Raw genomic sequence first — 110,460 nt, 5'->3', positions numbered from 1 at the left:
GATATTCAGACAAAAGAAAAAAAATGGATTAAACAAAAAATGTTCCTGTATTTGTGGATTTCGATTAGTCTTGCACTAAATGGCAATGTCTGACCATGATGGCAAATATGTTAAGTTATATGTTAGGCAAAATATGGACTTGTATGAAAAATTTAACTGATTTCCAAGTCCAAAAAGGGTCATAATTCAGTCAAAATAGTTGACAGAGTTATGTACACATGCCTACAGATGGAAATCATGTTGATATACTAGTGTTAAAAGTTTCAAAGCCACAGTTCAGTTTTGACAAAAATTTCAAAGTCCAAAAAGGGCCATAATTCAGCCAAAATAGTTGTCAGAGTTATGTACTCTTGCCTACAGATGGAAATCATAATGATAAACAAGTGTTTAAAGTTTAAAAGCCATATGTCAAATAGTTTTGACAAAACATGGACATATACGAAAACAGAACCAATTTCCAAGTTCAAAAAGGGCCATAATTCAGCCAAAAAAGACGACAGAGTTATGTACTCTTGCCTATTGATAGAGACTATAATACTGAACAAGATATAAAAGTTTCAAAGCCATATGTCAAACACTTTACACAAAATATAAACTGGTACAAAAAACTTAACCAAGATTTCTAAGTCAGAAGGGGCCATAATTCAGCCAAAATGCTTGATGGAGTTATGTACTCTTGCCTACAACTGGACATGGTGATGGTAAACAAGTGTTGAAAGTTTCAAAGCTTTATCTCAAAAGACTTTGTCAAAATATAGACTGGTACGAAAAACTTAACCAAGATTTCTAAGTCAAAAGGGGCCATAATTCAGTCAAAATGCTTGACAGAGTTATGTACTCTTGCCTATAACTGGACATGGTGATGGTAAACAAGTGTTGAAAGTTTCAAAGCTTTACCTCAAAAGACTTTGTCAAAATGTGGGCTGGTACGAAAAACTTAACCAGGGTGACGCCGACGCCGTGGTAAGTAGGATAGCTCTACTTATTCTTCGAATAGTCGAGCTAATAAAAAAAATCATTTACTTTCTTGCCTCTTAGTATCCTGCCACTGCAGCAATCTACTATACAACAACCCCATCCAGTGCCTCCCCCCCCCCCCCCCCCCCCCCACCACTATGTTTTTAAAATTTAGTTTCTCCCGCTTTAGTATACTGTCACCAGCACTGCACACACAAAACACCCTGCTTACCCCCCTTCCCCCCACCACCACCACCACCACCAAAAATAATAATTTCTTGTCCATTAGAATCCTGTCACCACCACTGCACACACACACACACCCTGTAGTATTCTGCCACTGCAACAATCTACATTACACTCTTCACCCTCCAAAAATAAGCATTTCATTTAGTTTCTTGCCCACAAATATTCTGTCACCACCACTTCCCACCTTCCCCCAAAACATCCCCCCAACCCTCACCCCACTACCAAAAAAAATCTTTAAATTTTGCTTTACCTTAAAACCTCCTCTGATATAATCCTTCGGACATATATATATAACTTAAAATGAAGAGAAAAGCAGGGGTCATGTATCTTCTAAGAGAGATTTTTCTGGTCACATTTGCTTACTGTAAACTGACATCAAAATCACACTGCTGTGACCTGGAAGTACTACTAATACTAAAATTGAGCTTGACTTCACCAAATACAACCTGCTCTCCCATTTTTCCTACCAAAATGTCAAAAATACACCCACAATGAAATTTAAACAGAAACTAGCTTCAATTTAGACCTCTGTTGCCATGCCAAGTGAAAACTTAGGGTTCAAATACCTGGCAGCCATTACGCGACTAGACCAGATGGCTCCCACGCTGGTTCCTTTAGTTTAATTAGGCCTATAAGAAAAACTTTTTTTCTGTAATAGTCTCAATTTCATTTGTAATATATCTGCATGAGAAATACTAAGTTTCAGCTTGATTAAATCAGTTTTCCAGGTTTTATGGCATTTTCAGTAACATGGGTCCCTGCGCCAATTTTCCTTCAAAATTGATGTCGCGACATAATTTTTAACCAGTTCTTCTAGCCAGAGCTGGTTTTTGCCCTATTTCATAAATTTTCACTATATATTAACACTTTGAAACTTACCAAATGTCCCCTCTGAAATGTATAGATGGGCAAAATTTAGAGTGTAAATGTACATTTTGTTTTAAAAAATACCCCCAAAACTGTGAAAATGTGATTTTTGGGGTTTTTATCAATTTTTGCAGCAAAATTTCAATGAAATACTCATTTTTTTACCAAAATCTGACCAAACTAGTTCATTTATAAATAGCCGCCGGTTTCTTTTTGCCACGCCGGTATTTGGCAAATTCAGCCCATATATATACGCGCTTTACAATAATGAAAATTGCTTAAATGTTAACATTTATCCCACTATTTTAAAGTTAGTATGTTTTGATATGATATCATAAAATGTTTTTTTTTTGTTAATCATTTCGAGAAAGAAAATTACATTTGCCATGGCACAATAAAAAGCGGTGTTTGCCATGGAAATCGGTCTTTTGCCATGGCAAATGTGTTGCCATGGCAAAATATTTTGCCATAGGCAAGATATGAAAATTAATGATTTGCAATGGCAACATTGCCCATGGCAATTTTTTTTTTCATTTTTCTTAAAAAGTGATTTTAACTATTTCCAAACGTAATGTATTGGTTTTAGAAATATGTTGTTTATTTCGATAACTCAGTTTTTTTTTATTTTGCCATGGCAAAAAACTAGGCCATGGCAATGTTGGATGGCATGATTATGCACCATGGCCAGTTTTTGCCAATGGCAAGTTTCTGCCATGGCAAAATTTTACAATGGTTAGTTTGCCATGGGCTATTATTTTTTTTTTTTCAAATATTTTAAAGGAACAGTTTGATTAATTAGTGATTATGGGATATACAATTATTGGCTGATACAGAGTAGAATTTTTATAATTTCTTGCACATTTTATATCAGGAAGAACGTATCTACTAACTTATTTGTTCACCATTACGGGGATAAATGCTGATTGATTTTCAGCGGCATGGTTATTTGTTTTTTACTTCCTTGTTTAATGGAATGAGTATGTATGTAAATGTATTTGTAATATTAAATAACAGTGTCCGTGTGTCCATTTGTTTTTCTATTTAGTTCTATTCAAAATATTACTTAAATTTCAGTACATATTCTATTCTTCATATAAGTAAGGTTTCTTTAGTTTATGAAATACGATATTAGTTATTATCATTGTATCTTGGTCTTTGATGTTATATATGACTCGAAAATTTAGCAGGCTGGGATAAATCTTAGCGCCGCGCAATAATAGAAAATAAAATATCCAATCGTAAATGTTTTAGCGCTTTAAAGTTGTTTTTTGATATTCTTTTCTGCAATCAGGTAATTATGCATTCAAGACATATTTGTGATTTACAGCGATTTTTATTGAAGAATAGGAAAAATATGTATCAGATTTTCCCTGGCTAATATATATATAATTGTTGGGAGTCTTCAAAATACGAGACAGTGGGTATATCGTATTTTTTATTTAAGAAGAATCGAATATATCTATAATGGATATAACAGACTATTTTGGCTATATGGAAAGAAACCAGTATTATAATTCACAATGTGGTAGCCATAGCTGATTGTCAAGTAACTATCTACTTGCAAGGTACACTATATGTTTGAATTATAGCATTTTTATTTATTAACATAATACGTCAGCTGTGTAATTTTCAAAAAGATAAGACCGATATAAAACGTTTTCCGTATTCATTAGACAGTATTTTATATAGCTTTAGTAATGCTTAACTTAAAGAAAATAGCTTGTATTGCGTATATGATTTTTTGAAAAGTAGTATACAAATATTTTACAACGGTAAATATTTTGTCCAAACGATTCTCAGGCGAAAAAATAGTAGGTCTACTAAATAGGCATTTAATAGCCAAGTGTTTTTACTCTATGACGAATTTAATGTATCGTTACAAATCCGCGCGGATATAGTGTAATCTTAATGTAATCGGCGAGTCGAATGTTAATTATAAAACAAATAATTTTCCAGAGGTACTACTTTCAATCAAAACAAGAAGCTGCGTTTAAGTGGCAGGGGACATTTTCTATTTGGGCACGGGTACGTTTTTAAATAAAATAGGACATATGAACTATACAGGCATATGCATGTATTTTTTCATCTGGTTTTATTGATGTGTTAATGTGTATAGAATAAGGATTCTTGGTTTACGAGTGATTATTGTGAATATAATCCTGTGCATGTATCGATGTTCCTAGCTCCATTGTTGAAGGCCGGGGTCTCAAACTTTACTGACGGTAACGGAAGGAAGTCAGACGACTTGGAAACAGTTCATCCTTCCATCCAGCTTCAGCGCATCATTTGCGGAAAAAAGTAAACGGTCATCAGGCATTTTCTTCCACTATTATTTTTTATCTGGCCACATGCTATTTAAATGTATGCATTGTGTTTTGGTCAGTCATTTGCGATAATACGGTTACAGTTCGTGTCAAGATGTGCATTTTTGGGCCCCTTTTTTTGTGTAATAAATTTTGTGTCCTGAGAACCTGCGTTTTACTCGTTTTTATCACAGAAGCAACAGAATCGGCATGACTGAAAATGTACATATAGAAGTGCTATGTGTATGCAAGAACATCATTAATTGCATGTTTTTTCGAAATTGGTTTTTTTATTGATTTTGTTCGACTTGGTATCAGCGCCCAGAGTTGTGGTGTTTCAAAATTACTGTACCTTTTTGCCAATTGATAAAAGATTCGGCCAAATTAAATTTCGGATATATCTTGATTTTGCGCAGTTTTAGGTTGTTTAGAAACTCTAGATTGATATTTTAACTTTCTGGGGACTTAAACGCTAAAATGACGGCACTGCAGCTTCAATTAATAGTTCGGGGCGGGACACTCAGGATTTGAAGTCAATCATTTGCACAGACGATTTTTCAAATTCTACCACTATTAATCGTGTAATATTCACCGTTTTTTAATTATTCTTCAACCCACGTTAACTGTTCCATCAATAAGTCATTTTGTAGTGTACAACATTTTTACATCTATAAACCTGTTCTAGCTTACAAACGACCCAAAAAAAAACCTACAGGTTATCTTACTCATTCGTCAATAAACAAAAAAAATCTTTGGATTTAAAATAGATGTAACTGACGCAGATGTACACATTGTGACAGTATTATTGAAAGTGATACATTTACGAGTACAAATACAGGGTAAACTTTTAAATATTTTCGGTGGAAATGCACGTATAGTGAACGTTATTTATTTTTATACATGGTAAAGGTTGTACAGTACAATATGTCGTGTCAAAACGCTCAACTTGTTTTCGAAACGCGATGAACAGTCATAAATTTGACTATCAGAAGTTATATGTGACCCAGTTTTTCATCAAAATGTTGCTCTTCTTTTCATTCTACTGAACATTCTATGGAAGACTTATATGCCGTATTGGACTTAGTGCGTGTAACATGGTTATGACTGACTAAGGTGACATAGTGGCCATTCATAAAATATGATACGTTATAGGCGCCACGGTTTGAATGACAATGTCACTGTTAAATTCTAAAGTAACTTTCTTAGAGAACTGAATGTTCTCGTGTTCATGTGTTGGATGTTGAAGTTTAGTTTTTGCAATTTTATATTTCACTGTTTTATATGTTACGTAACCTTTCTGTATAATCTTAACACTACCAAAAATTATTCAAGCTTTAATTTTTAACAGGTTTTGTATTCTAATTTATTGTAAATATATAATTTTTATGACAACCTTTTACGGAAAACAACATATATGCAATCATTATTATTTCCTCCCTTTATTACTATATATAAAATTTTGATAAAGACTAAGTACCGGCTGCAAGTTTTTATATGGAAACGTAATTTGATTAATTCTGGCATATATATTGTATTTGCTAAATAATTTAGAGCATAAATATTATAACAATTATATTAACTTTTTTTAATGTTCATTTATCTTAGTTAATGATTAATGTTTCTTTCCTTCATATATATATAACAAATGTGTGCCTTTATCGTGGCTTTATGAATTTTAAAATGAATCTCTGCTGGATTTTACCTTTTAAAACTTTTGTATTTGAATCTTCAATAATTAACTGTTATTTCCACTTTTTTGTATATTATTTATGGCCGAGTCTCTGTGGGAAATTCAGGTAGCATTTGCATCCAGTTAATTATTGTTGAGTTTATTTAATATGTGTATTATATTAATTATAACGTCTACAAACTTTTACATTGAAAAAATAGAATATTAATGTATACGATTATTTAACTTCTATAGACGTATTATTTTATGATGCATTTTAAATTTATAAACCATTTATGGCGTCTCTTTACGTCGACGTACTTTTGGCGCCGTCAACGTCATTTCCGCATTTTCACGTATCATTGTGTTTGTTTATTGTCAATTTTAATATGCTTGCCTCTGGTTAAAGCACTCTTACGCTAGAATGACGTCTCATTATCGTGCGGTGACGTCAAAGGTTTTGTTTACGACCAAGATAAGAGCGCTTCTATATTTTATTACTGTTTTAGTTGAAGGGCATATAAGAATCGATATAATTTATAGCACAGAACGTGTTTTAACACTATTTATGGCTCTTCAGGTGGTGTTACGTCGTCAAATAATTTCCTTGGGCTACGCCCTTAGTGAATTTTATTACGCCCCGAGTATAACACCACTATTCGTGCATAAATTGTTTGTTAAAGGCACTCTTTTGCTATAAATTTTTCTTAACTGAAAAGAAGACTTATTCTAAGAGATAATGTTTCTGATCCCAAAAACTGTGTTGGTTTATGAAGTTTCAACATTTTATGTTATTTTTAGTTAACAGGTTTACATAAGTTATTGATTGAAAAGACAAAACAATCCACATTAAAGGACGGCATATTTCCAATGTTTTCGGGCTTCTTACAATTGATTAATTTTTATTTTTACAGACTTTTGTTTGTATTTATTTTGCTGCGATTTTTTAATCCACTGTTATTAGGATGAGTTATCATGATTGTTCCTTTTATGAAATATGTTTAAATATTTATTTAGAAATGTAGTTGATACTACATGTTTTTTTGTGTATTTAACGTTTCAGAAGCCTTGGGATATGTTGGTGTCCTCGACCTTATGTCTCGGTCACAAAACAATCCCGCGGCTTCTGCAGACGTTAATACACTGAACAAACGTGTTATTGTCGCTATTCTTGCATAAAAATATATTTCACGACGATTTATGTATTGTTTCATACGTGATGACTTGCTCGATTCCGGTACATTTTTTTTTTACCATTCCAGTTGTTCTTGGAATCGGTAAACATGTTTTTAAATTTCAGTATCCTGGGCCCGGAAAATGAACATCACTATCAAAAACACATCCTGAAGGGTTTTTAAAGCGATGTTTTTATCTCTCATTATTACAAACATAGAGTTTACCAATAATTGTTCAATCATTTCACTATTTGGTGGACTCGATCACAATTGCATGAATAATATACTTTTCTTTTGAGTTACATTGAGTACGGCACGCCAGTTGGGTACGGTAATGAGTACGGAACTCAGTGTCAAGTTGTCCAAGCTGTTTATATAAATTCTTCCGAGAAATTAGATATAAACATTATGACTGAACTTCAAAAAATCCATACAACATGATACCTACAGACAAAGGCATCGCACAGGTAACACGCGGTTCTTTAACAATCACGGTTGTCTACAAAAATCGAATGACGACCAGAGTTCTAAAAGGGAAGTCAACAAGGGAAGAAACGAGTACGTACATTGTTAGGGGCCAGCGCATTTGGAGTTAGATAATGATACAGTAAAACATTCTATGGTTTAGATTCATCTTATGCTTCATGAAAGGAGGTTTTTATGAAAGAAAAAAAGACGCAGATACCAGATGTCAATCTGCGCAGAATTACTTATACGTCCCTGGGAAAGCATTTTCAAAAATAAAATTCGGGTATTTAACAGCACGTTGAATTGCCTTGTTTGCACCACGGTTTTTCTCACCGTTAATACATAGGCGGATCCAGCGATATAAAAAAAAGTAGTTTTTATGAAGAATTAAACTTTTTGTGTTGGAATAAATTATAAATATGAATTATGCAGCGAGTATACACTGGACACGGATTAAACTCTGCATTATGTTTGGTGTTTTGATTATTTATTCACATATTTGTAAAGGGGATAATTAAGGCTTATTAATAACGGAGCTGCGCGTATTTTCAAATAGATATATTTTTAATTCCTATGTACTTTAATCTATCATCTGGTTCTAATAAATCAACCAATAGAGAAAGGTAGAAACACATTAACTTTATATAAGATGCCTACGGGCGACATGTCGTGTTTGACCGCTAGCTGTCAAAAGGACTGGAAGCGCTAAAACATCTAAGTACACACAAAAATCCTAAATTACAGTAGAGATTGATCATACATTTGTTATACTTCTCATTATTCTTTACGTGTTTTATCTATCCAATCGCGAACGTTCATTTGCAACACGTGACCGTAAATATATATTTCTGTTTTGGATGCACGTGCGTAACAAACATTCTGTATTTTCTGTATTTGGACGCACGGTGCGCGTACAAAAAATCCTGTATTTTCTGTATTTGGATGGTTCTACAGTGCCCGTGTTAATCATACGATAAAGCCCGAAACGCGTGAAAATGTTCCGAATGCCACATTCGGATGAAGGGGTTTGGCCCCCCGGGCTATATATACAGTGTTTGATTATGCGCTTTTGGAAATCTTGTATTTAATTTGAGGGTTTTTTTTTTCTTTCTTTTTGTTTACAACACACTAATAAATTATTCAAGGGATAACAATGCTATATGATTATGAGATTTTAAATACGTTTGTTAATAATCAAAAAACTTAAAGATACTGTAAAAAGGATCATCAGATGTTGCCCAATATTTGAAAAGTCGATAATATTAAATGAAGCCGTTACGGACAAACCTAGAAATTGGTATCAGCCATGATGTATGAATAGCTACTTCAGCAATTTATATTTTAGGGTTAAGAAACAAAAAATCGGAGAAGATTATGAATGACTTCGGACGGGGCGGTTCAGCATCAAACATGTCTGATCTATAACCTCAGTTTTCGCGGTTCTTCACCAGACTTGCTGACAATGTTTGTGGGCAATAACATTTCAGATTTTAGCCAATTGTACCACGCACTCTTTGATTTTTATAGTCCTTGAATTTTACTCGAAAAAACAGGGAACTTAGGCCTTGTCGTCTTACAAGTCGAACAGTTATCATCGTTTCTTCACCAAAACTTGCTGACAATGTCGGTGGGCATAATTATCTCAGCCAAGTTTTATTACCACCCAAATCGCCAATGGCCTGGTTGTAGGGAGGTTGCACCATATACTTTTTTAATGATGATACGTAGAAAAAAAAACATTAATGAATTAGTATATTACGTATTGAAGTGATATAATATAGAATTAAAAAGGTTATTTAAGGTCTAACATTGTTTCTGTATAATTATATATTTTGCACTCATATCAAGCTGGGAAAAACTAGAAACAGGCAGGGTATACAATATTCAGTGAAACTTTTTTATTTAAAAACTTTTAATTATAGTATAGATAAAATAGTTATAGAATCAAAAGGTTATTTACATTGTTACTGTACAATACGGAGATTATTTTGACTCGTACCCAGCTGAGAAAACTATAGTGAACTCGCTCGCGGCTCGTTCCAAGTGGTTTTCTCAGCTGGAGTTCTGTCCAAATATGTCTCGTATTGTAACAGAACAATGTTAAATACCTAATAATTTTGAAGCAAGATGCATGTTTGTACTGTTTAAATTGGTGGTGCTTAATTTTATTTTAAAACGAAACAGATACAAAAAAGTTACATTGCAGTATCATAACAAATGGGTCTCTAAAATACGTTATATAAATGATACTAATGTTATTTTAACTGGCATCAGTCTCAAAGTATAATGCATATTCAACATGCGCAATAATGCCTAATATACCAGGTTGACGCCAAAACATATAATGGATACTGTTTGACACGAATATATCCTGTCCAATAGAAGATCTAAGTGCGATTACTCGCCTTTGACGTCTTTGTTTGTGTTTTATCTTATTTAGGATAACAGTACATTTGTATCAAATAGTACATTATTGACTCGATAGCTTCGGACAATATCTCTTTTAGTATATTGTATAAATATTTTAGTAAAAAAGTTGAATTGTTAGTTAAATAGTTCTGATACTACGATTCATGGTGGTTGAAACTATCTTCATGCAGTTAAATCGAATAAATATAATGAAATTAACGCATAATGTATGACTTATAATCACTCTTTTGTAATAAACTCGTATCAGCGTGTTGTCATGTATTTGGGAAAAGAATTGTAATTGTTTTGAATGAAAATTTGCGATTAAGGCATGTAAAAATATCTGACCTTCTATATATTGACTATAAGTATCTTTTTTAAGTGTGGACCCTTTTCATTGAGTGGTAAGGTTGATTCTTATAAAACCAAGTCACCTTATTTATGTGCGTCGTGCCCCCATTGTTTATGCTATTGAATTGTTAAATTCAAAACTTTTATTTTCTGTACTTAAGTCGAAACTTAAAGAAAAACGTTTGAAAGAAATATACATCTGACCTAATGGCAATGAGAAAACTTTATTAGATAGTTGGGCGGTATTGGTGAAAATATTTGCCCAACGGTCCGAAAAGGTTATTCAATAAGTGCGTAGTTTAAAGTATAAACGTAAAACCAAGTATTTGTTTTTTAGTGTGACACTAACAAGTTACACTATCGAACCGGATTTTCTTAATAAATTAGAAGGTTCATACGTTTTATGGGGGGGGGGGGGGGGGGGGTGTCGGGGCGCTTGATGATTTTATTCTCAGACGCTTATAGAATTTTAATCACTTTACACAATGAATTAAAGGGGGGGGGGGTTGCGGCGGCTTGAATGATTTTCTTCTCAGACGCTTATAGAATTTTAATCACATTACACAATGAAATTAAAAAAGATCGCTATGAGCCGTAGTGAGTTAAAACGTATCATATGGAGTGACGCAGTTTTCTGTTGTTGGCTTTAAAACCAAGGGAATTTTCCAGTAATGGAGGTTCAATAATACATCTTTCATTTTTCCTTCAGCTTTGTTTAAACAAAAACTTCAAAGTTATTTGACAACAGAATGTAAAATTTAAAATTTGAAAAGTGGGCCCCGTTGAAACCACTTGAGCTATATTACTCATCCCAAAGGGGGCGTACCCCAGGCGGGCCGAAATCATGACTCCCAACTTACACTCATCATTTTTTGGGTTTAACCCCGCACCGGCACCTTTTTTGCTATAGGGCGATTTTTTCAGCTTTGTGGTGGAGAAAGACCTAAATTTTCCCTCTGCGTTTTTTTTTCATCTGGGGGGGTTTTACCGGTAAAAAACACAACCCTTCCGCCCCGAAAGAAAGCTCGATGGTTCCCGGGATGATTTATTAAACCCCCCAAGTGAAGTTAAAAACCGGGCTCGGAGAGGGGAAATTTTGATTCGACGCAGCGACGCCCCTCTGCAACATCTGGATCCGCAGATGTGTTTCACTATGCAAAATATATTATAGCTTGATGATTTTAACTTTAATATTTTTTGCATTTTAAGCATTTCATGTTTATTGAACAAACAAGAAAAAATTTCTGCATTTCCGAGTCAAAGGGGTTTTGTACGCAAATTTTAAAAATGTTAAATGTGGCGATTCTAGCTTAAATATTCCCGCATTATAAGCACCTAGATGGAAGCCGGACGGGCAACGCAAAAACAATATGCCCCGGTAAAAAGGTTTCCCAAAACTGGGGCGAAGTTTCCATCCCCACCCCTTTGTTATACAAAGCAATCATGATTTCAACCCCTAGTTTTTTTGAAATAAAAAGAGAAATATTTTAAATGCTGGTTTAACAGGTTACGTTCTTTTGTAGCCTCTATTTTTAAAAATTTTATAAAAGTTTCGTTGTCCAGTGTTCTTAGTATTTTTGGGGCAAAAATAGCTAAAAATGGAAATAATCGAATTTCTACAACCAAAATTTTTGTTTCTTGTACGACATTTCGTATAGCGTTCTGGGCATTTTAAGTTTCAATTCGGGGTGTACCATTGGGGGTTCAAATTAGGTATGGAAAAAATTGATGAAAACAAAAGAAAGGGGCAGAAAGCGATATCCACTTTTAAAAAAATTCAGCTTTATTGGTACAATAATTTTAAAAAAATCGGACGAAAACATAACAAGTAAAAAAAACCAGTGCGCCATTGATATCTTTTAAGGTGGTTTTGCGGGGGTTCCTCAAAAAATTTTGAAGTATGAGATATAAGACGATATTAGGTCGTATGTACTTAAATATCCGTTTTCATTTGAAGAAAAACAAAAAATCGTTCCCGGCCCCTATTTTTTTTTGAAGGGCGCCCCTAGCGGCAAATGTTTTTTTCAAGGGAAACGCCTTTTACGTAATAATCTCATTAAAATTAAGTTATTACTTTTTTAAAATCAGGAAGTAGCAAAATTCAATTTATTTTTTAACTTTGGTTCGTAAATTTATTTCATTTGGAAAATGCTTGAAAAAAGTATCCTATAGGGGGAAAAAAAAACGAAAATATTTAATGTATTTCATGGCCTTTTTGGCCGAAATAAAAAAAAACGGAACGGTAAAATTTCTTGATTTTTAAATTATTCTTCTTTAATCATTTCTAAACAAGAAAATAAAATAAAAATAGGGGCCCAGGCAGATTTTTTGCAAATTTACTTTTTATTTTTTTTTGGGTAATGTAAATTTTGTGACGTTGATAACCATGACGGCGTTAACGCGCGCAAAACCTGATTTCTTTAAAGTCTTTCTTGATAAAAACGGCCCTTCGAGTTCACAAAAATTTTTATAATTTTTTTAAATTTGAAAATATGACATGATTACATGTTGCGATTTTGCAGTAAAAGTATATTACAGTAATAATATCAGAGTCAGTTAAAGCTACTTGCCCACTTTTGGGTTTTTTAAACATGTTCATGTTCGCCAAGTTTGGCAAAAAAAGTGTTATTCGCGCAAAAAAGTACTAAAATACTGAATAGGGTATAATGGGTTGAATTTTTTTATGAAAATTTTTTAATCTTGCATAACCCGCGATTGGCTCCGTATTTAAAGGTTTAGAAGGTTTTTGGGGGGGGGGCGGGGCGGGGGTTTTAAAAAAAAAATCTTATCAGTTTATCCGCTATGAATTAAAACGGAGTTGTCAAAATGGGTTTTTTTTAATTATTCCCCACAAGAAAATAAAAAAAAAGGTGATTGCAAATTTACTTTGACCGCGCCATGTGAAAAACCAACACGTGGCTTTGCGACAAGCAGGGACCCAGACGACCTCGCACCCCCACAGCCCCTTGTGAAGAGTCCATCCGTTCGATTAAAACCCATTGAAATTTTAGAGAAACTGTTAGCAAACAGCATGGTCCTGACAGACTGGCGGAGCAAAACCTTTGTGGTTTTCTCATGGCGCGGTCATTTTACCTTTTGTATGAAATGTTTAAGTGCAAAATGAACGACTTTCCCTTTTCAAGTGATAGCTAACAAAAAATACAAGATACAAAATGTGATGAAACTGTTTTCCAGACAAAAATGAAATACATTTTAAGGGAAAAAGAACTTTTGAGCATGTAAAACATCAATATGTTTTTTTTTTTGTTAGATATGTAACTTTATTTAGGGGTTTTGATTTTCATTATAATTTCTAATAGTGTATTATATTTTTTGCTTTTTAAACCTTTTTGAATTTTAAAATAAATAAATCATGGAATCTTAAGCAAGATAAATAAAGGATAACCCTCTTACGGTAAAAATGACTCGCTGGAACCGTTACTTGAATAAAGCCTTTTTTGGTGCCGCTTAATGCATAAATTTTATAACGCAACGTAATCACAAGAAAAACCTAGGGGGGAAACATTTGCTTTAAAAGGCAAAACAAAAATAAATCTAACCATTTCGTTTCCCAAACATTCAAAAAATAAATAAAAAAGATATCGACCAGCGAAATTTTAGGATGGAAAGGGAAGAAGGGTGGTTAACCCAGGCGCCTTGCAAAAGGTGAAGGCATGCGTTCTTTGTCCAGACCCGCTGTTTCCGTCAGTGTTTTCAAGGAAACGCACATTCGACATGTTCACTGTTTTACATAAAAAAGTTTCGATATAAATTTTGGGGGCAAATTTGGGGCATTCTATTTGAGAAAGGTTTTTTTTTTCCAAAACCGAAGTAGGAACCGGGTGAAGTAAATAAAAAAGTAAACCCCTGGGTTTATCTCGGCTTTCTTTTTTTGGGGTTTTAAAAAATTTTTAAAAAACGGTAAAACAAGAAATAAATAAAACCAAACCCTTTACATGTACTTTGAAAAAGTTTTTCGCCAGAATGCGAAAACAAAAAATTTGACTGGTATTTTGTGTAAAATGCATTTTGACCAGAGCGAAAAAATTCGAATTTTTTCAGGGCTGCAATCACTGCAGACCTGGAACGCCTGAATAAAAATGACCCCGGATATACCGGGTTCAACAATTGAATGAAAATAAACTTTTAAAGTATAATTTTGTACCAGTAATACTAACCTTAAAAACCCTTTTTCGGTATAAAAACATATTATAACAAAATCATGTGTCTACAAAATTGCGTATTTTTTTGCGTGCGTCCCATTGATAATCAGTTTTCAGGAATGCGCAGAAGCCGCCCACATGACAACGCAAGAACAAAATTTACTTAAAGAATTCCGTGACACGAGCGCAAAGTGAAAAAAGTTACGATTGCAAGCCAAATGGGGATTTTAATTTTGGGTTTTGAAGCGCCTTTTCAGATTTTTCTGTTGATTTATTTCACAGTTTTGCAACATAGATCACAAATTATCATAATTAAAATGATTATAGTGAAGTTCAAGCAACCACCGACTGGGCTATTCCTTAAGAATTCTGTAATCATTGCGTTGGGGATCCGCGGCTAAAAATTCCAGAATTGATTTTAAAGGAATTCTCCTGCATTCATTACTCTAAACTGTTTCAAAAATGGAAAAAACAATTTAGCAGATGCGTATTGGTTTCACGCAAAACAATTACGACGCCTATGGCAAGCCAAAATTTCCAAAAATTCGTGCCCCCTTTACGGCGAAAAACTAAAAATTAAAGATCGATAAAAACTAGGTTTTTCGAACGTAAAACTAGGTTTTCAAAAAAGCCATATTTTCGAATGAAAACATCAAAAACCGGGGGTAAACCAAGTTTACGCTCGGAACCCATTTTTAAAGTTCGTTTTAAAAAGGTTTTTTTCGATTGAAAATTTTAAATTTGGTCGTTACCATGTTTACGACCAAAACGGGTTTACGAACGTGAACCTATGTTTTCGAGCGAAACTATGGGTTTTCGATGTTTTTTTCTTTTTTTCGCTCGAAAAATGGTTTGTACTTGAAAAACCGGTTTTTCAACGTAAAACTACGTTCACGCTCGTAAACCCAAATTTACGTCGTAAAAAAGGTTCACGCTCGAAAAAAATTTGGGTTTTGGGCCGTAAACTAGGTTCACGGTCGAAACGGGTTATGTCCCCTAAAAAAGTTCTGGGCCAAAAACCCATTTCACGCCCGAAATCTTATTGTTCTAAAACCTAATAATGACCGTAAACCAGGTTTACGTTTGTAACAGGTTTCTCGATTGAACTATGATTTCGGCGTTTCCTATGTTTACATCGTTATCCTTGTTTACGCTCGTAAACCCCGGGTTTACGCCCCTTAAACCATGTTTTCAACGGAACCTTTGTTTACGACCGTGAACTGGGTTTTACAATCATGAAACCTATATTTACGAGCGTGAACTATGTTCACGGCGTTATCCTATTTTTTTTCGCTCAAAAATTGTAGGTTAGTATTGGGAAAAACTAGTTTTCCCGTTCGAAAAACCTAGTTTATACGATCGTAATCCTAGTTTTTAGACCATGAACTAGGGTTCACGAAATTATTGACAATTGGCTTGCCATATAGTTACAAATCGATAAACACAGTTTTACGAAGGTAAAACTGTAGTTCACGGCCGTAAACATAGGTTCACGCTCGTAAATAAATGGTTCACGGACCGTAAACATAGGTTACGGCCGAAATTTATATTTGATTTCATAACCCATAGTATATTAATCGTAAAACCTGGTTTACGTTCGAAAAAACTAGGATTCTCGTTGAACTATGAATTTCGGTCGTTATCCTATGTTTACGACCGTAAACTGGGTTTACGAACGTGAACCTATGTTTACGAGCGTGAACTATGGTTTACGATGTTATCCTATGTTTTCGCTCGAAACAATAGGTAGTATTTGAAAAACCAGGTTTTACGTTTGAAAAAACCGGGTTTATCGAACGTTAAACCCAAGTTCACGTTGTAAACATAGGTTCACGCTCAAAAATTTATAGGTCAGGTCCGTAAACTAATGGTTCACGGTCGTAAACATAGTTCACGTCCGAAAAACAAGGTTCATGGCCGTAAACCCAGTTCACGGCCCGAAATTCTTTATTGATTCTATAATCCTAATATATCGACCGTAAACCATGGTTTATTTTTTGATAAACTAGGTTTCTCGATTGAACTATGTGTTTCGGTCGTTATCCTATGTTTACGATCGTTATCCTATGTTTACGCTTGTAAACCCCGGCTCACGCTCGTAAACCATAGTTTACGAACGTGAACCTATGTTTACGACCGTGAACTGGGGTTTACAATCGTGAACCTACATTTACGGGCGTGAACTATGGTTCAGGCGTTATCCTACGTTTTCGCTCGAAAATATAGGTTAAGTTTTTCGAAAAACCTAGTTTACTTTTCGAAAAGCTAGTTTATCGATCGTTAATCCTATTTTTTTTCGACGTGAACTAGGGTTCACTTTAATTATTGGAAAATTTGGGCTTCCCTAGAGGGCCGTATTCAGAAATCCATGTGAATGTAGACTCTGTTCTTGCAGACAGCTAGTCTTATATAATTTGAAACAGGCTAAAATTTTAATACCCTTACAGAAACGGCAAGGGTGTCCGTGGTCATCATTTTTAAATGACATTTTACATAAAAATATAAACTAAATAAATTTGCGTCTTTAAGGAAATTGTTTTAACTGACATTGAAATATATTTTTAGATGATATAAATTAACACTGTAAATAATGTGAATCTATTTAGAAAATATTTCATTTTTATGTACTTTCATCATCCTGTATATACAAAAATGTATCTTTAAAGGACATAATGAACAAAACGTTTGTGTGACGTTAATACCATAAATGACGTATCAACGTCACAATATTTACATTACCAAAACAAATAAAAAGTAAATTTACAAAACATCTGCCGTGAAGACCCCCTATTTTTATTTTATTTTCTTGTTCAGAAATGATTAAAGAAGAATATATTTAAAAACAAGAACTTTGACCGTTCCGTTTATTTTATTTCGGCCTAAACGGCTATGAAACACACTGAATATTTTCGCCATTTTTTCCCCACCCCCTTTCTACGGATATCTCTTTATTTAAGCATTTTCAAATGAAATAATTTACAAAATGCAACATGTTAAACAATAAAATTGAATTTAGCTATATTCCTGAGTTTGAAAAAAATGTAATAAAATTAATTCTAATGCGATTATTACAGAAAAACGGCATTTTCCCTTGAAAAATACATATGCCGCTAGGTGGCGCTCTTCAAAGATATGTGGACTCGGAACGATTTTCTTCTTTTCTCCAAATGAAAGACAGGAGATGTTAGTACATACTGACCTAATATCAGTCTTATATCTCATCTTTCGAAATTTTCGTAGGAACCCCGCGAACCACCTTAAATAGGACATGTGATAAAAGTCGATGTACCTTAACACCACAAAACATTGTAAAAAATAATGAATTAGTTTTATAACATCAGTACCATTTCCGTAATAAACAACTTCTACGATGATGCGTTTTTTAGTTATAGAAGTTTAAAAAAGGATTTGTCTTGTGCAGTTATATCTATCATTCAGTGTATTTAGCTCCGACAATGAAACCATTGATTTTTATAGAATCCAGCTATTTATTTGTTTTTTGGTCCTCCCGCTTAGACCCAAATAGGGAGAACGCAGATCTAGGTATCGCGGAGTCGTGAGTTTAGAATTGTTGCGAGGCGTGTGCTCTCCGTGACGATCTGATAAAAATGCACTGTACCTGAAATCATTGTCCTGCACCTCTGGTTATGTGGGGAAGTTGGCAAGTACTTGCGGAGATTAGGTTTGTAAATCAATGAACAAACCCGGGTTTGGTTAACTGTTTTGTCATTACATAACTGAAACACTGTTTCTATGGCGCTAAGCTCAAAACAAACCAACGAACAAACTTACGTTTAAACTGAAAATGACAATTTATTTATTTTATCCATCGGGAAATTTTTGAACTTTAAATGACACATTTAAAAGAAATCAAAGGCAAAATCGGTCGTACACTGACTGTAGCACATATAAAGAATTTGATACAAATGCTTATGTTACTTACGGGAAAATAAAGGCTTAACTTTGAGTTTGTTAAATATAAGTTATTGCCTTGCGTCTTAAAACTTTTCTCATGTTGGCAAAATATGTATTCAATATCACCCTCGCTTGTCTGCGTTTTCAATATATTCGTCTGCTCAATTGTAGGAGTCTATTTTTATATTACTTACGCAATTTATGAATAAAATGCATTTACTTGCGAGATTATATTGTTGAAAAACATATAGTAAATTACATTTTAAATGTATAACATTCTTAGTGTTTTAAAATGAAATGGCTAAATGTTTAAACATTTTTACTTTTGATACAATAAAGGCATTTTATAACACAATCAAGAAGAAATGATATACAAATAAAGCATTAAATACTGATTACACTGTCATATTAAGGGGATAAATTGGTCAGTTTGCGAAATGTAGGAGAGGCTTTAAAAATGAGCCAACGAATCAACTTCCCTAAACTTGACGAGAAGTTCCATAACATACGAGAAGTGTAGGTAACACTGCGATTGTGTTAGTATATATATCCTCTGTAAATGATCATTACAAATTAGTATTCTATATAAATACACATTACAAGAAGTGTCCATCTCTGTCCTACTAATTTTAACTAAAAGGTATACACAGTAACTCTATATCATATTCAGAGAAGTTGCTATATTTCGTAGTCTGCAGTTTCTAGCTTCTGATACCTGTCCAAAAGAAAAAAAAATCTTATTATATCATAAACCATGATCAACATGTATGAATTTCAAACTGCATGCAAATGTAAACAATGTTCTTCAGATTTTTTTACGAGAAAATACTTACATGAAGTTCAAACAGCAGATGATATATGTCCATATTCGTGTTCTGGAGCTAGAATTATATATTTATAAAAAATAAGTCTTTCTCATTTCAAACGATATAGGTATAATGAATAACTTAATTAGTGTGTCAACAGAATCTTGGGAAAAGAAAACAACTAAAGAATGGTGCGATCCGATACATTACAAAAACATAAAAACTATTTTTATCCTTCTTTTAAGTAAATGTTAAAATTCATTATAGATTTTGATCTAAAACAGCACGCCTGCTTTCTGCCATCTTTAGAAATCATTATACAAGGAAAAATATAAATATAAAACAAACATAAAACGATTATTTACCAAACAATATTATCAAGAAGCTTAAACATGCTTAAAACGAACATACCTTGAATTGATTTTATTTTCTCATATTCACTTGCCTGTGGAATGCCGGTACTGTTGGAATCTGAAATTACGTAGATATTTAGTTATTTTAAAACATCAACAGTGTTGACATGACCATAACAATGTACTTTACATGACTAATTGATAATGTGAGTAAATTTTATCATATTCCTTCTCTTATCCACATTATAATTTGAAAGCTTTAAATAATTATAATCAAATTTGTACAAATGTAGAACTCGACTTTCAAGTAGAGGTGTGGAAAAATAACTATTTACTTAAACGAAATTTTTATATAAAAATATGGGCGAAACATTTTAATCACACGTTTTGTCAAAGTGAGGGCAATCTTGAAATCACGTCAATGAATCTGTCTTTTTTATGAATATGTATGAGCAGCGATACAGTAATACATTAACAGAAATTTGATTTCTTATAATACCATGCTTGGTTATATATTTTTGTTAATAGTATGTATATTCGTTCCTTTGTACTTGAATGAGATATGTGCGTCAAGGGAGGAAATACAAACTACGTATGTCAGGTTAAGATATACCTTGAAAGTGAATGGAGATAAAAAGTTCTTTAATCACTAAATAACAATTTTTAGAAATCAATATTACGCGACCAGGCCATTTGTTATGTATTGTAAGATTACGTATTTAGTACTGATATAATTACGTTATTTTCATTCAATCTCGACCTTCATCTCAAACTGAGAGCGCAGAACAACGGTTCGCAATGTCGTGAGATCGATCCCTAGGTGAAGCGCATGTTCTCTGTGATGATTTAATAAAAACACATAATGTCTGAAACCATTCGTCGTAAACATCTGGTTTATATAGGGGAACTGGGCAGGTAATGGCGGCGAACAGGTTTGTACTGGTACAGATCAAGGAACGCCGGTCAAGGTTAACTGACCGCCATTATATTACAGAAGAACTGTTGAAAAAACGGCAATTAACGCAAAGCAAACAAACAAGCATATTGCTTGAATCTGCACATAAAATTGTCACAATATAGAGCATGACCGTAAGTCATGAAAAGTTGTCACCGTGTGTCCCTAGATCAATACAAAAGAGCTTACTCACCACGGGGTGTAAGCATGACATTGCAGTAAACAGCATGTTGCTCAGCAGACGTATGTTCTGTAATGATATGTTACATATTTAAATAAAACATATAAACATTACTCTCCCTTGGCGTACTGTGTCGCGATAAGGTACGAATTTCCAAATGTTGGTAAAAATGTTGGTTTCCTAACTTAATACAAGTGGATGTTAAAATATTTTATATAAAACCAGTTTACTTTGTAATTCCGTGGCCGAGTGGTTAAAGGGCAAGGAAAGCCTGACAATACGTTAATTTCATATAAAAGCCATCCCCAAGCCGCCTTTCATAACGCTGAAAACATTTTTAAAACCGGAACACTTGAAAAAGATATGGCAGTTTGAAATTTAAGAAAATTGCTGATTATGGGAGCAGCCATTTTGTGTGTTTATGACGTCTTTTACACACTGTCGAATCCTTTTTTTAGCAAACAACCTTTTAAATAGATTAACTGTACATATTCCTTGTGTGTAAGATGTAAATCATGGTAATTTCTTTCATTTTAGCTGGTAAAAGTAGGGAAATTATTTTACAGAAATAAGTAAATACAATTCAAATATGTGTCCAGAAATTGAATTAATCCGCCATTTTGCTTTTAGTTGCCATGAAAACAAAACGGCCGCCATTTTGAACAAATAATTAAATGCTCATAACTTTCTCATTTTTAAGTCGATTTTGAAAATTCTTTCACTTTTCTAAATGATCAAAGCAATTCCAGCAGTTGAAATTAACATCAAAACATTGCCTTTTCCTCTTTAAGGTCGCTGACTTCAAATCACTTGCCCCACCTCGATGTGGGCTCGAGCCTCACTCGAGGCGTTGAATTCTGCATGTGAGGAAGCCATCAAGCTTGCTTATGGAAGATCGGTAGTTCTGCCCAAGTGCCCGCTCGTGATGAAGTTTTTCACAGAGGGGCACCAGGGGGACTTTCTCACCATCAAAGCTGGAACGTCGACAAATGACCAATGATTGTGTATGCGACGTTATACGCAACAAAATGAATAAATACTTTGTAGTTATACTGTAAAGCAGATAGAAATAATTTGAAAGTATTTGATAGAACTAGAATAAACCTTCACTCCTCCTGTGTTCGATATTTGGAGACGATGTTTCAATTTCGGAAGACACCATTGCATCTTTCGGGTTTCTGAAAACCCAGAATATAGAAGGAAATATAAAATAGTATAAGAAAGACAGTCAAAATAATACAATAGTGGAGTTCAGTATATAAATAAAAATATTATACTCAAAGCCTTTAAAACTTCTCACTACATAACAATTTATACCTTTTGCAAATACTAAATGTACAGTTTTGTATATAAAATATACCTATACTTAGAAAGATGATTTTGTGTTGATAACATATGAAACTAACTAAAATACAATTCTTGAAATCATATAAATTTATGCGTTGTGCAAACTCCACGTTTTGAAATACATTTCTATAGTCACAAGAATGCATATGCATGTAAATGTTTTTCATTTACTAAAAATGGCAGTAAATATAGGTACACGTGATGTACATAAATCATCTGTTAACCAAAGTAAAGTAGATCTCAGTTAGTTTCGAAAGCTTTCTTCGATTAAGTGCATGTTTATAAATAAGGGTGATATTGGTGTATAAAGCTTCCTGAAGGAATGTAACTTATTGGCTATTTGGCGCTACAAAATAAGACAAGTAATTGCGTACACAAGTGTAATAGACATATTGCAAAGTGATTGCACATTTTCAATTTTATCATCATAACTTTGGTTAGTTTATAGCGATTCATCAGTTTCTACGAAATATCAGGTAAATTGTAATTATTTAACAGTGTTACAAACATTACGTATGTCCAATAATCGTTTCAAATGATAAAAGTTATATTTGGCCATACAATTCATGCACGAGAGTGCTTGTTGACAAATCATTAGTTGATAAAATGCTACAATAGCATCTTTTTATTGCATATATGATAAATTACAACAATAGGGAAATATTCAGGTAGAGTATATTACAATATAGGAATGAGATTTATTTTTTGTTCATATCTCTAAATAAGAACCCTGTTTAGATGTGATTATGACGGAGTTAATGACTTTTGCTTTATTTATGGTTAAATAACGGGTCCCTATATAAATTTTATATAACATTTTGACCAATCAGTTATAATCAAAGAGATCCACTTACCGGTTCCTAACACATTAGACTAGTTTCATAGGGGTACCCACTAGGCAACTGGTGAAGTGGTAAAAAATGGTTGGGTGCCAAAAGACCGTCTGTTCCAGTTCGCGGCCCGACAGTCGACTTCAGACCAAAATGTTGACTTTCATATTTAAATTAGACCCTGTAATTAACCAAATTTAAAACTGTTACAAGTTTCGTAAAACGGGAGATTATTGATTATGCTTACCTTTCCATAGATTTTCTTTTCCAGGCGACAATTTTAGATGCTATAAAACTTATGACCACAACAAGTAGCAATGCTACGACAACCCCCATCACTATAATGATTGTCTGCTTAGAGTCCTCTGACTTCTGTTTTTCTGACAAAATTATAAAATAGCACACTGCAAATAGCACATTACGTAAAAAGAGTGTTACATTTACAAATGCGTGAAACTTGAATGCTCAAGTACTAAAATATAGTCTGGAGCGATGTTCATAAAAAGTATACATAACATCAAGTTGTAAAGTACCAGCACACTTGCCCTGATTCAGGTTATGCAAAATGAAAGTTGCAACTTTTCTCGCACCATTTCATTGACTTAAGCCGACCTCTCTATTACTCAGAAAATTGAATGCGCTCCATGTTCCCCAATAACTTAAAATAGCATTGAAAACTATAACTCAGATCCTATAACACAAAGAAATCTTCAACAACTTCTTTCTAAAATACATACGTAATTTAACTAGATAATTTTAACTCCGTATAAAGACATTTATTTTCTGCCAACTAATGAACTACTGTAGTCAAGCAGTTAAATATTTTCATATCTCATCACTCACAGTGTGAAAATATGAAATCTATATTTTCACACTGTGAGAGATTTTGCTCCGCCCCCTCATACATCGTGTATGAATTTAAATAATTTGCTTAAAACAGGATGAAAATTGTAGTCACACTTTGTTCTGTGTATTTCTCGATTAAAAATATTTTACTTATTGAGAATTTCATAACGTTATGCAGGAAAAATACAATGAAATGGAACTTTATGTTGTGTGCGTCTTTCTAACGTCACAACACGCCTGACGTCATGTCTGTTTACGCGCGTCTATTTCTCGAGCTGAGATTTAGAATTGTTGCAAAATGCACCTCTCAGCGTAACTGAGCATAAAATAAAAAGAAAATTTGTTTGTTTTTCGTGAGTATTGAATATATCTCACCTCGAAGTGAGAAAATCTTTACAATTTCACTTGCGCTACGCGCTCGTGAAAATATTTGAATTTTTCTCACATCTCAGTGAGATATATTCCTTATTCACAAAAAAAAAACAACAAATACCGTCTATATAGTTCTTCTCGAATATGACATTATTGTAGTAACCTCAATAAATCAGTAGAATTGAAACACTGCTAGCTGGAAAATAACTTTAGATAAGATATATCTTGAAATACATGATAGATGCATAATGCTCAAATGTTCACAAATACTCTTAAATGTCAATATAAACGAATAATCAATTATTTATTTCATTTAAAATATCTTGATGGCTGCAGTATTATAAACATGATATATTTTACCTGAACCTAGATGACACACATGATCGTCAGAGGGTTTATAACACCCCTTAGTGCATTTGCCGTCATCTTGTATGCACAAATTATCAATACATTGGCTATTGCATGACATATTACATAATGAACCGAAGAAACCTTTTACACACCCATGGATACAGTTTCCATATTGTGATTCACAATTGCTGACGCTTGCATACTGTGATAGTTTGCACGACAATGAACATGATGCGTTGCAAAATAGTCCGTATAAATTGTTTTTACAGGAATAGCAAACACCTGTTAATAATTCGCAAGAATCCAGACAATTTGAGGGACATGCCTTATAACAGTGTTCGCTGAAATATCCGGGTTTGCATTTGCTGCACTCGGTGTTCGAGGAACAAACCAAACAATTACCGCCCTCCATGCAACATTTATCTCCAGAATACTTCCCTTTGCAACCAAGATCACAGTTCCCTGTAGCTCTATTACACACACCATTCCAACATTGAGAAGAACATTCATCATTGCATGATGACCCATAATACCCCTTGGTACAGTTGTTACATTTGTTTCCATAATAGTTACCACGGCAAGCGAAACAATGCCCAGACGTTTTGTTGCATTTATCGTCAGCACAATTCTGAGGACAGGTAAGATTACATGATTTTCCATATTTACCGTCCTTGCAAGCTTCGCACTTTTTCCCACTGAAATTATCTTTGCATCCGTATGAACATTCACCGTTATCTCTTTCACAATTAACATCCTTGCAATTATTAGGGCAAGTCGCGTTGCAGGCATCCCCATAACTACCATTTACACATGCATTACACGTTTCGCCAATAATAGCAGCAAGTATGCATCCATCCAAACAATTACCTGAAGATTTGTCACAACGTTTATTTTTGCAGAACATAGGGCAGGTCTTCTCGCATGATGTTCCAAATTTACCAGGAATACAGTCAGTGCAGTTACGACCAGAGAAATTGGTTTTACATGTGCAATTTCCAGACTCAATCTGACATATCTTATTTTCACATCCGATTGAGCAATCCCTCTGACAAGTCATTCCGAATTTACCCGGTTCACATTGTGAGCAATTATTATAAGATGAACAAGAGATGCAATTCTCCCGGCATCCATGGGTACAGTTATTCAACAGAAGACGATCTCTCTTGTCAAACTCATATCCATTATATTTACCCTCTATGCACGAACTACACTTGTCCTTAGCTGAACAGCTGACGCAGGTAGATGGACATTTACTAATGCACGATGAATCTATATTGAAGTAACCTTCTTTACATGACACACACGCATTATGCTCACATTTACAGTGTAACGGACAATAACGATATCGACAATCATTGAAACCATTTGAATTGTAATATTCATCAATGCATTCTGTGCAGTAGGTGCTTGATGTACATGACTTACAGGTGATAGGGCATTTTGACGAACAGTTGTTACTTAAGCCATGATAATAGCCCGCCTTACATCTAGTACATACATATGCAAGGTCTGGGCATTCAGCACATTCAGGGTAATCACATTTCCGTGTACAACGACCTCCTCTATATCCGTCTTTGCAGCCACTGTAACAGTTGCCTTCAGGCCAGTAACCGAGTGGTCCACAGTGACGATCTTTACAGCATGCACAGCCAACTTGACAGTTAGAATCAAAAGTACCCGTGTCTGTGAAAACGTACATGTTTAACGTAAATGCAATGTTATATGTTGCTAGCATGAATTTGTAATACACAATGCATAAATAATAAAATAAAATCAAAATATCTGGAGCTAATTTTTAAACTAATATTGTTTACTGTTTATCATAAATTGGATGATTTTGAATTTTATATTTACCTTGTCCACATACAGTATTCGTTCTAAGGAGAACCCAAGCGCACATTACCCAGAGGAACATCTGTGAAAAAGAATAAAACTTGCTCTTCTGATAGTAGATTAATTATTCTCTTGAGGAGCAACTGTAAATTGTAAAGTCCTGATAATCGCAGATAAAATGCAGTTGCATTGGAATGACCTGTAAGTAGAGAATAAGTTGTAAGCATACCGCTAGCTTGCATATTTTACCTCGGAGTGTGATACTTGCAATTTGATCGTTATATGTAAATGTCATTGTTTGCTTTATTTTAACTGGTCTAGCAGTTTTTAAAGCCTCAAGAATATTTATCTTTAATTGTTTTACATTTCGTTCGGGTGCACAGCATTTCTATCTTGATTTTGACGGTGTCGTATTAACTCTAAACTTAGGAATATTTCCCACCATTTGCTTACACTGTAAATAACACTACAGCTGGTTAACAATATTTAAAACAATTTATTCCAATATCACCGACAGTTACGAATATTAGTATTATGAAAGATTATTATGAAGTATGTCTCGAGCATGCTTGCACAAATAACGATGAATGTATATCTCCTATATGCATGGCCATGTGTATTTACTTCCTTTATTTAGATGTATGTTTCTAGTATGTATGAACATATATAGCCTACTTGCCTTATTATATAAAGAGTAAATCTGTTGTTTGTTTTATCTGTGGGACTAATAGAACTTTACACTCATCAAGGGCACGAAGATACCAGTATTGGATACTAGTCTGCAAGACTGCAGTTGTAGATTTTGAACTTAAGCTACGCATTATAAATCCGCATATTGCTTGTTACTAAACTAATGGTATGTTAGGGTGAAAACCAAACAAAACTTAAAACCAAATCCCGCCAAAAAAGAAAGAAAAATAAAAAACAAAAAATAATGACTTCGCCTGAACCTGCAGAATCTAGTCTTGAAAAGAAACTTGAAAAGAAACTCGATAAAATTGATGAAAAACTGAATAATGTTTTGACAAAGGATGATAGATCATTTATCAAAGATGTAATAAAAGACACATTTAAAGAGATGAAAGAACAGCTATTAGGATCGGTCGTAAAACGTGTAGAAAATTTAGAAGATGAAATACACAACAAATGAGAGGCTGTCCAAAGAATTCAAAGTATTAAAAGCAGAGAATGAAAAATTGAAAGAAAGTGCAAATGACATAGAACAATATAGTCGCAGAAACAATCTCCGAGTCACTGGAATCAAAGGAGATATTGTAAAACACTCCTCGCTTCAAACAAAGGCTCGATTTCTGTAAATGTGCAGGATAATCTTGGGCTCGTCATTCGTGATGAAGACATAATTACATATAGGCTTGGACCATACAAAGCAAATAGTAATCGTCCAATCATTGTGAAATTTGTGAGAAGACAAACAAAATTAGACATAATGAAAAAAGCAAAACTTTTGAAGGGTACGGGAATATATCTCAACGATGACCTTACTCATATAAATCAACAGGCTTTGATGTCCCTACGATTAAAAGACCCAACGAGAATCGAAAAAGCATGGTCTTTCGAAGGCAGACTGTTTGCTACATTTAAATCAACAAACCCAACAAGACCAGGAAATACAACAACGCGCCAAATACGGTTTTCAGAGTACGACCGGTGGCTTACACTTCCGTGGCCAGAACGCGGAAACAACACATCAAAGTCTGAAACTCAGAGAAAAGACAATCTTTGCTCATAGATGCCACAAAGACACTTCTTCTTTACCGCTGGGTAGAATAAGAAAGCAAATATTCTACATTCATCAAATTATGTTATTAACGTAAAGTCAGTGTTGAAATAGGATTCCTTTAAGTGTTTTTATTAACTCCCTTTATGGTAGCTTCGTACATTTTTTAGTAAAATTCTTCAAAATATCGTTGTATTAAATCTTATGATTAAAATTTCTGAAAATAATATATACGATATATAAAAGATCAACATATTATCTTGAGCGATCAACATCTTATCTCGAGCGATCAACATCTTATCTCTAGCGATCAACATATTATCTTGAGCGATCAACATCTTATCTTGTGCGATCAACATCTTATCTCGAGCGCACGACATCTTATTTATATATATTAAGGCTCTTTGTGTGTGCATTTAGGTCATCAGTAAAACATACGGACAAGTTGTTAATTAGGGTCCCGCCTATTCCGCTGTTATTTAAACTTCCCACAAGTACATGTACAAGTTTAACACATCATTTGGGAGAGCAATGCATATAATTGGTCATCCTTCCTTCAAAATTAAATGAACATAGCCAATGATACATACTGCATGTTAGAAAAGCAACAAATTTCAGTTCGACTGATAAATTCGCGCAGAAAAGTTGCACGCATGAATTAAGGAAAAACAAGGAAATTCTTTAATATATGGGCGAAGCCTACATACTATTTTTTTAGTCAAGGACTTAAATTTATTTCTTTGCATCATCAGTGCCTTTTTTATCAGTTTGTGTATTTAAATTTCGAACCCTGCAAACATGTGAAACGGTTATAAGTATGATCGAAACAAAAACAAAAACGGTGGCAGCCGTATGTTTTTACTTATGATCTGAATTCACACAAAGGTCCTTAATATATATTGATAAGATGACCGAGAAAAGATGTTGATCGCTCGAGATGATATGTTGATCGCTCAAGATAATATGTTGATCGCTCAAGATAAGATGTCGTGCGCACGAAATAAGATGTTGATCGCTCGAGATGATAATATGTTGATCGCTCGAGATAATATGTTGATCGCTCGAGATAAGATGTTGATCGCTCAAGATAATATGTTGATCGCTCAAGATAATATGTTGATCGCTCAAGATGATATGTTGATCGTTCGAGATAAGATGTCGTGCGCACGAGATAAGATGTTGATCGCTCGAGATAAGATGCTGATCGCTAAAGATAAGATGTTGCTAGCTCAAGATAAGATGTCGTGCACACGAGATAAGATGTTGGTCGCTCAAGATAATATGTTGATCGCTCAAGATAATATGTTGATCGCTCGAGATAAGATGTTGATCGCTCAAGATAATATGTTGATCGCTCGAGATAATATGTTGATCACTCGAGATAAAATGTTGATCGCTCAAGATAAGATGCTGATCGCTCGAGATAAGATGTTGATCACTCAAGATAATGTGTTGATCGCTCGATATAAGATGTTGATCGCTCGAGATAATATGTTGATCGCTCGAGATAAGATGTTGATCGCTTAAGATAATATGTTGATCGCTCGAGATAATATGTTGATCACTGGAGATAAAATATTGATCTCTCAAGATAAGATGTCGTGCGCACGAAATAAGATGTTGATCGCTCGAGATAAGATGTTGATCGCTCAAGATAATATGTTGATCTCTCGATATAAGATGTTGATCGTTCAAGATAATATGTTGATCGCTCGAGATAGTATGATGATCGCTCAAGATAATATGTTGATCGCTCGAGATAAGATGCTGATCGCTCAAGATAATATGTTGATCGCTCGAGATAAGATGTTGATAGCTCAAGATAATATGTTGATCGCTCAAGATAATATGTTGATCGCTCGAGATAAGATGTTGATCGCTCGAGATAATATGTTGATCGCTCAAGATAATATGTTGATCGTTCGAGATAAGATGTTGATCGCTAAAGATAAGATGTCGTGCGCACGAGATAAGATGTTGATCGCTCAAGATAATTTAATCCTTAAAAAATAATTGCATGTCCTAAACATACAAACGTAATAAAAATAGTGGTAAAATATTCTCATTGTTGACCGGACGCGATGTTGAATAAAACATTTTATATATATTCGCAAAACTGCTACCAACTATACACGTGATATAAATATTTTAAATATCCTTCAAATATTCGGGTTTTTCGATAGAAGTAAAATAAAGGACAGACAGATTGTTTATTTGCAATATAGTCTGTAAAGACGTATTAATAACTGATTATGTTACTTTAAACAATTTGCAAGAAAGCAGGTAGCAATGTTCGCAATAACCAAAAGCTGTACACATTATGCAGGTATAAGTACTGATATTGACATTCATATCATTTGTTTCCTTTTGTTTATTTGTCAAAATGGTAATTGATGTTTGCTGTCCATCCAGCTGGCTTACGGAAGGTCGGTGGTTCTACCCAGGTGCCCACTCGTGATGAAATAATGCACGGAGGGGCACCTGGGGTCTTCCTCCACCATTAAAGCTGGAAAGTCGCCATATGACCTATCATGTGTCGGTGCGACGTTAAATCCAACAAAAAAAAGATGTTTGCTGTATATAGATATGTGTATATACATAATCAACGTTAATGTGGTAATATTTTGATATACAGTCTCTCGATTTTTTTTCTTCTTACTTTTGTTTCGAAAGAAGAAAAAAGAACATGGATTGACAACTTACAATTATATTTCTTTTTAAGCTTTGAATTGTAACTTTTTTCATTAGATGTATGTGTATTAGAAGTAGGTCTCTATGTTGTTGTTTTCTGTATGATGACTAGAATTACGTCAGTCGTGATGAATATTCTCAGACACATAATTAAGGTTGTATGGATTATGAAATTCTGACTGTTTATAAACATTCATGTATTTTAATTTTCTAAAACTTAACACACGAGTATCCAATAAAATATGTAATTTACGTACTGTTAAAATGGCGACCGGATAATTTACTATTTTCTTATCCTTATAAGAAAGTTTATTTTTATTTTGATAGTTTTTTTTTCTTGCGTTTAGTCTCGCACTTGAAATCTTGCTTTGAAAGAACTGCTTTGTTAGTATAGTTTTATCTTAAAAGTCATTTGAATGACTAATACTACAATATTTACATATAATGTAAATGGAATATCAGGTAAAGAGAAGATAAATGTTGTTGTTCAATGGTTAAAAACTCAAAACGTTGATATTTGTTTACTCCAAGAGGTACATATTAGAGAAACAGAAAAAAAATGGGAAAAAGAATGGGGTGGGACAATTATTTGCAGTGGGAATTCTAGTAACCAAGCAGGCGTGGCTATTTTGTTCAGGTGTGGTTTACATGTTCAGTTGGTAAACACGTATGAAATTGAAATAGGACGAATATTAGCAGCGAAGGTAAAGATTGAAAATAAGGATGTTGTAATTATAAATGTTTATGGACCAAATAAAGATGATGTTTTATTTTTTACAAAACTCGAAATATTTATACAAGAGAGAAATGACCAGGTGTTTATAACAGGAGGCGATTTTAATGTTGTTATGGACCCTTATATTGACAAACAAGATGGGAACACACAAACACATTTGAAATGTCGTAAAAAGGTAAAATATATAGCTGAAACATATCATCTCTCAGATACATTCAGGATCCAGAATCCTGAAACAAAAAGATTTACTTGGCGTTCGAAAGTACGTTCAAATATAGCGTGTAGGTTAGATTATTTTCTTGTTTCAAATGATTTGATGAATCTCGTTAAAAATCGGTTATAAGGTCAAGTTTTAAATCTGATCACTCAATTGCATACATTACTTTCAATTTTGATCCGGTAGAGAGAGGGCCAGGTGTTTTTAAAATGAATAATAATTTACTTTTGGATACAGACTATAAGGAAAAGATCACAAAAGCTATAACTGAAATACGTTTTTTAAATGTAGACACAAATCCTCAAATTCGATTGGAAGTTATTAAAAGCACTATTCGTAATGAAACAATTAAATTTGCAAGACATAAAAAGAAAAGTGAAAAAGAACAAATTGACAAACTTGAAAGGGATATTGAAGAAATTGAAATTAAGTTAGCAAACAACTTTGACGAAAATCTTACAAGAAATCTAAATATGAAAAAATCAATACAGAAATAGATCGATATTACGATGAAAATATCAAAGGTATAGTAATGAGAATAAAAAGTTACTGTAGTAAAGAAGAAAATGGCGAAAGGAATATAAAATTACTAAAACAACTAGAGAAAAGAAATGCTGAGAGCAAACTAATAAAGAATTTAAATGTAAATGGCTCGGTTACATCAAACAAAAACGAAAATTTATTGGAACAAAAGAAATACTACGAAAATCTCAATGAAAACGAAAAACAAAGTAATACAGAATATAATTTTTATGACGAAACAAAAATACCAAAGTTGAGCCAAGATGAACAAACAATTTGCGAAAGAATAATTACGGAAAAAGAATGCGCACAGGCAATTAAAGACATGAAAAATGGGAAAAGCCCAGGATCAGATGGTATAAATGTTGAGTTTTACAAAATATTTTGGAACGAAATAAAAATGATGTCATTAATTCTTTCAACTACTCTTTCGAAAATAACTATTTAAGCCAATTGCAAGCACAAAGTTTGATAACATTAATTCCAAAACCAAATAAAGATTTATCTCTAATGTCAAACTGGAGACCTATAAGCTTGTTAAATGTTGGCTACAAAATGTTAACTTAAGTAATTGCTAACAGAATAAAATTAGTGTTAAATAATTTAATTGATAACAGTCAAACGGAATTTATCAAAGGAAGATACATCGGTGAAAACATAAGACTGATATATGACGTAATAGAGTATGCAGAAAAAAATGATAAACCGGGCATTTTGTTTATTGCTGACATTGAAAAAAAAACTTTTGATAGCCTAAATCACGCATTTATTACTAAAACACTGGATCTTTTTAATTTTGGTCGAAACTTGAAAACTTGGGTACTTTATAAAAACCCGACAAGTTGTATACTATATAACGGTTTCTTGTCCGATTCCTTGAATATTAAACGAGGAGTCAGTCAAGGCAGTCCTTTGTCCCCTTACATATTTATTTTAGCTATTGAACTACTCTTTATAGCCATTAGTGAAAATAAGTATATTAAAGGATTCAAGATATTTGGTATAGAAGTTAAAAACAGCATGTTTGCAGACACTCTGCTATTAGACAGTTCTGAAAACAGTTTTAAAGAAACGATAAACATGTTTGAACAATTTTCGTTTATCTCAGGCCTTAAACTAAATGATAATAAATGTACAGTTCTTAGGATAGGCTCGCTCCGAAACCAACATGACCTAGTATACTGTAGAAAAAAAATATGAAAACATTACATGGACTTCAGAAAGTGAAAAATCCTTGGTGTAACTTTTCTTTCAAGGACTGATGAAATACTTAGACTAAATTATGATAATAGATTATCACAATTTCAATCGGACATTAATAGATGGAAAGCTAGACACCTTACAACTATAGGTAATATTTCAGTATTGAAATCACTAATTCTTCCAAAGTTAAGTTTTTTGTTTTCTGTTCTACCTAATCCTTCGGATGAAATTATAAAACGAATTACTCAAAGTTGTTATGAATTTATATGGAAGTCAAAAAGGGATAAAGTTAAAAGGGATATAATAATACAAGAATCTGAAAACGGGGGCCTGAATATGATTGACGTACCAATATCTTTAACTCCTTAAAATCAAGCTGGATTAAAAGAATAATAAGCGACTCAAATAATGGACTGTGGAAAGAAATAATAAAGAAACACATGCAACATTTAGGAGGAATATCTGTATTTAAATGCAATATAAATACAAAAGACATATTAAAACTAAAGCTTAAAAACAAATTCATAAATGATATATTAGTTGCATGGAGTAAAATAAATTTTATTGAAAATCCTCAAAACATATTAGAACAAATTGTTTGGCAAAATTCATATGTAAAGAATAATAACTCTCTACTTTTGTTCCCGCTAAGGAAAAGGAAAAGTAAAAACATAAATCGTATTAAAGATGTTTATGATACAAGCACAAATAATTTCAAAACTTTCAATCAGTTACAAATAGAATATAATACTCCTAATAACGAGTTCTTAAACTATCACATACTTATTTCATCAATTCCAAAAGAATGGAAACGAAAGGTAAAAAACATTAAACCCCCTATAATATCTGACAAAACAAATACGTATGAAATTCTAGAAAAAGCAGAGTCATACCTTTCAAACAAAAAATTAACGCAAATACAGAAAAAGAAAAGGCTAATAATTCAAAATGTAAAACCAAAGTCCCAATTAAAATGGGAGAAACACTTCCCAAACAGATCCTTTAACTGGCACGAAATATATAAGTATGCGTTTGTTATCTGTCAAGATAACATTCTACAAAATTTTCATTACAATTTTTTGCACAGAAATATTGCAACGAACAAGTTTCTTTTTAACTGCAGGTTAAATGAGTCCAGTCTCTGCGACTTTTGTAATATGGAAATAGAGAGTCAAGAACATATGTTTTGGAGTTGCCAAGAATCACAGATTTTTTGGAACGAATTGTTTCAATGGCTTATCGAAGTTGGTATAGATGTTACTCAAGATAAATTTATAACCTTTTTTCATTCAAGAAATAAAATAATATCATTCATTCTCTTGTTTTCCATATATTACATATATAATTGTAAAACGAAGAAAACAATACCAGACATATCTATCTTTAAACAAAAACTGTCCAACAGATTAAAAATCGAAAAGTATAAAGCTTTTCAAAACTCTTCTCTTGATAGTTTCAACAATGATTGGAGAAATTTCATACCAGAGTTGAATATGTAGTATGTACAAACGATGTTTACTACCAAGGCCGTTACCTTCTTTTTCTTTACATTATTCCTTTTCATACTCTTCTTGTTATTTTTCCCCTTTTTTCCTAGCTATAGTGCATTCAAAATTATAATATTGTATAAATATCTGTACATGATGTATTGATGTACTTACGAAATAAACGGGCCTTAAACGGGGTTCCAAAAAAAAAAAAAAAAATAAATAAATAAATCCGCATATTGCTCGTTACTAAACTAATGGTATGTTTGATGAGTATTCATTTTTACTTATAAAATGTCATGCATTTTGTTTGACCCAGAAAGATCCAAGCTTATCGACGCTAATTATCGCGTGATTAATTTATGTGCTGTTGTAAGTGACGTCACACTTCGTATGAAATGTACGCGTTCAAATTGAAATATTAACGCAAGTGCTTGCATAAAAACTACCTTTTTTACTGGATCCGCTCATGTATAAACGGGAGAAAAATCGTGTGCATAGAAGGCAATTCACGTGCTGTAAATACACGTAATCTCTTCTTGTAGCATAAAAGATGCAATCTAATCCATAGTATGTTTTGCTGTATCAGTAACCGAACCCAAACGCACTACCCCCAAAATTGTACGTTCTCGCCTCACCCATTGTTTACATCCCTTTTAGCAGTCGGAGTCGATTCATTTTTGTTGATAACCGTGAATGTATAACAATAGCATGTAACTTGTGGAATTGCTTGTTTTTTATTAATCTATTTAATGTTTCTTGTACGCATCAGTCGAAATGCTTTTATCTATGCTATTTTCGCGAAGAATTTGGATAAAACATCTCAAAGCTTTTCACTACGTTCGTACTCATCCGTACTCTACATAAGTTCGTACTCAAAATAATTCGATTGAAAAGTTATGAATTTTGAAATAGTGTCAATTCCTGTTCACCAAATTTTTAAATATTATGCAAAAATATGGGTAATTTTATGTTTGTAATAATGAAAGAAAAATAATCGGTTAAAAACCTTCATTTCATGCTTTTAGAAGTGTTGTTGATTTCTGGGCCCTGGTTATGGATATTTAAAACATGTTTACCGTTTCCAAGAAGAAAAGAATGGTTATTAAAAATGAACTGGAATCGTAAAGTCATCACATATGAAAACAATATATTTAGTTGTCGTATAATGTTTTTTATGCAAGTCTTCGGCCTCGGTTACAAACAATCCCGCCGGCTTTTGCAGACGTTATTACACACAAAAAAACATGTATTATCCCTATATTCCATTTCTACTAAACAGATATAAAAAATGAGGCATTGTAACTGAAATTTATGACTATGGAGGACTAAGACTAGTGTTTCTATAAAATTATTTATGACATTCCTAAAAATGACATGGATTAGGAGATTAGTGACATATAATACCAAGTACTTTCATTTTATAAAGGAGATATTCCCTTTTCTTTTAAACTTTAGTAAGTTTGGTGATGACTATTTGAAAATTAAAATCCAATCAGTTAAAAAGCAATTTTGGAAAGATGATTTTCAAGGACTAATATTTCTCACTAAGCAACATCCAAAGACATGGAATGAATTTTGTTCTTTGGCTGTTTGGCATAACTCTATGTTTAAAATAGGCGGCACATATTTTTTGCTTCTTATGATTTGTAAATAAAGGAGTAATTCCAGTGATTGACTTTTTGAACAGTGATGGCAGTTTGCCTTCTTTTAACGACTTCTCAAACAAATAAAATATAAACACAAACCTTTTACAGTACCAAAATATTATTGAGTCAATTAAAGGGTTTCTAGCTAACATGGGTTTCCCGCATTTAGGAAGAAAAGAAGAACCTTAACAACCTTTGTCAATGAAAGTAATTAATAACCAAAAAGAAAGGTCTCTAAATTGCTTTTTGTACTTTTAGCATGTGTAAATGTTGAGTTCTGCTCAACCCGGGGCTAGAGGGCGTGGACGGTAGCATGCATTTCCAATACCGTCCATGAACAGGCTCAATCAAACCGAGCCTGCAACATTTTCGTTTTTGTCGTGTTGAGCGACCTGTGAAGTTTCTACTTTTTCTATTTTACTACATCTTAAGGTCAAATACTTTCCCAATTCAAAAAGAAAATGGGATGGGGATCTTCATTTAAATGCCAATTTTAATTGGAAATACACATACAAACTTCCTTTCAAAATTACCAAAGATTCGATTCAAAATTACTGTGGTTTCAGTATCAAATCAGTTATAGGATTCTTGCAACAAATCATTTACTCCACAAAATGAAAGTAAAAAATGACAACCGGTGTTCCTTCTGCGGAAATGAAACTGAAACCATAAAGCATCTTTTTGGGGGATTGTCAGTTAAAAAACACTTATTGTAAAGATGTCAAAAAGTGGATAAACCTAAAATGTCCGAATGTAAATACAAATTGGTCAATAACAGACATAATTCTAGGTAATGAAAAATTAGATAAAGCCAACAATATACCTTATTCTCTTAGCCAAATACAATATACACCGTTGTAAATTTAAGAACTCTGGTCCAAGCTTACAACTATTTAAAAAGGAATTTAATGTACTTTTACAGACTGAGTTATGCAACGCAAAAAAAAACAAGGTATCTAAGTGTGATCGAAATGGAGCGAATATATGGCATTGATGACAAATCAGAACTAATTTTTTACTGGTTGTTTTCACAGAGGCCTGATCCGCCTGATACTGCACCCTTCCCTTTTCCTCTTTTTCGCTCTATTATATATTAGTGTGTATATTACATTGAAGTCTTATAATTAACTTCACTCCAGATTGCATGATGTTCCATATTGACATTGAGTCTTTTGTTTAATTATTTTTTCCCTTTCCCCCTTTTTATTTATAATACAAAGTAGGGTATATCATAAATGTATGAAGGATAATCAGAATTTGAAAATAAGTAGGAATATGTAAGAGTTTTCTCCCTTTATTGAAAAAACATAAAACTATATACCCTGTACTCTTTGTCTTGCATTCGAATTTCGTTGTTGTTGCCTTTCGGTTTTCAAAAAACTTGTTTTATTTTAACAAAAAGGTCTTGCTCAAATTTAACACTTTGTATAGAATATATATGATATTTATACTGTAGAGATAGACCCTAAAATTTTCAGTGATAGTATTACATTCAATAAAGTCTAGAAATTGATTTCCAAGTCCTTGAAATAACCAAAAATGATTTCACAAATGTGAAGTTTATGATAGTTTTGTTAATATCAATAACAGAAGTTTTAATTTTTAATTTAAAGTTGTGATCCACAAAGAATGACAACTCTTGCCTTGGGCTAGTACTTATAAGTAGAGATCTATTAGTTTACTTCCCTTGCAATTACACAATTGAGTGGAAAATGAAAACTGTATTAGACACAATATCATACTTTTTTTGCACAACAAAATCATTTAGGATTTATTCATTTGTGTTTTATTTACCCCTCAAGACATGGTTCCTCTGATTCTGTCAACTTACATATGGTACAAAATTAACTTTTAACAAGCCAATAATAAAATGAAGTACCAGTAGGTAAATAATAGTGCAGATAATACAGTTTTGCTTGTATCAAAATGTCACAATAGAACCATTTTTGTAATACAGAACACCTGGTAGGATTAGTAAAGGTGCAGTTATATTGATCTCTATTTCCTATGCCTATATACTGTTCATAATTTGAAAACTAAACAACAGCTACAAGTCCATGGCATTAGGCATTAACAAATTAGTGATATTAGCACTTCATTATCTTCTATATGTTACTTGTTGACAACAGACGAGTAGATTCACTACTGTTGATGTGTTATCCTTAACAGACTAATATAGTATATGTAATACATAATATTAACAAAAGGTAAAGATGTCATTTGTCCCAAGTAATTTTAAAATCCCTTAATGAGTGGCAGAGTTATCGACTGGAAAAGAAACGAACCATGTTAACTTTTAACTTCTAAGTGTGACCTTAACCTTGGAGTTAAGATTCTGGGTCTAGCGCAAGACACGTCGTCTCATTAAGGGAAACACTTGTGCCAAGTAATTTCAAAACCCCTTGATGAATGGCAGAGGTATGGACAGGACACGAAACAGACCCTGTTAACATTTAACCTCTAAGTGTGACATTGACCTTAAAGGTAGGGGTCTTGGTCTTGCTTATGGATGACAGAGTTACGGACCAGACACGAAGTGTGACGGAAGGACGGCTGAAGGACGTAGCCTATTTTATGTCCCCCTTTTTTCTACGAAAAAGGTGGGGGAAATGAGAATATAACTAACGTACATAAGGGTACGTTATGTCAGATAAATAATATCATATGAATTCAAAATGCAGACATGCAAATTCAACAGAGTATACATCTTTTTATGAAATGTCAGTGCAAAAGTAATGCAATGAACATGTTCAAAAATGAATGCTATCAGATGTAAAGTTTTAACATTGTAAACAAGTGACAATTATATATTACCATTTGTTTGTGTACGTACCATTTTCGAAATCTACTTCATTGTTTTGATTGTAATAAATATCCTTTTATCACTTCTTTTTCGTTGAATATATTTAAGCCGACAAAAAGTTGTATTTGTATAAAAGGCTATGACTGCAAATCAGGAAGTGAAATATAGATACTTTACAAATTAAACTTCCTAACTACGAGGTCATATTCTCTCTCTGTAGATGAGAATAAGGTATCATATGTTGAATTGGATTTATATTACCCTGTTCATCAAGCAACAGTTTAATCTAGCGAATAGGTTTATAATTCAGTAGTATTGTTACAGTAGCACATTAAAATTTGTAATCATAGTTAAAACGCAGTGAATTCAAATAGATTTACTTAAATAGTACATGATACGTTCCGAATAGGAGAAAATTTATCCATAGAGGCCTAAAAAACTTGAAATGGACAAGTCTTTGGCAAGCCAATTTCAGCGTTCAAAGTTCTCCATATAGGCATGAACCTTCTATTCGATTTTCCTGTTTCTATGACATTAATTAAAGCGCCTAATAAACGTGTTTCCCTTTAAAAGCTGCATAATAGTTTGGCTAATTGCGCTTTACTAAATAGTTTCGGGCAATACACTGTGATGTCTGGATCACAATCATCGAATCAAAAGTTTTTGAATTGTTAAACATCAATTCAATTTGATGAAAGCAGTAAAAGTTTCATTCGTCTAAAGGTCTCATTTATTCATCACCATTTGAGCACAGACATTTTCAAAACGTGATATACATGTACAACGGGTAATAGAAACTATGAAAAGATCTGTTGGAAGCATACAACGCAACAAGACAACATAATAACAGGTTCGGTTTGATTGTGTCTGTTTATGAAAAATTATAAAATGTTTTCAATGATTCGAAAGGACAAGACATCACTGAGCCTAATTACTGATGACATTCAAAGACTGCTTAACAGTTGTGATAGTTAATAAAATCTTGGTGAAAAATCATGTGCAAGCATAGAAAGTAACGCAACACAACGTGATAGCAGATTCAGATTGATTGAGCATGTTCAAGAGAGGTAATGCAATCTGCAACAACCCTCGCGCCCGTGGATAGATACGCCTGAACCTTACTGACATTAATAACATGGATTAAATCAATGTTCGCAGATGCAATTTGTTGCAGATAAACATTGACGTTTTTAATGTCCGGTGTTGCTTCACCCAGCAGAGACTTAACTGGTTACACGCGTCTTATTAACAAGTAAATGCAAGTGACACACATTGTATATAGAATGGTGAATGGAAAAACTCGAGATGGCATTATAAGTGATCCTGACAGAGGAACTGACATAATGGAAGCCATAGGATGAAGTAGGAGCTGAAACAGTGGTTGGATGCATGGAAATGGGCCTTACACAAGTATGTGTCACTGGTGACCGGGAATTGAAATATTTGAAAATCATAAATTACATTGAGTTTTAACTTGGTTGTTTATTTATACACTGACATCATGATGATTAGTAGGGGAATGGATAAAAGTTTATAACAGCTTTAAAAAAAACGAACGACATTTTACTATACATATTAAGTGGTCTGGCACATTTTGTTAAAATTATGTTTGATTGATGAAAATGAAAATAAATGCAAATAAAAGATGTAAAAAATACAAAAGCAAAATATATTATGCCTTTCCTATGTCATGGTTTTGCATTTTTATGAAATATTTAAATAAAGGCTTGTTGTTCAATGGAAAAACGCCTATAAGTTCATTGAAAGGAGGTCCGAGTTTTCGTCTGTGCAGGAAAAATACAATCACAACAGAAACCTCAAACATCCGTTTTTACAGTTTACTTTTAAATACTTTCAGTATAATGTTAAACACTGGTACATCTTCAGCCGTTCGTTATGTTTTCAAATGTTTCTTTTTCTCATAGTTTATAGCAGAAGCGTTATGGGCATTGCTATTTCAGTGTCATGGTATTTTCTATTTTTGTTTTCAGGAAGGTTTCTGGCTGGTAGGTTTTATTTTGACTATTTCCCACGTTATGGTTAATACTTAAGATTTCTTGGGAGCATTCTTGTTAAAACATTTCACGGATAAATTTCCATTACATCCCAGATGATCTTAAAACTCTCTTGACACTAATAGTCAGATATGCTTTTAAAAAATCTTTAAAGGAGCAGTTATGAATATTAAAATTTATATTTTTCATTTGTTATCTAACAGCCGAATTTGTGATTTCTGTTAAAAGCTGCACTGCACTGCACAAAGAATGCACTGCCATTCTGTACGGTAACCATTCCCTTTTGTACAGTAACCACGCTCTTATGTACGTTTACCATACGTACACGCACACGGTGCTTGTATTTTAGACATGTGAAATGCAGTTAGTTAACATTGCTTTAGAGTGTGATTGCGCACAGGAAGTTATATATCTTTCCAGCGTAAATGTAAATTTAGACAACTATATGCATGTTTATTTACTATAGACAAAAACTGGGTTGTTTCAACAGTGATCGAATATATTCGCCCTTCTTTTACCCGACCATAGTTTTCGCTCCGTAGTTCTTTCACTCAGAGTGTAATGTTTGTACACATTTACAGTCACAAGCCATTTTTATAGTCGACCTGAAGCATCAAACTACTGACTATCGCAGTGGCATTTAGAAAATCAGGGCCCATTCAGGCAGAAATGTAAACAAATGATAAATTAAAGTTACACGCAACTGCGGTTCTATATCTGTAGCCATTCAACGTGAAAAGATTTATCTTACCTAGTTTAAGAATTTGGCGTTCTACGTGAAAAGGTCCATTATACTCGGTTTAATATTTTGGACGAATATAAAGACTCTCCTTCGGCCCGCTACTACAAAGACTCTACTTAGGTAACCTTGTCCCAAGTTATTAGGTCTCTGACTTCCAATCATTTGCCCAAAATCGATGTGGGTTTGAGCTCTGCTTAGGGCTTAGAATTCTTCATGTGAGGAAGCCATCCAGCTGGCATATGGAAAGTCGGTGGTTCTACAACTGTGCCTGCTCATTATGAAAAATCCAAGGAGGGGCACCTCGGGTCTTTATCACCATCAAAAGCTGAAAAGTCGCCATACAATTTATTAATTTGTAGGTATAACGTTAAATCAAACAAAACTTCTTTGTGATTTGAATGGAATCAAACTTCAACTTTTACGGCAACAATTGCCAAACTCATGCCAATGCTGGTGGCTCGTCCGGAAAGACACTACTATACCATGCACTTTTTTCTAAATAGTAACGTCTCTCGTTTTTGCCTTGACAGTTTCTTTTATTATACCAGTAGACAGTTTTTTTTCCCGAATTTGAAACAGTCTCAGAATATATCGCGATCATGAACAGCTAGGTGAAAGAAGCGTTTTGTGCTTTTATATAGATTATTAAGAGGGGTGTGAATATCATTTTGAAGAGACTTGTGATGGAGATGCACCCGCCTAACAAAAAAAAAGTAAAAAAAAAAGGAAACACACACAAAAAACAAAAAACACAAAAAACAACAACAAAACAATGCACAAACAGATTTAAATGCGGTTTCACAACGTAGAACGGCTTAAAATGCCCTACTCTAAAATCAGATGTTTTATTTTGTTGAATAAAAAAAAATTGACTGAATAACTCAGTCCAACAAACAAATCAAATTGAAGGAATCGAGATTTTAATTTCGATACTACACACTGCCTTGCTGAATATATATACTGTGTCAGACGCTTATAAATTCCTCTCCTGCAAAGCCAATTTAAGCTCACAATGTCAAAAAAAGAGTGGCAATTTTCCGATATATAGACTGATAAATAACGACATAGTATCTTTCAAACAGAACCGTACTTGGTGTTTTGGCAAAGCCTCAATCCCCTTAACTTACAAATATTGAAGATAGACTTGAACATATATATTATATTCGCAATAAAACCATAATCTCAATGCTGAGAATTTACGATATACCTGATAAGTGACACAGATAATATTTAGTTTAGTTTAGTTCAATTATACTTTATGATAATTATCACGCAAGACATAATAGTAAATTCACACCAAGCCTTCAATGTATAGACGTAAGTACATCAACACACTATCACAAAGACATATAATACTACGGTTCGTCAATACATGAATAAAATAGTGTGATAATACAAAGGCTGGACCACAAGCCTTACCAGCATTAGAAGTAATAATATTGAGATACATATACTTTCTTTCGTTTATAATGACTGAAAAGTTGTCAACAGGGAAGGCAAATGCGAACTTAATTCCAACCACATAGGCATATTTTATTATACACAAAATCTTACTCCATGTATTAACACTCTCTTTTGATAGAACATACCCAATTTAAAATGCTTGACGATAACTCTGAGATGTACCCCGGGAGTTAATAAAGATTGTTTTCGTCTTTGCATATACCAAAAAATATTTAAACCAGTACTCGGTATTATCCTTTTGACATTAAAAAAATAGGAAAAACATAAAATATCCTTATTTTCGGGTTTAACAGCAACTTCAGTTGTTTTTTTTTTTTATTTTTAGTGGCATAGGTATGTATGCACACGTCATGTAATCTCAAGTATCTATACCGGAAGAACATTACTATACAGGCATTTGGTGGCGTTGTAAACAGTAGTTAACAAATAGTCAGTAGGAGAAACGTCCCGTTCGGGAAATCAAGTTATGGGTTTTCACTACTTGCCGATTGGGAAACTTGTTACTAAATATATTGACTTGTTTCCCGTTCCGGAAGAAAAATTCATCGTTTTTTTTATTTGTTTCAAATAAAAGGCCTGGTGCATAAGAATATGCCTGGCGTCATTAAATGAAAGCATGTGGAAATTTACCTTATCTGAATAATATATTAAACAATTTTCTGAGGTAAGGTAATAGGCTATCAACAGCATATTGACATAAAATGTCAAGCTAAACATGAATGATTTATTTCTCTTTTTTCTTCTTTATTCATTATTTATAAGCAGCAGCCAATTCAATACACCTTGTATATTCGCCTAAAGCCTTTTATGACTTTAACTTGCACATTCAAAAAGAATCAGTTCGTTTCTGCCTACAAAGAATCTAAGTTACTGGCTTAGATACCCGCTGAAATGCGTTTACATGTCAATAAAGACGAAAGTGCCAGCAAATAAGTATTTATATATACCAGATAGTTTGCAATTATTGGTATTCATGTTGTGTATCTTAAGGTATATCGTTTTGTAATATCTTTCTTAAAGTAGATCTAAATTATAAAATTATATATGTACTTCGTAAGACAGCACATGTTAGGACAGAAGAAGTTAAAAAATAATGTACACTTTATGTGTGTTTGCAGAAAACATAAAATAGTATTAAAAGTATCGGTGTAAAGTGAGCAGTTAGCAGTTGCAGCAGTTACAGCAGTTAACTGCTAAAACTGCTGGCAGTTACAGCAGTTTACAGCTACCGGTATTACCGGTTGTAAGTTATTGTCCATAAAACCGAAATTAATCAGAAAGAATTCCTCGGAATTGCTTCCCCTTATAATTATCTTTCACTAAAACGAAAGTAGGGAATTCCAAATAGTAAAATGGAATTGAAAAGATTTTGACAGTTTCGCATGTGTCCCGGACACTAAATTTATATATAAGGCGTATATGCAATTACATGCATTTATATTCATGTAGTTATTTATCATTATAATTTAACAAAGGAGACGTAAAAAAATAAACATAATGTATGACCAGAAACCAAATGAGTGCGGGTGTATCAATGTCGGGGCAGAACGTAAAATGGCAAGTATCGGTATTGGGGTCCAGTCCCGCAACAGTAGAAGAAACTGGGGTGCTACCGGGTGGGCGTTGTAGAGAGGGTGGACGCTCGACACGCCCGGGTGGTGGCCATCCTGGTTAAGGTCTGGTTTCCGAGCAAGTGAGGACTTTAGTTTTTGGCCGGGAACGCTCGAAAACGCCATTTCTCCTCAAGCAGATGATTGCCTGGCCGTAACCGTAGAAGAAACTTGGGTTCCACCGGGTGGCGTTGTAGAGGGGCATAGCGGCCATCCCGGTTACGGTCTGGTTTTATCGTGAGCGTGCGTCAAAGTCGGGGCAGAACGTAAAATGGCGAGTTTCGGTGTCGGGGTCCAAAGTTCAAGGTCTTAGGGGCAAAAACATAGGAAAACCATTTTCAATCCATAGTTATATAAGAACCACTTGACCTAGAACTTTGAAACTTAATTGGATGATCGGACATGTCAGTTTGATGATCCCTATTTATTCAACAAGTCAACCAAATGTGTCTCTTTGAATCCGGCTCATGTCTCCTATTTTGACTTGTCTAGTTTTGACTGAAGACGCCATGTTTTCACTTCCAATGACGGGTTTTCAGAATAAAAAGCTATATCTCGTTGCGTATCTCTCACTAAATAGCATTAGCCTAGTATGTTCATATATTACACCCCCCGCCCTCCCCCAACACACACACGCACACACACACATAATAATAATATAAAATAAAATGAGTCTAGGTAAATAGAATGATGACAGATGCGCTTTTTATCACCAAAGTATAATTTAGGTTAGATTTTGTAGTAGTGCATTTCTACGAAAGCCCGGTGGTGACTTCCGACTTCCGAGTTCCGAGGCTGCGATTTTGGTACGTGGCATTCCCTGTTTGATATTTGTCTTTGTTTTTTCTGACTTCCGACTTTCGACTTCGCACTTCAGATTTTTCATACTATAAGCATACGGAAGTCGGAACTCAGAAGTCGGAAATCAGAATTCGGAAGTCGGAAGTCAGTAGTCGGAAGTCGGAAGTCGGAAGTCAGAAGTCGGAAGTCAGAAGTCGGATATCGGAACTCGGAACTCGGAAGTCAGAAGAGGGAAGTCGGAACTCGGAAGTCAGAAGTTGGAAGTCGGAAATCGGAAGTCGGAACTCGGAAGTCAAAACTTGGAAGTCGGAAGTCAGAAGTCAGAAGTAAGAAGTAAGAAGTCTAAAGTCGGAAGTCGGAAACCAGAAGTCGGAAGTCAGAAGTCGGAAGTATGCTTTCCATGATTGTGTACAGTAGGAATACTATCTCCAAAACTAATGCAGATATTGAATTGAAACTTCAAATGTGTTTTCGGGGTTATAAAACTAGATGATAGCATCAAGTCCCATAACTCTGACTTGTACTTTTGCCAAATTATGCCCCCTTTTGGACTTAGAAAATACTGATTAAAGTTTTGCGTGTAAGTACATATATTATAACTATTTCTTAAAGGCATATTGCTTTGAAAATTACTTTTTAGCTCGCCTATTTTAAGATTAGTCTAGCTATTCTACTCCCCTTGGCGTCGGCGTCGGCGTGGTAAAAGTTTAGCATGCAAGCACATATGGCTATCATTTAAAGGTAAATAGCTTTGAAACTTATTTTTTCTTTAAAAGTCAATTACAAACCTCACTGGGTCAAGTCCCATAACTCTGACATTTATTTTGGCCAAATCATACCCCCTTTTGGACTCCTTGAATTCCGGTTAAAGTTTTACATGCAAGTTACTAAGTATCTCCAGAAGAGATTGATACTACAACCCCAGGATCGAAAGGCAAACACCTTGACATTGACCCGTTTCAAGGTTTTAATCAATCACTAGCCAAACTTAACTCCATGTGATCTCTAGTCGTGACTATCTTTAAATGCCAGGCAAAAGACAAAACCACATTGGAACTGCAACCAGCGAAATTGGAACCTTGACACATTAGTTCCGCGCACACGATACTAGGAGAAAAAAAAGACAACATTGTTCCGACAAGATATAGTAGTCGCAACTTGACCGCGATGGTTGACCTTAGGCTGACTATTCATATCGATAATTTTTATGGTAGAAATCAAGGGTGCTTAGGGTAGCCTTGTTTTTTTTATATGGAATGAGTTTGTATACAGTGCAGTATAAAAGTATATATACTTACATTTGATCAGTTAAAACTTTCCAATACACTAATTTATATTTACACAAATTGATATTTCTTTTTTCTCGTGCAGCTCGTGTTTTACGTACACTCCTTTTCAATAATAGGCTGTGCCTTATTATGTATTATAATGCAAAGGTCAACGATCGGGGTGAAGTGCGTCCACTATATAAGTTACGTACTATAACAATGTAATATCATAACAGTTACATTAATGTAACTACAATTTTATCATTGATGTCTAGAAGTCTTATTCTGTATAATTCTATAAATTCAGTACCAGAGACATGATGTTGGCGTTGTATGCTGAATTGACAGAAATGGTTGATGTCGCAACAATTTAAAACTGTAACATTTTTTAAATTATCCAAACAATACTAGTCAATTACACACTGCATGGATAATTCACTCGGACAGGACTCGTGAAATTCTTTCGCAGGTGTAGGCCCTATACTCTGCGTACTGGTTATATATTTTTTTCTGTATTAAAATATGTTAACGCTAGATATTATTTCAAAAATAAACGTAGCTATATATGGCTCGCCCTCAGAATTGGGAATACAATAGTAACACGGATTCTATTAATGTTTGCTATTGGAACAGTAATGGAATAAAGAATGTTGTCATTGCTATTAAACCCTAACAGCAGCAAAACTGCAAGTACTACTCCAGTGCAAACTTCCGATGATCCGTAGGTTTATGCTACTTCAAACTGTACATAAATGTTACATTCTTACTAAAGGCTTTGATATTTTCAGCTTTGTAATTATTGACATTTCATACATTTGCAATGTTTAACAGCTGTAACTGCTGGCAGTTCTAGCAGTTAACTGCTGTAACAGCCGCAACTGCTAACTGCCAACTTCCTGCTGGTATTAAAAATAGAATTACTGTGGCCTTTCGTTATTGAAGTTAAAAATAGTTAACAACTTAAACCTTTCCAGAGTTGTTTCTGGATTCTATTTACGATTCTATTACACAGATCCCATTCTCCCGATTTGATAGGCATTAAAACATGACGAGTATCTTTTTACAGTTTATTGGTTATAATATCAAACCAATTCTTGAATGAAGACAATGCTTTCCAGATAGTAGTAAATGGGAGACAACAGTATTTATTATCTAAATTTGCTTGTAAAGAGTTAGACGCTGATGTGTATAAACATTGAAATCGTCTTTTGGGGACACACACAAGTCGACTGTATGGAGTTAGAAAATACAAAATGTGCGGTATCCCTCGTGTTCACAGCAAAGGCTAGAACGGACTGTAAATATAGAATGTAGTCAGTGAACAGAAAGTAACACAAATACACATTTTAGATAATGAAGATACATTTTGTTAAAGTTATTCAAATCATTATTACTACTTCAAGTAAATGTAAGCTAAAAGCTACGTAACACGTATTGTTTTGCTGTAAGGAACTTTGTATTATGTATCTCTATCACCGTAAAATTTATACAGAGACATGAAAGGAGCAATCGCACCTTGGGCACCTTGAAATATATTGTTCAGGTTTTCAAATATTTTAATTGATTTTCTGGTTACATGATATCTGTGCATGTTAAGCTAGTATAATCTATGTTGATAGACATATATTTCAAATTATTTAAATAAACAAGAGCAATTGCTTTAGAAGCAAAATGATGGATAACTATCATAACTTCACTCATATCAATAAGCATATTAATAATTTGTATGATATAATGATATATTATGCATTATATACACTTTGTTTGTTACACATTCAAAGCACACTTTTATTTCATTTGATATACTCTTTACAAAACTTTTAACGCCCATTCGTAAATTATATTTGTAAGTATCTTCCATATTTTTAAAATTTACGTCTTTAAAATTCCTTGCATATTAAAATTATGTTTAAAATCATTTATCAAAATTTCAGTAAAATCGTATGACGTTATGATACTGCTTTAGGTATTCAGTGGCTTTAGTTAAATTTCATACAGTCAGAAATATACACATAACAAACGAGCGGAATTTGGTAATAAGATAAGTTAATGTTGACAAAAACAAACAAAAAAGTCTTTGTCTAGTCATATCTTTAGAATACATTTGATGTTGGTGATATCTGACCACATATCAGAGAAAACTTAATATTTTAAAATATTTATCATTATAAACATATTTGCTCTTTTTTCATAAAAAGCACTGAATTAATATTTGTTTTGATAACTCCTTGAAGCCCCATGTGGTTCTGGGACGATCTGTATATGAAAAGAATTGGAACCACTGCCTTACCCTTGCATGATCGTAAGATGCGAATAATAGGGTCTTAACACTTGGTTTTGCAGTAACTCTGTGATTCCAGCAGGTATGCAAATTTTGATTCCATACCTCATGTTTTATTTCCATGTAAATGAGATGTGGAACCAAAATTTGCAGTCCTGTTTGGCGCCATATAACCTATACTGTGTTGGTGCGCCGTAAAACCCAAATAAATAAATAAATAAACTCCTTGAAATGGTCAGATCTTGTACAATGACTGAAGTGTGCATAATCTGATTCTGGTAAAACTGTGTTATGCCGTGAACATCATGGTTGTTTAAAGGTTAAATAAAACATACATGGTTAGAATTTTGAAAGGAATCGTAAAACATATACTGCAGGGGCGTTAGAACTTTTCATTAATATATATGAAACACGTTTCCTGAAGAAAAAAAACATGAATATTCAACATATAGGTAATGAAATATCGAATGTGAATCCAAAAGTGAGCACACGAGTATATCAAAAGCTAATAAAAAGCATTTGAGATTCATTGATAATCTACAATTATTGGTAAAGTGTCTTTATGTTTTTGTGAGTTTATTGCTCATTGTGTCCTGTTTCAAGCCAAGTTCTCAAACTTCTCAAGTAGCAAAGTTTGAGTAGGTGTTATATATTTCCATGTAGGCAGAAATGCACTGGTAGCAAAACTTAAGTTGTTCCTGAAATAAAAGTTGATACGAATGAAATAACAAATATTAGATTAAGCTATTCAACATTTAAAAATTGCAATCTTAACTGCAACAAATGTTTGATTTTTTCATGTTTTTCATTGATTTGATGTAACTCTACTGCAGTATGTAAAAAAATTCATGGCAGTCACGTAGACTCCCCTATCGTCATTGATTCCCTTCTAGTTTAAGACTCAGACATTAACAGTGAGTCAGAATGTCCCCTAAAATACTTTTGCGGAATCGTATCAATGATATGAAATGATGCAGTAATAACATCTAAAAGCAGATCCTTTGGAAGCATAAAAGGCAATCCAGAAAATGATAACAGACTCGATTTGACTAAGCCTGATGAGTGCAACAACCCTCAGGCTTAAGCGGACAACGATTTTATTAAAACTGAATGTACAAAATGAAGAACATTTTAAGTAGTTTGAAAGCCGCCACACGCCACTTAAAGACTGTTGATGTGCAATTATGCAAATGAAAAAAATCCTTTATAAGATCCTTCGGAATCAAAGAAACAAAAAAGCAAAAATAATAGCAGACACGGTTTGACTGAATTTGTTAATGACAGGTAATGAAATATGCAATATTACTTAAGCCTTGTCACACATTTTTGCAACGTATTATAAAACTGTTTTTTATGTGATAAATTAATTACCACAGATGTTATAGACTGCTTCCGATGTGTTCTGATTTTCCTCACAGTGTTCACAACACTGACTTGTCGCTCTGCCTCCAGTTTCTCTAGCAGTTTGTACACGACACAAAATAATCCAGACCTTTCGTAGCCATTTCTTGAATAAATATATTTATATATATATTAATATTACATTTTTCCTGTACTATACTTTTATCTAAAACAAGAAAAAAGACAACCTCACAAACTTCATAATCTACATTTTTTTGTAATTACTTTGTACTAGAAATAAATGATTTCACATTTACTCTCGTAGAAGTGAAGGTGATGAAAGTGGGAAAAATGAAACAAAGAATTAAATACATCTTACAAGCAGTGAACTAGTATATTAGGCGTGTCCTCCGTTTGTCGGTGGATGCAGCCTTCTACTTCTTTTATAAACTGGACAAATTCTTCGGCGCTACCTGGAACTTTCTTAGAATGAGCCCAGTTTTTGTACTGGAAGTGAGAAACTGTTTTCTCCTCACCCTGTGAACAAAGTGCGAAAAAGATTGTTTTAAACACGTTCAGATTGACAATTCTTTTTCGCTTTCTCTGTTTGCAAATCATATGTAAGTTTATATTTGTATTTTAACATATCGTTTTCCTAGGTACCTTAGAATCATTCTGGCCATTAAAACATTTTGAAAAGCTGACCAAAACAGATACTATCATTCAAAACGTACCCATCCAATAAAACGTGTGCATTTTGGAAAATATGTGGACAAAGATCAGTTGTTATACGCTATAAAATATATTATTTACTGCAAAATTATGTAAACAAATATTTCTATGTATCATTTTAATGTGTAATTTGTTCAAATAAATTAAGGTTTAAATAGTATTTTATATATTTTAATTGTAAGTATATATATAAAAAATTATATATATGTATAGTTGCATCCGACTGATAAGGTTGATTTCTAATATGTACAATTGTTGAGGAATCAATTTGGTAAGTGACAAACATTACACACGCTATCGTAGGCGTTTTGATCAGTCTGTTCCGTTTCAAAAGAATTCGGTGACTAACCTTCTCATTGCGAACTGATAATTTCTTCAAAACATACTGTGGTTTTGTCTCACCCTTTGAGCTCAATACAGTAAAATTACCAAAGATGTAAGTCTCATTATCAGCAGGAAGATATTGTCCAACATCCTGAAAAATGTTCTTTTTTAGCATTATAACTGAAAACTGATACTTTAATAAAGTCTGACTGCCTTCTTGTTCAGCTAAATATTTAAGACTCAATTATATGCACAGATCTATATGTCTATATGATGAACGTCTAAGGCCTTAGGGATGACGGCTGCCCTTCGGTACAGCGCAATATGTAAGACTAAAATGTATACACAGGCATTTTCTGTAATGAACGTCTATGGGATGACAGGCCATGACACTTTATATATTGCACTGTTTATGTGTACAGTTTATGTAGATTAATGAGTTTCTCATTTCAGGTTTTGGTTGTTAAATCTTGCAGATTAATTTGGTGCACTATTATATAAAAGGTCATGATACTCATTTACGATCAAATGGTATCATAGTTTACTGTTACTCAGACAAATATTAAAAACAAGTGAATGAAGTATTGCCATGCAATACAAAGTCCCCTACTGGAAGGCACCTAATTTTCTCCACTGCAGTATAGCATAATGAACTGATATCTGTCAATGATGTATAAACAATATTGTACTATATATACAGTATGTTATAAACCAAAGACTTGGATTAAAATTTGTATATATAAAACCCTATAGTTTGTTTTCATATAGCATTTTGGCCGATTATCAAAAAGGTAACGTTATTGATAATATAAAAAAAATCCATATAAGTCCACACAAATCTCTTGACCATGTAGAGAAATACACCTAAATACACCTAAATACACCTAAAAGTTGTATGTAACATGCATGTTGTACCACAGAAAACTGGTCTCGATTATTCTCTACGGCCTGTAAAAAGTAAGTTACAATATAAGCTAGTTATAATAACAAACAAGAGGACCATGATGGTCCTGAATCGCTCACCTCTTCCCACATGACCCAGTTTTGAGTATGACGTCGTTTTTTCTATTATTTGACATAGTGACCTAGTTTTTGAGCTCATGTGACCCAGTTCTGAACTTGACCTAGATATTATCGAGATAAAAATTCTGACCAATTTTCATTAAGATCCATTGAAAAATATGGTCTCTAGAGAGGTCACAAGGTTTTTCTATTATCTGACCTATTGACCTAGTTTTCGAAGGTACGTGATCCTGTTTTGAATTTTACCTAGATATCATCAAGGTGAACATTCTCACTAATTTTCATGAAGATCTCATGAAAAATATGGCCTCTAGAGAGGTCACAAGGTTTTTCTATTTTTATACCTACTGGCCTAGTTTTTGACCGCACATGACCCAGTTTCGAAACTGACCTAGATATCATCAAGATGAACCATTCAGATCAATTTTCATGAAGATCCATTGAAAAATATGGCCTCTAGAGAGGTCAAAAGATTTTTCTAATTTTAGACCTACTGACCTAGTATTTGACCGCAGTTGACCCAGTTTCAAATTAGACCTAGATATCATCAAGATGAATATTCAGACCAACTTTCATACAGATCCCATGAAAAATATGGCCTCTAGAGAGCTCACAACGTTTTTATATTATTTGACCTACTGACCTAGTTTTTTAAGGCACGTGACCCAGCTTCAAACTTGACCTAGATATCATCAAGGTGAACATTCTGACCAATTTTCATGAAGATCCATTCAAGGGTATGGCCTCTAGAGAGGTCATAAGGTTTTTCTATTTCAAGACCTACTGACCTAGTTTTTGATCGCAGTTGACCCAGTTTCAAACTTGACCTATATATCATCAAGATAAACATTCAGACCAACATTCATACAGATCCCATGAAAAATATGGCCTCTAGAGAGGTCAAAACATTTTTTCATTATTTGACCTACTGACCTACTTTTTGATGGCACGTGACCCACTTTCGAACTTGACCTAGATATCATCAAGATGAACATTCTGACCAATTTTTATGGAGACCCATTCACAAGTATGGCCTCTAGAGAGGCCACAAGGTTTTTCTATTTTTAGACCTACTGACCTAGTTTTTGACCGCACATGACTCTGTTTCGAACTTGACCTAGATATCATCAAGATGAACATTCAGACCAACTTTCATACAGATCCCATGAAAAATATGGCCTTAGAGAGGTCACAAGGTTTTTCTATTTCAAGACTTACTGACCTAGTTTTTGATGGCACGTGACCCACTTTCGAATTTGACCTAGATATCATCAAGATGAACATTCAGACCAACTTTCATACAGATCCCATGAAAAATATGGCCTCTAGAGAGGTCACAAGGTTTTTCTATTATTTGACCTACTGACCTAGTTTTTGACGGCACGTGACCCATTTTCGAACTTGACCTAGATATCATCAAGATGAACATTCTGACCAATTTTCGTGAAGATATCATGAAATATATGGCCTCTAGAGAGGTCACAAGGTTTTTCTATTTTTAGACCTACTGACCTAGTTTTTGACCGTACGTGACCCACTTTCGAACTTCACCTAGACATCATCAAGATAAACATTCAGACCAACTTTCAGACAGATCTCTTGAAAAATATGACCTCTAGAGAGGTCACAAGGTTTTTCTATTATTTGACCTACTGACCTAGTTTTTGACGGCACGTGACCCACTTTCGAACTTGACCTAGATATCATCAAGGTAAACATTCAGATTAATTTTCATTAAGGTCTCATGAAACATATGGCCTCTAGAGAGGTCACAAGGTTTTTCTATTTTTAGACCTACTGACCTAGTTTTTGACCGCAGTTGACCCAGTTTCGAACTGGATCTAGATATCATCAAGATGAACATTCAGACCAACTTTCATACAGATCCCATGAAAAATTTGGCCTTTAGAGTGGTCACAAGGTTTTTCTATTATTTGACCTACTGACCTAGTTTTTGAAGGCACGTGATCCAGTTTCGAACACGACCTAGATATCATCAAGCTGACCAATTTTCATGAAGATCTCATGAAATATATGGCCTCTAGAGAGGTCACAAGGTTTTTCTTTTTTTAGACCTACTGACCTAGTTTTTGATGGAACGTAACCCAGTTTCGAACTTGACCTAGATATCATCAAAATGAACATTCTGACCAATTTTCATAAAGATCCCACGAAAAATGTGACCTCTAGAGTGGTCACAAGCAAAAGTTTACCGACTAACGCACGAACGGACGACGGACGCTGCGTGATCACAAAAGCTCACCTTGTCACTATGTGACAGGTGAGCTAAAAAGGGAAATAATTCTAAACAACAAGATGCCTCATAGTGTTGAACATTTGTGCCAAGTAACATTGAAATCCCTCTATGCATAAAGAAAAAATTCTCCGGACAAAGTCATTCTTGAATTTGGCATTTGACCTCTAAGCGTGACCTTGACCTTAGATCTAGGGACCTGGCTCTTGCGCACAACAATTTGTCTCATAACAGTGAACATTTATGATACATTAAAATCCCTCCATGAATGAAGAAAAATTGTTCCAGACTAATTCATTCTTGTATCTGACATTTGGCATTTGTGTGTGACCTTGACCTTCGACCTAGGGACCAGGTCCTTGTGCATGACACACCCTCTCATAGTGGTGAAAATTTGTGCCAAGTAATATTCAAATCCTGTTTTGCATGACAAAGTTATACACTGAACAGGAAAAATGTCCCATTTACCATTGATTTCCAAGTGTGATCTTGACCTTTAAGCTAGGGTTCTGGGTGTTGCGCATGACACGTCGTTTCAACATGGGGAAAATTTATGCCAAATAATATTAGAATCCCTTGATGGATGTCAGAGTTCTGGAGCAGACAGGAAAAAAAAACTATTGACATTTGACCAATTGTGACCTTGACCTTTAAGCTAGGGGTCAGGGTTTTGCGCATGACACTTCATCTTATCATGGGGAACATTTGTGCCTAGTAATATTAAAATACCTTCATGAATGGCCAGAGTTATGGACCGAACACGAAAAAGACCCTGTTCATGCCATGTTAACATTTGACTGCCAAGTGTGACCTTGACCTTTGAGTTAGGGGTCAGAAATTTGTACAAGACACATCGTCTTATTATTGGGTACATTTGTGCCAAATAATATTAAAATCTCTTCATGGATGACAGAGTTATGGACCGTACAGGAAAAAAGCTCTGTTGACCTTTGACCTCAACTTGTGACCTTAACTTTTCAGTTAGGGGTCCGGGTTTTGCAGACGACACGTCGTCTCATCTTATGGAACATTTGTGCTAAGTAATGTTAAAATCCCTTCATGGATGACAGAGTTATTGACCGGACAGGAAACAGACCCTGCTCATGCCATGTTAACATTTGACTGCCAAGTGTGACCTTGACCTTTGAGGTAGGGGTCTGAAACCTGTGCATGACACATCGACTTATTATGAGGTACATTTGTGCCCAGTAATATTAAAATCCCTCTATAGATAGCAGAGTCATGGACCGGATAGGAAAAAAGCCCTGTTGACATTTGATCTTAAATTGTGACCTTGACCTTTAAGCTAGGGGACGGGTTTTGCGCATGACACGTCGTCTCATCAAACGTCAAACATGTGTGCCAAGTAATATTAAAATCCCTTCATGGGTGACAGAGTTATGGACCGGACACGAAATTGCGGATGGACAGAAGGACGGACGGACGGGATGACAGACGGACGGAGAGGCGCATTCCTATAGTCCCCGAAACTGGTCTTCAGCCAGTAGGGACTAATAGCTTGATCGCTATCATGTATCAAACATTATCATATTTAATTCTAATCTATCACAATAACAACTACGATGGTAAAGCGAACGAAATCTCCGTAACAACACAAAAAGAGATATTACATTGTGTTGATTGTGCGTCACCTCCAGTGCTATCACACATGTACTGTTTTGTTGATATATCATGCTGAGGAAGTCTTCAACAGTTCCTGGAAGCGGAGACTGTGCAGCAATGAACAGGTTCTTGATCCTGAAACTCTGTAGTGACAGTCTAATTATTACTAAGTTTGTACACAATCAAGACAACGAAAGAAATTGAAGCCATCGCGGTCAAAACAAAAATGAAGATTAAAAATGTCGCACTCGATAAAGGATCCCAACATCAGCTTTTGTTTGGGTCTTTACATATTGCATATACAGACACAAAACATAGACGAAAACAACTAGACAAGCGATGACAAAACACACAGACAGAGGAACAACTCGAGACACTGCCTAGCAACGTTCGCAAAGTTTATTCAAAAGACATTACTGTTATGGCTAATTTTTGAAATGTAAACACCATGAAGATGATAGTCAGTGAATCAGACATAAGTGATAAATTATATAAGAAGATCCTTTGGAAGCATATAATATAATCAAACAAAATCAATAGCAACCTCGGCTTGGTCAAGTCTGTTCATGAGTTGTAACAAACATTTGCACCCTACCACGGATATGAGTGGAACTCTGTTATCCGTAAACATTGAATGAACTATATGATCACAAAGGACAAGAAAATAAGACAGCACAAATTCAAAGTACGGATAGGTCTTTTACGGCCGCAACACGGCACTTAAAGACTAATGTTGTGATAGTTAATGCATTTGTAAGAAAACCCCCTTTGGAAGCCTATTACACAATCAAGAGATAACTAGTACAGCCTTGATCGAGTCAGTTTATATTTCTGTTCATGTAAACATTTCTGTTGTAATAAACAAGAACGTAGTGAACGCAGTATACAATCACATTTCGAATTTTTACCTGTATTACATTACATTGTTTTTATAATTATTATTCCCAACACGTGCATACGATTTGCTTAGAACACATTCTTGTACATAGTGATCCGACACCATATCAATTATGTACGTCAATATATTTTAGTAGTCAAAATACGATACATATTAATTAAACTAATATAACCATGATAACGGACAAAACTTTTATTTTAGCGCAGACAACAGTCATGTTCTCTGAGCATAAAAACATAATATAGAAACTGCTACATGAACACATACTTACATTTATGAAAACGGCGTTGATGTAGTCATGTTGCCCGTCTTTCCTAGAGAGGTACAAACGCACTCGACTACTGCCTCCTTTGAATTAAAAAAAGAAGTACGGTATATTGCTTCTGGCAGAAGTTCTAAAACTATAAAGCAATAAACATTTTATATGAACTTACACCATTTTATACAACTGCCTAGATTTACAAAATATTAACACTGATTCTGACATGAATGACTTGTTTATATATATAAAAAAGGTTTTCCTCAATACCAACTGATTCGTTCATACATTATTATAATTGAATCACATTTTATGTGGCCAATTAAATTACCAGGTATATCAGACTGTCGCCGGTTCTTGTCCTTATATCTTCGTCTGTTCTCCTGACGTGCGTCTACCTCTTCTTTGCTCTCGATATCAACTTCTTGCCGTAATGTCTTAGATAAGAAGAACAAATGAAATGCGGTTTTAACGTGTTTTAATTTACTACGGTAACCGGTAAAACGTAAACTAACAAATCTGTTCATACTTCCGTTCCGTTCATATAGCGTGTTAGAGACATACTGTCTGGTAACGCTGGAGTATAAAGCAAACGTGTTCATACATATTTCAACACTGTAAAAGCAGTAATTTAGCGAGGGATGAATTTTCGCTATATTGGCGAGGACCTACATCTCGCGAAATTTAATCCTCGCGTAAATATTCACCATTAGTAAAATTCAAAGTCAAGTAGGATACAATTTTTTTACAAATACGAGAATATTAAACCACGCGAATATACTCAAAATTACAAATTCGCAAAATTTTGACTCAGCGAAAATATGAGCTTTTACAGTATAATTATATATACAGAACTTTTATTTTTTATTAATCAGCGTTTTATAAAGTATTGAAACCGGGATTACTGTGTTTAAATCAGAATTTCACTGTCTTCTTTTGAGTACCTGATACATCTTTGAGAACATCTTGTCATCTGTCTCATACATAATTCCTTGAATCTGCTCAGCTGTCAGTGACTCACAACCGAAAGAAAGCGAGTGTACCAGCGATTTGTAAAGGAATGTGTACTGCTCCTATAAATTAACAAACATTTTGAAAATATACTCAGCGTCACTGAAAAGTTACCACCTAATATATACCTCTTTACTATTTTATACAATATCGACGTCACTTTTTCATGGCCTGTGCGCGTTCTTTTACTCATAGACCCTGTCTGATCATGTCTTCTAACCCATTTCATGACTGTCAGGTGAGAACAGCACATACGACGTGCAGTTTCGTGACATGAAAGTTCGGCGTCAACCATGCCAATGGCCTGATGGCTTTTATCGTGCCTTAAACGTGGCATTCTTAGCAAGGATATTTTGTTTTTTTTAACGTACTCCTTTTGGTCTGTCAACTAACTTTCAAGTGCGATGAATGATTTGCGATAGAAAATTCGTACATGCCGACATTGCTGGAAAAAGTCATTTTGCACGTGCAGCACGTGCCTCAAATGTAGTTAATCAAATTTGACAAATCTTTACACCAGTGACGTCTCAGCTGCGTCAAAAATGCAGTCGTGTTATGCATTTAACACAGTCCAATGCGATTTTTAAAATATAAGGGCCATTAGGGTGGTAACTTTTCAGTGACGCTGAGTATAAAAATTGGACTAGATGTTACATAGCATTATTGACATATGATATACTAATTGATATTTTTAACGAGAGAAGGTTCATACATATCTTACTAGAAAAAATCTTTAAGGATGTTATGTATTTATGCATATAACGGAACTTACATAAGGGATACAGACATAGATAGATAAACGAGTTCGGAAATGGACTAGCACACCTCCACCCCAACAGTTAATTAAAAGGCATTTAGTAAACGAAACAAAAGTTCAGAAAATCTATATTACTATAAGCAGGGTTTATGACACATTCAATTATACTGATCTGATACAGTGTTTGAGCACATCGTACCAGATCTGTACGTACAGCAGTTTTGACCAAATTTGTACTTACACTGAATCTTACTTATACTGACAAGCGGAATGGGCATTATTTATGCCTACGGCATTCTGAATTATACTTATACTTACATGGACCATATCTGCATAAACAACAGTTTAAATAAATTTACACTTACAGCAGTTTAGACCACATTCATACTTACAGCGATTTAGATTATGTTTATTCTTACTGTGGTTTAGACCACATTCATACTTACAGCTATATAGATCATAATTATGCTTATAGCAGTTGAGACCACATTCATACTTACAGCTATATAGATCATAATTATGCTTATAGCAGTTGAGACCACATTCATACTTACAGATATATAGATCATAATTATGCTTATAGCAGTTGAGACCACATTCATACTTACAGATATATAGATCATAATTATGCTTATAGCAGTTGAGACCACATTCATACTTACAGATATATAGATCATAATTATGCTTATAGCAGTTGATATGCTTATAGCAGTTGAGACCACATTCATACTTACAGATATATAGATCATAATTATGCTTATAGCAGTTGAGACCACATTCATACTTACAGATATATAGATCATAATTATGCTTATAACAGTTGAGACCACATTCATACTTACAGATATATAGATCATAATTATGCTTATAGCAGTTGAGACCACATTCATACTTACAGATATATAGATCATAATTATGCTTATAGCAGTTGATATGCTTATAGCAGTTGAGACCACATTCATACTTACAGATATATAGATCATAATTATGCTTATAGCAGTTGAGACCACATTCATACTTACAGCTATATAGATCATAATTATGCTTATAGCAGTTGAGACCACATTCATACTTACAGTAATTTAGATCATATTTGTATTTACTGTGGTTTGGACCATATTTGTATTTACAGCAGTTTGAACCATATATATACTTACAGAAGTCTGAACCATATCTATACTTACAGCAGTTTGGACCATATTGACCCTTTGCTCCCTCATTCTGTTTACACAGTTAAATACATCAACAGATCCTACACACTCTCCTTCTTCTGTAAGCTGGTCCAGAGCAATATAGGTTCCTGTTCTACCTACTCCAGCACTTTAAAAATCAAACAAATTTATCAAAAATAAACATATTTATATCTACCAGCTATTCAGATGATCGTTACGTGTTGCATTGAATATTAGGGAGACGTAAATTTGTTTGTTTGAGGTTTAACGCCGTTTTTAACAGTAATTCAGTCATGTAACGGCGGGAAGTTAACCTAACCAGTGTTCCTGGATTCTGTACCAGTACAAACCTGTTCTCCGCAAGTAACTGCCAACTTCCCCACATGAATTATCAGAGGTGGAGGACTAATGATTTCAGACACAATGTCGTTTAACAAATAGTCACGAAGAATATACGTCCCCTCCGTATCGAACTCGCGACTCCGTGATCCGTAGACCAACGCTCTTACCTACTGAGCTATGCGGATGGGTTAGGTAGACGTAAAGGGAAATAATTTATATGGAATGTTTTAGAGAATATAACACTTTAAAGAACACGATCCAGCTTTAATGAGATTTTGTTTCAACTAGAGACAAGTCATATAATAAACTATGCGGAACAGTGCTTACAAGCTTTTTATGGCATGTTTTTATTCCTGGTGAAAAAAAAGCAACACAAATTCAGATGGACATGCTATATAGAAAGAGAAAATCGAAAAACATGTACAAGAAGGACAATGTTACACCAGTTTGTTTGCGTCGAATTTCGAACGTTTACGTTGATTCTTTTCGTTTCATTAACGTATAAGTTCGTAATAAATCATATAAACACGATGGGCCCGGAACTATAATGCACTCTCGCGTGATGCAATCTGCTGACTTCAAATCACTTGCCCCTCATCGATGTGGGTTCGAGCCTCACTCGAGGCGTTGAATTCGTCATGTGAGGAAGCCATCCAGCTGGCTTACGGAAGGCCGGTGGTTCTACCCAGGTGCCGGCTGGTGATAAATTAATGCACGGAGGGGCACCTGGCGTCTTCCTCCACCATCAAAGCTGGAAAGTCGCCATATGACCTAAAATGTGTCAGTGCGACGTTTAACCCAACCAAAAAACATATTCCGTCAGTAAAGTATACATGTACCTGCAATGGACTATGGTGGGACCATTCAGTGTCAGCGGAACTGCCTTCGCCCTTTGTCGGAATTCTACAAGGCTCGTTACCTCCAATGGAACGCCTTTATCAGGCCATGCCGTATAATGTAGCTGTAGTAGGTTTCTCTGCTCTTCACCCTAAGACAGAATGTGTAAGTAATAATCATGTGATTAGATATGACTATCTGATGTACAAGATATAGATGTTATACACATATTCACTTTAAGGTAGAATGCGCCCCAAGTTTTTTTTGCCGAATTTCGTCCTGAAATTTATACTGTATAAAGTTCATGATATATGCTATTGAGTTCCGATTTTATTTTGTCGCCATATTGTTGAGGTTTTTAGCTATTGTATCAGAAACATGGCACCTGATCATGGTCACTTTTCGAGCAATGCCTAGTTCCAAATGCTCTCGATATTTTCCTTTGCGTAGCTCTGAATGTCATATTAGTGAAAAATACAAAACAACTGTTAATTTGAATATCACCTAAATGTTTCAAATTGTTAAATGTTTTAAAAGTCTGACTTTTTCTTCAGCACTTTCTAAGCAAATTTCACCTTCTGTCTCAATACTTTCATGTCGATCCGTTTCATCAATTCATTCCTGATTTATCGTTAATACATGCAGACGTTTTAGATTACTCTGTTAAATAAAGCACGGTTTAGCATGTCATTTCTTAATGGAGTAGAGGTAAAATATTGTCAAATATTGAAAAATAAAGATTGGTGACCCCTAAGTATTTATGTGTCTGCACATACTGTGAAACAACATACCAAAGTTATACATTTTTTATCGAGCTGATATTATAAACTGGATTTTAAGGCAACATTTATAGCACACACTTAATGTCAGTTTTCCCTTCTTACGTCACAATACCATCTCTGACGCCTTAAGGGTCAATCTTATTTCCCTGAATTCTGTACCATCGAGTAGCATTTTCTAAATGCAAAAATACAATTATTTTGTATTTTCATTAATAAAACATCCATAGCGCTGTAAAGGAAAGATACCGAGAGCATTATTAACAGGCGTTGCACGAAAAGTGACGTCAGGGGCTATGTTTCTGACAGAATAGCAAAAACCTCGAATAACATTGCGACAAAATAAATCGGAACTCAATCGCATATAATTATCCTGACTATAGTACAGTATAAATTTCACGACGGAATTCGCAAAAAAAATTGAGCGCTTTCGACCTTAACGCCATGATTTATATCTGATACTACAAACAAATACTTGATCTGACGTTTCGTAGGCAGACACATGTAAGTCAATTATAGGTTTTGTTTTCAAAGAATTACATACCTAGATGCCAGAAATACATATAACAAATAGCTGTCATTAAAGAGTGTGCATTCACTGATATTCATTGAGTTTCGAATTACCTTTGAAACGGTGAACGTTCTTACTGTGTACTCAGCATATTCTTCTACACTTCGACATTTTACTTTAATTTGGCCATACAACGTTTCTGTTTCCACTTTTGGCCAATATTGTTCACACTTCATGCCCTTTTTACGGAAACAAATATACTCAGTAAGCTATTTAAATTTCAACAGAACATGTGAACATTAATAAAATAGAATATGAGTAGCTATAATATTTTCCTTATTTATTCTTTCAGGAGTAGTGACAGTTAGATAGTAACTTTCTTACATGCTTTATTAAAGATACATAAGTATCTTTGTCTCAACACATTTGAATGGTTAAGATGTCTTAGCGCTGAAAATTATTTACTGTATGTCTCTTCACTAAATTTCTGATGTAACATTCTTACCGAAGCTTCACGGAGATTTGTCAACATGAGAATGATGTCAGATTTCTCATTCCAAACCATACTCCAGAATGTAGTAAAAGTATCGGTAGTCTTTGCAGTAGGTCCTTTACATAAAAATAATGCTTGTATATTTGTACTGCTCAATAAAAAAGAAACTGTTTAATAAAATTCCTTAGAATATGTTTTGTAAACAATAAACATGCACCACTTATTTTATAAGGCATAATGATCAAAGCCCAAATAAATGATAGGGCCGCAAAGTTGTACTGTTGTTTTTCCCATACCCAACAATAACTTATCTCGTTATATAGGTGAATAGAGGAAAGTTACCTAAAGAGGCGATATAAGCCTTCCTTCTGTTGTAACCCTGTAAAAAAAAAAACAAGTCTTAATATCAAATGCAAAAACATATCTCTTTTTCGGTATTGTTGGGAATGATCTTTATTCAAATCATGTAATGAAAACCTGTAAGTTTACAAAAATCAAGAATAAATATCCAACAGGGAAAATCAAGCTTCCCAAAAATATATCCCTACACGCAGACACGCAGACACGCACACGACCAACACAGACACCCACACAATACAAAAACAATAGGAGAAACGAGCAAATATAGGAACACAGTGGGGCACCGCCCTAGAACGGTTAGCGACAATACGACCACTGGGAAGCTTTAACCGGTTTATGGTGCACATAACCTCACTTTACCCCCACCGTGTTCCAAAGTCACAGGACAGTGTAAATAAAAGTTATCCCCGCCAGGTGAAACCCTTACATACGCAATTGAAACAGAAGGCATGTTATTTATAACAGAATGCTCCTGTATACTTATAAAAAAGGAATCATTAAGAACCTTAAACGCATGTACTCAATGCCTTTGCAGAAGACAGAACAACAAGAGAAACACCTTTAAGGGCCCGACGAAACAGGTCAAAAGACAAAAATCAAGATAGCTCAGTCAAGCTGGGATTTTAGAGTTACCTATCATAGAGTCCTTTATCTGTTCCGTCAGACACAATCGAAGAGGAAAGCGTAGCGTCTAACTAAACTAACTAAAAAGGACTGAACACCAAACATGCGGTATGACTCAAAAGTTTGGTCTAACCTCTTTTAATAATTGGTTTAACAACTTTACTTAATGCAATCGAAAAATGACCATGTTTGTTTACCACATCCCAATAAAAGTCTGGTTTTGATAAACACTCTCGCAGGAGTGTCTTTAAATTACTATTATATATTAAAACCAAACCTGAATTACGTTAGTAAAATTTAGCAAAGCATAACGGTTTCGTATAATTATACAAATTATGCAAATATAACGTAACACAGCAATGTATTCAATATAAAGTAGTTATCTAATAAGATATCGACATCCTCTTCAGTTTTAATCTTATATGGAATATAAACTAGAATTGTCAGTATGCATGCAGTGACAATATATCATTCCTACTCCGACCGGAGCGTTTTTATTATTTTCACTTTTGTTGATTCAACGTCACACCGACACAATTAAAGGTCATATGGTGACTTTCCAGTTTTGATGGTGAAGGAAGACCCTTGGTGCCTCTCCGGGTATTATTTCAGGCAACAGCGGACACCTGCATAGAACAAACGTCCTCCTGCAAGCAAGCTGAACTGCGACCTTACATAAAACATACTACACGGCAAGCAAGTTTTCGAGCCCATAGCGGTGAAACCAAATTATTCTCCGGCCGTAGATGAATACCTAACAGTTCCTTAGCAGTATTCATTCAGACCGTTATACTTACATCGATGTAACATGCATTGATGAAAAAGTCCGGCTGACCAGGGTAAGTCACTCTGGAATGGTCATCTGGAATATGTACGAGTTACACTTCTTACACAAACAGTTACACGGTAGTTTTACAACAAACTGTTCTATTCAGTGCGAATTTGATTACAGTATACATGGCATTGTTTGTGAAATGATTTTGGCACTTCAGCTTATGTCTATGAAGGGAGCCCATTGAAAAAGATATGCTTTGATAAATTTCCATTTACGTACTAGTTTTCTGCATACAAATATTTAAAGTTCACTTTGGAATGTACAGTATATACAGTAAAAGTATAATATATTTTAGTTGTAAACAAAAATGACCATTTAGGTTTTCAGGAGAAATCGAGCATCCATCTTCAAAATTTATCTACCAATTATATTAACTCATTTTTTTCAATCGTTGTATTAGTTACTGAATACATATGCGAGTCATAACAATGATAATTAATTAACCGATTCAATTATATTTACTCTTCAATACGTACACGGGTATATTCCATTGTACCTGTTCAACGCAATATTTTCGGGCTTTTTGGCAAAGGTGCAATTCTCTGTCAAGTCTAACCCTTTATTTAGCTTCTGTAATAGTAAAAAACCATGCATGCATTTAAATCGTGACATTAACGGGTCTGTTTAATCATTTAAATATTTGTTTGTCCTCGTGAAGATCTATATCAACATTAAACAAAATAATACAGCGCTCGTATTACATATGACGTGACAAAAATCTTTTAATAAAGCATTAGGTACCCTTAAGTGATCTTTATAAAGGTTTATTTTTCAGACGACTAAACAAGGAAGGTTTCTTACAAGTACGAATATCAAAACAGTTTCATCTGTAATCTTATACCAACGTTAATCATTTTTCAATGCTCCATGGCTTTTAGCTTTACAAATGTTTATATCATAAAACTTTCTCATGCATTTTATTAAATGCTACCCAATGTACGAGAATATTTATATAGTATAACCAATTACATTATCTTAACTGGTTAAGCTACATCTTTCAAAGAAGGAGAACAGTTATCATATTTTGACCGCTTTTGTCATGTTTACACATCAGATAAACTATCTTTAGTACTTTAGTATTTTTTTACTATTTTGCATGATATGTACACGCGTATGATTAACTTTTCACTACAAATTTACATCTACGGTACGAATTTTCTTTTTAAATAAAAAAAGTAGATGTTTAAGCACAAAATCCCAATTACTTTGAATTCATTTTCAAATGAATCAACGTGTTTCTTGGTAACATACATAAGTAGATTGTCCACGTTCACTCTGTGGTTATTTTGTTCCGTGTTGTAATAAGTCTCGTCGCTCTTGATTGCTCGCTCGTCTACCCTAACGCCGTCAATATCTACTACAGATGATGGAGTAATCACCGAATGGTTCTCTTTTGTACAATACAATATAGATTTTTCAGCATAAACATAACACATATGCTTATAGCCAATAAAGAATTCATGTTCAATGATAAACATATTTAATAGAAATATAATTGGAAGATGATTGTAGCAGGTTATGCTAACTATTCTCGAAAGAAGCACACATTAAATAAGTGAGATAAGTTTTACAAAAATATCGGAAGAGCGTTATATTTTTATAATTAACAATTGTAGAATTGACAAATTAACAATAGTGTATTTCGTACATCATATAACGTATATTATTCAGACTGGATGTAAATAATGTAGTAAGAAATACGATTCTTTGTTGCAAAATATATATACTTCGCTTAATTTAAGATAACATTTTTTTTTATGACATCAATGTTTGCAATTTAATGATATTTGTCCAGTGGCAATAATATTTCTTAAAATTTTTACTTCTTAAGTCACGGTGCATCGGGCATACTAAAAAAAAGTGGTATTCATTTTCTATGGTATTCATATTACATGATTAACAAAATGTCTGTTCTCGAAGAGTATCACTGTATCTTCCAGTTCTTATGAAAAGATTATGTGATGAAGTTCTAAATCTAGATTTTGGATCTTTTACTGTAAACGTTAAGGTATTGTTTACAAATGTAGCTGCCTTTATAAGGTCGTCACAAATTTGCCAAGTAACTATTTTCAGCTAATTGTTCATCATTAAATAATGAGTTTTCTAAATATTCTCTGCTAAATGTGAGTAATGCATCTTGTATTAAAATGAAAGTGAAAATGATTAATTTGATTAAACGCCTATTCCAATACAATGACATTTTCCACTGAACAAACTTTAAGAATATAATTAATGATGAAATGTTAAAACATACACAAAAATGAAAAACTAACACCTGCTGTTATCGCATATAAAACAATTATCGAAAATCTCAAAACAATGTCGTGAAGTCTCCAAAATACAGTGTCTTAAGATTTTTTTAAATATCACCTAGGCAATGCAATTGCTCATTCAGTATATTAATAAAAAAAAGAAAAAAAAAAGAAGATTTTTTGAAGGCATAGAACATTTCAGTCCTAAGCAACCATGTGATTGCGACAACCATGCAAACTGATACGCAAGAAGGATAGTTATGTGTAAGTTGGTTGTATTTGTACCGTATCCCATATGTAATAGTCGGGTAGAGATACGGAAAAAAATCACAGAAAAAATGCCATTTTGCTGCAAGTAGTGCCATCTGCGGGACTAAACACTTTCCATGGAAACCGTACACTCTCCAAGACGAGATAGTGCGCGACAGCAACGACGCAGTCTTATTCCGTGTGCATATTTCTCAGTGCAAAGTACATATTCGCTTTTACTTATAAAATGATAAAACATTTTTTTTTTCTAATTTAATTTCCGACGTAAATGTACACCTAATTTGAAGGTGGCACGTTGATACAGAAAATATTTACGGGTGTTCAATTTGATCTTAATGGATTAAGAGTATTGCCGCCTTTTGGATTTACTGGTTAAGTGACTTTTTATTTAAGGGCTACATTCTGTCTAATTTTGATTCAAATCTTACAAAATGTAGCTGAGATAAAAAAAAATTGTGAAGTTAGAAAATTAGTGAGTATAAATACTTTTGAGAATTATATCAAATAACCTGTACAACCAAGTGAATGTCACCATTACAAAATAAGTTGTAAACTTGACAATGTGTTTTTTCTTTATTTATGATGGGTTGTTTTCAAAAGTAGCTACATACGTTGAATAAGTCTTAAGGGTAAAGGGGACAGTTTCCTATATGTATATAGGGCAAAACTATTTTCAGTATTTTCCGACTTTCAAAGGTATATAATTTATGATCAAGCCTGGGCACCTATAATTTGTAATACATATTTCCGTTTTAAACTTGATTCTCAGTCAGTATAACAAGTTTAAAGAAATTATGCCTGTATGAAAATGTTGGCTCTATATACATATAGGAAACTGTCCCATTTACCCTTGAGTACACTTTTGGTAGAATGGTAAAAGGCAAATATAGCATAATTTATGTTCTTACCTGTGATGTTTCCATATGTATGCTCTTCCCTGGCTGTGTGTCTCGGCATTTCTCTATTTCGTCCACTACTTTCATTTTTGCTTTGCCTAATAATAACTAAGTAAGTTCGTACACGTATCGTTGCATATTCAAAATAAAATATTAAAACTTTAAATATTTGATAATTAATAATGAAATACTGCATTTTCATCAAATAGCTAGAGTAAGATTTTAATTGTAATAATTAATGTTCATACAGTTTATTTGCAGATAATAGTAATACAGAATGTATATTCAAATAGGTATGTCTTGTGTATATGTAATTACTGACCTTCGTTTGTAGACAAAAGCCACCACAATGACCACAGTTACTAAAATAATTAGTCCGACAACTCCTCCTACAATGGGCCCTGTCACTTCAGTAGAGTCGCTCGATTTTTGTCCTTCAAATGAATAGTTGTGTACAATTTTAAGTCAAACCTATCTACTAAAGACATACGGCAACATTTCAGCTTCAGTTATTGAGATCTAACCACATGTGCCACATGTTGTTTTAGAAACTGCGAATCAAGGATATAAATATCTTAATTCTAAAGTACTTTGGGGTCTCTCTGTGTTTTAGCTGTACCGTCACACCGACAAAGGTAAAGGCCATATGGTGGCATTTTAGGGGGAGACCATGTTTGCTCCTCTCCTGACATCATTTCAACACGCGTGAGCACCTGGATAGAACCAATGGCCATCTGTTAGCTGGGTAGATGGCTCCTTCAAATGAAAACATTTAGGTTTCGAGCCTACAGTGCCTACGGGCTAGTGAGTTTAAGTAAGCGACCTTAAACAGTCGTTCACGAAAGGCCCCGTCAGTCGATAGAGTGAATATTTTTAGTGAAGTCTTTCAAGTATAATCTTTTAAACAAATGTTTGTTTCCCCAGGTTTTTCAAAAGAGAACGTATCTAATTTAATGTAATATGACTCAATAAATCACCATGTAATAACTCGTGCAAAAAGCTTTATCAGATCAAATTTTGTGATACTCATGAAGCTGTGTATAAGCTTAGAATGTATAAGAATGTAATGTCAATAATATAATTCAAATATCAATACGTTTTTCTACTAATAGTACATATGACTATCATATGTCTACAGAAAACGTTTCTATTACAATTTCAAGATTGTTTCAAAAACGTATGTATAGCAATTTAAGCATCCTAATTTTGGCAATACAAAGATAAATTTTACCTGAACTTTTAGTACACACAGGATCATCAGATGAACATCCGTTTGTGCATTGGCCTGTATCCCGCATGCACAAATTGTCAATACATTGGCTATTGCAGGACTCAGAACAATTTGGACCGTAAAAGCCATCCACACATCCGTGGAGGCAGTTTCCATGCTTTAATTCGCATCTACTCGAGTTTGCATCCTGTGATTTGTTGCAAGACAATGAACACGTTGCGTTGCAAAATCGACCGTACATGTCATTTTTGCAAGAATGGCATTCACCTGTTACCAAATCACAAGAATCGAGACAATTTGAGGAACATGTTACGTTGCACTGTTCGCTAGAATATCCGGATATGCACTTGTTGCACTCGGAGTTGGACGAGCAATTCAAACAGTAACCGCCCTTAATACAACACTTATCTCCAGAATAATTCCCTTTGCAACCAAGATCACAGTTCCCTGTAGCTCTATTACACACACCATTCGAACAGTGAGAAGAACATTCATCATTGCATGTTGACCCATAATACCCCTTGGCACAGTCGTTACATTCGTTTCCAAAATAGTTAACACTACAGGCGAAACAATGCCCAGACGTTTTGTTACATTTATCGTCAGCACAATTCTGAGGACAGGTAAGATTACATGATTTTCCATATTTACCGTCCTCACAAGCTTCGCACTTTTTCCCACTGAAATTGTCTTTGCATCCGTATGAACATTCACCGGTATCTCTTTCACAATTAACATCCTTGCAATTATTAGGGCAAGACGCGTTGCAGGCATCCCCATAATTACCATTTACACATGCATTACACGTTTCGCCAACAATCGTTGCAAATATGCATCCATCCAAACAATTACCTGAAGATTTCCCACAACGTTTATTTTTGCAAAGCATAGGGCAGGTCTTCTCACATGATGCTCCAAATTTACCAGGGACACAGTCAGTACAGTTACGACCGGAGAAATTGGTTTTACATGTGCAATTTCCAGACTCAATCTGACATATGCTGTTTTCACATCCGACTGAGCAATCATCCTGGCAAGTCATTCCATATTTACCCGGCACACATTGTGAGCAATTATTATAAGACGAACAAGTGATACAATTGTCCCGACATCCATGGGTACAGTTATTCAACAAAAGACGATCGGTAATGTCAAACTCATAACCATTATATTTACCTTCTCTGCATTTACTACACTTGTCTTTTGCTGAACAGGTGACACAGGTAGATGGACATTTACCGAGGCATGATGAACTTACGTTATAGTAACCATCTTCACATGACACACATACATCCTGCACACATTTACAGTGTAATGGGCAATAACGATATCGACAGTCATTGAAACCATTTGCATTGTAATGTTCATCAATGCATTTTGTGCAATAGGTGCTTGATGTACATGTCTTACAGCCTACGGAACATTTTGATGAACAGTTAGAACTTGGGCCAGGATAATAGCCTGCCTTACACTTTGTACATGTATATGCCAAAGCTGAGCATTCAACGCAATTAGAGTAATCACATTTTAGAACGCAACGACCACCTCTATATCCGTCAATGCAGCCATTGTAACAGTTGCCTTCTGGCCAGTAACCATGTGGACCACAGTCTCTATTTTTACAGCATGCACAGTCATCTAAACAGTTAGGATCAAAGGTGCCCGTGTCTGTGAAAACGTACATGTTAAAAGTAAATGCATTGTTTTAAATATTGCCACCATGAATTTGTAATAAACGATACACAATACAAATAAAAGCAGAATACATTTGCTTTAATCAAATATCAAATTATTATTGTTGACTGCTTATCATAATCTAGATGATTTTGAATTTTGAACTTACCTATTCCGTTTACAGTATTCGTTCTAAGGAGAAACCAAGCAAACATCACCAAGACGAACATCTGTAAAGTAATAAATCTTAATTATTCTTCTCTTGAGGGACAATGACGTAATAGTGAATTGTACTTTGCCATGGAATTAGGAAATGTAACGTAAGTAATATCTACAACTTGAGTAGGTTTGATAAACACTAACACTTATTTCTATGATTTTCATTATAAGTCCTCATAATTGCAGATAAAATGCAATTGAACTGCAATCATCTAGATGGTAAATAAATTGTAGAGACAACGTTAGCTTGCATATTTCACTTTGTAACGTGACACTTGTTATTTAATCATTATGCGTAGATGTCATTTGTTCTTTATTTTAACCGATCTAGCATTGTTAACAGCCTTTAGATTTTTATTGTTTCATTCTCGTACATGGCATTCTTTATCTTATTGTTTGCGAGGTCGTATTAACTCTTAGATATTACTCTTGGATTATCTCCTTTTGTTGGTACATGTATTGTGTCATTTGCTTACAATGCAAATGAACGTTACAGCTGGTAAACGATTTTTAAAGCAATCTATTCAAATATATTCTATTTGGTGAGACAAGTTCTTACACATCTAATTACGAATATTAATACTATTTATAACATACTGACTGATTTAATTGGTAATATGTCTCCAGCATGCATGTTCAAATATTAATCAAGGTATATCTCCTGTATGCATGGGTAAGTGTATTTACTTCCTTTAGTTAGATGTATTCTGTAGTATGTTTGAACATATATGCTTGCTATATTATATAAAGGGTATATCTCTTGCTGGTTCCATCTGCGTGATTAAAGAATTTTGCGATCATTTTTACATTAAGATACCGTTAGTGTTCTGCAAGTTTGCAAAAGATGATCATCAGATTTATATCGAGGAATATGCACCAGTTCTGAAACGGAAATATTGTGTGGCTTTAGCTACGCATTACAAATCCGCGAAAAAAAAAAAAAAAAAAAAAAGAACAACAAGCGCATCTTTTTCGTTACGAAACTAGTAGTATGTTTGTTCTACATTCATTTTTACGTATAAAATGACATACATTTTGTTTTACTGAGCAAAGTCATTCATTTATCATGTTTATGTAGTGTCATTCACACTCCTGCTATGAAATGTAATAGAATGATTGACGAATATTCCATTCAACAGAGTTGATTAAATTTGAATTTCATCAATTCATTATGTTCAAGGTATATTCGAGGGATTAAGGACTTACTGATTATAGGACTTTTGATGTTATGGTAACTTTTTTGCAACCGTTACCGCTCAATTGCTATTGTTGCTATGTTTTATTAAAATAGAATAATCATTAAACATTGTGTCTAATTTTCTTTTAGACATGCCGATGTTTTGCTGAAATAAAAACAAAACACAAGGTGTGCAGAAAGAAAAGTTGTTAATTATATAGCCTGACTTTATATAAATAAATAATTTATTTATTTTGAACACGTGAAAAAGATAGTCCTGTTACATTTAATAACATACACTTTACATACTGATTTATCTAAAATTAACATCGTCAGTACTTTGAAGGAAATGTACGGTGGCATAGAGGCGACATATGAAATATTTTATTTATCACGTGCGCACGTGTTAGCTATCACGTGGGAACGTGTTAATTAACTATCACGTTCGCACGTTCTCAACACGTAGCTAGCACGTGCGCAAGTGATAAATAATATAAATAATATAAACGTGATAGCTATCACGTGCGAACGTGTAAGCTACCACGTGCGAACGTGATAGCTAACAAGTGCGAACGTGATAGTTATGACGTGTACTTTATTTATCACGTGCGCACGTGTTAGCATCACGTGCACATGTGTTAATTATCACGTTCGCAGGCGGTAGCTAACACGTGCGTAAGTGATAAATAAAATATTTCTTATGCCCCCTCCAAGCCACAGTAGAAATGTATACAAATATACTTATACTTTAACTGTGAAGAATATGATCAATTATACAACAAACAAATACTTGCAATTGTTCTGATTCAATGATAACGCTGGAACGGTAATGGAAAATTACTCCGTGCATGCGCTAAACATTGTAGAACAAAAGCAAAATAAAATCGATTAATTATGCCTTTTTGTCGCGTTTTCATGATTTTTTATTTAATACGTTAATACCTGATGGATAGCTTATTACATTTACATTAATCAATAGTTGCATCTCATATAATTGACACTCTTCGATATACTTTAACTTGCAAAATGATATTTTCAAACTGGAAAAAATGTTTTCAAAGCCGATAGGGAAAATGTACTAAAATAAATCAGGACAACAATATATCCAGACTACAAATTACAATGACTTAATAAGCACTGTTTACACGATGATCGCAAATGTTGATATGACAATGAAGTTTGTTTCTGTGAGAGCGTGAAATTTCCAAAATCGTTATAACGGTTGAATATGCGTCAAATATTGAAGTACATTGTTTTGTAATTAAATTTTGAATCTGGGTAATTTGCAAATGTTGAAAAAATGATAAAATAAAAACTTATCGCCTTACTGTTCAAACAATGAAGTAATTGAAATCTCTATAATGATAAATATACCATAAGCAGTGTTAATATGCATTTCCGGTGGGCGGGGGAGGGGTGTGAATAGGGTGTGCTATCCGAGGCCAATGGCTAAGGTCACTGGCTTCCACTTAATTGCCCCTCACCGAAGTGGAGACGAAACCTCGCTCATGGTGTAGAATTCTTTCAAGTGAGGAAACCATCCACATGGCTAAAAGTCGATGGTTCAAAACCTGGCGAGTAGCCAGATGATCTATAAGACATAGTGTCAATAAAAACTAAACATTGTGTTGTCAATGTGTTTCTTTTTGTAACTGATTTTTTTTTTTTTTTTTTTTTTTTGGTAAATAGCTTTTTCGAAAGAGTGCATTCTTTCTTCAAAGCATACCTTATTCACAGTTGCGTCATAATATTTCGTGGTACATTTTCCCCTCACTTATAACTTATCATACGCCATTGAAATAAAATGTGTAATTGTCATACAACATATCACATCATATGTTTCACCGATGCTACCATTTTGAGGTAAACAAGGCAGTTTTAACTATGTCATACACAGGTTAAAGTGCATATCAAACAAATTTTATGAATATTTTTTTTTGTAAATGTGTCTTTTTAGTTTGATAAGTTCTTTTAGAATGTTATCGTGATATAAAACATAATTTCATTTAATGTTATATGACGTTACGCACGGTGCTACGCCTTAAACATATTCATGTCTCTTTGCATGTTATTCATGTCCATCTTTTGTTTTATCATTTTGTATGGATCCCTTGTAAATTAAGTCCTAGAAAAAGTCTTTCCATGCCACTAATTTTCAGAGTTTGACTGACAATATTTCACAAAAGCCCTGCCCGGGTTTACGGACGTGTAATTTGTAATTCACAAAACTCGGCTTCGTTTGATTTGCAAAATGTTATTTTTAACAAAACCAATGCTAAGCTAAATTTTGCATACATTATGTCCCAACATTAGATGCTACATTTAAAACACTGCAGAATTTTCCAGCATAGAGTTACGGTGTAATGAATATGTGCTATGCAAAACTTGGTCTCTTGCTAGTTCCGGTAGTTTAGGCGCCGATCTGCGGTAAGGGTGTCCTGGGATCAAATCCAACATCGAGGACTGTACATTTTCACCGTGTCGATATTTTTAGCAATTTCATTTCTTTTAGTTTGTTACAGTTAGGAAGTGTGCCCCGTTAGATCTTAATAATGTGTACTAGTATCATAATATCAACAAATAAACTTTTAACTATGCATATCATTAATAATAAGTCCAATATTTTCATAAAATATGAGGTTTCTTATTTTTGATCAAGGAAGTTTTGAAGTTATCTCAATATGTTATAAGAATGTACCAGTAAAATAATGTTTTATAAGGTCACTATTTTTATATTTTTTTCTGAAGATAAAAGGTTAATCTTAGTTTAGTAAGAATGTGTTGTCTTAGATATGTTTGATCTTGTTTGAAACATTGACATAATCAGGACAGTCGAAACTAATACGAAACTATTGTTTTTGTTATTTTGGATCTTGTTTGTAACGGTGTCACAGTCAGGATTAAAATGATTCAATAGCTCATAGAAAAACATGAAATTGAAATGTTTATATTTAATATTTTTCAGTATAATGAGACAAAAATCTAGCAAAATATAGAAGGCTGCATTTTGTTTGTTTACACATCATTTGGAGAATCATGACCATTATTATAGTCGTCACATAAGTATAATCACACAAAATAAACGGATATGTTTGAAAATGATGAATTGAGAATTACATTACTAATGTCTTAGTTGTGTAATAGATATGAAGTAATGTACAAACAAGAAAAAACTATCAGAAAACTACGAGAGGAAGTGTTGAATTACAAGACAAACGGAGATAAATGTTTAAATCTATATTAAACAGTGATATTGTACAAGCGAATATGTACAAAAGAAGCGATACAAACAGGTTAGAGCACGTAAAAAGAACGCGAAGAAAGAAATATTGATTAGAATGCGATAAATATGGCTATCCAGCTAAACAGTAGACATTTAAATTCAAGCAATACATCTAAAATGAAATTGGCATACTTGGCTCAAGAAAAATATTATTTATTTTTCTTGCAAAATGTTCCAAAATTATGTAGAACCGACAAATTTCAATTTGTAGTCATTTTTGTTTGCAATGTATTCAAAATTGCCGACGAAGATTTCATATGCCGGCGACAAACGTTCAAAATTAGTCCTTCCATTAACTCTGTTGCTATATTCAATATGAGAATATAAGTAGCGTACATGTACGTATACACAAGGGTACATTATGTCCGATTGATAATATCATTATTAATTCAAATACAGACTGAGGTGCAACTGCAACCGAGCTTACAATTTTCTTTATGACATGTCCGCGTAAATATAAAGCAATAAATGAATAATGGGAATTGTTCCAAAATGATTTCATTCAGAAATAATTTTAAAATTCAAAACAAGTGACAATCATATATTAACATTGTGCGTGTGTACGTACCGTTTTTGAAATCCAGTTCATTTTTTATTTGTAAGAAATATCCTTTTTTGTCACAATTGTGTCCGTCGAACATAAAATAGCAGACAGTAAGTAGTAAATTGTAGTTTGCGACCAAAGTTAAATAGGTTTTATTTGTAAAACAGGAAGTGAAATAAAGATACGTTGTAAAGTCCTAAGTACAAGATCATGTTCAATAACTTTAAACAATAGACCAGAATAGGGTACAATATTGTTTTATCTTTCCATGTTCATCTAACAACAGTTATTTTGTGTTTTGAATCAAAAATCAAGGAAAGTGATAAATGCTATGCTGCAAAATGTTTAAGGGACAATGCCCTGAAGAAAATAAAAAACATTATAAGCGAAAGGGAAGTTTAAATGTGTCAGGAGATTATTGCTGACGACTCGTGTTATAGACATTAAAAATAACGTTCAGTCACGTTTTATAAATTAAAGAGCTTGATACGGCAGTGTCCCATTTCATAAATACGACAAGGATATTATATGAACAGTATTTATTGATTCGTAGGTATGTGTAGAAAATGCATTTAATGGCGATAAACATTGAATAAATGGTATTCATAAGTTGTATTGATTAATTGTGTATGATTTGACAGCGTCATAATGACGCTGGGTCGCTAAAGCAAGAAGGAAGTTTCAACATAAAAAAGCTAACATGTGATAAAAAGAATAATTATATTCTTAAACGCGTGATTTTGAAAATTAAAATAACATATATCAAGTTATATATTAGCTATTCAATTGTCTACGTGCCATTTTTGAAATCAAGTTCATTTTCATACTTCAAATATATATTCATTTAGCACATTTTTCGGTTGAATATGAATATAGGCGACAGTAAGTAGCACATTCTCGTGTGCAAACAAACTTACAGAAACAATAATGGTGACTAAGGAAGAGAAACAGAAACGATTTTTTTATACATTTCCATAACTACGGAATCATATAAAGATTGAAAACAAAAGACAATGGTATCATAAGTTGAATCAGCGTTTATGTTATCATCTTCATCAGGTAGTATAACAGTTTTATTAAGATACTATTGTTTTTAAGGACATAAGTATCATTCAATAGCATCAGATTAATTGTTCAAAATTCACTCTTTCTTAAATTTTCGGTCGCTTTTCCTTTATCCAAACAAGTATAATTATTAATTCAGCTATGTAATATACATTTTACCATATTTGTTTAGTATTAAGGCCAGAGTTTTTTTTATTTTTTGTTACTCGGATTTTGGGCAGAAAAATGTTGACAGGAGGAGGGAAAAAAATAAAAATAAAAAGGCAGTAAAATTTACTAAAACAACAGACGATAAGTGATCACTTGAAATGTGTTGCCTGAAAGGATTTTAACACTACTTTGATACGCATTTAACATGTAATACAAAGAAAATTACCATTCTGTGTTTAACTTTTTTATTATCTTGAACGTAAAATTGATGATTTCAAAAACTTTAACAAAATCACTCTTTGGGCATGGGTACTATTTGCCCTTGGTCATAACATCTCCGGTGAGTATTAAATTGATGATTGAATAGCAATTTTCAATGGTCTGATAGGCTGGTTTCATTTTTAGCATGTGCATACTTTTATTATTTTTAATTCATAAACTTTTTTGACCAAGATCTTTATTTAATACATTTTAATATTTATTTGTTGTGTTATAAGTCACACTGACACAATTTTATAGGTCATATGGTGACTTTCCAGACTTAAATGGTGCAGGAAGACCCCATGTAATCTCAGGCAAGAATTGGCATCTGGGTAGAATGGTCTACCCCATGTCAGCCAGCTGGATATCTTTTTCACATGATGACCTGAGTGGGGCTCGATCCCACAGTGGTTAGGGGCAAGTGATTTAAAGTCGGGTCACTCTTTATTTTATATTTGATGGCCAGAAAATGACTGAAAGCATAAGTAGCTAGATAGGTCCCTGAAAATGATTTGTATGCAATGGAATATATAGATAAATACCTCCAATCAGCAACTTGTAATATATATATATGTCTTCATAAGCATATCACAGGGTTTTATCCCCTACATAATAGGGTTCTTCCCTCTGAAAATATCTTTTAAATTATGCAGTTTTCCCCAAAAACTGACTTTACATCAGGTTTTTTATTTCCCTTTGCCCAAACACCGAGCTGTTTTTGCTCCAAAATTATCACAGGCCTGGGCCCCTTTCCCTAGTGATCCCTCCTGGTAAAAAACAACAACCCAAAATCTGAAGCGGATGACTCCTTTGTTTGGCAGCACTTTGTTGCTCCTATACCTCATCCCGATGTAATATTAACTGCTAAAGGCATGTCAAATTCACATTCAATGTTGCCGTTGTTATTTACGTCGGGTAAATCTATGTTTTTCTAACATTTTGAGACACTGTTACTGACCGTAACCGTTTCGCTAAGTTTTTTCTAGCTTTCATCTTCTTGGCTTTTACAGAACTTGTTTTTCGTTGTTTTATTGTCTATTTATATACTAGATCACATACCAAATATTCCGCCTTTCCATCACGCATATATCGTTCAAAGACAATCTTAAATTTCACTCGAGTTTTTGTTTACGTACGGGAGACGCTTCCATTTGAGCGGAAATTGCGCCTATATGACACTGACGGATAATGCGCTGAAGAATATCGACGTTGTCGTCGTCAGAATGTAGCAAAACATCGATCGTCGCCCGAAAATAATTTTGAAATTTTTGAAATTTCAATTTTATTTTTTTTCGAAAATGACGGAAAATAGGGTCGGCGGGTCTGAGTAACGAAAAATCAAAGAACTCTGGCCTAATGACGTGATTGACATTAATATTTAAAAAGAGTGTATTTTGAATGAATAGTTTTGTTGTAAAACAGTCTATATTAATACCTGATTGAACAATTTGTCCAAGTTACGAACAAAAAAAATTACAGTCGAAATTTTCCGGGAGACTCGGTCTGAAACCGGCTTCATATATAACCTTGTTACATGAAAATGATATGGACAACTATTTTTCTTGAATAGATATATATATATAGCGTAAATTACATTAAAGTACTGAAAAAGGAGGTTATCTAAGAACACGATGTACCTTGGTTTGGGCCCGTTCGTCTGTATATCCTTGAAATAGGCTAACATTCATTTTAGTACGTTTTTTTTTCTGTGCAACAAAATTTCGACACTTAAGATACTTTTGTCAAAAGCTAATTCTATTTCTTTCCCACTGAAGTTATTGTTGACGTTTGTTTAGAAGGTATGTGATATGTGTGTTCCTTTGACAAATCAATTTTTTCTCAGTATTAAACATTGGTAAAATGTTATTTGATTGAGAGTTTTATTGCCAAAACGTATTTGTCATCCGTTTTTCTGTAATTTGGATAAATATAGAGGCATTAGTATTAAGAAAAGTAAAACGCAAAATTATGATAAATTCTTTAATTTAGTCAGTTATTAGTCAACAGAGGTAACAAAATGTGCAACATACATCACGCCTTATAGCACCAATTTATCTATTACAAAGATATATTGTTGGATTACATATAGGACCAGAAATTACAATAACAACAAGCCGAATAGTTAACTTAATATTTATAGGTATGTAATAAATTTAACGGTATGAGTAGATTAATTTAACCCTTATCATGCTTGACACAATTGATTCTGTCTTTGCGACCAGTGTAGATCCGTGCAGTCTGATAAAGATCTGTACTGTTCGCCATTCAGTCAGTATCTTTTTGGTAAGCTTAACAGCTTATGGTACTGTCCAAATTGAAAGATGGACAAGTTCATTATAGCAATTTAGCAGAGTAAGCGTAAATAATACAATACTCAAAGCAATTATACAAGGCATGGTCCATTTTTCAAAGATTCTGTAAGATGTATCTTTAATCTGAAGGGTGAAGTTTTGAATAGATAGTCAATATGTTCTTTAACAAAGGATGGTCGAGATGTAGATATCACTTCTAAAACATAGTCGTCTAATATTGCACACTGTCGCATTCCTCTAATTTATGATAATAAATAATATATGAAACAACAGTATAGAAATCTGAACAAAACTATACGGTGATATTAATAATTTTGTAATTTCGTAATTAACATGTTAGCCAAAATGATATACTGTATGTATTACAATCTCAAAAGAAGACAATAGTTACAAAATACAAACATAATCAAACAAATTGACAGAAAAGGAAACATACTGCGATTTTTGCATTATTTCATATTTTTAAATAAACAAAGAAATGAACATACTTAGAATTACGAAGTATACTTACTGTAAGTCATTAAACAAAAACATTCGCTTAAGTTACCACACTGTTCCATGCTCATGCACAGAAGAGATATTATAGTTTTAGTGGGCAGTACATGGAACGCATACGTGTTTTAAGGAAGTATCACATGTATGTCTATTTGCTATCAAATTGACTGAAAAAGTATATAAAGCCAAAGAAACCACAGGTTTAAGATAGTTAATGGAGCACGAAGACTACAATAAATTCAAACTAAGTCAAATTAATTGAGAAAAGTAAACTTATTAATATCCACAAATTAACAGAATGTTTCGCCGCCACAAATGTCTTACATGTCGTGTATAAGTTGTAAAGTGTGGTCCTCTTCTGTTCTTTACTGTATATATCAAACCATTTGAAAATTTATTTCGATGCCACATGACAAATTTTACGTTAAGTAAAATATTTTTCCGTTACTGAAATATCATTAATTTGAAGCATTGCCATAAATATAATCTTATCTCTGTTATTATTAGTAATGAAACATGTATACTTGAAAATGGGTCTCAGTTTCGTTGTAGTAGTTGTTGTTCTATACGCATATATGTACCCCCAATTGACGAATCACCGACAGGTACATACTTTCGACAAACTATTAAATTTTTCATCATGTATGCTATATACTTTGACAGTGAAAGACAACCAAGTGTAGCACTCAATCAAAACGTCTCAGATCCTGACAAATGAGACTGTGTTCAAAGTTATTAGAGGAGACGAAACCTCTTCGATAAGTATCCAGTCATCAAAAGCACAAACGTTTGTATGACATTATTTAAGCCTCTGTGCCTGAAGATTATCCTAATGCATTTCATCTCCAAAAATAAAATCCAAAGTAACTGTCGAAAACATTGAGTGGTCATGCTTGACTTTGTACGTCTATTTAAATTTGTTACCTTCAAATTAATCAAACTAAATGGTTTTGATGGGTTAGTTGTCCAGTCTAGTTCAATAATGAGTGACTGAAAACTGCAAAAAAAAAAAGGCAGTAATTGATATTACTTATGAGTCATATGGTATTATGGGTTTGTGACGGAAACAATATTTGTATATTATCAGGGGTGATGTTTCACAATGTTTAAATCGACCACAGAAACATTGGTACATTTAATTGTGTTTAATCGTTTATGAAACTGAAAACTTTGACCAAAAAGACCACGTTTACTATAGTTCTTTTGATTTATACTTTTGACGATAATGAACAAACAATGATCAGAAATACATGCAAATAATATGACGTCATATATCTACAACAACTTCCGAAAACTCGAAAGTGTGGAATTTCAATGTAAAAACTGAATTTTTTACAATGTATTGTTTTCATTCTATGTTGCTTTTAAAAAATATTGAAAACTGTCACTAACTAAGAATAAATGATATAGATGGCTATATCAGTTTAGCGGGCAAGTGCTAGTACGAGTCTTCCTCGGTTTCTAAACATTTATTGCCAGATACTTTGGCGTTACGTATTTACAAAATAACTTTTTTTTTCTGAATTGAAAAAGGGAACTATCAGGAAGAAAATGTCCTAGGGTGAATTTATAACAACATTGTGACATATATGTTGTTTTTTTTACTTTAATGTAAATTCAGATACAGAAATATAAATAAACTTATCATTTGTCGTAATATTAATAAATTGCTATTACACTGTCAGTCTGAACACCAATTATACAGACCGTAGGCAGAGTAGTTGTAGCTGTAGTCGTAGGCCGTTACAGTCGTTTACCAAGATTAGTTTCCCTTACACCATCTAATTCATCTCCCGGCACGAATTAATCACAACTGATCGAGCAATATCCGCTATATTTTGAAGTATGTAAGACAAGCCGTTTTGTGCTGAGAAACTATATCATCCAATTTTGTAGGTATAAATAAAAATATCTACAGGTTGCCATATTTGTATAAAACATAGATATGCATTTGTTTGTCATGCATTGCTTTTGCTTTCTTGATGAGTCTGAGCAGCTGTAACGAAGACATCAAGAAATTGGTTTACCTAAATGAAAGAGTCGTTGCGTCTTGGTTTAAATATCCTTTTGAATTAATTGTTTGAAAAAAAAACTAAGGCTAGTCCTGTCAAGACCATTACTAGCTGAAGTTGAATGCATCCTATAAAACTGTATTTGATGCAAACATTTTCAAGTTAAGACCTACTAGGAAAGAGTCTCGCAATCTCTAAATAAGTAAGATGCAACACGTTATAGAAAACACTTTACAAGATTGTATCGCGAAGTGTAATTATCTTCGTAACGAAATAAACTATTTTATGTGAAACGTACATAAATTAAGCCCGCTAGCTATGAACTGCACTAAAACATGACATTCATTTCAATTCTTAAACTAGGGGACATGCATTAAGAATTTAAGATATTTAAAAGAAAATATTCAGGGGAAATAGGCTTATATAAATCTGGTGGCATCGAACAGATAATTTGACAAAATAAAACATTCTTAACACCATTTTATATAAGCATGCCTATTCTGTATTTCATATGAAACTGCTTCGATCAAACTTATAGTTACAGTGAACATATGCGATTTTAGAATTATTTTTAATATGAATAAAGCGGACTGAAAGAGAATTGTTTGCAGATTTATGATTTGTAAATGTTTGCACGTGTATTTGAAATTCAAAAAGATTAACCTTGTGGTTGTCAGGAAATACTTGTTCAACAAACCCCCATGGAAGTGCAATATATGTCAACAAAACACTTTTTGAGTCACTCTACTGAAATTTAGTAGGCCTCGAGTTGAGTTTTGTAGCGTACATATTCTTATAAAAGTCTAATTCTAATTTAATACTCTACATAATTAGTATTTCAGTTCTTTAAGGTTTGGATTGAGAAGGCTTTTAATATAATATATTGTATAATAAAGTCATGTATTCTAAAGAGACAACATTTGTTACAAAGACCAGTGACTATTTAGAGGATGTTTTCATCAACTGATATATTCAGCTCTTCAATAGGCACTTAGCAATGAAAATTTGGCATGTATTCTTTCATCTTTCACACTTAGCACTTGATATTATCATTTAACAATTACCATTTGACAGTCGATTTTTGACATTAAACATTCAGCATTTGTCATTTAGTATTTGAATTTACCAATTAGATGGCGCACATCAATGTTGTATCTGTACTTACCTTTGATCAGTCTGCATTTAATTAAAGAATTAAAGTTACAGTCAAACTTATGACCGCAACAATGGATGGACAATGTTACTCCCACGATTGTTATATGCAGGCTCCATAACCTCAGATCCCCTTTCTAAATTCCAGGTTGTTTAGTCCTTCCCATTGTTTTCTCTTTTAGGGCAAACCAATTATTTTAACTGGGGACCATACGCCGCTTTTCATGGAATTACACGCTGGTGTATCATTTAAGGTTCCATGTGCACCGCCGTATGAACACATCTTCGGATGTTTCTTAATTTTTTTTTGTATTTGTAGCATGTGTAAATGTTGTGTTCTGCTCAACCCGGGGCTAGAGGACGTGGACGGTAGCATGTTTTTCCCCTACCGTCCATGAACAGGCTCAATCAAACCGAGCCAGCAACAATTTCGTTTTTGTTGTGTTGAGCGACCTGCGGAGCTTCCAATTTTTCTATTTCGTGGTAATCAAATTGTCATTTGATATTCGTTGTTCTTAAATGATCATAGAATGTAAAAATAGAAAACATAGTTACAGTCTCGTATATGCATGACATTTCTAATTAGAATTGGCTATTTGCTAATATGTTTAAAATATCAACTTAAGATGCAAATTAATGCTAGACATATTCACGTATGTTTTAATTACACTTCAAAAGACTTTAAAAACATATTATATAATTATATAAATATTTGAGAAGAAATTGATCCAAAAAGATTTTCGTAATGTGTATAATCATGAAGTATGCATAATAAATAAAGCTATTAAATAAAGATTTTTTCTATGATCTACGAAGCAGGACTGCCGGTGTAATGAAGTATTTCGACCCCCATAGAATAACGACCCCCGGTCATTATTCTATAGAAAATGTGACTCCTTTCCTGTAAAATATTGACTCCCCTTATAAAAAACTGACTCCCTTTGAAAACTCTATAGAATAACGACCCCCCGGTCATTATTCTATAGAAAAACTGACCCCTCCAAGTAAAATACTGACTCCCTAAAGATGACTCCCTTCGAATCTCATAGAATAACGACCCCGGTTATTATTCTATAGAAAAAGTGACTCCTTCCATGTAAAATACTCACTGCCGAAATTACTACATTCGAACTCCCATACAATATCGATTCCCGGACATTATTCTATTTAAAAAAGTTACTCTTTCCGTGTAAAACACCGGCTCCTAAAAAGAATTTCGACGATAATATCTATTAAAAAGTGATCCCCACCAAACCTAACGGACAATTTTACTAGATCTACAACTCTAATACCCTCCATTGCCAATAGTTAACATTTTGATTGTACTACTACTACAGGTGCCGCTACTTCTATTGCTATTACTACTTCTACTACTACTACTACTACTTCTACTACTACTACTACAACTGCTACTACTGATACTACTATACCTGCTTCCACTAATACGTCTTGTACATCTACCTCTTCTTCTCCTGCTGCTGTTGTTGCTGTCACTTATTCCTCTGCTGCTGCTGCTGCTGCTGCTGCTACTGCAACTGCCACTACCACTGCCACTACTACTACTACTACTACTACTACTACTACTACCACTACTACTACTACTACTACTACTACTTTCTATTGTTGCCGCTACCGTACTTTACTGCCACTGCTAAGTATTGCAACTTCTATTAATACAAAGTTCTATGTTAGCAGTTTCTTGTGCAGTTTTCTTCTGAAGAATTACTTCATACCGAAGTTTGCAGGGATTATTGACACTGGTGTGTTTTGTGAACGTATTGTGAATTGTTATTTTCCTGAACAAAAATTTATACACCAAGATACGGCGTCTAGAAATAGAATCCCTTTTCCCGTTGCGGAATGCTCTGATTTCTGTGTCAAGTGATGGTATCTGGGGCTAATGGTCAAACGGAAGGACAAATGCAGCAATTAGGCCTTAGATACATGAGTTATCACTAAATTTGACCAAATGACCGGGGGTCGTTTTTTTATGGGAGTCAATATTCTTCGTGAGGTTCAGTTTACTTCACGTGGGGGAGTCATAGTACTATGATCTGGAGGTCATAATACTATGACCGGGGGTCACTTTTTCTATAGAATAATGACCGGGGGGTCATTATTCTATGGGGGTCGAAATACTTCATTACACCGGCACAGTAGGCACAGTAGGCTAGTTTTATTCAGATACAGAATTTTGTCGGACAATGATGATATCAAGTCAGTTGAACCATTTCGTGTTGTAAGAGTTTTTCTTGCATTTATTGCAGAGTGTAGTTGATTTACGTTTCAAATCTTGTGAGGCATTTTTCTGAGCAGTCCTTATTTGGACCAGAGTGATATCCATCGTAGCAGGAAGTATATGTAGAACAGGGTCACATTTTATACATTTCAGGTAACACTCGTAATATTTACCTTTTGCAAAGAAGCCACGTGGACCACATTCATAATCTTTGATCTCTGTATCACGCACATATGTTACATTCATCGACTTCGATACCATTTGAAACATTACATTTATACATTGTTTTATTAACATTACCAAAACATGCGAGTTTACCAATACAATATATAGTATTATGTAAGTAAATTCTCTGCATTACAAAAGACATACGATATAAATAAACACAGATTTGTCATTTTTAAATGCGTTTCTGAGAAATGGTTCATTACTCATGTTGCAACGCATATGCTAAGAAACAATGCGAATGAAGATTATAAATCACACATTTGATGGGTGCTCTGCAAAGCGAAACACTGAAAACACTTTAATTTCTACACAACAATTCAGTTAGTACGTCTCGTGTTTCTTGAAATACCTCATGTGATTTGAAATTTACACTTAATATCGGTTGATAAAAGACCGAAAATAATCATAATGATAGAAATGGTATCCTAATATTATACAATGTAGTAGTAATTAACAGTTTGCAGTTCCACCGATATCAGTAATGTTAAATCACTAACAATAAGCAAGCAAACTTTCAGCAAACATTTAACGATGTGTACGTGATATAACTGTTATTAAAACAGTCTGAACACAAGTAACAATTATAAATTATAAAGACAATATAGCTACCTCTAAGTACCAAAGACTATTCCAGAAATATCATTGAAATAGCCAGGCAGCCAATACTTGAAAATGAACATTCATATAAAATTATTCTATGCGTATCCCAGAAAAACGTCTCTCTTGGACATTGAAAATACTCTCCATGCTTTTATAAACAGACCTGAAAGAGGAGTAACGACAATTTTCAATGTTCCCGAGATGCGTAAAATCCAGAACAAACAATTGCTTTTTAAATGTACGCGATATCACACTTTCGTTGGTATAATAACGGAATGAAGACTAACTTTGATTTGTTTTTCAATACGACAATAAGGTACCAGTTTAAATCAGTTCATGTCTGAAAGGCTCTAGCATTAATAAATCAAGGACAAGAGTCTAACAGAATTCTTTCATTAAGAAAACTGTCCATCTGGCTTACGGAAGGTAAGCGGTTCTACCGAGATGCCCACCTATGCCTGAAATAATGCCTAGAGGGACCCTTTGGGTCTTCTTTTACCATCAAACGCTGACAACTCACCATTTAACCTAACGTTACGTCGCCCAACAATAGATACGGTAACGTATGTAAGGGATAGTGTAATAATTTCATCAACACTGTTTTATAATATAGGAACATGATTTGGGGTGGTTAAGAGTGAGGTTTGGCGCAAGTAAGTAAACCAAACGGTTTAATACTGACTGTTCTAAGCTGGTGCCTTGATGTGTTACTTACCTGTTTACTTCTGTTTGTTACAACTGTTTTTTTTTTTTTGTATTATTCCAGTTTTCTTCATTGTACATATATGTGTACATGAATACTGTACACATAACAATTTCTATTTAGAGTGATGTATTTGTGGTTGCGTTTTACATTCAAAGCGGGGTTTCAAACCTACAACGGTGATAGGCAAGTGAGTCAATGATTTTTCCACTCGGACATGGAGGCCCCGTATTCGTATCAGTAACTACAGGGACATATTGTAAAATACAGACATGCTTATGTAAAGATATATAACCCAAAAGAGCCACGGACCAATGAACATATGTGCTCAATAACTTTACAGAATTCATCATTGCACAATAAAATATGAAATCGTTGTGACTATATAATATAAACGAGATGAAAACTAAACATACATTGCATCTTAGAATAATGCGGTCAAAAACTCTTCCACTCTTTCATACGAGCATTTTCCAGCAAGATAACGCCCGTCCGCACACCGCTAGACACATCCAGAACGCGTTACGTCAACATAATGCCAACGTCTTGGAATGGCCGTCTAGATCTCCCGGTTTGCCCCCATTGAGCACTTTTGGATCACCTTCGGCGTAAGGTCAGGTTTTCGAAACGACGTCATCACATTGAATGGTCTATGAGGAATGGGAAGACTATCCTTACGAACCATCAGAAAGCTAATTTGTAGTATGCGGAAACGATGCATTGCTGCTATTGATAGGTGTGGAGGTCATAATAGTTACTGACATAATCAACACACTCTTTACTGGACCCCTATGGGCTTCAAACAACTGGATTGCAATAATTTGTGATTTGTTTTGTATGATTTTTTATAAAATTACTTGGAATAGATTGTTTATCAGGTATGCAGGCATTGAATTTATTTTCTTAAAATAACGAAGAGAAATAAGCCAGCACTTATAAACTTGCTAAACTTTTGGCGTTCAGTATATAATGGCCTTTCATTAGAACCTTATACGGTAAATAATGACTTTTGGCGGCCATTTTTAAAACTTGCCGCCGTATCGGCCATCTTTACAGACATCAAATGGGTCCCAAGAAAAAAATGCTTTGATTAAAAAACTGCCAAACTTGATGCTTTTCCCATTTTCTGAAGTAATTTGGCATAGCCTGTTACGAATTGATCGGACTAGTATTTTTGATATTGAAGGTGCGAAAACTGTTAAAATCGGCTTACTTTCAAAGATTTCAATGGGAAATACATGTACCACGAAACCAATCACTTTCGTCCGGGACACTTTACAATTAAAAAGATCACACAGTTAACGTCTGTGCATGAAGAGACATCTATTTTCGGGGTGTATGAAACCGAGACGACAGTAACGATTAACGATTATGTGGAAAAATAATCCAAAACATAAAAGTACGGGCCAAATGATCTAACCGCATTGTCTACTGAGCCATTGCTTATTGGTTAAAACAGTGAATATTTGATGTATTAGAAAACGAGGAAAAACTATACTTTCAATTTCACGTTCTATAGAAAGGTTTCCATACACCATGGAAAGTAAGCGATTACAAAGTAACAAAACATAATCTAGATGTAACTATTGCTATTTGTATAGTCTGAAACCGCAAGTAAAAGATGCATTTGCTTGCAATTCTATTGAATGTAACTTAAATCACAAGAGGGTCATGATGGCCCTATATCGCTCATCTGAGTTATGTTACGTTGCATGCTTGAACAGTTTTGTTAGATAGAATCCGGACCTTCTGGCATTCCAAGAAGACATTCTAAAGTCCCCAATATATACATTAAGGAAAAAATTACCAGGATCACAAAAGAACAATTTATGTGAAATCATTTTGAAATCAGGCCATAAGTTTCATACAAGAAGATTTATAAAATTTTATGCCGCAGCGGCCATGTTTATTGACAAATCATCATAATTTGTGATGGTCACATATGGACCATTGGTGTAAAATTACTTTAAAATCGGATCAGCGGTTTAGGAGGGCATGTAGATTTTTCTATGTTTAGCTCTGGCGGCTCTAATGTGCAATCAAGAGGAACGTTTGAACAATCTTTTAGGAAGACAGCCCAAAAATACCCAGGCCAAGTTTCTTCAACTTTGTGCTCAGGTTAGCTAGAAACTCCCGATTCTCTTTCACTCGGAACGCTGTGAAACAGATCTTATGTTTCAAATCAACATATATGATTGAATTACGAACATGATTTATTTCAATTATATTTTAAGCGGCCTCTTGACACAAGTTCCCGTTGGAATAGCAATGAGCCCTGTCCGTAGTTTACGTCACATCCAAATATGACAACATGTATTCTAATAAAAAGGAGAAGGTCTTATAAAGTTTACCACAAGTCGATCATTATATTGTACTATTTCATAATGCTTCTAGCGAAAAAAAAAGCTTAGTCATAATTATGGGTCAAAGTATGTCTCTTGACCGAATGTTATCTGTATTTGAGCAGTTTATTTGTCTTTCATCAGATTATGCGATAGAAAAGTATATACAAAAAAGAGAAAAAGGCAAAGATTAAGAAATAATAGTAAAGTTGAAAGAAGAACGCTGTCTTCTCCTGGAATTACTTATTCCATTTTTGAAAATATATTCATAATGAAGGCGTTAGATGACTAATATATCAAAAGTTGTTTTATCTGCAAGGACTGGTCATGGAGTCTTGATTTAGTCTTCAAATGTCGGAGGAAATATCTAGGTCTTCGGGGAAGAACATGTTCATTGAATTTATGAATATAGTAAGGGCCTGATTTAAAGCTGCGATAGTATTTGAATCTGTATTTTTCTAGACGACGAAACGATATAACATGAAAGGCTACCAAATACTCAGGAATTTGATAACGACGGATATCAAAGTGAATGACAGGAATCATTCTGTAATTGTGACCTACAGAAAATAATGTAACAATTTCTTTGGTTCAAAAGAATACCATACCTACCGGAAATGAGGAACCGGCTTCAGAAGAAAGCAGATTTGGTACAAATGAAGTCGCAATAAGAAGGCGCATTTCAATCAAACATGATGAATAAATCCTTAAATGAATTAAGCTGTCAAGCCGGTAAATTGTGCTTAGATGTATTGTCCTATAGCATGCGGAAAAAATAAATCATATTTGCGGATAAGGATAACATTTCTTTATTTATGTTCCCTTTGGCGAACAGTTTTACTTTTATACTGTTGATATTTTTCATAGATGTGTAAACATGTATGAGAACATAATACTGTTACGGTCGCGCACGTTTAAAGCAAATCCCAGACAAATACATCAGGGAGTCGACTCTTTGGCTCAGTGGTTAGAGCATTGGAAGAGCACCCGAGCGACCCAGGTTCAAATCCCGCCACAGGTAGTTGGGACTTTTCTCCTTAAAATGTTATGGTTTTTTTTGCGGCTAAAAGTCTTCTGGATTTAGTGTTGTTATATTTTCTATCCTTTGGGATCATGGAGTCCATCCAATAGATGTGTTTCGCTAAAGCTTGAGCTAGGGGGCGTGAGATGTGTTGCACATTTCAATACCTACCATGAACAGACTCGGTCAAACCTAGTCGGCTATTATATTGCTTGGTTGAATTCTATGCTTCCAAAGGATCTTTTACAGATTTTATTAAGAATATTTCATTATAAAAATATATGTCAGCTATTTGAACACTAGTAAGGATTTATCTCATAAATTGTAGTTGATACAAAATAGTCTATATTCTGAGGAAGAAAAAAGCATCATTTTTAATACTTAACAAAAGCGAATCAAAACCACTTATTGCTTTCAGGTAGTCTTATCGGGAATTTATAACCTCGATGATATGGTAACAAAAGTACCTCAAGCATTAATTTCTGTTTCGAAAAAACAACATATTCTGAAGTAACTTCATCTTGAGTTCGCAACTTTTCAAGTAAAAGGAAGTTATGATTAGCGGTTTGGTTTTCAATGGCAAGACATGCATTCGATTGATGCAGGAAGGTATGAAAATAAATCATGATATGAAAAGTTTTAACATGAGAAAATAAATAATTCATGTTCTTACAGGATGGAAATCCAGTTTGTACTATTCAGAACATATGTCAATACCAGAAAATACTCGAAAAGCTCGTGAATGATATTTATGTTCATAATTTTATATACTTCTTTGGGGATTTTAATAAATGTAGTTTAACGTTTTTGGTGTTTTTTTTTTTTTAAGATTTAACCACAGTGTGGTAGTAACGCGGCTGGGTTGGAGGTGACGGAGATTCCAAAGTCGTGTTATACAGATTAGATTTACGAATATTGTTTAAAAATAAACGATGAAAATACTTTATGTTTTCAAAAATGAACAATATAGACTAAACAATGTCGACACTTATCTCATTTTATAAGTGACTTTAATGCAAATATACAATATACAATATACAATAAAATGTAATAGGAACGAAATATAAGAATAAAACGAGCAAAATTCGATATCTGGAGACATCAACAGTAATTTGACTGTCACACTTTTCCGTTAAAAATATCTGTAAAAAGATCCTTTGGAAGCAAAGTATGCAACCACGAAGAATAATAGTAGACTCGGTTTGAACGAATCTGTTCATGACAGGTAATGAAATGTGCAACACCTCTCATGCCCCCTAGCACCGGCGTAAGCGGATATCTATTACATATATGTTGAATTGACTCTATAATCCCAAAGGACCAGAAAATATATAAAAACTATATAGAGCCACTATTTGCCTTTTTGCCAATATCTTAAATAACTGAAACTACTATTTTGAAATGAAGCGTCCATATAGATTAACATACATTTAATAATATTCAAAATTTCAAAATATATAATGATGAAAAGACAAAATTTTATTTATCTCACTATCAAGACCCATTATAAGTTTTCCTTTTTATAAAAAAACTGAATACCATTTATTAGAATACGGATGTACAGACTTTGACTCTGTCCTAGAAAATAGTCAAATATTACTCTACATTTAAATTTATTTTTCGTTAAGACACGTCGTTTTCACTCTATATAGGGTACTTAATTACGTTTACAAGATAAGGTGGTAAAAACTAGTAAATGTATATGATGACATAGTTTGATTGTTCCTTCTCAAGGGAAGGAACACTTATGGTGAACATGTCACACTTGACTGAGCAGGTAATAGATGCAACGGTATCATCAAATGCATCCGAATTCCAGTAGGGCGCCGCCATCTTGGACTCATGCATATTCATTACAAATAGCCTCTTTGACAATGTGTGTTTACGCATCTTTAAGTCAATCTTTACTGAAATACAACTACGTAATAAAAGACCTACAAGAAACAATAATATGGTTTGAATCATATGACTCCTAAATCTAACATGTCATAATGTAGAATAGAGATTAATTAAATGAATATGCATCATCTAAAAATAGACTCCCGCCCAAAATCATCGTCTGCTATTGGCTATTGCAATTCTTTGCTTTCAAAGGACCTTTTACAGATTTTATTTCATATCAACTATATATTATTTTGACGTTAAGTATTACCATCAAAATATACTGTACTTATAAAGTAATTCGAGATTTTTTTCAAACCCGCTAGAGTGTTGGTTCCCTACCTATATATAACCCCTTGTTCTTCTAACTTGATGTTAAGGGCCCAGACGGCCATATATCCCTAAATTTTGATAGAATGATGATCTTTATTATTTATTGCCCGTTGATAATATTTAGGTAGAATCGCTTATCAAAAGGTGAGTGATTATTATCATAAATTAAATAAATGTTTGTGTCAAATAACTTTAAATACTTTAAAAAAAGATAGATAAGAATGTACGTAAACTAACAAAACACTTTTTTCATAATTGATTTATTAAACATCTGTAAGAGGACCTTTTAAAAGAATATTTAATATGCTCTGGAAGGAACTTTTTGGTAAGCTAAATCTTGTTTAATGAGTGTTTGGTATCAATTATTATTGCTCTGATGGTATGGCATTTCAGGAAATTATTATCAATTATTTGTAAGATATTTACATAACAACAAGTTGAGGTTTACCGTTTTTGTTCAGTATATAATACTGCTCAAGCAGCAGTGCACTTGATTTCAAGAAAAACTGTATAAGATTATAAGAGTATTTGATTGATTCATATATATTATGCCTACTTTATACATTTGTTATTTTTACAGTAGTATTGAGATATCATACACTGTGTCAAATGTTGGTGCTTGTGAAATGCAAACAAAAAGTTTAAATCATCCAGAAGTATATCTCAGTTAAATGAATGTATAGTATTAATTAATTTTATTTCAATAATTTTAAAAGTTTATTAAGAAAAGCGTTAATGTTTGTTCTATTGAACTAATAATCTATCCACTACCATCCAAAAATAAGGTTGCAAAAATGAATAAAATGTCAGACAATATTATACAAATACACGGTAGAATCAAAGTAAACATATGTAAACATGCTGGCAAAATAAATAAATATATCATAATTGTTCCTTCTCAAGGGAAGGATCACTTATGGTGAACATGTCACACTTGACTGAGCAGGTAATGGATACAAGGGTATCATCAAAGGCATCCGAATTCCAGTAGGGCGTCGCCATTTTGGATTCATGCATATTCATTACAAATAGCCTCTTTGCCAATGTGTTTTTACGCATCTTTAAGTCAATAGTTAGTGAAATACAACTACGTAGCCTAATAACAGACCTACAAGAAACAATAATATAGTTTAAATAATATAACTCCTACATCTAACAGGTCATAATGTAGAATAGAGATTAACTAAATGAATATGCACCATCTAAAAAAAGACTCACGCCCAAAATATCGTCTGCTATCATTCTACTTGGTTGCATTCTTTGCTTCCAAAGTATCTTTTCATGTATTTTATTTCATACCAACTATATGATTTTGACGTTTTAAGTATTACCATCAAAACATACTTTACAAGATTTTCCGCTTGTCTGTTACTACGCACCGTCACCGTATTACAACTTTTCAGTTACTTCCCTTGTCTTTATCCAGAACTGTATAATGCATTTTTGTTCACTTTATTGAGCAATAAAATATTTCGAATTTTGTAACCTCATGCCTTTTGGTAAGTTGTTTTGTAAGATTCAAGCTGTGAACTTTTTGTACGCATTTTCTTCAAACCCATTAGTTTGTTGGTGCCGACTTTATATATAAGCCCTTTTTCTTATGGCTTTATCGTTCTAGCTCAGTAGGTAAAGCGTCGGTCTATGGATTGCGGGGTTATGAGTTCCATCCTCGGGCGGGGCGTATGTTCTCCGCGACTATTTGATAAACGACATTGTGTCTGAACTCATTAGTCCTCTACCTCTGATTCACATGGGTAAGTTGACATTTACTTGCGGAGAACGGGGTTGTACTGGTACAGAATCCAGGAACACTGGTTAGGTTAACTGCCCGCCGTTACATGACTGAAATACTGTTGAAAAACGGCGTTAAACCCAAAACAAACAAAAGGCTTTATCGTTCTGCGGTCTATACTCTACGTAGCAATTATATACTTCATTGTGTCTAAAAGGGCGGATGGACCGTTATCGACTGGCTTTATCGTTCTCCATCATACAATGCAAAATTAGCGCGTTTGGCAGCATTTTTCTGTCATTGTATTTCTATGTGTAACTTGAAATTTACAAAGAGGCAAAAATACGATCAAATTCTGATCTGTGCCACTGGGGAAGGTTTCGACTGTGTTTCCGAAATTTTGGTAGAATGATGGTCTTTATCATTTATTGTCCGCTGATAATATTTAGGTAGAACCGCTCATCTAAAGGTGTCTTAGTTAGATAAATGTTTGTGTGAAATAACTTTTTAAATATTCTTAAATAGATCTAGATAAGAATGCACGTAAACGTAAACTAACAAAACACAATTTTCATAATAGTTTTATTAAACATCTGTAACAGAATGCTAAAACAAATCCCTTAAAAAGAATATTTAATATGCGCTAGAAGGAACCTTTTGGTAAGCTTAATCTTGTTATAAATTTGAATATTATTATTCTCAAAAGTTAGACAAATAACTCAAGCAGGTAGTTTACAAAATAACAATTCTGCATGCAACACTCGTACATGTAATAAAAACATCAACACCTTTCATGACGGATCAAATCAATACTGAAAATATTTACATATTACACGTGGGTTTTCCCAATAAATCGAACACACTTTGAATAAATCATTTCTATTGTCGTCCGATTACAGTTTTTCTACACACATGTACATTTTATCGATTTCTAAGAAACTATAAATGTTTTTCTTATGAAATATACTTTATAAAAATGTTTATATGTTTTTATTGAGGTCCTCGCCATGATTTACAAATGTTTTCCGGGGTCGTCTCCCAAAATTGTTATCATGATTATTTTGATGTCACACTGCAGTGTATGTAAAATACTATTAATATTTTTCTTATTATTATCGTTAAGTTGACCAGTAAATGAATTTTCGCATAGAACGAGAAATTAGATACGGCAATTTTGATAACAAATTCATTTGCCCACTTTGCTATGCATGACTCTATTATGGCTGTATTTGGGGTGCTTCAGGAAAAGCTACCCTTACCTTTTATCTTTGATAAAAAAAACTCATGTTTTAGTTTGATTCGTTCTGTAGCATTGTTGTTCTATTGAACAGTACGACAAAGTATTTTTTGGATTTGTTTAGGGTCATGACAGCGAAACGAGAAATAACATGCTTGATGTTTCTGATCTGAGTATAAAAATAACAAATATCAGTCATATTAAGATGGTTTACCGTTTCAAATCATAAATAAAAACATGTTTCTTTTGTAATGATTATATTTGCCTATTAACAGTATCCTTATTAAGACAGCATAAGTGTATGCGATAGATAATGAGATATATACCTATAAAGTAAAATTTTGACAAAGATCTGGAAGTTGTTAACATATCTGAATAATGTAAATAATTATGTTATTAAGCTCATCACATATAATAACATGAAACACTTTAAAAGCAAATATCTTGTACTATACTATAATAAAAAGCAAAAATGAACAGAAAATGTAACCAAATACGTCATTTAATATACACATACAATGAATAAAGTACATATACATTTATTGTAAATCAAGAATATACTCCGTTATCATCTATAGTACATTATTTGCCAGGCGTATCATTTACAATTGTACATCAATTGTTTTGTTCCTCTCCATGTTTTCCAGCTTGTATTATCTGTAAATGATTCTTATGAATATAATCATGTAAAAAATGTTAACAAAGTAAAGGGCTAAAATCAATTCTTAATATATTTCCACCTGCATAGCTGGGCACTATTTTGCATATATTTTATTGCTGCACTCCCAATATGATATCAGTTCTATATGCCAAATTACAAAAATAATGAGATTGTAATTCATTGTTATAACAATGAACAAGAGGCTAGTGGAGTTTAAACACATCTTAATTAACTTGGAAACTAAACAAATATTTTTTGAGATAAATCGCCAGAAATTTTGTTTATGATTTGCTTGATTTTCTCATAATGTGAGCAAGGTCAAACATGTGTCAGTAGTTTGATGCTTGAAAACCTTCAGTAAGCATGACAATATCTGGATATCATTGCGTAACTGACAAGAACTGGGTCTGTCTGATTATTCTTGCTAAATAACACACTTTCCTGATATGTAAAATTATTATTATAGCAGATTACCATAGTACCCATTCCATGATTAACATGATTAACACGTTCAAAGATGCTTTAAATACAAAGGCAGCCACACGTGGCGCCAAATTCAGCATCTACCATAGTGATCCCATTAGAAAGATGGAAATCATTTAGGTTCAGGTATGTCCGTCAAACTCAGCAAAGGTCTTTGCAAATAGACACCATGTTTCTTAATGTGCTGTGTGCATAGCAAAGAATATATGCGTCCTCTTCCTTCGAAAAAAAGACAGCATTGATCTTTGATTCAAAAGTCTGTTTTCGGTTCAATGAGGATAAATAAAAAAATACTTACTTGATGATCAAACAGCAGACGATATATATTCATATTCGTGTTCTGAATCTGGAATAATTGTCAATATCTATATCATCTGCTATACAGTAGAGCAAGCTAGAATGAAAATTCGTTTTGCATTAAAACAAAATATGGAAGACGATCCTTTTAAAGCATAAAACGCTAACCAATCAAAATAATAGAAAACTCGGCTTGCTGAGTCGATTTATGAGTGGTTATGAAAAGTGCAACACCTCTTGCCTCATAGCTTATTAATTTAAATGTAAATTATTGATATTATTTTGACGAAAAGGGTTATAAATAACTTTAGTTAGGTTACATGATGCTAAAACAAAACATTATAATGAATTAGATAGAAAGCATAGGTAAACTAATTTAATTCATAATGCTCAAATCCACTCTCTGAACATTAGTCTCGTGAACAATTGTTACACATCATTAAAAGTAAACAAAAAGAAATAAAACACGCCTGAAATGACAATACCTCCTACAGTATTCACTTTCTCATATTCACTTTGTTTTGAAATACTAGCACTTAAGGAATCTGATAATATGTGTATGTTTATTTCAACTGAAAGTGTATCTGAGAACAACAGGGCATTATACATTTAAATACATTTCTAAGTATCCTTACAGTTTCTTTATGATCACAGTAAATGGATAGCAGAACAACCTTATATATAATATTTATATATCGTCAGACCATCTGTCCAGCAGCTCCTAAAATTTATCAAACTTGATGATTGCATGTGGTCAGTAAATGTCTCTATTGTTTAGGGGTCTGCTAGTCACAAATGACATCGATACTGAACAAATAACTAAAATACACATTTGGATTTAGTCGTAAAAATTCATAGGGCTTTTGTGTGTCAATAGATAACCTCTATGATTTGAGGGTTTAGAGGTTCAAAGGCCAAGGTGACAGTGGCATTGATCATTGATATTGAAAATGCCTTCTGCTCAATACCGAAAGAATCCTTGGTCTACTGCCTTCAGACTTCATACTAAGATCGCAACTCGTCACTGAATAATTGTATTGACCAGTAGATCAAAGGTAAGGTCACACCAAACTTGAGTCTGAAAATAGTGTCCGTTTTATAACTAAAGAATGTTTGTACTACTGTTTTTGTTTACTTCATAGAATTATTAAGTGGTCGCATAATGATCCTTAATATTTTTTCTTTTTCTTGCATCAGAGGTCAAGGTCACAGTAATTCTGAAACGGAAAACGGCTTCCGATCAATATCTTGAACACTTCTTAAGGACAAATCTGGATATTAACACTTTAGTTTAAACGGTCAATACCTCATAGGTCTCTATCACTGTGACATTGAAATGGAAAACGGTTTCTGATGAATTAGGCCTATTACTGCCTATGTGTTTTACAAACTATTCATTTGTTAGTTTATATTAAGATGACACATACTAGTTAATGGTACGTTTACTACTTGCCATTAAAATATATCCATGTTAATGAAATGTCATTAAACTGTGAATATTAGTTTATATTACATAAAAATGGCTGAAGAATACAAAATCATATACAGAATTTCTTTGAATTGTCTGTGTGCTGTGATTTTTGGAGGCTGCATTTTTAGCGTTCGCTGTTGGATATTTAATTTTTATAACGCAGAATCACATGTTTTCTAAGATAAGTATTTTATAATCTATTTGGTCACTTTCGTACTGTAACAAATTAGTGAATATATCTTTCTTTGAAACAAAACTTATTAAAAAGGGAACTTACTTCAATTCATGAAATCAATCTACCACTTAAATCAAAACAGTAAAAGATATTTACCATGATTGTCTTCCTTTGTGTTATAGTAAATATGATCTCTCCTTGTGGACATATTTTCTGCAATAAAATGTTAAATCCTCGTAATCAAGGCGAAGTTTATCTAAACTAAAAATTATGAATATTTGTTTTCCAAGGAAAGTTACGATCTTGTTTATATACCATTTTTACGGTATGAATTTGATCAGAAATGTTAACTTAATGCATATATCATCTAGTAAATGTTGCTTAAGTAGATGTGTTATCATTCTATTTCTATTGTTTCTTTTTTCACATTGTATTGGATTCATAAAACAGTTCCAGTTAAATTGATTGAAAGCAAACCTTTATCTCCCCTCAGTTCAGCATTTGTAGATGAGATCGCATTTTCGAAAGTTACTATTGCGGCTTCAGTGTTTCTGAAACTCAAGCAGTTATGTTTTGTTACATGATAAATCGGAATCAATTACTTATGTTAAGAAATTTCTTTGAAGTCTTAATGACTTAAAATGCTCATACACTTAACAAAAATCAAACATTTTTTTTACTCAGTCAAACCTAGCCTGCAATATTTTTGTTAACGTCGTGTCGGGCGACCTGTGGATTTCCACTTTTTTTCCAATTTGTTTTTTTTTTTTGCTCTTCATATGTAGTACATAGTACGTAACAATTCCAAAATCATGCACTGTGAAAAAAAGGTAATAAAATTTGAATTCCAATCAATTAACAACATTTCAATTGCTACACTTTTCGGTAAACAATTTGACAAAACTTAATTTGAAAAAAAAATCATTACGCTTACCTCTGAGTAGATTTCCTTCTCCAGACGACAATTTTCGATGCAGTCAAACTAATGACAACAAGAGCTAAAAGTGCTATGATTACACCCATCACTATAATGACTGTCTGGGATTTATCCTCTGGTTTTTGATTTTCTGTCAACAGTGCATGAGAAGAAAGTTACTAGTATACATATAACAGACATTTTCAAGACTCTAAGCAAGTGAAATGATATGTCTAAAAGATCTGAAGAAGAACCCGATGTCGATTAAAAATATATTACTTAATTGAAATATGATGTTTCCCGAGCAAGGTGGATGCATTTTGTGTCGAAGATTCATTAATTCTAAAAACGGTACATGTAAATAGGTCTGTAACTACATTTTAACGGAACCCTCAATACATAACTACCTTCTAGCATAATCGTATTATTAAAGACATTTAATATTTCACCTCTTATGTGTACTAACCTACATCACTACCACATTTATGATCATCACATTTCTCGTGACATCCAAGCACACACACGCCAGTCTCCTTTTTGCACAAGTTACCAACGCAATCGCTGCTGCATGTCTTGTTACATGTTTCCCCATAGAAACCTGACTTGCATTCATTGCATTCTGTATTAGACGAACATTTCATACAATTGGAGTTTTGCAAGCAGCATCTGTCTCCGAAATAATTACTTTTACACCCATGAGTACATAGTCCTGAATTTCTATCACAAATATCAATGAAACAATTTTTAGAACATTTGTCGTTGCAATATGGTCCGTAGTACCCAGTCTGACAGTTTTCACATTTTTCACCTTCGAAATTGCCATTACAACCTTTGCAGTTACCAGATTCATTGAAACAAACACCTCTTGAACATCGCTCAGGGCAAGCATATTCACAGTTTTCTCCATATCTACCCTCGTCACAGTTTTGACACTTTATGCCAACAAAGTGCATCTGACATCCATCAGAACATGCACCGCTGTTTCTATCACATTTTTTATTTTTGCAATTCAAAGGACATGTTTCATTACAGAACTCTCCAAACATTCCATCTAAGCATGCAATGCATGTCTCTCCAGTTGATTTACATGATAAACATCCAGTGGGGCATTTTTCAGTGCAGTCTTTATTTGCACCAAGGTGATATCCATCGTAGCAGGAAGTGCATGTGTCATCAGGGTGACATTTTGTACAGTTATAAGTGCATTTTTGATAACACCGTGCACCATAGTACCCAGCAATGCAACCATGATAACAATTACCTTCTTCAAAATAACCTAATGGACCACATACTTGATTCTTACAACATGCGCAGTTAATTTTACATTCCGCAATTTCAATACCAGCTGAAATAGATAGTTTCAATATCTACATAATTATGGTTAGATTATATTTTATGCCTATTTCTTTATTTTACGATAGTTAGCACATGCTTCGTTTAATATGTTAGATTTAAAAAAGTAATTTATTCTTTACTACGAAGTTCATAGGTTCGTAACAATACTATTAAGCAGCGTTGACGAATCATGCCAACCGCAAGATTTCAAACATGAGGATTGACTTTACAAATTAAACTTTGCGGAAATAATGGAATAAAATTATGCTGTCAGTACTGATTAAACTTGTGTGCCTACAAATGGTCCGAATGTGATCTGAAGATTATAATATACATTTAAGGAGCAACGTCTGATATAAATAAAATATACGCATATCGATGACGTGTTACCCCAAATATATATGAGAGACGTTGAAGGGGAAGGCGAAGGTTGAAATCTCAAACTCTCTAATATGTAATTTCCTGCTTCCTTAAATGTATATTATAATCTTCAGGTCACATTCGGACATTCTCTAATTTCTAAATCGTTACCTCCATATACCATAAACTGTTTAAAAAATATCCGTTGATATATCCACACTGTTAAAATCTGAAAATAAAGTTTTTACATATGTCGTAAAGTAATACAATTTATTTTGTCCACATCTCAAACAACAACAAGTTAACACTGTTATTTTATTGGTGATGATAGATCCTATTATGAATAGCATGCAGTATGCTTAGTAATAGAGAAATAGCTACATCATGCACCTGAGCATGCAAGATGTGAATTAAATTTCTACATGTATACATAATATTCAGCGTTTGCCAAAGACTATCAGAAAACCTTTACCTGATACATGACATGTACATTTACACTTTTATGTTATTATTTTTACTTGATTTTGTCGCATGAAATACAGTTTGAACCTACACACATGCGTACCCGCACAAATACAAACTCGCAACCTCTCAATTACAAAAATATACAGCCAGACCTGTATTAAGCAGCTCACTAAGTAATGAACCCAAATGCAGGTGGATGGCTTAGTCTTGATGCAAGGACGAACTTAAGACCGTTACGAATAAGGTAGAACATAAGATATTTTACGAGGTTCGCTGTATCTATGACAGCCGTTGCAAGACGTCAGTATTAATATTCTAAAACTACTCATATAATCAATCACAAAACAACAAACACAAAGAGCTAGATGGGAAATGGCCGCGACCTTATTTCATTGATTTTATGGCATACAGCATGTTTAAAGTTATAGAAATGAATATAAACAGAATACAATTCACTAGCTAAATTGCTTAGCAACTTACAGGCAACGCAAAGATGCAGAAGCCCGTGTTGTAAGATGAAAATGAAAAAAAAACTGGCAATATGCAGAGATTTCTGCATTAATAGTTGATGAGAAAGCGAGGCAAATTATTCATTATTATCCCATAAGATAAAAGAACTACAAGTAAATATTGGACGCGAAGGCATCATGCAATTATTGCTTTTAAATTTTATAGTTTATAGTAGAATTAGCAAAATATTATTTTGCATTTCTTACATACAGCCGTTGTATCATAATGCAAGGAAAAGTCTTTATCAAAAAGGTGTAGATCAAATATAAAAATATTTATGCTCAATTTAGAAATTAATATTTGATACTGTAATAAGCAAAGATGAATAGTGTCATTCGTATGCAGTGTTTGTCGCTTTACGTAAAGGTCGCGACAGATATATTTGTAATCCGCGCACCAAAACCCCAAAAACTCTTATTGGGAAAAGTACGGGAAAGCGTTGGATTACATTTAAAAGTAATAAAAGTGTTATTATATCTGCATAAAATTAGATACAAGTAATAAAATAAATAGAATAAAGAAAACATAAAACATCATATCAAATGTGAAGATTATTTTCACTTTATATCTAGCAACTTAAAACTTTTCACCTCTTTCAGAAGTTACAACAAAATATTTTAAGAAAAAAAAACGTTCGTTCACTATTTTCATTTGATTAAATAATTAGTCACTGCGACAGTTTTTAGCAAAATGTTTATATCAATTCCGGAGGACGCTTTCTGGACACGACCAGCCCTTTGCGAATTCCGCGTTGGCATGCCTGGGACTCCGTAAATGTATTAGTCTGGATCTGAAAACAAACTTGACAGCAGAAATACGTCAAATTGATAATATATATCAGTCCTAAAGGGAAGGGTGGGAGGGAATTTTTCTATCCATGTTGTTCGGACGATTTCAGCTAGAAAACTGATTCGTGGGCGTGGCAAATATATGCACGGACTCGTAATTTTCACCGCTAAGCGTGTTGACTTATAAATTTGCAAATTAAACCGTAAACCGGAATGCCACTGATGTTGAATAATAGCGGACAAGTCATCCCTTACATTATGAACATTGGTGCACATTTATCACCAAATATAACACTATTTATTTCTACAAGAGGACATAAATGCACTTATTTTGTTGGTGATGGTAGAACCTATTATAAATAGCATGCAGTATGCTTAGTAATAGAGAGATAGTGACATCATGTACATGAGCACGCAAAATGTGAATTAAATTTCTACATGTATACATAATATTCAGCGTTTGCTTAAGACTATCAGATAATCTTTACCTGATACATGACTTGTACATTTACACTTTTATGTGAATAATTTTTACTGTTCTGTTGCATGAGATACGTTCTGAACATATACGCATGCGTATCCGCACAAGTACAAACTCGCACTCTCAATTACTCCCACTGATGTTGATTAATAGCGGACAAGTCATCCCTTACATTATGAAAATTAGTGCACATTTATCACAAAAAAATAACAATATTTATTTCTACAAGAGAACATAAATGCATTTATTAAAAGTAAAATAGTTTTCTGTATATCACAAAAAGCTATATAATTATGAGATTCTAATCTTATACTGTCAAACATGGTTGTCAAACTTATTTGTTTCAAAACGGAACTTCATCTGCAGGCATTTTCTATATAGCTATTCATAACTTTTTACGTTGCTACCTAGTCCTCATATATAATATGATTGATATACTATATTGGATCATCTGTAAAGATTGAAAACTGATACTTGTCAAGTATCGAACAAGATACAGCTGTTATGAAAACGCCATAAATATTTGAAATAACTATAGTTCAGAGAAATTATCCATTTTGAAGATCATGCTTCGTAAATGGTTAATATTTGCGTTTTAGACCTAGTACTATAGAATGTGGTTTGGACTCACCACTTGCCGTTTGCCAATTGTTTTTGTCAAATGTTTTTGTTGTTGTTGTTGTTGTTTGTGTTGTTTATTTTTGCCACTTGTGAACTGCTATTTGCAATTATCTTCTATTTTTTCCGCCTGCAAGTTGATAGGTGTCAATTGCTAAATGCTAATTCCTTATTGCTACTTGCTTTTTTGCCATTTACAGAGTGATCGTTCTCTAAATGCTGTTTGCCAATTGCGCATTTGAGGGTTGAACGGAAAACTGATGTAGCTCGTTCATTATTTAACATGAGCTACGGCAGTTTTCCGTTCAAGCCTCGAACTGCCAATTGATATTTGCCATTTGTTTACAAATTAGCAATAGGAAGGCTTTTGAGAATTCATTATTTATTTTAAGAGCACTGACATCACACTTTTTATGTTGTATACATTCATGAAAGGTCAAAATCTCTATTCATAATTGGCTCTTCATCACTTTAAACAGTAAATATATAACGGTAAATAAAAATGCAAGAACTAGCAACAGGCAAATAGCAACTGTCATATAGTAACCAGCAACAATGCGAATTTAATTATATGAGAATGATATACAAATTGGAGATGGTATTAAAAAGAAGAGGGTTGTTAAATTTAGGGTATAGGGAATGTATAATTGTGGTTAATTTCTGTCAAAAGATTCACAGGATAAAAGCAATATTGTGTAGTAACAGACTGACCTTTTATCTTATAATTCCACACTTTTTACTTTTTCGGCACGGGATGTAAATATGTGACGTCATTGTTTTTCAGATCTATCCGATTACAAAATTGTGAACAAGTTCTTGACCAATTATCGACAATGGTATAAATCATTGGAGCTACAGTAAATGTGGTATTTCTTATTATTTGTTTTCTTTTAAATTGTTAAGCACTACCAAACAGTTACAAAAAGTTGACTAATAAAAATAAATGCAAACAATTTAAATGAGGAGTAGCAACAAATTTAACAGTTTACATTTTTTATATTTTCGTCACAAAACCCAAAATAATATTCATGATTCATTAGCAATTTCATCTTTGGCCTCGTTATTCAGCATTTAGACACACAAAATGGAACCAGTGGGGACACATGACACATTCTACCTATTAAAGTCGATTAATGTTAAGAACAATTATTTAATACAGACCAACCAGAACCAAGCTGAATTGTTTAAAGTCTTGACAGTTACTTTCGACTTCAATTGGGAGAATAAAAAACTATTGGGTTTAGTGAAATAGGATTAGCGTCAGACATGTGGACTTAATTATTGCCTCAATTTGGCAATTTTTATGAAATGCAATGTTTTGTTGGACATAACAATATCTTCTGATACTTTTTGGAGGTTTTTCGTCAGCACTGCTGAATTTGAAAACGAGGCTAGATGATTGGCATCGTGCGATTTCGGACGGGTTCCCTAACTGTTTGTCTTCAAACATGGTAATTACTTTCAGTTTATAAGTATACAGCGTTAATAAAAAGAAATGTAATATTTTGTCGATAATTGGTACCTGTGGTTAAATTGGTTAGCAATACAACAAAATCAAGTTGAATCAATGTGCACCGACTGGGAATGGTCGGTAACTTTTAGTTTAAACAGTAGTTAACATAACATAAACAGCATTGTAACGAATACAGTTAAGATTAGTAATATAGTTACAAGGTAACTTATCTGAATCATTTTCCTAAGCATTTTGTGTACTTACAGTTAGATTGTTATTGTTATGACAGGTTGCAACAAGATATGCATTGTTGAATGATCAAAACAAAGTAGAAAAGTAAACTTAGAAGAAAATTAAAAAAAACATACAGGGAAAAAAACTGAATATTTCTTCAAACTAATGTAGACGGATGAAAAAAACGACACAAAAAACAATGAAGAAAATAAAGTAAAAAAAATATATTCAGACTCGGATCAAAACGACCTGTCGCTGCAATGAATTGCTGAGCTTTGAATATGACATGCTTATTTTGCTCGAAAGACAGACGCTCGTTGCCGAACAGAAGGTTTTCAATTGTAGCGGGACAAGGGAGGTTAGTCAAAAGATTTTGTCTTTGCTGGGTGTAGTTTGGACAGGATAAATAGAAATGACTGACTGTTTCGTCTAAGCCACATTTACACAATGGAGGGTCAATTAGTGAACGCCGATGGAGATCAAAGTTTAGTGAACTACAACCCAGTCTTTGGCGAGTATGAAGCATCTGGAGCCTACGCTGGCCAGTTTAAACAGAGTGTTATGCTTCAGATTGCTTCTTGCATTTAAAGCATTTTTGAAAGAATGGATGTCCGTTAGGTTTGAAATAGAAGCTGGTAAACTGTTCCATTCCCGTATTGCAGAGGGTAAGAAAGATGCTCTATAGAACTCTGTTCTACATGGTATCAACGGTAACCTTTGAGAGTGACTAAATTCGAACCTATGATCAACCCGAGGAGGAATTAAATTGCATAAAACACGTTCCATTTGCAGTTGACAGTTTCCATACTGTCAAGTTGTGACATAAACTAGCCCAATTGGGAATCAAATACGTTTTGTCATGAAATTTTGAATTAGTATTTTCTTTACCTGTGACATCATTCTGAGGATATATCAATTTCTCACCAGTCTGTTACAATGGGAATGAAGTATTGCGAGTTTGTTCATGAAAAGGGGACTGGTGCTATTCCATAATTATACAAAACGAAACTTGCAAGTCAACAAGTTCTGTGTCAGCTAACGAAATTTCTTTAAGCATATCGGACATTTTGGTGTATCGAGTTTGAGATAAGATTATGAAAATAAAATAGTGGAACCACTGGAATGAAATTGTTATAGCGGAATTCCGCTAAGGCGTAGACTTCTGCTTATACATCACTTGACTTGGAAGCAGACCATCACTTGACTTGGAAGCAGACGAAACAGTTTATTTGACTCGATAGCGTAATTCCGCTAACGAACATTTAACATAGATTATAAGAGTTAACGAAATTTTCTAAGACAATGCTAAGCTGGTCAAACATTATAAAAATAGAAGTTAAGGTTTACTGTTTCAATGTAAATACTGTAGCAATGATTGAACTCTTCCACTCGTTTATACTACATAATTTTATTACACGTATTTGTATCGCTAGACAGATAACGTAGCGATAGCATACTGAAAACATTACGAATACCTGTATCTACCCCGCATTACGCTCAGGTGTGGAGCAAATCAAACTTAATGAAACGTTACGAATCAGTTAAATGAACTGGATATTATTTTCGGCTATCTAAAAGTGGACATTTGAAATTTTGATAAGCTGACATTTTTATGAAAACGTTCAGTACCAGGAACTATTATGTTCTTTTCTTTAGATAACATGTGTAACTATAAAAAGTCAGGATAATAAATGCAAAATTACTTCTAAATAATTTGCTATCAACAAAGAATCTACAATGTCTTTTATTTCTAGTTGTGATTTAAAAAAAAAGAAGATATTGCATTGTGCAATCGTCTACATTCCGATGAACAAAGTCCAGCATGTTTTTTGTTGTTGTTTTTTGTTGTTGTTTTTTTTTTAATATGGAAATTTACTCCTGTCGATTACATTGTCTTCCCAAGCCCAGTCAATAGTATATTAATGCAATATTTACATGGTGGTATATAATGTATTAAATGTAAACGGAACAATTATAAGTGCCTAAGCTGCACTGAATACGCTTATTTTCTACAAATTATATGCATAAAGATAGATACAATATTTTTATTTGTACACAGACAAATTGGAGTATAACTATTTATCATATATCTGTTTTATTTATCCATTCTTTTACGTTTATTGGCAACAAACAACATCCTTACAATATATGACCTATTGAATGCACGAACGTACCAAAAAAGCTGTATTTTTCCAGTATTTGGACGGTTCAATATTTCCATGTTAAACATACGATAAAACCCGAATCGCGTGAAAATTTTCGGAATGTAATTATAAATCGGATGAAGTAGGCGCTCTATCTACAGCGTTTGAATATGGATGGACAGATTAGTAAGCTTTACAATGAAACTCTCGTTAATACATGAAACATAATTCTTAGCATATATATCCATGTACACAAAAGAAATATTACGCACAAGAAAACAGTGTCTGTAAATAAAGATAAAATCCAGAATTACATAAATTATAAGCACCACCGAATATGTTTAACACAAAACATGAGTCATGAATTAAAAGAGTTGAATAAACGATTAACTGGTGCATTTTTCAGACGTTGGTATCATTTGAAACCATACAAATTCTTATTGATACACTGTCTTCTATATCTTATCTGTAAAGTTTTACATATTAACACTTCAAAATGTGGTCAGGTTAAATCAAATAGTACAAATTAAATTCATAATATATTCCACTATAGAAAATCCTGAAAATGATTCTTTATTGACTAAAACTAAAAACATTGATGATTTAATAGTGCCTGTTTAGAATTCAACTGTAACGCAGTGAGTTTTAGAATAACACGATGTACTTATTATCTTCCGTTTTTCTTCAATCAACTCAATTCTAGCAGTAATTTATAATACTTCCTCTGACCTTATGTACTTGTGTAGCTAAGATTCCACAGGGATCAAATACTCTACTAGGGTCAGTCAGGTGATTCACCTGGATGGAACAAACTGACCGTTTCTTGACCTTACTCGCATTCATGTATTTTAAGGAAGCTCCTCCTACAATTCGTGTGTAGGGCCTACACCAGACTAGCTTATGAAATACTGTTCTACTTGTACGTGGACAAATATTTATGTTTTCCATTATTGAAGCA

General features: G+C 33.7%; 3 protein-coding genes and 1 long non-coding RNA gene across 5 annotated transcripts; all 4 read right to left on the bottom strand.

Moving 5' to 3' along the window:
• Positions 1–18,509: 18,509 nt before the first annotated feature.
• LOC128548606 (uncharacterized) lies at positions 18,510–19,823 on the bottom strand. Its single transcript, XR_008367189.1, has 3 exons — positions 19,744–19,823; positions 19,360–19,407; positions 18,510–19,241 (listed from the first exon to the last, which is right to left on the bottom strand). It is a non-coding gene; the product is annotated as an uncharacterized LOC128548606 (long non-coding RNA).
• Positions 19,824–21,914: 2,091 nt separating this feature from the next.
• On the bottom strand, positions 21,915–39,574 carry LOC123526890 (multiple epidermal growth factor-like domains protein 10). Its single transcript, XM_053522723.1, has 5 exons — positions 39,477–39,574; positions 26,422–26,482; positions 24,577–26,250; positions 23,246–23,378; positions 21,915–21,999 (listed from the first exon to the last, which is right to left on the bottom strand). Exons 1-5 carry the CDS (start codon positions 39,477–39,479, stop codon positions 21,915–21,917), a joined length of 1,956 nt encoding a protein of 651 aa, XP_053378698.1. The 5' UTR covers positions 39,480–39,574.
• An 8,827-nt stretch (positions 39,575–48,401) lies between these two features.
• On the bottom strand, positions 48,402–77,466 carry LOC123527616 (receptor-type tyrosine-protein phosphatase alpha-like). Its single transcript, XM_053523956.1, has 21 exons — positions 77,373–77,466; positions 72,295–72,355; positions 70,452–72,119; positions 69,543–69,654; positions 69,233–69,318; positions 67,008–67,192; positions 66,279–66,372; positions 65,765–65,829; positions 64,326–64,362; positions 63,996–64,099; positions 63,604–63,729; positions 62,203–62,351; positions 61,034–61,169; positions 59,026–59,154; positions 58,413–58,518; positions 58,094–58,170; positions 56,933–57,067; positions 52,050–52,175; positions 51,348–51,505; positions 50,999–51,134; positions 48,402–50,325 (listed from the first exon to the last, which is right to left on the bottom strand). The coding sequence occupies exons 1-21, from the start codon at positions 77,391–77,393 to the stop codon at positions 50,248–50,250; spliced, it is 3,789 nt and encodes a 1,262-aa protein (XP_053379931.1). The 5' UTR covers positions 77,394–77,466; the 3' UTR covers positions 48,402–50,247.
• Positions 77,467–97,306: 19,840 nt separating this feature from the next.
• LOC123543275 (protein draper-like) lies at positions 97,307–103,849 on the bottom strand. 2 transcript variants are annotated; one of them, XM_053523954.1, is made up of 7 exons: positions 102,981–103,849; positions 101,581–102,459; positions 101,133–101,265; positions 100,676–100,755; positions 100,355–100,411; positions 98,554–98,601; positions 97,307–97,768 (listed from the first exon to the last, which is right to left on the bottom strand). In XM_053523954.1, the coding sequence occupies exons 1-6, from the start codon at positions 102,991–102,993 to the stop codon at positions 98,561–98,563; spliced, it is 1,203 nt and encodes a 400-aa protein (XP_053379929.1). In that variant the 5' UTR covers positions 102,994–103,849; the 3' UTR covers positions 97,307–97,768; positions 98,554–98,560. The 2 variants fall into 2 exon arrangements, with proteins under 2 accessions (XP_053379929.1, XP_053379930.1); XM_053523955.1 differs by having other exon boundaries at positions 100,676–100,749; positions 102,981–103,823.
• Positions 103,850–110,460: the final 6,611 nt, after the last annotated feature.

Source organism: Mercenaria mercenaria, chromosome 14 (genome assembly GCF_021730395.1).
Source record: "Mercenaria mercenaria strain notata chromosome 14, MADL_Memer_1, whole genome shotgun sequence".
Classification (NCBI taxonomy): Eukaryota; Metazoa; Mollusca; class Bivalvia; order Venerida; family Veneridae; genus Mercenaria; species Mercenaria mercenaria.
This window is presented reverse-complemented; position numbering and strand designations above follow the sequence as displayed.

Coding starts and splice junctions, on each gene's coding strand:
- LOC123526890 (XM_053522723.1), bottom strand. Junction 26,251..26,421: donor GAATACTGTATGTGGACAAG/GTAAATATAAAA, acceptor ACGTTTTCACAG/ACACGGGTACTTTTGATTCT. Junction 22,000..23,245: donor AAAAGAAAATCTATGGAAAG/GTAAGCATAATC, acceptor CTGGGTTTTCAG/AAACCCGAAAGATGCAATGG.
- LOC123527616 (XM_053523956.1), bottom strand. CDS start 77,393: ATGAACTGGATTTCAAAAACG. Junction 51,135..51,347: donor AATATACTAGTTCACTGCTT/GTAAGATGTATT, acceptor TATTTATTCAAG/AAATGGCTACGAAAGGTCTG. Junction 50,326..50,998: donor AGCAGTCTATAACATCTGTG/GTAATTAATTTA, acceptor CTTTTATTTCAG/GAACAACTTAAGTTTTGCTA.
- LOC123543275 (XM_053523954.1), bottom strand. Junction 101,266..101,580: donor TAAATGTGGTAGTGATGTAG/GTTAGTACACAT, acceptor CACTGTTGACAG/AAAATCAAAAACCAGAGGAT. Junction 100,412..100,675: donor TGAACTGAGGGGAGATAAAG/GTTTGCTTTCAA, acceptor ATTTTATTGCAG/AAAATATGTCCACAAGGAGA.